The following is a 144,179-nucleotide window of genomic DNA, read 5'->3' on the forward strand; positions in this document are numbered from 1 at the left end:
AAATGTATGTGTGGGCATGTGGAGCGGAGTTAGAATTGTGTGTTTGTGTTAGACTAAATTTCCATTTCACTGAATTTCATTAAAAAAATTATAAAAAAAAAATAAAAAAATTAAAAAAAAATTGAAAAACTTATCTAAAAAAATTGAAAAATAAAATTGAAAAAAGTTTTTGAAAAAAAAATTAAATAAAAAATTCCAAACAACAACTCTACCACTTTTTTTTATCATCTCCACAAAATCAATTCTCTCTGTGTGCGCACCCAATTCGTTCGAATTAGAAGCGCGTCCGCATCCGAAATTGAAAATGATATCAACTGCCCAGCTGTTGCTTCGATTTTTTTTTAACCATTTTTCTTTCCTGCTTGTTTCTCTACAATATGCCGCTACTCTGCTATTAACCCATTTTTCATTTCTTCTATTTGTAATTAATTTTGCTTTAATTAATTTCTGAACTGAAAATTATCTTTTTTCTTATTAACTATTGTTGTTGTAAGCCACCCATTGCAATTGCGGTTCCTTGGTTGTGTGTCCCCGCTGGTTTTGGTGGGATATGCGCTTTAAGGCATAACTAACACCATTTTATGCTCATTTCATTGTGTTCCATCGGTTTCCATTGGTTTTGCGTGCGCAGGTTTGCCGCTTAAGTCTTTGGTTTTTTTCGGGCGGCGAAGGCTGAATTAGAGCAGTAAATGTTTATAGCATTGATTTTTTGTTATATGATTGAGGAAATTGATTGCTGAGTGAGTAAAGTCTAGCAAGAATGTTGCAAGCATTTCGAAAGCGTTAAATATGGGATAATAATTGATTTAGTATTTGGTAGGTGGTGGTATAGGTGTATTGTCAGCGAGTATTTATAGTTGCAGGTGTTATTAGAATTACATTCTTTTTATTTCATTTTTTGGTGATAACAATATTTAGAAAGCGAATCTAGAAAATATTTTAATCTGTAAATTTTTTTGTTAAGAAAAATATAAAAAAATTAAAAGAGCATAACTTATAGCTTTCAAACTGTATTTTTTTTAATCAATTTCTACTTTGAAAAACTAAAAAATGCAAGAAATAATAATAATAACAAGTATTTGATATTAAAAAAAATTTATATTAAATTTAAATTAAATAAATTTTTAAATTGTAAATTAAATTTTTTATAAATTGTAAAGTATTTTTGTAAAAGTTAAAAAGAAAATGTATATATTTTTAATTAATAATACTTGGTATGATTTTTATTTCTAAATAATATTTTTATTTTTAAGTTATTTTATATATTTTTTTATAAATTTTAAATAATATTTGTAATACGCAAAAATTTTTTCAACAAAAAATTGAACGTAAAAATTCGGAATTTCCACCTAAATTCAAATAAATTAGTAAAAATATAGTAAAATTATAAAAAAAATATTTTTTTTAATAAAAAATACTTGGTATGATTATTATTTCTAAATTTATGTTTTTTTATAATTTTTAAATAATATTTTTAAAAAATTCTTTCTAACCAAAAAATAAAATGAAAAATTTTAAATTTTCATCTAAATTTAAAGTAATTTGTAATTTTTTAATTAATTTAATTGATAATTGCTATTTCGTAAATTACATACTTTGCAAATTTTTTTTAATTTATTTAAAATTAATTTTAGATAATTTTATTTTTATTAAAGTAATTTTAAATTTTAAAATGTTTAAGTTTATTTTTTTGTTTATTTAAATATTTGTAAATATTTTATTTTTGTATTTTCTTCTTCTGTTTCAGTTTTTAATTATTGCTCGATTCAATACCCAAAATTCAGTAAATCATTAAGTTTTTTGAAAATTAATTTCATCACAAATAATTATATACTTTTTATATAATATATTTTTAATATTTTTTTTATAATGTAATTTAAAATTTATATTTTATCAATAACCTTTTGTAATGTTTATTATTATTTATTTTATTTAAGTTTATGTTTTAAAATTTTTTTATGTTATATTAATTTTTACTTTTATATAATATATATATTTTTTTATTCAATTGCTTATAAATTTTTATTTTTTATTTATTTCAACCGCGCTTAATATATAAAAATATATTTCTTTTCCAGATTTAATTATGTAATTGTTTAATTTTTAAATTTTATTTTTAGTAAAAATAATTGAAAAAAATAGTTTTTAAAAAAATTATAAAAAAAAAAAATAATGAAATTTGTTTCAAGTACATTTTTTTATATTTTTTATGTATTTTTGTTTAATTATAAAAATATTTTCATTGTTTTATTAAAATTTTTTCTAGTTAATGATTATTTTTATTTTTAAACATCCATTTTTTTTAATTATAATATTTTTAATTTATTTTTTTCATCAATCAATTTATTATAAATTAAATAATTTTTTGGGTAATACTTTTTAAATATTTGCCTAAATGTTTAATTTTTTTTTTAATTTATTATTTTTTATAAACTGCATTTTCTATATGTAACCTTTCTGTCATTTAAATATTTTTTTAGAATTTTTTAATATTTTTTCGTTATTCCACCACAAAAAGCTTTACTCTCTGACTACGACTTCTAAGTTAGCCAATACAACAACACCAGTTTTGATAATAATTAATATTTAATTTTCCACTGATAATTATTTATAACATTTTTCTATTTTTCCTAAAGCGCCACACACACACAATATTTCGAATGTGTTTTTGGAAAATCTATTTCTGCTCTTCACAATAATTTCGCTATCAAACTTTCCAGCTTAAATGGCATTTGTGCGTGCTAACTTCATTAAGTACCGTTAGACGGGCATTAAAGATTATTTACATGCACACAAACAAATACTCACATGAGTGGCCTAATCTACAACTTGAATGACTATAATTTCAGCACAAAAAAACAACAACTTTCACCATTTTTTCCATTTCGACTTTGACAAAATTGATTTGCTGTGCAGCGTTTTTCATTCCTACTTTTTTATAGCGTGATTAATCTGAAAATGGGTGTTAATAAACACGCACAGACACACATCACACACTCACAGCAATAACAAATTGGCGTATATGCAGAAAAACCGTAAAAAATGCTGATAAATTTAATCGCCAAGTACGCGAAATGTGCGAAATATTATAATGTTTGCAGTAAAAAAAGCGAAATAAAACACCAACTGAAGTGGCATGCAGAACCAGCAGAACTTTCACAGCAACAGGAAAACCGCACTTCAGCGCTTCGCTGTTGTTGTTGTGGTGACTACAAAAAATGCCATGAAAATACTTTACGCTCAATGATCGATGTTGATTTTGCATGCGGGCGACCAAACAACTGGCGAACAGCTGCCAACTACTGCTAGTCGAAACGAGCGCATTACTGTTAGCATGTGTGTGTGTGTGTGGGTATTGACTTGTGCTTAAATTTTTGTGTTGCAAATGTACTCTGCCTGCATAATATGTAATGAGGCTGTCGTTTTCTAAGAATTCTTTGCATTTTTTGAAAAAAATAAAATTCCAAAAATTTTAAATTTCTAAAGATTATAGTAGCTGATATAAGAGAGAAATTTCTATTAAAAATTATAAAAATAAATTTATTAAAAATATATTTACAAGTTATTTTCTATACAAATGATGATTGGATATTTTTTTTTAATAATTAATTTTATTTTTTCTGAAATATACTCAAAATTTTAATTTTTTAACATTTTTTAAATAAATTTTTATAATAAAATTATTTTAGTATTTTAAATTATATATTTTTTAAGATTTCTTAATAAAAAAAACTATGTAAAAAATTATTAATTTTAATTTTTAGAATTAAAAAATAAATTTTCTTCTCCCACATAAAATATATATTTTTTTTTAATAAATTTAATTTTTTTAGATTTTTATAAAAAAAATAAAAAAAATTTCAAATAAAAAATGGTTCTTCTGCAGGACTCATAGCACGAGGCTCAAAGAAAGTCAGTCCTGGTATGCTATAGGGAGCGTTCCTGGTCTTGCCAATTCATACGGTAGCTCTTAATAATATCGAACAGCTCTTCTAACTGAATACCCCATTTTTAGTCAATACTAGCATTTTTTTGTTTTGCCATGTTTTTTTTTTTTAATTTTCTCCAATATAGCTCTTCATTTTTCGATAGACTCTTCTTCTGCGAGTTTCCTCTTCTCTATGAATTCCTATTTGGGGCACTTCTGGTCAACAGAAATATAGGTATGGGTTCAGCTTTCACGAGAGTATTCCTTTCCTCTAATATCTTTAATGCCTCCACTTTTGTGGCTGTAGTTATTAATTTGATTTCTGTTTTATGTTCTGTGTGAGAGTCGTCTTGTCTCTTACTGATCCTTGGGGTCTGTTCCCCTTTATGACGATGGTTTCCACCATATCTACTCACTTGCGACTATAATTTGTGAGTGAGGTTGTGGTTGCAATTTTATTTGAGGGTGTCCATTTCCTTCCAGTATATCGGAACCAGTATCTTACTCGTTGTAGTATCCCTCGACGTTCTGATGCCTCTCTCCCATGCTCTCATAGGTAGGTATCCTCACGAGGCAACCCTTATGTGGGTTGTGGATGCTTATTTAAAGGCGGCAACTATTCGCCTCGGCACCGGCGATTAATAGGGTGTTTCAAGCCTTTTGAACAGAACTCATCTCTGCTGTCGCTCATGGTTATGGCTTGCCTACGAGATATTCACAACTACATAGTCTAATAACTTCAGTATGCAGTTCGCCATGCTATAGCCCTAGGCTGCCTCAGCTCAGCTCAACTAAAAATGACTTTAATATGCAATAAATTCAAATGAAATTCAAAATTTTATAATTTTAATTTTTTAGACCAACTTTAAAATTTTCAAATTTTAAATAAATTTATTATGCATTTTCTGAGATTTAAATTTATTTATAAAATATTATTATTCGAATTTTATAGAAAAAAACGCTTTCTTGAAATATTTCTAACAATTTCGATTGAAACTAATAATACCCAACTTTTTTCATCCAACTTTAATAAAAAATTCAAAATAAAAAAATTAAAAAATAACAAAAAAAATTTGAAAAAATAATTTTAATAAATATAGACATTTGTTGAAATTATATTTTTTATATTTTTTAATCAATTAATAAAAAAAATGTTTTCAATATTATATTGAAGTTCAAATTGTATGCAGACAGTTCTTAGTTTTCCAGTTTTTATTCAGTTTTTTTTAAGAAAAAATATGAAAAGACAATTTCTTTCCTTCTTTATTATTATGAAATTCATCTATTGTAGTTTTTATTCAGTTTTTTTAAAGAAAAAATATGAAAAGACAATTTCTTTCCTTCTTTATTATTATGAAATTCATCTATTGCGACGATCAGTCATAACAGTTCACAAAAATTTAAAATTTCCCCACACCTTTCTTCAAAATAAACACTACGTGCCATCATGTTTGCCAATTTCTTTGCGCACGATTCCTGTTTTTCCCACTGGGCTGTGCAAATACTTGAGATTTTTTGAAATATATTCTCTCCACACTTTTTTTCTATGTGAAACCAAATCACCGCAATACTTCATATAAATGATAGCATGCAACTGCAACAGCAACCGCGGCAGCCTATAAAATTCCTCAACCATTGCTCGGGTTGCGAATAGAAAATTTAGTCGCTTCCACCTGACTAAGCTTCTTGCGGCACCTGCTACCTGCTACTTGCATTCTGGATATCTGGATAGCCGGCTGCCGGCTGCTGGTTGTGCGCTCCCTTTCGCCTGCAACCGCCACGCTTTCGTCCAAGCGGCACCGTCACCACTACAAATGTCGCTGGCATTGCGGCACGACACTCTGTCATTTCTCATCGAATCGGCAATTTGTGGCGCCACAGCGCGGCAGTGTCAGCGCCAATATCGTTGCTACCATTTATGCCCGCTGGCTGTTGCTGCTAATCTCTTTAGTTGGTTGTGGCTTTGGCTCTTCGGCCACAAATGTCATAGCGCATTTGGCGCGGTGTCAGTCGCCTTGAGTGTTGGTGGAAAATTAATCGCGAGGATTACAGCGCACGGCAGCTACTTAAATGCCAGATAATTGCATGTAACTATTGCAATGTTTTGTACAAATTTAGTTGATGCTGTTGCAATTGCTGCTGGCGTATGGTGACCGCTGAAGCTGTGAAGGAATTTGTTTTAGCTACCATAAAATTTAGCTCAAGAACGAATAAGGAAGCGCTTTGTTCGGGAAGAAAGTAAACGGAATTAATTTTGAAAGCAGCTGCTGGTATGTACGGCGTTGTAAGGTTATGTTAGGTGACCTTGAGGTCGAGGAATGAAGACAGCTAGTTAAACTTTCTTGCCAAGGCTCATTCTAAAGTAAAGTACATTCAGAAATCGGAAGGAAACAAGAAGATGTCCATTTCTATTTTCTAACAGTTTTAGTTCTGAGTTCGTCATCTCCTAGCTCTCATCCTTCTCTGTGTTTCTCCCTGATCCATAACTAAGGAGAGGCGAATACCTATATCTTTGGTTTTACTGATCTGGTTAGAAGACCAACTTGCACGAAGTAGAAGGTTGTCCTACATTAAAGAAGCATTTCACTCGTTCGCTAAGAACTAATATTAATTTAAAGTGGCCGAACTTCGTCCAGTTCTTGCCCATGTATTCCTCTACTAACATTTTAGTCAAGGTCAGCTCAACTCTCTTACAACAGATTGCCGAGGTTACACGTTAGATCGCTGAGTTTGAGTTTACTGCAGTCCGCAAAATACAGTATTCAATAATTATTCTTACCAGCTATAAATGTAGCTCATCAGCACTATTCGTTTCCAAAGGATCGGGTCAGAATCTTTCAATTCAATACATTTTAGTTAGTATTCATTAAAGTACATATATACTGTTAATCAGAGAACTAACTACTAACAAAGAATTATCATTTTTACAGCTATCGAATAAGGACAAAGAGACTCTTTCGTACCACGAACAAATATAAATAGAAATGAATGCTGCTTGTGACATAAACTACAAATGTTGCTTTAAATCTTCAAAAATCAAGAGCTTCAGGAACTATCACTATCTCCGTGATTTCATTAGAACCGTAAGAGAGTCTGGACGCTTAGAAGTTTAGAAAAGGGTCAGCAGCGTCCAATATAAACGTCCGAGCGCCATAATTATCTTCCATGGCCAAAAGATAGAGCTTCTATATAAAGATAAGTTAAATTTAGATCCCACCCGATCTATCGGAACTCGGCAACCCCTCTATCGAACTGAATAAAATTTTATACATGCATTATTTTGTGACTTATACTGTTGTATTCCGAGTATAAGTAGAATCGGACGAAAACCACGCCCACTTTACATATATATTATCAAATTTCGTTTATTTATAACTCAACTTTGAAGTCCTCTACTATAATACAGGCTTCTGCTCACCCAAAACTCATTAACCAAACGTGCATAATTTTGTAGTGAGACTCCACTACTCACGCCTCTCTGCTCGCTGCCACATTCAGCTGCAACTCTTGCTAACACCAAACACTTACTTTGTTATCATTCGACAGTTCTAATGAATTTTAATGGCTGTTGATTTATCTAGCCTCCAGTATATGTGTGTGTTGTTGTTGTAGTGTATATGTTTGTATGTGTTCGTACCAAATTCTGTGCTGCAAGTAGCATACTAAAATACTTTTGCCATGACGACTTTCTTTTCAACTTTTTCGCGCGCATCGCATCGCAACACCCACCAGCATAAAGCGGGTTTCAAGCGTTTGTTGTTGTTGCTATTATTATTATTGTTTTTTCTTTCAAAAATATAAATATTATTTTTGCACCACCAGCATTTTCACTAAAGTTTTGCACATAAATTTATGCAAATAATTTTAGTCATCGGCGCACAAGTTTGTAGCATTACCGTTTCAATAGTGAGCTGTTGTTGTTTTTGCTGTTGTTGTGTTTGTGGTTTTTTCTTGTTTTGTTTCGGCCAGATAATTGCCTTTCACGTCCGAATCTGTTGTATACCCAAATTCTTAAAGTGCTAAGCAGCTTCTTCGCCATGCTTTTACTATTGAGCTCTTACTAATGAGCGATTTTCACTAGTCGAGCGGTCGCGGAAATACTGCTCACGCATACAGATATGCGGTGCCGTTATACTAATGCAAATATATATATAAGCTATGATGTTCTAACGCATTTTGGCTAAATAAATATTTGATTGGTGTTCATTGTTTGCTCACCTTTCTGGCACAATTATATTTACTATCGCTAAATGGGTTGCCACATGGTGCGGTTTTTGGTTAAATTTCATGTCGGTGGCGTGCTTAAGATCTTATTACAGAAGACACGCTTCAGTTGAGATTATAACCTCATTTGAAGGTTGCAAATTGAGCCGATATTGCATCTCTGATACCCAGAATTTTAAATTTTTGCTTAAAAATGGTTACAACAACGTAATGGAACTGTATATAACCTTATGCTAGACCCTGGATATCCTTCTGAACATGAGTGACTATTTCTTCTACGATTTCTACCATAATTCGAAGTCCTGAATCGCTCTAGACGAAGTTATTCTCAAGTAAAACCTTGATAAGTATTGAAGGCGATCTGTGAAAGATAATCGGACCGTATTAAATACTAAACGAACTCCGAATATCTATAATATTCCTATATAAAATTGGTCTACACAGTTCTTACAGCTAATATGACAGCAGATATCGATGCAGATACCGTATTTATGACACTAAAGATCGTTCTTTCTGCTTGAAGAACATCAAAGATACAAATGCTTAAGGACCCTAAATAAAGTTTCCGTAGTAATAGATCACAAAGGCCGTACGAATATCGGATAGCGCAAAATAATAACAGAGCTCCCTCTAATAAGTGCCCATTTCATTGAAGATATTATTTAAAGCGGTACAGAGGCAAGAAATCTTACGAAATGCGGTCGATAAGAAGAACCTTACATCTCTTTGACAAGACTTTATGAGTAGTAGAGATATAAAAAAGAAGTCCTAGATCCAATTGAAAAGCTGAACTCAAAAGAATTATTCAAAAGGAATTCAGAGCAATAGCCTCCTGAGTTTTACAAGAATTTATATTCTTTTAAGACTAGTTGAATATCTTTTAATTCTTCTTCTTGTCTAGTCTGATATAAGAGTTACTTTCTATATTACTGAACTGATCTCCACGGTATACGACTTAACTTTCAGCAGAACTTTCTGCCGGTTATTCTTGGTTCTTCGGCATATAAAATGACTCTAAGATCGTATTCCAGCTCAGGTGAGATTTGAAATTTGAAAAATCCGATATTGTAGTCAGATCTCTCCAAGCAATGAAGTCGAATGTATGATAGTACTATAGAGGACTTGGCCTCCCGAAGCTTTTCGAAACACTAAACCATTTTATCCAATCCAGAGATCTCGTCGTATTTTAAAAACTTCCATGCGCGCTTTGGGGCTGAAATAGTCCCACTCTTGGAACAAAGACTCTGAAAGACCGCAAGTTTTAATGATTTTTTCGAAGAATAGTTTCGATTTGTAATTCTCAACCGATTTGTAAGATTGAAATAAATTGCATTCTGAAGATTTCCTATTCTTTATAATGATTTTTACTTGATTTGTAGTTTTCACCCTTTTAAATGTCTCCTAAAATCATTAGCATTAAAATTTCATTCGATTTGTAATTCTCAACCGATTTATAAAATATACAAAAATTATGTTCTAGAGCCCTAGATGACAATAAAGTCCAAATGTGAACTACAAATGAAACAAATTTATAACTAAAGCTACGGTAAACAAGTAAATACTAGCAAATGCGCTAAAATACTCTAAATTCCAGTGCAAAAATAGGTGTCATGGCACTTTGTTGTCTCCGCAGTCGCACAACAAACAAAATAATTGGTTTTGTTGTCACATATTTTCGGCGCACTAATGCTCTTTCGCTGTATTATATTACACTTAACCTGTTACATTAATATAATAATATTATTATTTTGGGTATTTCTTCTTCTTCTTCTGCCACTTTTTGCGTGACCACTTTCCACAATAAACGCGTGCTAAAAATCTCATTTCCCCGACGCTTCAACAATTCACACGCTTCTCACCGTAAACGCTTGCGCACAAAAATTCTAAATTTAGACCACAGCGTTGGACAAAATTTTACGCATGACGCGCCGAGATTGCGGGGGGAATTGTCACCTGCTGCTGAGAAAACGCAACGTAAAGTAGAAGGCGCTAAATGGCGCAAAACTGGTATGTGAAAGAGCTTAGTTAGATGGAAAAATGCCATCAAATGAATGTTGTGGTGGTGGTGGCATGAGCTGATGCTTTAATGATATTAACAGCTTTTTGGCAAATCACGCAAAAAATTGTCAACGCGAAAAGTAATTAGTGAGTTGGCGAGTTTTGCGCGGAGTTGTTGAAAGTTAATGCGGGGAGTGAGGGAGTGAGAGAGCATGGTAGAGAAAGGAAATGAAATAACAGTTTTTTTGGTAGGGAGAAGTGCAGGAATGCATTAGAAAGAAGTGTCATCGTGAAATGCAGGCAGAAAATTTCTAGAAAGTTATAGTGAATATTGAATTTTATTAAAGGGGGCAACGAAAGTGACCTTGAGGGTTTCACTAGATGAAAGTCTTAACGTCTATTAATGGATTCGGCGAGATATATCCGATTTGGCTAATTGTATGTATTTCATCTAGGTTACATGATCATAATTCTTACCTGGTTTACTTTTCCTAAGGTTTTGGAAGAGGAAATGGACTCAGAATACCAAATATGTTGTTCATCCAAAAAGTTCGGAGAGTTCAGTTCAATATTCGTCGACATCCGTTGAAGCCTCTACCAGATAAGTATTGGAAACCAGACTACTGATTCCATTCTTCATCCACATAACGTCTACACATCGTTTTTGAGGTATTATAGAAATTCTTATCTCAGATCTTTAATGATCATGTATTCATGGAAAGTAAGCCGTAATACTCTAACTGAGGCTCCCTATTTTTTAAATTCTGCTTCTCGTGGACCGTTCATTATTATTTGACCACTTTTTAGCAGCTTGAGCGGTCAGCGAGCAACTTTTTACTTTGAAAATCGATGGACAGGAACCTCGTAATTTTTAGAAGCTTCTTAAGTGGCTTTCGTCAGAGTTCAGGCACATAATAACATATATTAGATCGATATTTCGAAGGCTGTGACCTGAAAGCCAGACAGAGCCCTATTTTCTAGAAGACTCGTCCAATTATTCTCGTTTCTTAGGTTTCTGCTGACTGAATTTTTTTATGTTGCATCTTTTTATGTTTGTACCTCGTCTTAGTCCATCCATGTTCCTGTATGGAATCTATATTTCATATAAGTATGCTAAGGATGCTCTTGGATGTTCTTTGTTGCCGTTTTGGATTTTCGATCTTGTCTAAGCGATTTCTCCAAAGACGGGATTTGGACTAGAAGACTGTTTAGCTCGAACTTTAAGACATTTATTTACAATAAAATGAAAAAGAAACCCCAATTCTTTGGGGTCAACTGCATTCAATGTCAATTTAAGAGATATTTATGTATATGAGACTGTGAAATCAATATTGAAAGAATATCGAGTTTGTTGCTTTTTGTCTTTTGTTTTTGTATGATTTAAAACCTATAACAGACAAGTATTTCATGCCTAAATATTTATGAGTCGAAAATATAAATATAATACATGTGAGTCTGCCTCCGAACAGCCACATATGTTGCTCAGAACAATTGCTAGCAACAAATGCCAAACGCAGAGAGTCTACCAAAGTATTTATAAAAAACTACAATATTGCTAGTGAAATATTTGTGGCTGTAGAGCTGCTCTGAAGCTACGCTGCTGCCACTATAACTAAAACGTCAACCGGTTTGCTTAACAGTCAGCGCGCTCCACAGCATACGTCGCTCTCTTCCGCTAACAAACGCTGTTATACCACTGTTAAACCCACAGCCAAGCCAAATATGCGGCATGCAACATTAACGTTGGCTGGCTGGAGGACGCTACGGAGTAACCTTGATCTTGTCAGCAGCGCATGGCTGTTGGCCGATGCGCGAAGGTGAGCGCTCAGCTAGAGTTCAGTGTTACGCTCAGCGGTTCAAGTTCAATGCTACTGGGAGCGCGCGCAGTGGTAAATGAGAGAGTAAAAGAAAGAGAGAGACCACCTAATATAATGAGCGTGGTATTTAGCTTCTAATTAGAGAGACTGCGCTTACTGCTTAGCAATACTGCTACTCAACGCGCTCAGCGCTTTAATGGCAAAAGTCTCCAAAGCAATTATTGCTTGATTCTGCTAACATATGTATCTTCGTGTTGCGCATGCGTTTGAGTATACTTGCCATTAGCAGCTGAGCGCGGCGCTTACTTTACTCTACTAATTTCTCAACTCTACACTACTCTACACATGTCTCCAAAAGCGCGCTCTACACTAATTTTGCGCTCTTTGTGACCAAACTTTTCACTAAGCAGCTTCTAAGCGTCTTCTTTGTGCGGCTTCTGCAATTTCTTCGGCTCTCCAGAAGCTTCACTTAATCACCGCCGCTGCTGACTTACGCGCATCGCATTGCTTGTTGAGAGCGCGCATATTGAGCGCGCCGCTTGTTTTGTTCTTCTTCGCTTGGCGCTACGGCTAACAGCCTTTCTTCCGCCGCGCGCTGCCACTTTTACCAACTTAACTCTCTAATGCTTTCTCCTTGTCAGCGCGCGATGGCAAGCAAAGAATCGCGCTGCGTTGACTTCTGCGCGCTCTCTATTACCCTGTGTGTTTGTAGTTGCATTTTCTTAGCTGAGCTTGCTGATTAACTATTTTGGGGCCAACTCACTGGCAGCGGGCGCTGAATGGCTGGCTTCGCTGCTGCTGTGTTGGAGACCTTCGTTGAAGGCATAAAAGAGACAAATTTACAGGTTCAAAGTCATTGCCCATGATGCAATTGATGTGGTAACAACGCTCGAAACGTTCGCTGGCCACAAGTCCAACGCACACAGTTTTTACTGAACTGCAAAAAAGCAAAACTTTTCAAAAAGTGCAAAAAAAATCAAAATTGCCAAAAAAGCATCCCTGCTTAGTGTTTGCTGGAAGAATAAAAAACTCAATAAAATTTGTGTTGTGAAAGTGCGCTTTTGTGACAAATTGTAACGGTACGCCAAACGTTAACGTGCAACAAAAGAAATAATTTTCTGTTTGCTGTGTGTAGAGACTCCTTTGACGTGTTTCCGAAATATACAGTTATATATAGCAGTATCTATTTCGCAGTGCAATAATAAACAAAAAATAAAGTAAAAACGGGCCAACTCAATATTAGAATATATTGAAATAACTGCAAATAAGTGTCGCATCCTTGCTGTGCAATAAGAAAATCGAAAAGAATATTTTTCGTTAAAAATACATAACTACCAAGTGTGTAGAAAAATTGTGAGATTTTTCAAAAATACACCAAGTGCTTAAAAAGTGATTTGAAAATTTTTTGAAGAAAAATTTGACTTCTGAGAAGCTGAAAAACTTTCAAAAATCACAAACAACTGGATATTTATGCCATTTGGATACGCTAAGCGGATTTGCAATTGCTAAAAAACAGTGCTATAAGGTATGTTGAAAAATATGACAGTTCTGTGGAAAGGAAAATTTGGGAATTGGAAGCATAATTCTGATACAAAAATATAAAAAAATACCAAAAAAATTAAAAAATATAAATTTGTTCAAAATATAATATTTAAATTTCATTAATTAACAAAAGACGGAAATTCGAAAAATATGATTTTGAACAAAAAAAATTAAAAAACCAAAGAACTTGAAAATATAAAAATTTATTCGCTGGAGTATATTTGCAAGAAATATATATGTGTCTGAAACAAAATATAATTTTTTTGTTAATATAAATAATAAATAAATAAAGAAAAATATTTTATTATTTCTTAAATTTTTTTTTCCAAAATTTATTTTTTTTTAATTTTGTGTTTGAAAGAAACTTGTTACATTGTAAACTGTGAGTTTTGAGCATAAAAACAGTGCACTTTTACAAATCGGAAATAATACAAATATTATAAAAAATCCTGTTAGAGAAAAAAATCCTATGATTTTCGGAAGGATTATTTACAAAAAATTGTCAACTTATTTTATTTCATCTGTTTAAAAAACTTTTTCTCACTCAAAGAAAAATCAAAATGAATGGAGACCGAAAAAATTATTTAAATAAAATTTAAAATTTTTCAATTTTTAAAATTATTGGTTGAAATTTTTTTAAAATAAAGATTTACATTTTTAATTTTTTAAATTGGTAATTGAAAAAGAAAGAAATTGAGTAGCATTAAAATAAATAATATATAAATTAATAAATAAATATACAAATCAATAAAAAAATTAAATTGAAATTGATTTTTTTTTTGTAATTTTATCTTAAAATAAATGAAAAATAGAATTATTGATTTTTTTCTAATTCAGAAAAATAAATATGTATAAACTTATAAATTTTAATAGTAATAATATTTGTATACAAAAAAAAAATTTAAATAAAATTTGCCTATATTTTTGAAAAAATAATTTTTTTATTATATTTTTGAGCATTTTGTACAATTTTTGTTAAGCAAAAAAAATTAAAATATGTATTTGCAAAATTTCAAAAATATAAAATTAAAAAATTCTGAATGCAACTTTAATTTAAAAAAAAAATTTTAAGTCAAACGAAATTTAATTTTCCATTTACATAAGAAATTTTAAAAAATAATTTTGAATAAAATAGTTTTGAAAGTAACTTGAAACCATCAAGTATGATAAACAAATCAACTCACCACTCAAACCACTTAGAACGACTAATTATTTCTTTCTTCAAATCTTAAAATAACTCTCATTAACCGTTATTAGTGCATTTCGCTGTGGAATTTATTCCAATTACTTTTTATTTCATGCAAACACGAGCTTATTTTACAACAACAATTAAAAGCCAAGCCGGCAATAGTGCAAGTTCTGTGCGCCCTCTTCTTCAACACATTTGTTGGCTGTTCCATTTCTTGGGTAGAAGTGTAGTAATAAGCACATAACCCTAATTAATTTGATTATAATGCCTTCATTTGTACATAAATACATTGTATTTGTTTAAATGCTTTAGGCGCTGCCGGTACGTCAATTAAAGCTAACCAACTAAGGCATATGTGCAGTAGTATGCAACAATTAGAAGCGCTAGAAGCGTGATTCCTAGAAAAGTGGCTGGTAGGTGCGGAAAATAGGGTGAAATGAGTAGGAGGGGAGAATTTTTGATAAATTGAGTGAAAAATTATTTTTCTTTTACATTTTTTCAAAAAAAAATATTCTTTTTTGTTATAAATTTTTTTTTAGATTTGACATTATTTTTTATTACTAATTTTATTAAAAATAATTCTAAAAATCTTTTGTTACTACTTTTAGCTTTAAATAAATACTATCGTTTCTTTGTAAATATATTTTTTTTTAATATTTAATATAAAGCTTTGTTAAAAAGAAAAAATTTAAAAAAAGTAAAAATTTACTCTTTTATTAACGTATATACATACATATATATATATGAAAATAATAAACATATTAAAAACAAAATTAAAAAAAATTAGAATTTTAAATAAATTATTGAAAATTAAAACTAATTTAAAATACTAATTTTCAGTTGTACAATTTTTTAAAATTATTTACCGAATTAGATAAAAAATTATAAATTCTACTAAAAAATACTTGGTCTGTATTTTGAGTTTTTTTAATAAAAAATTGTTGAATAAAAATATTTAAATAAAATCATGCAAGAATTATTGTTTGCTAGACTAATTTTAAAAAAAGTTTTTTAGAATTTTTTTCTACAAGTTATATTTGTACATATATTTTTTCATAGTAAATTTTTTCTTTTTTTATTTTGTTATTTTTTTATATATACAAACATATATGTTTCTTAAATTTTTTTACAAAAATTTTCCAAAATTTTTCCAAATTAATTTAAAAAAAATTATTTATGTATGTGCTAAAATTTTTGAAAAATTAATTTAAAAATATTTAAAATTTCTCGAAAATCAAACATTTAATTTTTATATATGTTTATTATTTTATTTATTTATTAATTTTTTTTATTAAACTTAAATTTTTATTTTTTGAACTATTTCATTCGCTGCATATCCATATACACACTTCAACATTTAAGCTTAAGCCATCACTTAAATTGTGTGCCATTAAATCTGATGCATCTACTCCCCCGCTCAAATTTACCTTCCACACTCACACTTTCTTCATTACTCATTCATTATTACTCTATTCATTGCCCTTCAGCAGCTAACCGCTTACAATTAAAAGCAAAAAGAATACACTTCAATCCTTATACTTCCATCACTTACCTATCTTAAGCAGAGAGTTGCTTGAACTAGCCAAATTAACAAACCCTTTCCATGCAGCCAATTGCAGCTCAATTAACTCGATTTATTGTGCGTCACTTGAGAGAGACGCAGTCGCAACCAACACAACAATTACTAATAATGTTATAAAATTACAAAAAAAAAACGAAAACAATAATAATGTTATAAATCTACAATAACAATAACAACAACAATACTTGTAATATTTGTTGTAGGGCTGCACTTATAAATGCATTAATATATGCTTCGCGGTGTGTTTGTGTAATTATTTGCCACGCATGCGCACAAGTTCGTTTCCTAAGTCTTTTGTTCTGCTTAGTGAATTTGTTCGTTCAAACGTTTGCTTGCACACTAATTTCTTTGGTAATTAAAAATACGAGATTTATGCGGTTTTTGAAATTTTTTCTGGATTTTTTTCTGTGTGTTTTCTGCGTTTTTTTACTCACATGTTAGAGGTTTCGAACCAAATGTGTGTAAGCAACAGTCTTAAACAGCTCTAAAGCTTGCTTATAAGTGTCTGAAATACCTAAAAATAAAATAGTTTCATATTTAAATACATATATTACTACACATTTCGACCTTAACTGTCGCTTACGTCACAGTACAACAACACTAATCCACCAAAAAGTAAGCTATCCCTCAACTTATTGTAGTTTAATTATGAAATTCAACACTTCCAAGTGACTTCCAGGCATTTCATTGCGTTTAACAGTTCTCTAGCAGAAATAAAAACAACAACAAAAATATTAAAAATAAAAAATAATAATCGCCTAGTGCATTGTCTGCCGGCAAGTGACGAAAAACTTGACAAAAATGTTAACAAAAATATTTATAGAGACACACACATATATATAAATATACTCAAATTCTAGCCACTACAGTTCTAGCCAACACACACTCATTCATACATAGCGTGCTTGCGCTTACGAAATGATAACTGTCACACTCGCTGCTACCCAACCTGTTCAGTGTACACCGCGTGTGTTTTTTTTTTATGGCCGCCACTTGAAGCGCCTTTGCTCTGTTCTGCACGCACAGCGCGTTAATTAGGAGAAAGGAAAAAATGAAAATTGTTGGCAGCAAGAAGAAAGCACATACATATACACAGACCTGCATTTTTGTTGTATTTTTTTTTTGTATTTGTGTGTTTGAGAACTGGAAATCACTTGTTGCAGCACCGCAATGACAACGGTGCTTCGGTAGCATTTTTATGACAATTTTTTATGCGTGTGACATTGCCGGGTTTTTGTAGCATATTTTTTTAGTGGTATTCCTGGTATATCTACTGTTGAGGTGGTGGTGGTAGTGTGTGTGTGTGGCGCATACGTTTATACTCAGATATTCTCTTGAAAATGTTATAGAAATGATGTTTTTGAGGCGTAAAAGCTGACAGCTGATTTCAAAAAGTAATACAGCAGGGAAATTAAATGAGAAATATGATATTACTTGAAAATTTTATTTGGTTAGAAAATTTTTGGGAATTCGAAAAGTTTTAAATTTACTAAAATTAAAATTTTTAAAATTCTATTGCTTTCAATTTCTTTTTTCAACTATATTTTAAATAAGAATAAGAATAAGATTTAAATATTTGCAATTTTAAATTTAATTATTTTTATATAAAAACTGTTTTAGATACAAAATTCAGAAATAAAAAAATTAACATATTTCTTCTGCCAAAAATTATAAATTTTTTTAATGAAAATAATTATTAATCATAAAAACTTACTAAAATAAAAAATTAAAAAATCCCATTCGTCAAAATTTAAAAATTTTTTAATTAATTTGTAATTTGTTTCATAAATTTTTTTTCTGAATCAATTTTTATTAAAATTAACAAATGATAAAAAATTTTCACCAAAAATTATAAAATTTTAGAATTTTTTTCATACATTAATTTTTGTTTTACTATTTATTATATGCAATTATATCTAAAAAGAATTTTATCAAATAAGAAATATAATTTATTATGAAAAAAATAGTATATATATAAAATAAAAGGATTAAATTTAAATTAAATTAAATTAAATTAAAGGATTTAAATTTTATTATTTGAAATTATTTCTCATTTCATTAAATTCTGCATAATTTTTTCATATTTTTTATAGAATTTTAATACTTAAACTAAAACTTTTTATAAATTCTCAATATTCCTGAAATTTTATAATTTTTTCAATATAAAATTTTTTGTATTATTTACAAATTAATTTTTTCAAATAATAAATTTTGAATAATTTCTGAACAATTTTATTATTTTTATTTTTTTTTTATATAAAAACTTTTATTTTAACCAATTCACAATCATTTCATTCAGAAAAATTTTATAAAACTTCTTTATTTATTTTTTTTAATAATAACTAATTAGTAATATGTGAGAAAATAATAAATTATTTAAAAGCTAAATTTTAAATTACTTTTTAGAAATTTTCATACTTCATTAAAACAATTTAAACTTTCATAATTATTTTGTTAAATATTTTTTTCTTATTTCATTATAAAAAAATATTTTTATTAATTTTTTTTTAAGTTTTTTTAATTTAAAATAATATTTTATTTCTTTTTCAATTATTTTTTAATTTAAATGCCAAAATTTGGTTTAAATTATATTTTTCAGTATAATAGTTTAGTTTTTTTTCAATTTTTTTTTGAATTAAAATGCCAAAATTTGCTTTTAAATTATATTTTTCAGTATTTTTTAAATTTTTTTTTTGTTTAAATTTTTTTATTTTAAAACTTCAAAAATTTTCATGAATTTTTTCACATTCTGGCACTAAAAATTAAAATTCCACACCACTACATGACACCCATGAGAATTAGTTTAAATATTTTTTTGGTGACCTGCTTCTGTCATCATCAATATACCGTTAAAAATTGCGGTAATTTAAAAACAATTTAAAAACTTTATGAATTTAGCGGAAAAAACAATTTGGCAAAAGCACTAAAAGTAAAGTAAAGAATTTCATAATTTTTTTAGCACATTTGCAATTTCGTTTAAACGGCAGAAAAAAAACAACAACAACAAAATGCTACACTTTAAATGGTTATCCATAAACCGCAAAGAAATTGTTATAAAGAGCGGGTAAAAAGAAAATAAGTGAAAGAACAGGCCGAGTGCTTTGAGCTGCAGTAAAAAGCAGCAACAGCAACAATCATACAGTTTACTGCATATGTGTTGGTACGCATGCGTGTGTTTATTTGTATTTGTGTTACCGCCATAATTACAATGCCGTTGAGCGCGCGAGCGAATGTGGCTGCTTAGCTCATTGCTTTGTGTGTCTGCCTAACCGCTTGTCTCGGCTTGACTTTGTCATTTCCCAAAAGTCATTAAAGCAATCAACCGTTAGCCGCACTAAATGGTCACCTAATTCATTAAGCGATTAAGGCGATCGTGTTGTTGCCATCCCCGCTGTTGCTGCTGTTGTTGTTGTTGAGCCAACAACCAACGAGTGCAAAAGAAATGTACAAATTGGAAGGCATTCTAACAACAACAGCCACAAAAGCTGTAAAGAATTTTAGAAAAAGTAGCAGTCGGCCTGTTGCACCGGCAAACATTTCACTTGTTGTTATTTTTGTTTTTGTTGCTATGCGCTGTAGGCCGTTCAGCTAAGCTAGCATAACTTGCTAAGCTTGCTCAGTTCAGGTTGTCTTACTAGTCGCTTTGATAGGCGATTCTCCACACAACGGTAGTCTGCCGCGTGACATTTCTAAAAATAGATTGGGAAAACTGGTAGAAAATGAGATACAAATATAAAAAAAATAGAAAACGGAATGAGAAAAAAAAAATTAGAAAAAATTGAGTTTGAAGCTTAAATATTTTTGTCACATCTGCTCTTCTTTTGCGTACACATATTTTATATGCAATCGAATGCAGCTTCTACAAACAACAACAAACAATAACAATTTGTACAAAATTTTAGTAAATTTACTTCATCAATTAGTTCTTATCGAAAGATTGATGCCATTAATGTGACTTAGAAAGCTGAGTAGCGCTTAAATTAAAGAAAGAGGGAGACAATAATGTAGTTTTTGTTGTTGTTTTGCGATATTAATGTTAGTTTATGCATGTTATTTTTAAATTTTCAAAAAACTAAAAAAAAAATTAATTCTGAAATTTAAAAAAAAAAATATTTTTTAATTAAAATTGAGTCAAAATCAAATTTTTGAAAGGTTTCATTCATGATAATAATAATTTTTTTTTAATCTTCGATTTTTTTTAAATTTTTTAGAATAAAAAAAAAATTATTTTTATAAAAAAAAATTATTAAAATCGGAAAAATTTAAAATCATTTTTAAATGTTTTCAAAATAAAAGAAATTGATTTAAAAACAAATATTTTTTTTCATTGGGAAAAAATATTTTTTTCATGTGAAATTTTTTTTCATTGGGAAAATATTTTTTTTTTCTGTGTTAATTTTTTCTGTGGAAAAAAATATTTTTGAAAAAATAAAAAAATAGTATTAATAATAAAGAAATATTTTTGAAAGTTTCCAAAATAAATAAAATTTATGTAAACATTTTTGGAAAATTATTTTTTTTTATCATTAGAAAAATATATTTTTTTTTTGGAAAATTATAAAATATTTTGCGAAAATAAAGAAATATTTTGAAGAAATGTGTATAGTATAAAAATAATTTTAAAAAAATTTCATTGACAAAAAATAATTTTGAAAAAATAAAAAAATATTATTTAAAAATAAAAAAATATTTTTGAAAGTTTCCAAAATAAATAAAATTTGGTGTAAAAATTTTTCTCTTTATACTTAGAAATATTTTTGAAGAAATGTGTATAGTATATAAAAAAATTAAACATATCCTGCTTTTGAAATCCATTATTAATAAATATGAGTAACATAAAGTTAAAATATGAAAGTTCCCGCCATATATAAGTATTATATAGAATTCGAACACACAAATGTAAATACATTTGTCTGTATGTATGTATATCTCTTCATAGATTTATTCATGTATCCATAATGCAACTAAGCACCCTTTCAAACTCATTGCCAGCAACGCCTGGGTGTTGGTCAGTGTTAAAACAAAAATACATTAAATCACCGCTGGCAAGCGAAGACCTCATAAATCATATTATCGCCACAACACAACAACAATACTAAATACAAATTATCCCCACTGCACTTTTACTGTAGCGAAATTTTTCCATAGAAATCGTTTAAATTTGAAAATAAAAATATGGAAAAACTACTAAAGACTTTAACAATATGAAAAATGCAATAAAAGTAAGACCAAAGCATCGAACTCAGTGAAAGAGAAGAGAAAATTCTGATTATCAGCAGCAGCGACTAACAAAGGCAAATGACCAAACTTGGCTCGCAGCACATAGCACATACTTGTATGCATACAGAAATGCACTGAAAACAAAAAAATATATTTAAAGCAATAAAAATAAGTTATAAATAAGAGCCAACATTCACCTGAAGCGCTATAAAAGTAACAACAAAAAATAAAAACTTTTTTTTTCACCCAAAAGACTTAAAAATGCGGTTCGAAAGTGCAGTTGAAAAGTTGAAAGTGAAGGCACTCAGCAGCAGCAGCTTATGCACTGATATGCACATGTACATATGTAAATATGTGTATATGTAAATGTTTTGTCCACTTTTCATCGTCGCCGCGTCGCCAGCGCGGCTGCTCTCATGCACTCCATGCCACGATGACCTTAATTTGCTGTTGATGTTGATGTAGCGCTTGAGCACTTGAGTGCTTGAGATGTTGATGAGGCTGATCAGCGTGTCGCATACTACTTTTGTTATTTTGTTGTTGTTGTTGTTGTTGTTCTCATTTTTATTGTAATTTAGTTTGGCTTACTTTAGTTGACAGTCAACGAGTTGTAATTTCGGTTACTTTTGGGGGAAAATGTTTAGTGTTGTTGAAGTGCTTGAGGGTGTTGAAGGAAAGGAAGATAGAGTGAGAAGGAGAAGAAGAAGAAGAAAGAAACAGAGAGTGATATAAAAAATTTGGTTTTGCGGTTTAATGAACGCGTGAGATATTTTTAGGTGAAAATATGTAGCTATGGCAGCTTATACTAGGCTTATTTTTATTTTCTTTAAAAAATTATGATTTTTGAAAATGTAAAAAACTTGAAAATTCGGAAAATTTTTTTTTTGGAAAAACGAAAAAAAGATAATTAAAAAAAATTAGAATTTTTTAATATTAAAAATTTATTTTATTAATTTCTTTAAATTTATTTTTTATTTTTAATTTTCTTTAAAAAATTATAATTTTCTAAAATGAAAAAAATAACTTGAAATTTCGAAACAAAATTATTTGGAAAAACGAAAAAAGATATATAGTAAAAAAATGGAGTACGAAAAATAATTCGGAAAACTAAAATTTCCTCAATAATTATAAAAAAAATTAATAAATTATTAATTAAATATAAAATATTTTTTGAAATTTGGTTTCACTTAAAAATACAAATTTTGTTGAAATAAAATTAAAAAATTCAAAAATATTTTTAATAAAAATTTATATTTCGAAAAAAAAATTATAAAAACCAGAATTTTTGAATTTTTTTTTCGGTTTAGAATTTTATAAAAAAAATGTTTGGATTTTTTAAATAGTTTTTTAACCAAATTTAACCAAAAAATATATTAAAATTTAAATAAAAAAAAGAGTTTTTTTTTATAAAAAAATTAGTTGCAAATTTTTTACTAAATTCACACTCAAAAATATTTCACTTTAATCGCACTAATCCATCGCATTACTATAATCCACAATCACATTAAGTAAAACAAAAACACGAATAATCATGTAGTTTTTAATACAAAAATCACATACTCGAAAGTAAAAACAAAAACTAATATTCCCCACTGACCAACTGCCGCCACACACACACACACTTGATTTATTCTAATTTATGCAATTTGCTTTGTTTTCATTCTCATATTTGCTTCCTACTTTTTTTCTCCTTCGCTTGCTTTAATTGCCGTTTTCACTTTATTACATGCATCCCCATAAATATTTATGTGTTTGCATGTATGTGTGTGTGTAATGGCTCTTCTTGGCCGCCTTGCCGAATTTGCTGTTTTCGGCGCTGCTGCCATTGAACTTCATTCGTAGCGAAAGTGTTCGCCAAATTGGTTTGTGATGATTTTGCGTATTTTTGTTGTTCATGTTTTTGCATTTCTTTACATTTTTTTGAACGATGATTAACCTTTTAATTTCAAAAGCGGATTTGTATGGTGGCTTGTCGTGTCTTCTGGATTTCTTATTAATTTTTTTTTTTGGATTTCATGTTCCGATATTTATTTTTCAAATCAGAGCAATGTTTGGTTTTTAGATGATGCAAATTTTATCATATTTTTTTTTTAATTTAGAAGAAGAAAGTTGTTTAAGGTTAAAAAAACAGCTAGGAATTTTTGAATGTTAGGAGTTTAAAATTTTATAATTTTTTTAACACAAAAATTTGTCTCACTTTGACTTAATTGCCATACAAAATACTTAAAAAAATTATATATATTTGATTAAAATTTATTTTTAAATTGTAAAAAATTTAAATTCAAATGTATTTTAACATTTTTTCGATAATTTTTTATTTTAAAAATATTCCATTTCTAATTATTTAAAAAAAAATATTTTATTTTTATTTTATTTTTCAATTCTAATTATTTTAAAAAATTAGAAAAAAAATTATTTTAAGAATAAGTTTTATTTAATTTTTTTTTTGTTTTTTAGCAAACATTTTTTTTTTTAAATTATACTTTCTGTCTTTTACGCATTAAAAAATTCAAAAATATTATTTAAATCACTTCAATATCACCCGCACTTCAAAACTCACCACTCAAAGCACGCTTAATTGAAGATGCTGCCGCTTATTTCATTATCATATTTGAGCTCATCCGAATTTGGAGCAACACACTCAAGTGTTCACAGCAGCATCACTTGCAAATTGAAATCGAGCTTTAATAATATTTATTGTATGTAGTCTAAAAGGCGGCTCACTTCTTTTATTCTTCATGTCCGAGAAACCACGAAATTCGCCACACTTTTCACACTTGTCTTTCCTCAATGCGCTCCATCTTTTGGCTGTTCTTAAACGCGCACACTTTAATGAGCGTTTCTCTGCGGTCAAGCTTGGTCGTAGTCTTGGCGCTTTTGTTGCTTCCGCTATTGGTGTTGTTGTGCTTGTCTATGCCGGTTTGTGTGACTTTCTCGCTTTTTATGGTCTTTTCCGTTGTTGCCAAGTTTTTTTCGTTATTTATTGTAATTTTCAGATTTTTATGATTTTTGTTTGCTTGTCACATGCTTCTTAAGTCGCATGCTTTACTGATAAATAGAGATGGTGTTCTAATTTTAAGTGCTTTATGAAGAATTTTGTCAGAATTTTTAATAAATATTTCTTTTAACATTTATTTAATTTAAAAAAATTTAATTTCTGTTTTTGTCAATTTTTATTTTTTTTAGAACTATTTTTCTGAAGAAGTTTTTTCGGATATATTTAGAATTTTTTAAAATGTTTTTTTTTTATTAAAAAAAAATTTCATTTTTACTTTTCTTCCAACTTTCTCAATAATTATTTTTTTATTATATTTCAAATATTTTTTATTTATTTTTTGTAAAGTTTTATATTTTTGATTTTTTTATAAACTTTAATTTGTGCTATTTTCCTCAAATTTTTTTTTGTTGTATTTTTATTTATATTTTATATATTTATATATATATATACTTTAAAATAATTTTTTTTTAATTTATTTTTTTATTTTTTTAATATTTTTCTTTGTATTTTCGTCAGCTCTTATTAATAAATCTATTTAAATATTTAAATTTTATATACAATATTTAACAAAATTCGTTAAATTTACCTATCTTAAACCACATTTTTGTTCTTACACCCAAATTCTATATAAAAAGTTTATAACCGTAAATTGCTTTGTAGCCAGTGCTACTTTTATTGATCTTAAATTGCTTTCTAATGCCCATATTTTCATAATATACCACAAAAAATCATATAAACAAGTACAGTTACTCATATAATAACCCACACACCTCATCTTTATTATCCCACACACCTAACAAATCGCCCAAACACTTGTCACATTCATTCTTACCGCCAATAAATCTGTTTTTCTATGTCAAACTCATTGTTGTTCTATTAATGTAATCCGCTTAGCCGCATTCAATGTCGACTTTGCTATACTTCACTGTGCGCCAACTTCATAGAAAATATTTTTTTTTCATAAAAATATTATTTTCATTGTTGGCTGGTGAAATTTTTCCCGGAATATTTTTTCTCAATTTTTTTTTTATTATTTTTTATATTTTTTATTGTTATTTTTTTTGTAATTTTAAATTTTTTTTATTTTTTTTTTTAAATTTTCTAAATTTTTTCCATCTCATATTCTCCATCACTCTAGAAAATCACCGCAAAACCGCATAAAATCAATTTCTATACACGAAAATCATATCACAGTTTACTGTTAATTCCCTTTGTTGGCACTCCATCGCGGTGCCTTACCAGCTCTCCATCTATGCATTGTTTATTTTGCGCATTATTGTTATTGTTGATTTCGGTCTTTATGCTGCCGCCGCCGCGTATTGATGGCATTAGAGCAGGCCAGTTGTCTACTGAGCACACTTCTTTGCTTCATTTGAAATGTGTCAGCATTTGTTGTTGTTGCCTTTGTTTTTTTATTTGCCTAAGCGATCTGTGTCTGTCGCTCGTCTTCTTCAATCAACCTTATAACCCACTTTTTATAGCAATTTTATTTAATTTTCTCATATTCGTGAGACATTATTTCGCCCGTTTTTTGTATGGTTTAGTCCGATTTGCACGGTGATTTTCAAAAAATTATTTACAAATTTTTTGCGGTGTGTGATTTTTCGGATCTCGTGTACTGCTTTCTTTTTTTCTCAATGGCGTCATTTGGTTTAATTGTTTGGCTTAATGGAGGAAATTTAGAATTAGATGGCACGAAGTTGGATTTCTCTTTGTTAAATGATATGGCTTGTGTTTAGAACTGGAAAAAAAAATTAAAAATTTTATTTTTTTTATTCATGATAAAAAATAATACTAACTTTAAAAATTTAAATATTTCTTAATTTTTTTTTGCATATTTTACAAAATTATTTAAAATTGTTTTTATTTTTTTAATTTTTCTCAAAACAATTTTTTTTTCAAATATGTTTTAATTTTTTTAATGTTCTCAAAATTTTAAATTTTTTTATAATTTTTTTTCAAATAGTTTTCGAAATTTTTTTTAAATTTATTTTATTTTCTCGAAATTTTTTTCAATCAAAAATTTAATTACACACATTTTTCTCCGTCCCTCAAACCTCATTTTAAACCTCCAAAGCTGCATAGTAAGTTTGCTTAACGGTTTCTGCTGCCTTTGCTAACCACATAAGGGACTAACTCCATCGATTCCATCATTACTACTTTACATTTTAGCTTCTTTTTTACTCTACGCTAAAAGAAATTCCTCCAACAACATCTTCACTAAGCAGCTGACCTAAGCTGACCTGAATTGCAGACTTTACATTACCAGTTAGTTAGTTGGTTAATGCCACATTGCATGCAACAAACAGCAGCGTGCAATTCAGGTCATGAGCAAGTCATTACACATACATACAAAGGCATTTACACCCACCATTGCGCTGAAGAATGCAATTTATTGACAATGTTGCAAGCCACATTGAGAACATGTTGCAAAGTTTTTCGCCTACATTTCTTTTTTATTGTATTCTAATGGGTTTACAAGCACAACAACAACTGGCAACTGCCACTGCACAACGTTAATGCAATGGGAAGCGCTAAAGAAAGCTTGAACCATCGTGCACGCTCGACAATCACGTCAATCACGGCGCCATTGTTTGCATACTAAATGCCAAATAAAGAAATAGCAGCTGTAAACGGAAATGAAGGGCGTAAAAAAACAAACAAAATTTATCATTCTTTGGTGAAAAGGTGTAAAAGTAATTTTTTCAAATTTTTCATTACAGATATTAATTAATTTTTTTTTTTTCAAAATTTCTTTTTTAAAGTCTTTATTGTATAGAAAATAAAAAAAATTAGAATATATCAGAAAATAAATAAAGAATTATATTTTAAAATTATTTCTGAAATTATTTGTTTAAAATCCTTTTTTAAATTTTTTATTCATCAGAAAATATTTTTTTATCACAAATTTTTAACCCAAATAATTTTTCGATTCATCAGAAATTTTTCTATAACTTCTTGCTAAGAAATTAAAAAAAAATATATTTTTTTGCTTTTTTGAGATTGTATTTTTTATATTTTTCAAAATTTTTATTTTTTTAAGTTATTTTTAATTGATTTTAAAGAATTTAGAGAGAAAAAATTAATATTTTGATGTTTATTTTAATTCTAATATTTTTTTTTACCAAATAATTAAAAAATTTTTCATAAAGAAATTAGAAAAGAAGAAATTTCAAGAAGATGTAAAAAAATATTTGCTATAAATAATAATTTTTTTTCTAATACTTGACTTTTTTTACTGAATTTAATATATTTTTTATTAAATATTTTTTTATAATTTAAATTTTTTCAATAATTTTATTTTTTCTAAATTATTATTATTTTTTTTTTTATAAGTTAATTATTCTGATTTTTTTTTATTTCGAAATGAATCCTTTTTTAATTTTCTCAAAATATTTTCTTAATTTCAATTTCAATCCATTTATTTCACTCGCTCCCCATTCATACAAATGCAAATCACTTTAGTTATGCGCTGAGTAAACCATAAAATAAGCCACTGGAACAACAACAACATTGAATTATTGTCAACGAAAGTAGACAAATGTCGCCGTGAGGCATTGAAATTTAGCTACGCGACATACAAATAAATTTATGTACACATCTAAATATATCTGCATACACACACTTACGTACTTACATTTACATAAATTTCTGCCTTGCAATCAGTAGTCAGCGATCGTTTGCTGCTGTGAAAGTGTTCTCATTTCACCAGCGCCAACGAGACTAGTTTCCATAATTTACTATAGCAACGCTGATAATCAAAATAAATACCAACACACACACACACACGTTTATGCACGTGTAAATATGTATATTGTTTCACTCTTACCATTTCATTTGAGTGAAATGTCAACGGTAACTGTAGCAATGTATTTTATTGCGGCAATTAAATGTATTTAAAGTAATTTTATTTAATTGCGAAAAGTAGACATCTGAAGCGGACCGAACTGGAAAGTTGAAAATATACTTAAAATATATATGTATGTGCAGATATTGCTGAATTCTTGTGCGTATGTGTCACTCAGTTTGTTTTCAGGTCAAATGTCGTCTCACTTTCATGCGCATGCGTCACTGCCTATTTGTGTTTTGATGCTGAAAATCGTGACAAGTGAGCCAAGAAAAGCATTTTTTATAAAAATGTTTCGGATTACTAACTATTCAGCTTTTCAGTATTTTTAAAATTTTTTTCTTAATGTTTTTTCCAATTTTTTTTTTTAATTTCTCTATTGAACAGAAAATCAAATAAGTTTAGAATAATTAGAAAATATCAGATAGTAAAAAATAAATACATTTGAAATTTGTTTATTCTAAATAATTTTTGAAATTTTTTATTTATCAGAAAATAAAAAATAAAATTTTCTAATATTATATTATAATTAAATTATTATTTCTATTATAATTAAAAAATTTTTTTTGTATTTTTTTTTTTAATCAATATTTTATTTATTTATTTTTTAATTTCTTTATTCATAAGAAAATACAAAAAAAAAACAATTTATATATATTTCTTTTAATTTTTTAATACAAAAATATATATATTTTTTAATTTTTTTCGGAAAATTTTATCTATTTCTATTTTAAATCAGAAAATTAATAAATATATTTTTTAGTTCTTTTACAGTAAATAACTTTTAAATTTTTGATTCATCAGAAATATAAAAAATATAAATAAAAAATAAATTACGAATATTTAATTACAAAAAATTTTAAAAGTATTTCATTTGAAAAATAATAGATTTTTAAATGAAAAAATTAAATGTTTTTTCTATATGTTTTTCTATAAATTTTATTTGCTTATTATTATTTTTTTTGCCGAACCATAATACTTTTTTAAATTTTTTTTTTACATTTCTCCTTCAACAATATATTGTTTATAACATCTTCACCAGCATATTCCCAAGACAAATTGCTTTTATTACTTGTGCTACAAGCAAAATAGAAAAAAAAAAATACTTCAACACTTTTCATAGCTTTCTCGTGACATCAGCATTAATATGGCACATTGGCGCAAGGCAAACAAAGCTACTTACTGATATTTCCTTTGCAACTTCTAACTTTATTTATGGCGGAAAAACATTGTAGCTTTATGTTGCACGCCATGTTGCATGAAAATCGTGGCTAAAGCGACTATGTGGCGCGTCTGTGAGGCTTAAATATATATTTTAGAATTTTAAATATAGAAATATATATTAAAGTAGGTAGGTAAATATGGATACAAGCATGTTAGGGGGTAATATATATGTACATATGTATATATTTCTCTATACAAACATATTGTTTCAGCATATATATATCCGCTTATCTTTATATATAAATATATATGTATATATCTAAATGTGGTTTTCGTTTTTGCCTTTGCTCATATGCCAGCAAATTTGACCCACTTCCAATTGCATTCTGCTATATGAGCTCATATGTTTGCTTGTTTGTTGTTGTACATTGTCTTGCATGCGATTCCAACGCGATAAACTAAAGACTTAAGACAGCAACTTGTTTACATTGCTTGCAGATTTTTGTTTATTTCTTGAAATTCTCTTCACTCCTTCCATTTGTATTTGTGATTTTTGATTGATAAATTTTTGAGCTGAACTTTATTTTCGTATTTTTCTTTAACTTTTTATAAAAAAATATATATAAAATTTTTTTAATATAATTATTTAATTTTTATATAAAAGATATTTTTAAATTAATTAATATAAATAATTTTTTTTTTCATATAAAATAGTTTACAGTATGTTTAAAATAAGTTTACTATATTTTGCGACTTTCTGTTAAGCATTTTTTATTTAAATAAAAAATATTAAATTTCACAGTTTAAAAATGGAAAATTTTTTCAAAAAAAAGTAAATAATAAAAATTTAAAATAAAAACTAAATTTCTTTTCTGCTTTTCTTTATTAAAATTTTATTTTTTTCAAAATTTATTTTGTTTTAAAATTTTTTAAATATTATTTTTATATTTTAATTTTTTTTTCAAATTATTTGTTTTATTGCCTGATCCTTCTTTTCAATTTTTACACCTTTTATATAATTTTTATTTTTTTTTATAAATCATAAATTTTATTATTTTAATTTTCTTAACTTATTTATAATAACAAATTTATTTTGTGCGAGCAATTATATCACTAATCTTTAACGATTTTCAACGATTTAATTCGTTTCTTAAATTTATTACTCCAAAAAAATTTTAATAATTAAAAAAATATATAAAAATTTTCCACAAGTTTTTTTTAATTTGACGTATTTTCTAAATTTTGTTACACAATTGATATTTTAGCGATTTGTTCGAAAATTATTGTTTTTATTTTTAATTTGTTGTCTAAAATTTTTTCTCCAAATTTTTTTTATAAAAACCAAATTGTTTTCCATTTATCAATTTTCATGATTTTCTCCGATTTTTTTTTTTAATTTTTTATAATTTTATTTTTTTATTTGTTTTATTGTTATTAATTTTATTGTTTTTATATTTAATTTGTTGTCTAAAATTTTTTCTCCAAATTTTTTTTATAAAAACCAAATTGTTTTCCATTTATCAATTTTCATGATTTTCTCCGATTTTTTTTTTTTTAATTTTTTATAATTTTATTTTTTTATTTGTTTTATTGTTATTAATTTTATTGTTTTTATTTTTAATTTGTTGTCTAAAATTTTTTCTCCAAATTTTTTTTATAAAAACCAAATTGTTTTCCATTTAGTAATTTTCATGATTTTCTCCGATTTTTTTTTTACTTTTTTATAATTTTCGAAATTTTCATTTTTTTGGCATAACAAATTTTTTTATTTAAAATAATTCCGATATTTTTCCTAAACTTATTAATTAAAAAAAAAATTATTTTTAATTTTTTTTCTTTCTGAAATATTTTTTCTATTTATTAATTTTTATTTATTTACATTTATTTTTTTTACATTACTATTTTTACCACCTTTGCTTGACCTTTCTTCAAACAAGTGCACTTGCTCCAACCCATCCAATAAATGAACTGCGGCAAATGAAGTTCGTTGCTTGAGTCTTCCGTTTGCTTAGTGCCTTTGATGATTTTGTTTTTTTTTTTCGTGTATGCTTTCATGTTTCATTTTTAAACTTTTGTTGTGCGCACTGCCACCGCCGCCACCAATAACATGTTGCATGCAGGAAGTGCATGCAGCACAATAATTACACAAGTAAGCGCACAGCAGTCATTGCCACGCCTCATACACACACAGGCCACTTTCTTGTGTGTTTTTGTTGTTATTTTATTGCTTTTTTGTTGTATTTGCTTGCTCTTGTTGCTCGGCAAGAATATCAGTTTGCCATTAAATATAATTGCCGTACATATTTTCCCAGTTTTTCCGAACGCAAAAGATTTTCCTGCTGTGATATGCTTTTTGCTGGCTCTCATAAAAGAAATGCAAACAACAACAATAAAAACAAAAACAAATACGAGCACAACGCAGTTGATATGCTGCCATAATATTTTTGCTTTTGGCGCACCAAGTGTCCCAGTGTCGATGAAGCTGAGCGGCATTTCTAATGCTTTTTAATTAAGTGCAACTCTGTAGTTATGTGTGTGTGCGTGTGTCAAGAATAGCTGCCGGGCAAACAGGTTGCACGCTGTCGGCAGCTGTGCGCATTGCATGGCATCAACAGCTCATTACGGTCAACTTTGCCGCCTCAGTGTGCAAGTGTTTACATGTGTGTATGTGTGCGTGTCGTGCTGTCAAGAAAGTTGTGCCGTTATGTTCTGATTTCGATTCTCGATCAAGGCTTGCAGCTTTCTTGACATCAACAGGTTGATCGTCCGCTTGCTCGCTTTATGCCTGTGGCAAGTCACAGTAGCACATCGCGCCATTGCCACAGCGAGGCTATCATTACGCAGCAGGTTTGGCAGCAAAATGCAACAAAAACAACAAAAAGAGAAACAGGAAAGCATTTGAAAAAAAGTGGTCATTGATTGCTATGCGCTTTTGTGGCCGCCTGTGGTGTGCGTTTGTTGTTGCATTTTTCATTAAAGTGGCAACATGTGTCAGTTGCTCGCTGCCTCAACGCCAAATTAAGATGCAGCATCACCAAGCAACAGCGAACGCTTCTTCGGTCGCTTCGATGGCTTCTGCTGGCGGTTGCCACAAGTAGCTTCCTACACTTGCAATGCTTTGCTGTGCTCACCTTAGCAATTTTCTAATGCCTTTTTGATGCGCTGACACTGATTGCATGACGCTTTTCTGTTGTTATTGTTGTTGTTCGTCTATTTTGGCTGTAAGTGAGCCAGTTAGTTTGCTTTGTGCGCCATTCAGAGAATGAAACGAAAGACTTAAGCAACGAACCTGCTTAACTCTGTTAATGTGGATGGGGAGGGAAATGCTACACCGCGTAGGTCATATATTTGATGAGGCGAGAAAAAAATTTTTGATGAAAAAGTAGAATATTATTTAAAAAAAATTAAAAAATTAAAACAATATATTTAAAAAAAATATTTAAAAAAAAATTTGACACAAAATTTTTAAGTAAAAAACTATGAAAAAAAAGATATTTGATGACTTGTAAAAATATTTTCTATCAAAAACTAAAAGGTATTAAAAAACAAATTTTTAAATGCATAGAAAAAACATTAAATAAATCCAAAAATTGTCTTAACAGTTAAAAAAAAATTTTTCTTATTTGTTAAAAAAGAAACTTTTTAAAATTTTCATAAAATGTTTAATATTAAAAAATATATAAAAAAAATTTGGTATTAAAACGTTGTATAAAAAATTAATTTAAAAATTTGTATTTTTATCTTTTATAAAAATTTTTAATATTTAAAAATATGTAAAACAATTATTGGAATTAAAACGTTGTATAAAAAAATATAAAAAAAAAATGTTTGTAAAAATTTTTAATTTTGTTTATATTTTTTTAAATAAAAAAAGAAAATGTTTAAAAAATTGTTAAAACAATTTTTGTATTTAAAATGTTGTATAAAAAAATTATTAAAAAAATTTAAAAAATATATATTTTTTATACAAATTTTAATTTTTTTTTTATATTTTACTTAATGGAGAATTATACTTTTCAAATTTTGTTTTAAATTTATTAAATTAAATTATTTTAAATCACTTTTTTTTTCAAATCCTGAAAACTCAATCCCCCACCATTCACTGCATAAATCAGTTAGCAAACGATATAATGCGACTACAATTGTTGCCACAAAATGTGCCAGCCTGCCTACATACACTGCATCCTAGCATCGCGTGCAATAAACATTTACTTAACAGCTTCCACGCGTGTAAAGTTAATAGCACAAAATTGCTGAGCAATTTAGGTGTTGCTGCAGCCTAATGGAGTTGGCGAATGAACTTATTTTTATGGCTGACAGCCAGCCATCAATGTGCTAATGTAGTGGGCCGAGTGTGTGTGAAAGCCTTAAAAGGTGGAAAGGTTTATAGAACTCCGGTTAAAAATAGTTTTATATACCTCAATTTGAATATGATGGACAGTGATGGAGTTGAAGTGGCAAGTACGTTGCTTGAGTCTTTTGAATTTAGATAGATAATTAAAGAATACGTTAGGATTGAACAAGTTTGTTGCTTAAGTCTTCCGTATTTTGAAATATCGATAAGAAATGCGTGTATATGATCAAGTACGTTGCTTGAGTCTTTTGAATATAGGTTATCGGGCTTGATCACGTTTGTTGCTTAAGTCTTTTGATATTGGAAGATGTTTAGAAAATTACTTAAGAATGATCAAGTTTGTCACTTAAGTCTTTTGAATTTATGCCGATTATTGAGGAAAAATTTAAAAATAATCGAAGATTTTATTAGAGATGATTTATTCAGACCAAGTCGCTTCTGGGCACTTTGATATAAGAAGCAAAATTTTTTAAACAATTTATTAAAATTAAGCTATTTCGATAAAAAAAATTTTAAATGAAAAAAGAAACACAAAATAATAATATTTGTACTAATATTTTTTTTTTAATTTTTAAATTTTTTAGAATTATTTTTAAAATTTTAATAAAAAAAAAGCATTTCACATTTGTTCAAGAAAATTAATTTATGAATTTTTTTATCGCAATTTAATTAATTTTTCATTTTCCCCACTAATTGACTGTCATAAAAAGTACAGTTAATATCCAATTCAAATATACATAAGCTATAAAAAAAACCCATTTAATTACACCGTCAAATCCGCTAGAAGCACTTTGCTGTTTCCGCACACGCCCACATTTGTGTACAAACAAAGCACTGACTCTAGCAATTCAAATGCCGCACGTACATACTAGCAGCAATTATGATGATGACTTGCCACACGGTGTGTGTTTGTGCAACACGCACATTCATTGCCATTTGTTGTGTTTTGATTGTTGGCCGCAAACAAGTTGTAAAAATAATTTTATTATTATTAAGTGTGTGTTTTCTTCTACCAATTCTTATTTGAATTTTTCACCAACAAGTGTACATTAGAAGCAGAAAATTGTTTAACATGAACGTATGCGTTAACATAAAGGAAAATAGTAATAAAACAGTTGTTGTTATTGTTGGGAAGAAAACACTTGTGGAAACATGCAAACAAATTAAAACGTCGCTTTGTCGCATGACAGCCGCTTATTATACGGTGTACAAGTGCCGCTAGAGGCGCCACACGCTGCACAAATCCATAATTTTCTCCATTATTAGTTGTTGTTGTATTGGAAGACATGCATGGCATTGTTGTTATTATTATTGTTTTAGATTTTCTTTATTGCTTTGGAATTTTTCAAATGCACTTTGACTGCTACTAGTTGTATGCCACGGTCGTTTTTATGTGTTTTTAAATGGTTGAGAGCTGCTAGGACGTCGTGTGTACCAACGCTGAAGATATTAATATACTTTTTTTTTGTAAGAATTAAATTTTTAACCTTTAATATTAATAATATTTTCTTTATTTATTAAAAATTTTTTATATTTTATTTTTATTATTTATTATTTTTTTAATCTTGTTTTTTTTTAATTTCTTTCTAATTTTTAAACTTTTTTATTTATAAATTTTTTAATATAATATGATTTTTTTTTTGAAAGAATTCAATTAATTTTTTTTTATTTTAATTAATGATATTCTTTTTTAATTTTTAAATTTTTTAATTATTATTTTTTTTAATCTTTAAAATTTTTTTATTCTTTCTATTTTTTTACATTTTTAAAATTGTTCATAATTTTTAATATTTTTATTTATACATTTCCTTTAATATAAATATTTTTAAATACATCTAGAAACTAAAAAAATAAAAAAATAATTATTTGAAATAAAATATATTTTAAAATTGTTTAACATTACAATTGTTTAACATTTTAAAATTAAAATAAAAAGGTTAATAATAAATATTTTTTTTTAATATATTTATTCAATTTTTTATTTATTTATACATAAATAATTTAAATTTCCTATTACTTTTTTATTTAATTTTATTTAAGCTTTTTAAAACCATATTACAACCAATTATATCTAAGAATTTCATATTAATATTTTTTTCATAATATTTCCTTACATTTTTTCTCTCAAATTACCTACACATAATGTAATTCTATTTGATTTTCCCATAACATTACATTTTAATAATATCTCCCCTTCTTCTTCTTTTCTACTTACAGCGCTGCTACACGCTGTCAAAGCAATCAATTGTTGTTGTTGCAGCATCAAATAAGGCTCATTGGCCACAAGAAGGTGAGTGAGTAGAAATAGTAGAAGTTTTTGTAGAGCCTAGAGAAAAATTACAAATAATTAACACACACACATCTGTGTATATATGTAATTATGCTACCTGCAATCACTGCAACAACCCAACTGGGCGGCTGGTGGAAAGAAAATGTATTAAAGCAAAGTTAAAAAAGGTTGTTGCAACCTTTAGCGCAGTGCGCAGCAGGTGTTGAAGCCTCACACGTTCGATTGATAGAAATCTAATTATTTATTTTGAACTTTTTTCTACAGAAGAAGCTCTTGATATATGTATTTGTATGTGCGTTTGCCTTCTTTGTAACATATTTTAACGCATTGCAGCTGGCAAGCAGTGCTTCTACTATATACATACATATATATTAGCCCATCAAAGCTCATACCAGCTGCCAGCTGTGTTTGCCACAAACTCTACTGCCCACTACACACACACACATACACTCATACAGTGATAGACGCCAGCCGCCTGCTGCCTATTCAAGCATTTTATGCGGTCACTTTTCTTCTGATCTTGGCAGGTGGCTGTTGTTTCAGTTGTTGCTTGGTTAACTTGCTTGCAACAAAAGGCGGAAGTTGCACATTGCTTAGATGATTACTGCTGCGCATGCGTGGTTGATTCACATACATATAATGGAGTATATTCGTATGTGTGTCTCAAGCAAATACAATGTCTTCAGCGTCGTCTTCTAACCAACCAACAACAGCTTTTAATTACAATTATTAAACACAAACACACACACACACACATCTATAAAAAAATGGCGCTGAGAGCCACACATTCCTCACTTATCGCTTTCCTAACCACTTCTATGTATAAGTGCGTGATGATTGTTTTTCTCATTTTCAACCGACACTTAATTGCCATTGTTTGTAATCATGAAATCATTTTCATTTTCAATTTTTTCCAACATTCAATTATTTTATCAGCTCAAGTGCTATGCTCAAACATGCTTTGCGTTTGACTTTTATCAATCAGGGAAGTGTTTTTCTTAAGTGGCAATTTAATATTATTATTAAGCTCTAATTTGTGTGTGGAAAAATGCAAGAAAATTATGCTAGAGAATGGTAAAGTGTGATAAAGTGTGGCAGCAGTGTGGAATTATTATAATAAAATGCTGGAAAGTATGCGCTTAAGTGGTTGTAGGAAGTATTTAAAATTATAATAATTACATTAACCTGGAATTTGTCGAGTTTTTGCTCGTGTTGCTTCAACAAGTTATGATTGTGACAGTATATCGATGTATAACCAGCGCTGTTTGATAGTTTCTCGAATTTTTTTTCGAGTCTAAAATGCAGTCAGAGTACTTCAGACTTATCTGTAAAGCGAGTGAAAATATTTTTATTCATATTTCTTAAACTTCAAGTGAACTTTCATAACATTTTTTGTTTAAAAGAATCCATATATTGCAGAATAACCAACCGTTAGTACTACTGTGTGGGTTGTGAGCACATAAAAGGCTTCCAAGTATCCAAAAACTTAACTAATAGGCATATGTCGATCATCTGCCTATCAAGCTTCAAGTTCTCTCTAAAAATTAACCCAAAATATACGATAAATTTCATATTTTTACAATATTTATAAATTATATTGTAATTTTATTCTGCATTTCAGTTTAATCTAATTAATATCTAATGACACGAAGCCTAAAACAACCCATTTTCGTACGAAATAAAAAAATGAATTTTTGAAGCATACCTTTAGGCGCATGTTATATTAGAGTTTGAGAAACGTGTATAGTTGCTCAAATTATTTCCATATTCATATACAAACCCGTCGCAGTTATATGTTAAGAACATTTATAAGCATTTTCTTGTAGTCCTTAACCCTTTAGTGTCCATGTCAGAAAAGTACAGAAGTAATATAGCTAAACGGTTTATAATCGAAAGGAAATTTTAGTAAAATAAATTTTAATTTAAGACTTGTTTAAATCAAATGCATGGTGATCATTATTTTTAAGACATCGAAAATTGATAAAAATCTGTCAAAGGGTAGTTGTAGGGTTAATCTGGTCAACAAATTTTTTTTTTTAATTTTTTAATTTTTTTCCTTTAAAAGAAATGTGAGCTTATACATATCGTTGTGAAAATTGTTAGAACTTTCTTTATAATTTTTTTTTTATAAAAATATTGAAAAGTCATTTTCATATAAAATATTTAGTAATTAGAAAAAAATGTATTCAAAATTTTATAATTTTTTTCTGAAACATTTTCAAACTGTTTTCCTTATTTTTACATTTATGAGTTTTTTTCTAAAATATTTTCAACATTTTTTTCCTTATTTTTTTCATTTATGAGTATAAGAAGGTTCTAGCCTATCTTAAACATTAATTTTCTCTTAAGACCCTTCAATTTTTCACGCTAATAAAGCATTCGATGTCTCAATCGAAATGATTTGCTATAAATCTTAGGTGATAGGCAACGCCTCATTAGCCAGTGCAGACTATTATTTGCAACCTCAAAGGAATTCCACATTTAATAATGGTCAGTGGCTCAAAGCGCTTTCAAAGCACATTCAAAGGATCTGCGCAATAATAAAAGCAAAAACACTCAGAAAGAAAATGAAATTTGCAAAAGCACTGCAGGGCTAGCAATAAAATAAAAATAAAAAGCTAGCAAGCAAATGAAAAGCTATTAAAGTGCGGCAAATACCTGTACTTGTGATGTAGAAGCAGCAGAAGAGCGCTAAGAAGTAGAAAAAAAGAAGAAGAAGACAACTAAGCGACAACTCCACGAGCACACAATAAATTTGCGCACATTTATTACAATAACTAAGCAGCAATTCAGCGGTACATTGCGGCTGGCTGGCAATATTTGGTTTGTTGCAAGTTTCATATGATTACATGTGGCACAAATACACACACTTGCAACACAATGTGGCTGCTAACAAATGTGGCAGGCATGCTTTTGGTGTCGCTTTATTTATTATGTTCGCCAGCATTTGTATTGCACGCTTGCCATAGCCAGCAACTATTTTTAAATGACCACGCAGTGCCCTCTGGCAGCCAGCTGCTCTTCAACCCTCCTCGAATGCATTCGAAATAGTTTGCGGTATGCTTTTAATTTCACTTCAACTTGCCGCTACCATCAAAGTCAGTTTGATTTACTATTGCAACTAAAGTCACCCGGCTAAGCTGCAGGCGGCGGCAGCGGCGTCAATGATAGGGCGGTCGGCTTTGGTGAATAGGTCTTGCGTTGCACTAGACATTGCCAGATGACGCTTTGTCACAAGACTAGTCGTTAGTGCTGGTATGTGGGTCTAATCAGCGCGTTGAATTGTTTGCTTTTGGCACTCAAAGGTCATGGATGTGGCAATGTGTGCCATGCTTGGAGCTTGAGCTCTGCTGGTCAGCCAAAAGCATGGATTCTCATTTGTAATTCCAAATAATTTTTAAAGGACACTTGGAACCCAGTTGGCTTGGCAGGCCCTTAGACATATATGCCACTTTCTCTGCGATAAAGAGAAATTATTTCATTCTCTTAACCATATACGCGCATTATTCTTACCTTAAAATTGCCCTTTTCAATTCTTGTTAAGCTTCACCTTCCACAAAAAGTATAATTTTTTCGTTGAACTCAGATGCCGTTCTATTATACAAATGAGACCAGCTCTTCTTGGCATCAAGTTGAGTCTCTAAAACAAAAACAGTTCTTTCATGTAATCTTACTTGAACTTCAACAATTATCGCATTTACACTAGTTTCACACATATTACTTCCGCAAAATGTGTGAAATTATTCCAAACAAGCTTTGCTAATTAATCAAGTTAACCCAGTGTGACATTAAGTTAGAAGAATGGCGGCATTATTAAAGTTTAACTGTGACTTTCATTGTTTGGAAAGACACAAAACCGTTTGATGTCGTTACAGTTAGTACAAAGTTGGAATGTAGAGGTGTCTTCAATGAAACAAAGTTGATTCTGAATAGTCATAATAGTGACCAAAAGAACGATTAATATACAGCTTCTCAAACCGACATGATTTCGTAAAGCTTTTGAGCTTTTAAAGCTCCGTAAGATACACTTGTAAGCTTATAAAGCTCGTACAGGATACCGTAAAGCTTTTGAGCTTTTGAGCTTTTAAAGCTCGGTAAGATACACTTGTAAGCTTATACAGCTCGTACAGAATATGGTAGTTATGACTTCGATTAGTCTTATATATACGAAAATAAACTTAGATAAAACAGCTTTTCAAGCTCCGTAAAACGAACTTTTGGGTTAATTAAGCTCGATGTACCGGAGCTTTTCATTATGACTTGAAACAGCTGTAGATATATGAAATTTTACTCAAAGCCTAAGCGTCTATTATTTTGACAATTAAAACTTCTTGTTTCGAAAAAAAATAAAATTTATTGAATTATTTCATTTAACTAATTCTTATTTTCTTACTTTCTTCCAGGCACTTTCAAAGCAAAGTAAGTAAAAAATATTTTTTTTATTTTTGTAATTTAATTTTTTTAAGACTTTTATAATTTTTAATTTTAAAATTTTATTTTTAAGAATTTTATAATTTTGATTTTTTGGTTTTTAAATTATCAATAAATATTTTCTTGAGCGCACAACAACAACAACAATGTCCATAAGAACATGCAGCAAGCTTAGCTTGTCACTTCCGCCGCTCACACTCATGTTCAGTCGTGACTTATTTACAAGCAAACTGCAGCTAGAAAATTCGATTCGACTCTGACACGCTGATCTATTGCTATTGCTGCTCAGCTGCTCTGCTGCAGCGCTACTACCATCACTTGTGCAGTTGGCTGGCAAATCAAATGTCATAGGAGCAGATTGCAGCCACTTGACAATGAATGTCATGAAGGCAGCCAAAAAAAAATAAGAAAAAAGGCAGCCACACACACACAATTACATATATTTAACTGTATATGTGTGTGAGTGTGTATTTGTTATAATTTATTTATGTATGCCTGCCAACCAGCCAGCCAGGCTGCTGATTGAATGCGACTTCCGCGGTCATACATTAATCAGCATAGCCATCGATTGATGACACACAAGTGTTTGTTGTTGTTGTAAAATATTTTGTTGTTTTTGTTGTTTGTTTTTTTTTTTTTTTTTGTTTTTGGCTACTGTTGTATTGCTACTACAGTACGGTTGACTGCCTGAGTCTGACAGTCCGTTTGGCAGCTAACATGCCAAGCTCGTCAGCACGCCATTGCGATTGATGACATGTGCATGTTGCACGTTCTAGCTGCCAGCCACAATTGACGGCAAGTTGTGTTCTAAGCTGTGGCCTTGTCTGGGAGACTATGCTTGAAATGCTATAGTTGGCTTAGAGCTTCTCTAGTAGGCAGTATGAATGCATTGTACGGTTCGATAGCGATCTGCATATTAGAAGAGTGCACATTTTGTGGCAACAATGTACTTGCAACACATTTTTTTTTAGATTTTTGCACTTTGCAACATTGTGCAGCACTGAGGAAGCGTTTTGATACAAATACTCCGCTCTGCTGCCCACTCTCTCTCTCTTCTGAACTCATAACCATGCAACTTGGTCCATCACTTGCCACACTTTATTACACCAACTAGCAATATTTTTACTTTTATCACTTTCACATCTAAAATTAATGGGCTGACTTGAAATTTATGTGAATATTTGACAATATTTTAGCAATTTTTTATTTCAATTTATTTATATTATTTTTTTATTTTTTATAATTTTATTTTTAATGGAATCTGCAGCATTTTCCATGTTTTCCACATCTTTCTACCTTCCTTTTTTAACTATTTTTACACTGCATCACCAGCAGTCCTCAATAGATGCGCATAAATTTGAATTTTCTCTAGTCAAATGCACATCGATTGATTTGCCTGCGTCTCTGAGCTCATACTATGCATTTAAGTGGCAGCACAAACGGTAGCAAAGTTAATGGGCCTCACATGCAACAAAGACAATTGTAATAAATTGACGTATCGGAAAAATACAACAAAAACAACAATAATAACAACAGCAATAATGCTTGTAGCTTTACTCAGCCTTTAGGCAAATCTGTTCCTCAGTGAACAAAAGACTTAAGCAACGAACTCGTTTAGGTGACAGTGTTTCTGGGAGCTATAAATGATATGTATAAAGTTTTCGTCAGCAAATATTGCTAAAATGTAATAATTTTGCTAGTTATGTGTAATTTTTTAGATTTTTCGAACATGTGATATTTTTAGATCACATGATGTTGATCATATGATATTTTTTGTTTGCAATTTTGGAAACAAAAGTAAAGGAAATTGTTGAAATTTGCGGAAAATAATATGAAAAAACTTTTATATATTTTAAATTTAAATTTTTTTAGTTATATCCGTTTAGTTAACATCATATCATAATCACATGATATTTAATGTTGATTTATCACGTCAGAAAATCACAGATAGCACATCACATGCACTTATATTTTGTTTGCGGAGAAAAAAAAATCTTTTTTGAAGACATTTGTGTTGTTTTCTGTCGTGTTTTGAATATCATGTCATAATCACATGATCTTTGATTTCGATTTATCGTGCTTCAACCTCTGAGAAACGTATGTCATTTACAGTAGCTGCATAAAATACATGTAGAATAATACTTTTAATACTTCTAAATATTGATTTTGGTTTATTTTATATATCACATGATATTCACATGATCTGAAAACTTTTATTTATCAAAACGTCATCACAACACATAACATGCATTTTGAACACATTGCTTGCTCAAGTTTTTTATATTTAAAGCTTTTTTGAATAATTTTTGACTGCCAAAAAATATCACATGATGATCATATGAGCTACTAATTTGACCATTTACGATCAAACATCACATGACCACATCACAAGCACTTTAAATCCATTGCACGTTCAATTATTGTTAATTCTAATGTTTTTTAAACGTTTTTTGACTTCAAAAAAATATCACATGATAATCATATGATCTACTGATCTGATTTTTAGCGCTCAAACATCACATCAACACATCACCTGCACATGCATGTCAACATACAATATAAATATTGCTTAAATAATGATTTTAAAGCAAGTTTTTAACTCCTTTCAAATATCATATGATGATCACGTGATGTCTTCCATACACTTTCAGTCAAAATTTCGTTATTTTCACACACTGTACCAAGCGCCAGTCCCTCTATCAAGCGAAAACAAATTACCAACTCTACCATGCACTCATTTTTGTTGCTGTTGTTGCTTGCAATTTTTAACGCTGTCAAGCTTGCTGCTACATTGCGCTTCAATTGCTGATATTTTCTGTCTCACTGCTCGTTAATTTCGTAGACTATTATTATTGCTATTGTTGTGCGTTGTTGTGCATGTACTGATGGCTGTCTGCTAGCATGCATGTTCGATACATTTTGTATTTATTTCATTTTATATGTTGTTGTTGCTGCTGCTTGCAACACGCACAATTGCTGCTTTAACACCTCAATTTGCAGCTAATGACAATGCGGAGGTATAAGACATGAGAGACATGAGAAATAAAGCAAAACACCACAACAACAACAGCAAGTGAAACAAAGCAACAAAGGAGGCATTGGTAAATTAAACTGCATTGCGTATGCAAAGAGGTAGATCGAATTGAAAGACATTTATACGCGTGTGTGTTTGTGTGTTTGTGAAAAATCACAACAAGCATCTCAGCTGCGCAAACAACGGCTTGGCATACCTTAGCGCATAGTATGATGTTGTTGCGGTGTTGTTGTACGTATGTTGCACACGCATGCTGCTGTGGCAGGTAGCAAATATTTAAATAGGCGCTATTGCATGGTAATGAATCATCTGTGTGGCAAGAATATGTAGGAGTGCTGGCACTCTGTGTGTGTTTGTGTGGCAGCTGTCATTTGCAGGCATGTTGCAGCAAGCAACAGCCTTTTAAAATTCAACAGCTAAAATGTTGTGCTTATTGTTGTTGTTGTTAAAGCTTTAGTGCTATTTTTGCTGCTTGTTGTAATTTTTTTTCGTTGTTGTTGTTACTCTTCTTTCTCATTGTTGTTGCTTGCCTTGTCCAGCATTCAAGCAATGACAAACTTATCTGCAACTGTGACATGTAGCCAGTCGACAACAACAATAACAAGCGACAATGTCATATAACAACAACCACCTTTCTTGCTGTTGCAGCGTCTATAACCAGTAACAACAACACCAACAGCAACAAAAAATTGTAAAATGTAAATTTCTATATGCAAATGCAAAATGTTGCTAAGCAAATATTTGCTGCCGTAGACATTGGAATGTTGCTGTTTGCTTAGTTGCTGCTGATGTTGTTGTTGGTTGTTTGTAGTTAAGGCTGTTGTTGTTCTGCTTGGTAAAGAATACTTTGCTGTGCACAGTTTGACCCTTTAGTTTGATCTATAAGGGAGATGGATTGAGGTTTGACTAATACCAAAGTCGACTGAAGAACGGACGAATAATAATAGACCCGAAGAGCGAAAAGTTGAAGTTGAAGAACTTAGAAAAAGGAACCATGAAAAGGAAAACATAAGTTAAATATATAAATGCTCTAAGGCCGAATTAGAAGCTCTAGAAAACTAAAGATCTTAAGTTAATTGAAATAACTGTTTTTATATTAGGGCGCCTACAATAAGAACTCCAAGCAAAAGCTCTCAGGGTAAAAAGCTTTGAAACGTTAAAAAGCTCTAAAAAGCCAAAGAAAGCTCAGAAGCCGAAATTCCAAATCAATGTTCAAAGAGGTTGTTTTAGCCTAAAAGAAACGTGTGGTAAAAACCAAAAAAATAGAAAATCTCTAAAGCTGAAAATTCGAGTATCAAGAAAGCTAAAGACCTTGAGTTAAGGTTTCGAGATCAAGAAACAGATGTCAATGGTTTTATATTGGGAGGTCTACATTTAGAACGCCCAGGAAAAGCTCCTAAGCTTTAAAGCTTAAAAAAGCTCTAAACATTTCAAGAAAGCTCAGAAGCCGAATAGCTGATACGGAAGAATGTTAGTTAAATGTTCTAAGACAAGGTTCGAAGTCACTGTTCTAACCTAAAAGAAAATTATGGTAAAAACCAAAAGCTCAGAAGGTCCAAAGCTTATTTTCATGTGACCAAATGTGCATTACGAAAGCTTAAAAGCTCGAAATTAAAGTTTTGAAGCTGAAGCTCTCAAATTTATATACTGAATTATAAAAAATGAAGACGAGATTGTTAACTTAGGAATCAAAAGCTCTTGTAAGCACCATGGACTTATCTCGCTAACAATCGGCGTACCTTACTCGCTTAACTATGATATTCTCATGCCCAAAGAATTTAACATATTTTTCACATTCTTCCACAACAATAACAACAACAACAAACGCCATAACCAATCGATTTGCCACAGCATTGCACTGGCCTAGCCGATTTTGTCACGCATAACAGCTGACATTGATTGAGCGGGCGCTATTCTACCATAAGAAAGCATTTGAAGGGAGCAAAAATACCTTAAAATAGAATAAGCTGTTGCAGCATTACTCGAAAGGCATTTCTATCCGACAAGCGTTTCCGAATTGCATTATTTCCGCTGCATGCCACACGATGCGGCAAAGCAAAAATACCACTAATAAGTATAATAATAGTAAAATTTTCGCATAGCAAACGCTAATTGCCCGCATTGGACTTCTGCCGCACTGCCACAACTGCCATAAGCAGTTTAGCTAATGATGCATCAAGCAATAGCATTTATGCCACATGCAACATACAATATTTACGCGCATATAGAAGGACAATAAAATGGCTAGCTATGATGTACAGGCAGCTGTGCAACTTGAATGGTTTATTTTCGAACTACGGAAAACCGCCTTTGTGCCTCTGTGCCTTTGTATGTTGCTGTGTGGCATTTTGACATTAATAAAAAGGCGCCAGCGCACGATTAGCTAACACACGCTCGTGCGTGGTTTCTATAGCCTCAGTGGCACTACACGACAAGGTTTTACAACGCGCTCTCCACTTCTCAAGTACGCTTTTGACTCTATGTATCCAACCGTGTGCCCAGCAACATGTTGCTAGAAAATTTATGCGTGCCACAGAAAGTGCGCTCGTTAGGGCCAAAAAGCCCTTTTTATTGCCAACAACAGAGAGGCAATAAAATTACAAAAATCAACAACAACAATAATGTATACTAACGCCAGCATATATCAAAGCAACATTTTTGTATACGTTTTTCTACGTGCAACATTTGCTGCCATTAGTATTTGTTGCACAACACTCTAGGTAATATCCCACGTTAGTATATATGTACGTGTGTATATATGTATAATTAAATGCTGTGCGCTTATTTGATAAAAGTTGCCATATTAAAGTCACGAATTTGCCATAAAATTCATGCGGCAAGTTACCATGTTTGCACTCGTAAGGCATTTGTGTGTTTAAGTGGTATCACCGCATGGTGTGTTGTTGTGTCCGACAATTAAGTTTGGCAGTTGTAGTGTCCACTATTAGACAATTTTATGGTGGTTGGGTACACGAGCGCGCCAGACTCGCAAAATAAATTCTAATGATGTGGAAATGAAGATGGTAAATAGAGACAAGAAGATAATAAAAATAAAACAAAGAATATGAAACTGAAAAAATATAAAACTGACAAAATAATAATCCTAGTGCCTGCCCCAAGTCATTTTATAAAGTTTAGCAGGTCATTTTGTGTGAACTCTCTGTTAGCAGCTAATCTAAAAAGTTTTCTTAGATTTAAAAAATATATAAATATTTATTTAAAACTTTTAAAAAATATTTCTGGCAACGTATTATGCAGAAAAACAAGATTTGAAATTTTTTTTTTTACAAAAAAAAATATTATATGGCAACCCTATTTGTAAATTTATTTTTAAACCCATAATTTATAAATTTTGTATCACCTTGTAACTTACTGTCGTTTTTATATTAAAGATTTATTTAAAAAATTAAAATTTTATATGGCAACCCTGTTCTTATATTTGTTTGTAAAATGTATGTATCGCTCTGCAACGTACAGTCGATTAAATTTTGAATCAGATTTATTTAAAATTTTATATGGCAACCCTGTTCGTAAATTTATTTTTAAATCAATAATTTTAAAATGTATGTATCACCTTACAACGTACAGTCGATTAAATTTTGAATTAAATTAATAAAAAGATTTAAAAGGTTACTACTCAATAAATTTTCATTTCGAGAAGTTTTTATTAATGGCAAATTATTTACATTTGCATTATAATTTTTTCAATAATTTTTTAATTAATATTTTATGGCAATCCTAAATTTGTATTTAAAACAAAATACAAAAATTCTAATATTTTTCGGAAAATGATTTTCGATTCGATTTTCTAAATTACCATTTTATGGCAACCCTATTCGTTATTACTCACAACACAAAGAAATTTTAATATTTTCAAATTTTCCAAATCTAATTTTCATTGAAAAATCACAATTTTTCTACTTCAACTAAAAGTGTTCCTCAATTCCCAACGCAATTACAAGCTCCCTAACAAACCCACAACCACACTCTCCGTCCCACTTGCATCCAACCATTTGCCAACTCGTTTACAATGAACTTGCAACATTTGTGGCACCAACAATCAGTAGCCGAAACAAAGGAAAAGTAGTTAGCTGGCAGCAACTTAAGTGGAACTAGACGCTACTGCACACACACATAGCCGAAGTCCAGCTTCGGACAATTGGCATGAAGTCGCATTGTGGTACAGCATGCTTTGTTTTTGTTTTTATTTCCAACTTGCAGTTGGCCATTGTGGCTAGTGAGGTGGCAAAGTGGTAGAACTAGTGGTGAACATCAAAACTAAGCAAGTTGCTGGTCGGTTTTTCTACTATTTATATGTGTTTGTATTTCTATAATATGACCGTTTATTGTTGTAGTTAACTCGTTTGTGTGAAAAATCTGGTGTCGCTAAAAATAATATTTGAAGGCAAAAGATTCAAAAAAGAAATTTTTATTTTTTTTTTACATTTTTTCTTTCAATTCCAGCAAATTTTTCTTGTCTAACTGCTGCTACCTGTATTCAATCTCAAGTGTTCAATGCAAGCTTCAGGTTTCACACTATACATATGTCTCAATCCCCTTATAAATCCCACTCGTACTCTCTCTATTGCTTCTTTCATTACTAGCCAGCATTTTCTAACTGTTATCCGCTGTCTGAACAGCCAAAGTTGTCTGCTTGGTATCAGCTACAACACCGGAAGAACGCCTATTACAACCCAAGTATATAAATTAGTGAGCAAGGTTGTATTTCTGAACTGCTAAGTTGTAATAATTGTTGCCTACATTTTGGCTGATTTCATTTCAATAAGTGAATGAAGTTAGACAACACGGAAAATGGTAACCACAAATAGAGGCCTATTAAAATCATATTTTTTAAATAAGTGCATTCATAATATATTTGAAAAAATATTCAATATTTATTCTTCCAATTTTTTCGGTAGTGTTATCTATCAATCTAAGTTGGATAGTAGAATATTATGGAGAGATAGTTTATGGTAGATAATTTCATAATATGAGCTTAGAAATATGAGCCAGATAGTTACTGTAATTATCTTGTATCTTCTAGTGTGAAATAGATTATACAAATCCTAAATGTAGGCAACAATTTTGAAAATATATCAGATTTAGCCTACCTTTAGGCTAATTTTGATAAAAGAATGTATCAAAAGAAGTTGGAGAAGGATCTTTTTATATAAAAATTTAATATTTTAATATTTAAAAAAATTAAAAAAATAATAATTAAAATATTTATAAATACTCAAAATATTTTTGCAATTTTGATGAAAAGTATAATAGGAAACAATAAAATTTAACTTTGGTTACTCAAAAAAATTGGTTCGAAAGAATTTCAAAACCAGTATTACGTAATAACTTTCTAATTTTATGTAAAAAGTATTAAGTAATTGCGTACAAAGCTTTACGTGGCATTATGTACGTGCAACAGTAACAATAACAAAAGTGATTAATGAAAGTAAAAGTTAAGTACAGATCCAGTGCAATTGAGGAGATAACGATGCAATCAAATAATTAATGAAAATTGACCAAAAATTAAATAAAAATAATAATGAAAAAATTTCATTAAATTGAAAACAAAATTTTCATAATAACTTAAGAAATATTTATAAATACAATTTATTAAAAAAAAAATAGAAATTATAAAATATAAAAAAATATTAAAAATAAAAATAATGTAATATAATTTATTTAAAAAATTAAAAAAGGAATTCGTAAAAAATTAAATCCATTACTATACAAAAAATACTTAATTAATAGGAAATATAGCAAAAATTAGAAAGTAGATTAATGCGATTATTGAAAAAATAATAAAAAAACAAAAAAAATAACAAATGGCTTTAAAATCATAGTAAATTTTACAGAAAATAATTTAAATAAACACGCACAAAACACTTTGAGATATTATACAAATGGATCAAAGATAAGGCGCCGAAACCTAAATCAAAGAAGCCATAAAAATGTTTACGAGTCAAAGAAGACACAACAACAAAGCATAAGCAACGCCGCTTCATTAACGTTAAGCCGAGTGAACGACTGATTGAATGAGTGATTGCTTAGCAGACAGACATAATCAAATAATTAACGGTAACACAATGTCAACCGATGACGAATGTTGCTTAATTTATGATGTGACAGGAAATGAAAGTGGCAAACGCTTAAAGCTATCATTTATGATTTTAAGCAGATGATAGCAGATGATTTGCTGTGGCGTTAATTATATGTGCCTACAGACGTACATACATCATAAATTGATTAACAGCGTCTTAATGAATTAGGTTGATGATTTCTTAATTTGATATAACATGGAAATTTCTCTAATTTGAATTTAAAAAATATTTTTTATATAAAAAAATAATAATAATAATAAAATTTTTTAAATAATTTTTTTATTAAATTAGTGGTTAAAAATTTTTTTTTTTTTCAAAATTAAATTTTTTAAATTTTATCTTCTTTTTTTTATTTTCAATTTTTTTATATTTTTTCTAGAGCAAAATTTTTTTTATGAATAAAATATGTATTATGTAAATAAATAAAAACACGTTCGAAATAAAAAAATATTTTAATTTAAATTATTTTTTTTTAATTTAATTATTAATTTAATTTTAAATATTTCAATTTAAAAAAATATTTTAAATTTATTTTTTTTTTATTTATTTTTTTTTTTATTAAAAAATGTTTTATTTTCTTAGTTCTAAAGCCATTTACTCAAAAATCATAAATAATTAAATCACTCTGCTGCACACCTCATCTGTCCACCCGTTTCTTCATTATTTTTTCTTCTTTCACTTTTTTGTTTGACTGATTTTCGTTCACACCAAAGCTCAGGTTAGCCACTTAATCTTACGCTACTTACATTTTCCAACTTGTTTGCTGTGTTTTCAAAGGCTTGAGCTCATCAACTGCTTATCGGTTACTTCTTTTCCGCTTGTCAGCTGTCATCGCCTCATTGTAAACCGGTCAGTATTAACCCACTTTTCGAAGCGCGTTCTGTCGGATAAGCAGTACTTAAGTATTAAGTGTGAGATTAGTTGCTGATAAGTTGATTTGACATAGTTTTTTTTGTACGTTAAATTCTTGTCTGGGTGCGATTTGTAGAGATATACAGTAAAAAAACATAAAAAAATTTTAACAAAGAAATATAAAAAAGAAAAGAATTAAAAAATATGTATATTCAAAATTCAGTTAATCTATTAAATTTTATTTTTTGTTTCATTAAATTTATAAGGAAAAAAATTCAAAAATTATTGTAAATTTTTTTGCATATTTTTTAAAGATTTTTTTAATTTATTTCTTTTCTTTGCCAAACATTTTTAATGCACCAAAAACGCCAAAAAATTCTGCAAAACACCACAAACCACCACCAGCATGTTTGCTAAAATTTACATTTCACGCCCGCGCTTGTTAACAGCAACGCCAGCAGAAACAACAACAACAACAACTACACCGTACAGCCACTACTACTAGCAATGATATTATCTGTTTGTCACAAATGTTGTTGAAAAACGAAAAAGTATATTTCCAAACAAGTACCGCAGGTACCACTTATTGTTGTAGTTGTTGTTTTTGTTGCCCTTTTGCCGTGCCATACATGTTTTATCGCGACTGTTTACTTTGCATTTATTGCCACTAAAAGCAGCGCCCAACCAGCCAGCATGTCACATATACCACATTGCATTGCCTTACATTGGCGCAACAAAAGACTTAAGCAACGAACTCGAACGCTTGTACTTTTGCCACTGTGTGTCTGTACCACAATGTACCTTCAAAGCAACTACTATAAACAATGTCAAGCTAAGTTGGGTAAAAGTGTTTTGCTGCACGATGTGACTTAGTGGCAAATAGCACAAGTGAAACAAGGCAACAAGGCGATAACAACAACAACAGCAACAATAACTGTAGTAAGTGTTATACTAGAAAAAGAAATCTAGTAGGAGAAAAGGAATTGCATTGCTGCAGAAAAGTATAATTTGTGTTACTTTAAGCTAGAAAATATTAAAGAAATTATAAAATGGAACAATTCTAAAAAAAAAAATTGTTTTAATTTTAAATTCAAAATTACAAAATAATGAGAATAGTTTAAAAAAATTTTGAAAATATCAACGGCAAACAAATTTTCATATTAAAAAAAATGTCGAATAAATTTTAAAATATTCCAAAAATGACTTTTAAAATTTAAAAAAAATTTAACATTTTTAAATATGAAAATAAAAATATTTCTGAAAGTTTGAAAAAAATATATTTTTATTTAATTAAAATTCTCTAATTTAAAATTCTATTACATTAAAATTTGACAATTAAAAATGAATTTTAAAATTTCAAAAAATTTAGACATTTTTAAATATGAAAATAAAAATATTTATGAAAATTAAAAAAAAAATGTATTTCTATTTAATTCCAAATAATTTTTAAAATATTCCAAACAAGTTGAAAGATAAAAATTAAAAAAAAAATTGGAAAATTTTTTAGAAATTAATTAAAAAAAAACTTGACATTTTTAAATCTAAAAAGAAAACTATTTATGAAAATTTGAAAAAGAATCTATTTAATCTATTTAGATTTTTTATGTATTTAAATATTAAAATTTTTTTGAAATGTGCTTTCTAACTATTTTTGTAAAAACAAAATTGGAAAAATTTAAAAAATCTGGAAAAAAAATTTAGAAGTAATTTTAATAATTTCAAAAATTAAAACGAAAACATTAAGACGTTTTAAAATATGAAAAGCAACAAATTTGTAAAAACAAAAAAATTAAATTTATTTCGTTTAATATTAGTTTCAGGTTTTTTCTAAATAATAATATTTCCTTGAAATTTATTTTCTCAAACTGATTTTCTAAAAAAAAATTATAAAAACAAAAAATTTTCAAATATTTAATTTTTTTCTGCATAGTTAAAAATAATGTTTTTTTGATTATAGAACAGAATTACAAATTTGATTAAAAAAATACTTTAAAAACTTTTCATGAAAAAATATAAGTCAAAAATTTTATGAAAATATTGAATTAAAATTTTATAAAAAATTATAATACAAAATGTTTATAAAAAAAATATAAATTTTATATATTTTATGCATTTTGAAATACAAAAAAAAATATATAAAATGAAATATGGTCACCAGAAGAAAGCAAGCCACTAAAAGATGAAACACTAAAACCTTCGCATACCAACACACGTAAACAAAAACAATAAAAAATGCACTGCAGTGGAGTGGGAAAAATAAGAAAACTCGCATTAGACACACTAAACAATGGTCAACAACGAAGTTCTGCTGTTTCAACTCCGCTGTGGCAGCAATAACTAACCAACCGCATGCTGCGGTGTTGCAAAGCGATAAATGTAGCAAACTTACAACGAACAAAACACAACTAAGCACAAACATATAGAAATACAAAAATATACACAAACACACATGAAATAATGTATAAAACCATTTGTTGTTGTGCGAGTGTGTGTGTTTGTAAATAACGATGCTGCTTGCCCAGCGGCGGCGTGCTGTTGCTCAGCAATGCAGTTAGACAGCGCATTTACTATTATTTTGTTGTTGTTTCTGTTATGTTTTTGTTGTTGCAACAACAACAATTATTTCATTTGTGAGCATTGTTACCATTAAGCGCTGTTGTTGTACTTGTGCGGTTTGTTGTATTTGTTGTTTCCGTTGTTGTTAGAAATATTTTAACAAGCCAGAGCGTTGTTTATGACACCAATGAAGCATAAAGTAGTCGAGTCGGCGAGCGCATAAATAGAATTTATGGTTGCAGCAATTGTAGCAGTTGAGTTGAACGACTGACTCGCAGTAAAAAAATGTTGGTGGAGTGGAAAAAAATATATTTTTTTACTATTTATTTTTTTAATAAAATTTCAATTTAATTTTGGGTAGAAAAATCATATTTATTTAGAAAATTACAAAAAAAAAATATAAAAAATTTAAAAAATTATTACTATTATTCTAAAATAAAATTTGAAGCTTTAAATTTTTATATTTTTATGACCTATAAAGTAGTATTTAAAAAAATGTGACAACCCTGTTCAAGTTTACTATTGGAACCTTTTAAGAGGTTTTTTTAAATTAAGATGTTATAATTCAGTTAAACCCTTATGTTACAGTTAGAAACTGGATTATTTCTTAATATCAAATTTTTTTTTTAATTTATTTGTTTTTTTTTTCAAATCGGTAACCCTATTTAATTTTTATTTTTTACTTTTACTTATTATGACAATTTATTTAAGCTTTTATTGAATATCTGTTCAAAAAATAACATCGTAAATTCTGAATTAAATTCCTTGGTAACCCTAAACAACAATTTTTATTAAACTTGTTTAAATACTTCTTATACCTGCTGTTGTGCAATGTAGTTTTGTTTATTATACTCAAAAAATAATTTCCTAGCAACAATTTTTTAATTTTTTTTTAATTTAAAATTTGAAAAATACCATTTTATGAAAAATAGTTGGTAACCCTGTTCGAAAAAATTTATTTTTTTATTTGATTTTCTGCATTGATAACAATTTTATACAATTACTATGTTAAACGAGTTTTTAATTGCATTAAGATTTACAATTGAGCTAATATGGCAACTCTACACAAGTATAAAATATATTTTGTACATAAAATAGCAAATAGCATTTTCAAATTGTCATAAATTATTATTTAATATTAACAAAAAATAGTTCAAAAAATTATATAAAATAGTTGGCAACCCTGTTTTAATATTTTTGCAACTCTAAATAAATTTAAATTAAAATTTTTAACATAAAATACAAAATAGTATTTTCAATATTTGATAACTTATTTTAAACATTAAAAAAATGTTTAAAAAAATATAAAAAATAGTTGGCAACGCTGTTTTAAAATATTTTTATAATTTAATTTTTTCTATATTAAATTTTTTTCATTTTATTTATTAAATACAAAGTTGACTTAAATATGTCATACTGCTATTAGTTGGCAACCCTTATTTTAAAAAAAATATTTTTTATATTGTTGGCAACACTGTTGAAATATGAATTTTACTAATATATGCTGTGATAGTAATTTTATGACAAAAATATCCGAGAATTTACTTTTGAACTGTCTCTCAACTTCTCCGGAGTCTTCTAAGCCTCTTCTTTGTTAATTTACTGCAGTCTATATCACATAGTGAAAATCACACATCATCTACCGCTATCGCATTACATGTTACTCCCGCATTTGCATACGCTTACTTGCCTTTGCTGCTGACTAGTCAAAATATTGCCCTTTGCAACCCAGAAACAAACGACTTAAGCAACGAACTTGCCAACTCACCTGTTCTAAATCACACTTTTAGTTGACTCAAGCGCTTTTCTACACATAGGTGTCTGTATGTATTCATATGCTTGTTTGTATATTTATGTTGTTGTTGTATAGCAGCTACACTTTCCATGTTGCTTTTGGCTTTGGCATTTTTTCGTGGAAAATTTTCACCATAAAACCGCGCATTGCCAACACGCCCCAAATCTTATCTGCCAGCCAACAGCAGCAACAACAACAATAACAGCACAGCGCAACAATGCCATAAACTTAACAATTTAGTAGAAATCGCTCTCCAGCTGACCGGCAACAACAGCCATTTTTTTCTTTTTTTTTTTTTATTTCACTTTTTCATTTTTTTTCTGTGCCTCGCAGTGTTAGGGCGTGTTTGGTTTTTTTTCTTTTGCCCCTCACTGTGTTTGCCATTCTCAACGCTTTTCCCTTGCAACTGTAGATTTTCATCTAATACCAAGCAAATGGCCGCTGCACTGGCGACTAGGCTGCTGCTGGCGAAGGCAGCTATTCAGGGACCCTCACAAGTGAGCAGCAAATTGTTGTTGTTATTATTGTTGTAGTGGCACACACTATAATGTTGACCATGGCAGTAGCGGTGGGTGAGCCGTGTGTATGTTTGTTGTGTGTTTATGCCTTCGCCGCGCACGAAATTCTTTGGAAAAACAGATAAAATTGCAAGGCAAGCGTTGCAAGTTGCAAGCAAACAAAAAAAAACGCGAAAAATAAATATAAAATATTTAGCTGCTGTTTGCAGCAGTTTGCCATACCGCGGCGACCTTTTTCTATTTTTGCTTTATTTTTCTATTTTTTTATTTTTTATTTTTTGCCACTAACTACCATTACAACAACTCCATGCTGATACCTTCAGCATTTATTGCTGCCTTTATTCTAAGCTAAGCAAGCGCGAGCGCGCACGCGTACTGGTTCAATGAACCGCCGCAGAACAGTATTTTATACAAAGCATTGCTATGCAATAAACTCACAAATCAACGCAGATGCGCCAAGCAGTTAAAAGCCGCCAATGCTGCACGGCTTACTATGTGCGCAAGTACATTGAGTTTTAGGCTGCAGTGTAGCGAGCGAGCTCCTCCAATTGTTGAAAGTTCAGCCTGGGGTCAGTGGAAACATTGCACATTGTTGTGGCCACATTTTAGTTGACTACGGTTGGGGGTTTGCAGAAAGAAGTGGTTGAAAATAAGGATTGCTATAAAAAAATCGTTAAAAGATAGTGAAAAATTCTTAAAAAAAAATTCTTCAAAAATTATTCTTAAAAATAAAAAAAAAAAATTTTAAATATTGAAAGCATCCTTAACAAAATAAAAATAATAAAAATAAAATAAAAATAAAAATAAAAATAAAAATAAAATAAAATAAAATAAAATAAAATAAAAATAAAAATAAAATAAAATAAAATAAAATAAAATAAAATAAAATAAATTAAAATAAAATAAAATAAAATAAAGTAAAATGAATGAAATGAAATAATATAAAATTTAAATTAAAATAAAATAAAAATAGTATTTAATGTTTTGTGACATTATGAATTTATTATTTATGAAAAAATGCAAAAAAAAATTCTAAATTAAAAAATAAAGTAATAAAATAAAATAAAACATAAAAATATTTTTTAAATATTCTAGTATACAAATGTATATATTTAATTAATAAATATTAAATTCGTTTCATCTCTTAGTATTAAATTAACAGTATTAAATAAACATTACTAATTTTTTCTAATATTTATTTAAATAATTTTTTAAAAAATACTATTTTTATCTCTCATTGCAGATCTTTAACTAAAAGTCACAGCAACAGTGTGACAACTCTACTAAACAATAAAACAAAGGTAAGCAAAACAAAATATCCAAATTTTCACTTCAAAAATATTTTCCCTTACTACAGTTAGAAACCTATAAAAAATATATATTTTTCAATCAAAGAAATTCTTTAAATTTCACTTCAAAATCTTGCATGCCACCAAAATTATCTACATTCACAAATTGCTTACAATTTGGTTGAGAGAGAAAGCGTTTCGACTCTTATCTCCCACCACTTAAAAATCATGCCATCATGCATGACATGAATTGCATTAAGAATTTGTAGCATTACGGCATTTATTAGAGCATGAAATGAAGCTTGATTATTTTGACACAGTAAAGAAGAAGAAGAAGTTGAATTAAATTTCAGTTTGAGCAGCAATGAAAGGTAGAGGAGAAAAAATTAAGAACAACTAGAAAGAATTATGAAAATTGAGAAAATTTATTTAAATAAATAGAATATGGCCTGAACGCCAGGAAAAATAAAAGGGCGCTTTAAGAGTGTATTTATCACTCAAATCTCAAAACTTAAAAAAAAAATTTTCGGGATCCCGTTTTTTGAATCCCGAAATTTCGGGATTGATTTTTACTTTATATTTTTTTTTTGCATAAAAACAATATTAATTTGCCTCTTGACTGCCTTTGAAGTACAAAAAATTAATATGCAACTCAGTTAGTTATTTCAAGCGATGTGGCAACATTGTCTAGAAATGTCAGCACAACAACTGACCGCAAAATTCCAGCAACAGCCGGCTTGTTTGGATATATAAAAAAAAAAAAACTTCGCAAAAAAACATATGGAAAATGCGACAAAAATGGCTAGCAATCAAACAAAGCGGTATTTTTGCCGCTGCCACTACAACAAAAGCATCTAAGTAGGCATGGTGGCAGTCACCATTGAGGCTTGCAACGCGGCGGTGACGCACCAAAACTGCACACTGGGTCACTTGTACGCTGCTATTTAAGTGTTACTTGTTGTTGTTGTAACTAAATATTGTTGTTGCAACTTAAACTTTGTTGTTAACCACCTATAGCTTGTATCTATTGCTGCCAACCAACATTGAGTGACAGCTGCACAGGCTAAATACACTCAAAATAGGCTAAACACAACCGCTGGTCATAGACAAAAGCAGCAGCAGCGTGTTGCATGTGGCACGACGCACCATATTTAATGCGGCCTGCCTGCAGCGCCCATTCTAGTGGCATGACAATCAACTAATGTGGCCACATGTGTCAGCGCACTTTGTTTGCAATTTATTTTTTTGTTGTTGTTATTGTTGTTACGCACAGTAGTTGTGTTGCTGCATACAAGTGTCACAAGTGTCATTAGCGATGGGGCACATCACACCAGCACTCAAGCGCTGTCGGTCGGTCGGCACGTGCGTTTGCTGTGAAGTTTATGCAAATTTTGTTCTTGTTGTTGTATGAATATGTGTGATAAGCAACAGCTGCTTGCCACACACACACACATCAGCTATAAACACCGTTGACAGCCGTTGCAAATGCAGCAAATGCGTAAAAGTGGGTCAAGAGGATGTAAATTGTATGTAAGAAACTGTTGTGTTGTTGCTTTTGTTATTGTTTTTGGTCATTATGGCTTAGTGACAGGTGAGCGCTGTTGCATGGAGAAATTTTGCACCAGCATTGTTAGTATTTGTGTGCAAAAATGTTGCATATGTGAAAGGTGAATTGCAACTGAAGCATAGCGGTGAGCTGAGGAGGAGAGTGGCATGTCGCTAAGTGAATGTTGCAAGTAATTGCGTATAAAAGATATATGTGCGATACTGAAATTGTGGTAAAACAAACAGTGACAACTGCTGATAAGTAAACTGTAATAAATTTATTTCAAGCGAGTTTGTTGCTTAAGTCTTTTGAATTCCGCATGCCTGCTGGTGAAATGAAATGCACTAGAAATGAAAGGAAAGCGATTTTAGAGTATTTTAATAATATGAATAGTTATAATAATGGAAAAATTAAAAATTTAAAAAATTATTTATCGGGATTCGGGATCCAAAAATGCTAAAAAAAAAATAAAAAAATGCAAGAAAAATAAAAAAAATGTCTAAAAATTAAAGGTAAAGACTTGTAAATCATTTTTGATCGTGTGTATAGCTATAATATTGTCTTTGTAGTACTACAAGAACAATTTTAATATTTCGATATTTCGGATCCCGAAATGCTAAATAAGCAAACTAAATAGTACAAATATTTTAGAAAGGTCTATTTGTTTTTAGAACATTTCAAATCAATATTATTTTTTGGGACTCGACATCCCTAAATTTTAAATATGCAAATTAACAAGTAAACTGTTTTAAAAGTGGCTATTAGTGTTCTGCAAAGCAATTAGATCGTTTCAAATTAATATTATTTTTCGCGATTCGAGATCCCGAAATTCAAAATTTGCTAAATATTAAAAAAAATAATCTAAAAAGACTTTCTCATGAACTACAACAACATTTAAAACCTGCATAAAAAATCTCGAAGCAATCCCGAAGTCAATCACGAAATTTGTTGATCAAATTTTTACTTAAAATAAAAATTAACGAAAAAAATTATGAAATGAAAGATAAATTTTCTGAATAAAATCCCGAAAATTTCATTTTTTTCAATAGTTCAACGAATAGTAATACAGAAAAGTCAAAATTTCTCACGGTTTCTTAGCAATTAGGTAATAAAATAATAAAACATATTGAAAATTACGGGAAAATTTTTTTTACTCCTTAATTAATTAGACGAAAATTGTTTTTGAAATCCCGAAATAATTTTAAACTTGAAAAATTTTTATTTTACTGCAAACAACATTATAAAAAAAAAATCGGGATCGCGAAAAATTTTGTTGAAATATCGAAATTTTTTAACAGTTGAAAATTATGTTTCTTACATCTTAATTAGTTATGAAACCTAAATTATGCAATCAATTAATAAATTATCAGTATTTTAAGTTTTATGGACTTTTTGCGTCAAGAATGTAATTATTTTTATTTTTATTTGAATTTCACCTCAACACTTCCACAAGTTGAAGTTAACATAAGCTAATACCTAAATTACAAACAATTTTCTCGCAGAATCTTCATTACTTTTGTTACTGCAAACAGTAGAGTTCCACACTTCAACAGTACGACAATCACTGGCTGGCATTCTCAAGCCATTTACGCATAATAAGGCCGCATAACGGCTTGTCGATGCAGTTACACAGCATATAATAACACTACACACACACACACACACATAGCAAACAATGTTGAGCAGCATTTGTGTAGCCAAGCTATACCACAGCAGCCGGCGGCTTTTGGCGTAGAAAGCAAGTATCACGTCTTTAAGTGTCCGCTGCAGCGACTTTTGCGCCTAAAGGTGCTACTTTGCGGTCTCTAGTAGATTTTTTTACTTATTTTTATAGCAACTACTCTTTAATAGTTATGCTAAAAGCTTTTTGATGCTGCAGCGTGATTTTAAAAGCAGCTAAAAGCGGCTAAATTGTTGATGAATTGCCACAAGCAATTGCTGACGGCCACAAGCGTTTTGTGTAATAACAATTAATAACAGCTGAAAAAAACAATAAAAAAATTAAAAAAAAATAAAAAACAAATCCAAAAAAAAAAAATAATAATGAAAAAAAAAACAATTTTTTCAACTTAGTTGCAGGCTAAATTAGTGAAGTCTCTTCGTTTTCCATCATGCCACCGTCACTTTATTAAAATTTTTGACAAGCAATTAAACTGCATTTCATGCCATCATTAAAGGCCACGACCATTTTTTGTTTTGTTAGTTGAAAAATAGTAGTTCAGCGCGTTGCACTATCATTAATTAAGTAAAATTTTAGTTTTCATTCGCAGCCATTTTCTTGCCTCATTTATTTTGCCGCAATTAATCACTTTTTGTTGCAACTTTCTGCTGTTGCAGCATCTTATATATGTATATGTATAAGCATGCAGTTGGTGTTGCAGCTGTTGGTGGCACACCACAAAATGGCTGCCATGCCGCATACAACGTGCCACCAATTGCCGCTGAGTGCTATCAATCATTTATTTACGGCGGCTGATTAATGAGCAGCAAGCGGAGGTAGTTAGAAGAGGTAGAGTTGGGTGGAAGCGAAAAAAAAATTCTAAAATTTTAATAATTAAAAAAATGTAATTAATTTAAAAATAATATCTAAAACTTTAATAAATAAAAAAAATAAATTAATTTAAAAACAATTAAATATATTTTGAAAAAAAAAAATTTTTAGCATTCCAAAAAAATTTCTATTAAAAAATACATAAAATATATTTTTAAAAAGTTTATTTTAATAAAAAAAAAATGTGGAAATAATTAAAACAAAACATATTTAAAAAAATAATAACTTTTTTAACACATATATAAATATTTAAAATTCATTTTGAAAATTAAAAAAAGTGTAAATTTATAAAAATTTGAAACAAAAAAATTAATTTATTTAAATAAAATACATTCTTTAAAAAAACACAAAATTTCGAATTAATTTTTAAAATTAAAATCTCAAAATTTATAAAAATTTTCAACAAAAAAGTTTAATTCAAATAAAAAAATACTTAATAAAAAATTTTATTCATTTATTTTTCATTACATATTTTTTTTATAAAATTTGAAAATTTCTGATATTAACGAAAAAATATTTGAAATCTAAAAAAAATCTTTCGGGATCCTTTTTTTTGAATCCCGAAATTTCTGGATTTTTTTGGGTTTATTATTAAAAAAAAAAATAATAATAATAATTTATTTTAAAATAAGATGCAATAAAAATTTTAAATAAAAAAATCTTTTGAAAATTTTTAAATACATGGAAATTAAATTTTTTTGGTTGTTGTTATTAGATATTTTTCAGAAGCTACCTGAAAAAACTTTTTTTACAATTATTTTGTTTAAAATTCGATTTTTTGAAAAATAAAATTAAGAAAAAAAAATTTTAAGAACATTACACAAAAGCAAATGCATTTAAATATATTTAGGAATGAGCAAACATTTTTTTATTTTATTATTAATTATTAATAAAAATTTAAAATAATGTGATGCAATAAAATTTTGTAAATAAAATTTACTTTTTTGTTAAAAAAAAACTTTGCCTTCAAAAATAGAAAAAATAATTAAAAATCTTAGATTTTATAAAATTTTATACAAGTTTTTTTTAATAAGAATTCGTGGGATTTAAAAAAAATTCTGAAATTTTTGTTTCTTTTTTATAAAAATTAGAAGAAAAATAATTAATATTTTTATATATTTAAATTTGAATTTCTTTTTTTTTTTAATTTTTTTAGGACAATGTGTTATTATATCATATAATTAATTATAATTTTATTACAATGAGAAGAAAAATATTTTCTAAAGTAAATTTTTTTATTTTAATATTTATCTTTTTGTTGAAATGAAAGTTAAAATTTTAATTCTAATATTTAAATAATTTTATAAGATTTTTTTTATTTGATTTTTATATTTTTTTAATGAGAAAAAATTTTAAAATTAAAATTAAACAATTTTTTAATATTTTTTTTAGTCAAAAAAAATTCTTAGTGTAAATTGTATGCAAATTTTCTGGAAACCAAAAAACCAACTCTCAGTCTTCTTACTTTTCAACGCCCACTCTACGGCTCCTCCCAACAAATTATGCTACCTTGCCTTGCGTGCAAAATAATGCAGCGCTGGCAATTCAATTCAATATTTTCCAATGGCTACGAATTCTATTTTTATGGCATGCAATTATTTCTGCCATACCAACAACTGGTCTTGCCACACCAACAATTATGGAAGCATAAAAAAAGAAGCAAGCAGTCACAGGATGAGCTGAATAAATGCCTCCTAAGTGCAGAAAGCAATGCCATATTATACAGCAAACAACAACAACTACAACAGCAAATTATGTTTAATAGCAGTGACCAAGCAAGCAAGAAAAAAAGTTATTAATGAAAATTACAATTCAATGCAAATTGCTGTGGCATGAACGATTGTGACACGCTTGCAACGAAGATACGCTGTGGCGCTGTGGTCGGAGGCAACAGCAGGCGCGGGAGCAGCACCAATATGCAAACGTTTGCCAGCAATAGCAAGTAAATTGCCGCACTCGGTAGCACAAGCGATGCATGTGGCACCACCGATCCCATCCAGCAAATGGTCGCCTGCCTGTTGCATGCATTTTCACGCTCGAATTAAAGTAATTTCGCATTTGTCTCTGACCGTTGCATTTGTTTCTGCAAGTTTGGGTGTTGCAACAGCAATTCGCCAACACCTCAGCGTGGAAAGCACGATTGATGGGCAGGAAGTCAGAGTTTAAGCATTCAAATTTGTTTGTTTGTTGCTGTTGTTGTGGTGATGGCCTTCAGCCGACATTGAGGCAATTTGTAATAGAAAAAGTTAATTGTTGTGGTGTTTAGAGGTGGGACAAAATACAATTTTTAATAAAACGAAAATAGAAAAAAAAATATTTTTTAAGAAAATTAAAAATATTTAATAATTAAATAAAAAAATTCAGAATCTTTTTTTTTTTCATTTTAAAACAAAAAAATAAAATAAATATATTAAAAATAAAATAAAAATATTAAAAATAAAATTGATGATATTTTAAAAAACGATATGATTTCAAAAGAACACATTCCAAAAAATAAAAATATTTTTTTATTAATTAAAATATAATAATTTATTAAATTAAATTATTTTTTGATACTTTTCAATGAAACAATAAAATAAAAATAAATCTTTTTTTATAAAAAATATAATAAAATAAAAATACTTTATAAAATTTTAAATTAAAAAAAAACAATAATTTATCACAATTGTAAATAATATTTTTTATATAAAAATAATAAAGTATCCAGATATAAATTAAAAAAAATAATTTTGTTAAATAAAATTTTTTTATAAAAAGAATTTAATAATATAAAAATATTTTATAAATTTTTAAATTAAAAATTTTTAATAATTTTAAATAATATTTTTTATATAAAATAATAATGAATGAATAAAGATTTTAATTAAAAAAATAGAAATCAATTTTGTTTAATAAAATTTTTTACGTAAGAAATACCACAAATAGTTTTACTAATAATTTATAAAATTTTAAATATGAAAATTATTTATAACAATTTTTAATAAACATTTTTCATATAAAAATTACTAAATATAAAAAAAAATATTTTTTACTAAAATTAAAATTAAAAAATTTTAAATAAATTATGTTAAATAATTTTTTTTATAAAATAAATTCTAAAAATAATCTATAACAATTTTAGACAGTATTTAAAAATAATAAATTATAAAGATTTAAATTAAAAAAAAATCAAAAATTAAATTATTTTTTTATTATTTACAAATTTTGCCCCATTAGAGTTTTTTTCCAAAATTTTTTTTTTTGTATATTTGTGCTTTGTCTTGGTTTATTAACCCTTGAAAATATTTTTAAACTTGTCCAATAACATTAAAAAATGTATTATCAATATTATTGTTACTGCCACCAAATATTATTGTTGTTGTAAATAATTAACTAAAAAAAAAATAAAATTATTGCGATTTTATGTTATTGAACATTTTATGCAAATTAAATAACCTTTCCAAATCAGTGCTGAACTCACCCACAATAATTTTTACTACTACGATTGCCTCTGCACTGCTAAACCCTGCTCTTCCAAGCGTCCACATGCACACCCACCTTGGCAGGCTGTCCTTTTATGCCCACGCACCTTTGTGGCTTTGTGGCTCACCACTGCACTGCACTGGTCATTAAAGCTGGAATTTACGATGGCACTGGCAATGCTGTGCTGTGTGCTGTCTCTACAGATATAAAATCTACATTTCGTTTGTTGTTATTGTTATTGTTGTGCTTTCTTGTGATTTTCTGCAGCATTGCACCTATTGCCGTTTTTCGTTGCAGCATTTTTATGCGTTGTAGTTTTTATAGCTGGTTTATGACTTGAGTGGGCGTTGTAAAGGCCAAATCTAACGGTGGTATTTGCCTGGCAGCAAATTTTAAGTGGAAAAATGCCAGTGAATTTGCGATGGAAACGGAGATTGTGAGAGGTCTTAAAAATGGAAAGGAATTTATTTTAACTAAGTAAAATAAAATAGAAAAATATAAATAAAAGCGTTAAGGGTGTAAACTATAAAACTTTGCATCTCAATAGCTTTCATATTCGTTGAATTAAATTTAAAATATATTAGAAAATACATTTAAATAATTTTTGAGCTTTTAAAAATGTGGAAATACAAAAAAGTTTCAAAGTGAGCTTTCAAAAGCTTTGTTATTTGAGCTTTTAAGCTTTGTAAAATGATTTTGTCATAAAAAAATTTGAAATAGTGATTACATAATTTTTTTTATTAATAGATAAATGAAATAATTTAAAAAGTTCCCTAAAGCTTTAATACCTAGTTGGTTTTTTGAAGATTAAAACTCATATTTTATAACTAAACAATTTTATATGGTAATTACATTTGCTTTTACAATAATAAAAATGTCAAGAATTTTATAAAGTTCCCAAAAGCTTTCGTACCTAGTTGGTTTTTAAAGCTTTAAGCTCAAATTTTTAAAGTAAACAGTTTAAAAAAGTGGTGCTGACACTAATAAGTACTTATCAATTTGAATTTTTTTTACAAAAGCTCTGAAAGTTTATTTAGAATATTTACAAAAGCACATAATTAATTAGTTAACTACAAGTACATAATTAATTTTGGAAGCTTGAAATCCAGTTCTTTTAATAAAACAGCTTTCAAATTATATGCTGGTTAAACCGTACTTAATAAATTTAAAATTTGTTCAAAAGCTCTGAAAGTTTATTAGCATAAAGTTTTGGATTTATAAGATCAGACCCATATCTTATTTCAAAATTGTACTAAAAATTATTTTAAATATGAAACAACAAACCTTTCATAAAGTTTTAAGCTACAAAGCTTTGTAAGCTCGTGCAATCAAAGCTTTGTAAAACACAAATTTTACAAATATATTTTTCTTTATAACTATTTCTATAAAACATAAAACTTAATTTTAAGAACAGCCTTGAAGCTTTTTGAAAGCTTTAAGCTCAAATTTGAACTTTTAACTCCGATTCTAATGCCGAAAAGCTCTAAGGAAATTGTATATAATTTAAAAATGTACCATTTAACCATTATACCGCCCTCACGCTTTAATTCCATACCATTTGCTTGACCTCACTAAAGCGCTGCCAGCAACATTTGCACTAGGCAGCCGCATTCCATACCCATTTACCACACTGGCATCATGTTTCACTCGCTGTTCGCAACAATTCCGAAACAAATTGTTACAATATGCCACATAATGTTGCAGACTCCACGGTACACAGACACAACCAATTGGAAATGTTACTTTATACCGCTGCTCAATCAACGGCTTTTGCTAAACACATTTGCGTGTGGCAGTGTTTGTGGCTGCGTCTAACCTCAGCCTCAGTGGCAATCGAGTAGCATCCGTTGTGTGCCATGGCCTCACTTTCTTGCCGTTGCTGTTTGCGGTTCTTTGAGTTCTTTATGCCGTTATTTGGCATGACTTTACCGCAACATTGTCATCGTACGAATGCGGAAAGCGTGTGGCATGGTGGCGGAGAAGAGCAACCGCACTTGGAAAATCTAAATCAAGTTGGCAATCAAACGGACCTGTGAAATGTAATAAAAGTGTTGGAAAAAAAACAAAAAAAAAGCGACCACCGGTGATAATTTCAGCTTGGCTGTGTTTCATGTTGTGATTTTTTCTTCTAAGACAATGCTGATGAGCTTTATGAGGCTTTATGAAAATGGTTGTAGAAAATAAAGACATTAATTTGGAAGACAGGCCGTGTTAATGAAGCGGGTTTGAGGGGACTGTAGTGTCTTTTTAAATATAGCTTTTAAAGCTCTCACCACATAATGCATATATTCTTCGAAGCATGACAATTAGAGCACTGTGCATTCAAGCTTAAAATTTAGACGTTCTGGATCAGCTAATTTTCCTAGATTTTATTGCCGCTAAATTAATTTCACATAAGGCCAGTGAAGCCGAAAAGCACAGAGTCTCAACTGAAATTAGTTTTTACTAGATTAGTTTTGCTATTAATAAATATTACGTCAGCACGCCTCAAAGTCACACTTGTACTTATTGCACTTACACCCCTTTTTGTGTTGTCTTGTCTTTGCAGATGCGATTACTACACCGTCAAAGCACCGCCATCATGTCCGGTTGGACCGCGCCGTCCGCCAATCTGCGTTTTGTGCTCGTACTCTGCCTGGCTGTGGCGCTACTGCCCAGCCCCGGTGCGGCGCGCATGGCTTTCGAGAAGCTGACAGATTTCGATTTCGCCGGCACCACATACTACAGCGTGAAGAATCTGTCGCTGTACGAGTGTCAGGGTTGGTGTCGTGAGGAGGCCGATTGCCAGGCGGCCGCATTCAGTTTTGTCGTCAATCCATTGTCGCCATCGCAGGAGACACACTGTCAACTGCAGAACGATTCGTCCGCGCACAATCCATCGGCGGCGCCACAACGTTCCGCCAACATGTATTATATGGTGAAATTGCAGTTGCGCAGCGAGAATGTCTGCCATCGGCCGTGGGCGTTCGAGCGTGTACCCAATAAGATAATACGCGGTCTCGATAATGCGCTCATCTACACCAGCACCAAGGAGGCCTGCTTGTCGGCTTGTTTGAATGAGAAACGTTTCGTTTGTCGTTCGGTCGAATATGATTACAATAATATGAAATGTGTTTTGAGTGATTCGGATAGACGTAGCTCGGGTCAATTTGTACAGCTGGTCGATGCGCAAGGCACGGATTACTTTGAGAACTTGTGTTTGAAACCGGCGCAGGCGTGTAAGAATAATCGTTCGTTTGCCGTCGCACGCGTGGGTGTATCCGAGGAAAAGGTGGCACAATATGTTGGTCTCCACTACTATACCGATAAGGAATTGCAAGTGACATCGGAGTCGGCTTGCCGCTTGGCTTGTGAAATCGAAACAGAGTTCTTGTGTCGCTCATTCTTGTACCTTGGTCAGCCACAGGGTTCACAATACAACTGCCGTTTGTTCCATTTGGATCATAAGACACTGCCCGATGGTCCTTCAACCTATTTGAACCATGAACGTCCACTGATCGATCATGGTGAACCCATTGGTCAATACTTTGAAAATGCTTGCGAGAAGACCACCTCACCACCCGGCACTTTGGACAAATTGGACACACTGCCAGTCAGTCTAGACACCACCGAAGATCCCAACTTGACCAACATCACCAGAAATGACGTGAACTGCGATAAGACCGGCACCTGTTATGATGGTGAGTAGCTTTGGTCCACGACCAGAGCCTTACTGTCGCGTTATCGTGGGTTGCCGTGCAGTAAGGTTCATCCACAACAATGTGGCGTCATTTTACTAACCCCAAACGTTTCCTATATTTCTTTCCTTACATCTTCACAGTCTCCGTGCACTGCAAAGACACCCGCATCGCTGTACAAGTCCGCACCAACAAACCATTCAATGGCCGTATCTACGCTTTGGGCCGTTCGGAGACTTGCAATATCGATGTTATCAACTCGGACGCATTCCGTTTGGATCTGACCATGGCTGGACAAGACTGTAATACGCAAAGTGTGGTAAGTCAAACAAAGCTTTTTCTTATTAGTATGCAATATATTCCTATAAAATGAAGGCGGTATTCATTTCTGCCAAAAATTAAATGGATAAAAAGACGTCTGCGTAAAAGACTGAACCCACGCGCCGCTATAAATGCATCGATTTTTTTAGAGATTCTTCAAACTTAATTTACGTAAAGTTTGAAGTAGTCTTGCGTTATATAACCTTTCCGATATGAGGGTCCGTTATACCGATATCCGCCTGGCTTCCCGACCGAGACTCGATAAACCCGTGGTTTCCACTCATCCCTAGCCGCCCGTCGATTCCTCTTGGTAAGCCCGATCTATCGATTTTCTTCATTCTGCCGTCGATTCCTGTTGGTAAGCCTACTTCGCCTTCCGTCGTTCAGATGTAAAGGATATTTCATATATTTTTATATTTTCATATACTCGTGTTTTCTTGTGAAATCCGGGAACCATATATTTTTCTATTCCTCCTTTTTTGCGCAACCCCACCTAACCCACAAACCACCATTGCTTATATCTTTTAGACCGGCGTCTATTCGAATACTGTCGTACTCCAGCATCACAGCGTTGTTATGACCAAGGCCGATAAGATCTACAAAGTTAAGTGCACTTACGACATGAGCTCGAAGAACATTACCTTCGGCATGATGCCCATACGCGATCCTGAAATGATCCATATCAACTCATCGCCTGAGGCACCACCACCAAGGATTCGCATACTCGATACACGCCAACGTGAAGTGGAGACTGTACGCATTGGTGATCGTCTCAACTTCCGCATTGAAATACCCGAAGACAGTAAGCGAAACGACTTGCCTGGCAAAACGCGCCGAATGTCAACTAATAATTGGTTTATCTTTACCCTTTACTCCCATTTGATTTTGCTCAAGCTCCCTATGGTATCTTTGCACGTTCCTGCGTCGCGATGGCTAAGGATGCACGCACCAGCTTCAAAATCATCGATGACGATGGCTGTCCCACCGATCCGACAATCTTCCCCGGTTTCACCGCCGACGGCAATGCTTTGCAGTCGACCTATGAGGCCTTCCGTTTCACCGAGAGCTACGGTGTTATCTTCCAGTGTAATGTTAAATACTGTTTGGGTCCTTGCGAACCGGCTGTGTGCGAATGGAATATGGAATCATTCGAATCCTTGGGTAGAAGACGTCGTCGTCGCGCTGTCGAAAGGTGAGTGCGCCGGATTTCCCCATTCCTTGAGCCCCTTTGGTTATTTGTCTGTGCTATTTCTCTTTCGTTAGCAACGAGACCAAGGAAGCTGATGATGATATGAATATCTCGCAAGAGATTCTAGTCTTGGACTTTGGCGATGAGAAACGTGAATTCTTCAAGGCAGATCCCAGCACAGATTTTGCCAAAGGTAAATTGTGCTTTTACCAAATTTGCGCAGTTTTATGTGACACTGATTTTTTCTTACACTCCCTCACTCTCTCATTTCCGCTCACTTTTTGGTGTTGGTTTTTCTCTCTCTCACCCCATCTCTCTCATCCTCTCCCACTCGCTTTTTTTTGTTCCGCTCTCTCTCTCCCTCTTTTCTCCGCTACAGATAAGACCGTCACCATCATTGAGCCCTGCCCCACGAAGACATCCGTTTTGGCGCTGGCCGTCACATGTGCGCTTATGATTCTGCTCTACATTTCGACGTTGTTCTGTTATTATATGAAAAAATGGATGCAACCTCATAAGATTGTAGCATAAACAAAATATTAAGCAACACAAAAACCCACTCACACACACACACATACATATAAATTTACGAAAAAATAATAACTTAACAGAAGTAAAATAAAAAAAAATAATTGGAGCACAGGGGTATTGGACTAAATCAGTAAAAAAAGAGTAATTTTATGCAATGCAAAAAAATGATATTACAACACAAAAATTATAAAAATTAAGTTTTTCAAAAAAAGCTCGCAAAAAGCTCACTTTTGCACGAAAGTTTAAAGCTAGTAATTTTAAGTTTAAAATTAAACAAAGAATAATGCATTTCATAATATTAAGCTTAGCAAGAGTCTAAAACGAAAAGCTGGCGTGCCACTTTTCCCGGAATTTGGTGGTAGCGGGAGCTTGAAAGTTTTCACAAGCTTTGCATTTTCTCTAAAGGGGTAGTATAGGCCTAATGGCATGCAATGAATTATGCAATAATAAGTAATAAACTATATGCGTATCATAGTTTTAGTTTAAACATATAGAAGTACTTATACATATATATAAAAGCTCAGTGGAATAGAGCTTTTATTTAAAATGTTAGTCTTAATTATAATATTTCATTCCTACATACGTATTTATAACTACACACTACACTCTCATCCTATATGTTCCACAAAACTTATGCTATCGAATGTGTAACTAGAAGATCGAACGTGCTTTAGAAGTTTTGAAAAATGGATGGAGCTTTCGAACGACACAGTTGATTGATGCTAATTTATTGAAAACTTCATAAATGTATAACTCACTTAAAAGTTTTGAAGAGCTTCTAAAGCTTTTATGCTGCTGTGGAAGCTTTTTACGAAAAAAATATTAGTAATTATTTGAAATAATATTTCGAGTATAATAGGCATTTATTTATTCACATTTTTGAAACAAATAAACTTTTAATTATCTGCAAGGTGAAAGCTTTTGCTAGCTTTTAGTGAATGCCCTTCCAACTGATACCCAAAAATATTGAACATTCAATCATTTTCAATAATAGCAATTATTTTTAAAAGTAATATCAGTGAAAGCTCCAATGAAAGCTCATCTGAGAGAGTGAAAGCTCCAGTGAAAGCTCAGCACAAAGATTGAAAGCTCTTTCTTTACTTCTTTTAGCCATTTTCGTCTAAATTTTACACATTAGCAACATTTTAACCAACTAAAGCGTATCTCTTTATCTTTAATATTTTTTTTAGTATTTATCTAAAGCTTAACTATTTAGCAACAAGGCGCACTTTCTATGAGGTTCCGAAAACTAAATATTGTTTGAAACTATTATTGTCTCAAACGCATATTTCGGAACCTACTTATAGAGATTGGAGCTTTGACTAAAAAAAGAACATAACAAAACATATTTAATTTTAAATATTTATGCAGACTTTTTACTTTTACTTTCGCGTTTATTTATTTAATTGTATTTAATATTTAACTAATTTATATTTAATGTCTAAAATAAATAAAAAAAAACCTACTCATTAAATAAAAAAACTGTGCTTATTTATATTGCATTTATCAAGCGAAAAAAGTCGAAACGAAAAAACTTTTTTTTTAAGAATTTTAGCAAATTTTAAAACATAACCTATAAAAGCTTAAATTACAAAATATTCAGCAAGTGTCAATACCACTTAATAATTAATGCTTATACATTTCATGCAACTTATTTATAAGTTTGTAAATAAGTTTAATAAAATAAAACAACAACAATACTTAAAACTCAAATTGATTAAATATTTTTTGTTTGAAAGCGATAAAATTTTTAAATTTAAATTAAAATAAAATTCTACACCGCAAATAACATGCGTAAGTGTGAGGTTGCCTTCTAGACATATGCATATAAAGAAAATAGTAGTTATTATTTAACTTTTATAAAGCGAAAATGAAACTGTAATAGGTGAAGCTAATTCTTAAAAATAAATTTGAAAAATAAATAAAGTGAATCTTTATAAAAAAACATATTTTAAGGAAATGTCTTTTATTTTAATATTTAAGAAAAATACATAATGAGAAAAAGCTTTCAGAGACGGGCTGAAAAGCTTTAAAGAATATTTAAAGAAGCTTTAAAAGCTTTTAAGAAAAAATGCAGCTTTTGTGAACTTTTTGAGCTTTCTTCCAAAGTCTTAAATGCTCTAAGTTGCATTTGAATGATTTTATTACAGCTCAAAGCTCAATTCAAATATAAACTTTAAAAAGCTTTCAGGCATGCTGAATTGTAAAAGCTGTCAAACATAATATTGCTTCAACTATGAGCTATAGTAGGTAAAAGCTTTTTGGACGGTTGCTTAATCTAAAAGCTTGATAAGATAATTTTACAAAACTATTGTTTCTAAATGAACTTTCAATCGCTTTCACTTCAGTGTATATAAAATACCATATCATGCGATTATGCTGAATATCTATATGCCAGATAAGCTTTCAAATACTTTAACATCAGCATGCTTTTAAAATCCATATAATGCTACTTTTGCAGTTTTCAATTATTGAATTTATAAAAAAAACCGCATTCGATGAAAATCTATTTTAAATTTGTGAAAGCTCTAAAGTTTCATTGCAAGCAGACCCTAAGTTCAAAAAGCTTTTGAAAATTTTCCAAACCTAAGGCATACAAAGAAGTTACATAAGTTTGAACGATTAGGAAAGCTCATAATAGACTTTCGTTACTGTTACAGGCAGTTGGTGAAAGTTCAAGTTCATGAAAGCTGCTTCATAAAAAGCTTTTAAGTTCAATAAGCGCTTGAATATAATGAAAGCACTTATTGTGTTAAAGAAAAGTTAAAAGTAGAAAAAAGCTCGCTCTGAGAGCTTTTAATTGCACTTTCAAATTGAATTTTTAGAGACATTTAATAAAGCTAAATAAATCTTTTAGATTTATGTATATGTTTAGAAGGCAACTATTGCTATAGCTTTCACTTTTCCACTAAATATGTGCAAAATTAGCTACCTCAATACTCATTACTCAAATTAAATAAATTTGCAATTTCAAGAGCGAAGAAAGTAAAACAAATTAGTTGAGAGTCATCTTGAAAGACTACTGAAAAACGACTGAAAAGAATAACCAATTTCAATGAAAAACTATTTAAAGTTTTGCAAAAAAAGCTCAATGAAAATTTAATGTATGTCTGCATCTCAAAGTATTGCCAATTTGCTACCGTAACTAATCAAAGCAATTTCACACACTTTCCACACAGACAAAAGGCGCACAATTGAAAGTAAATACCGTTTGAATTTATGCGAATCATTCAAAAATTTTATTTGCATTGCATAGAATTAGATTGAAATTGCAAAACAAATGGAACGAAATCTATTTCAATTGAGCCATAAATTTAATGGTTTGCAAACTAATTACACGCTTTGTCGGCAGCGCGTCTAATGCGATTGATGGCAGTAGGTGAGCGCGCAAAATTATACGCACATTTGCAATAAAGGTGTATGAATAAGAAAGCGTAAAGCCATAAACTTGGTAGTAATTGTGAGCGAAAATAAATAAATAAATGAATGAAAAATAGGTGAAGTAGAGTATGTATGAAATGTTGTTTGGTAAGCAACATGCATTCAAATTAGAATAATTACTGTCACCAGCACCACCATTAATTTTAAAATTACATTACTGACCATATTCTATTCTATCAATTTTACATAATTCTATTACCAATACTTTTACAATTACATAACAGTTATCAATACATTTGGAATTATTTGGAAGATTACAATTACTTTCATTAATTACAAAATTATCCATTATAATTACTAGTGCCATTGCCAGTTACAATTATACTTCCGAACAAAACTACCATTACTTCTGAAATTAGAATTACCATTACTTTTACTATGTTGTTTCATCATTACAACCTATTCCTATTTACCTTCCTATTTATCAAAACCTCTATCATTACCAGTAGCACTATTACATGGCTAAATTTTTTCTATATTAAAATTACCATTACAACTACCATTGCTAAATAATCTAAGTCTCATTACCTTAAAATTGTAATTTTCATTACCAGTATTTTTACTCTACACTATTATCATTATTAATGTTTTTCATTGCAACTAGCATTAGATATCCACATCATTACTTTTACAATTACTGATGCATTATAATTACCATTAAAATTTGCAGTACCATTTCAATCATTAGTTTTTAATTTCAGTATCAAAAATTAAATCACCATATCATTTTAATTTTTATTTTGCAAATTCAAATTTTCATTACAACTACCATTACCTAAATAATCTGAGTATATTATTTCAATTACTTTATAATGGTCATTTCAATTACCATTACTTTTACACTACACCATTATCATTATCAATATTTTCCATTGTAAGTAACATTACATACCCGTATCATTACGATTACCATTACTTATGCATTACAATTACTATTACAATTGCAATACTATTCGTGTGATTGCTATATACTTCCAAAGATCGTTACTAAATTTCAGTTCAGGTCTATGTTATGAACCATCGAGGTTTTCAGATGGTACCAAAAGCTCAGGCGTCTTCAAGATTTTTTCCTGGAAAATTTCCAGAGCTACGAGAAAACATTATAGCTCTCCTTTAACAAGATTAAGTCAGTCTACAAGTATTTGTAATGGTGGATTCGACTTCCAAAGCTTTCACGTCACTAAATTTAGATTTCAAGAGCTTTCCTAGTAAAAAGCTTGATTAATAATAAATGTCAATGTGATCATTTAACATTGAATCCCAGCACTCTTAATACTATGTCACTATATCAAATACTTCGCGATATAATTACCAAAAACATGATTTATAAGTAATTGTAAGGGTGAATACGCCTTCCAAATCTTTCACCTCACTAAATTCGGTAGATTTCAAGAGCTTTGTTATAAAAAGCTATATTGATAGAAAAACTTTAAGGGTGACCTAGGACTTCTTTATTTCATTATTCTTAGTACGCATCCAAGAAATCTGAGAGCTCAAAGCTAGACTATTGAGCTATGGTCGCCATCCAACAATCTCTATGTTAACTTCCTCCATCCATATTACGTCACTACATTTAGATTTCAAGAGCTTTCCTAGTAAAAATCTTGATTAACAATAAATCTAAATGTGATCATTTAACATTGAAACCCAGCACTCTTAATACTATGTCACTATATCAAATACTTCTTGATATCATTACCAGAAAACATGATCTATAAGTATTTATAATGGTGAATACGCCTTCCAAAGCTTTCACGTCACTAAATTCGGTTGATTAAGGGTGACCTAGGACTTCTTTATTTCATTATTTTTAATACACATCCAAGCAATTGGAGAACTCAAAGCTAGACTATGAGCTGTGGTCGCTATCCAACAATCCCTATGTTAACTTCCTCCATCCATATTACATTTTCGACTTCAGACTACAAACCACTCCGAGAAAAAGGTAGGAAGCCGCTAATTTTCCACTGCAATTAGTGCCTTCCCCGACACCTTCGTTTTCAATGCAAACAGAGTTAACATCTTTCAGAAAAAATGATCCGGAAAATTAGTCATACTTCCTTCAGCTATGACGCCGCGCGCCTGCCACTCAACTCGCCGGTCTATAATTGCGATCATTAGGCGCCTAGCTAAGCATGAAAATAAAAAGTTGAACTGCGCACCTTCAACGCTGCACTCAAACCCATACATTTGTATGTAATTTGTACATATATAGCGTCATTCTGCCCTGCCACTTAACCAATTATCCGGTCACTCATTGACTTCATACCTCATTCGAGCACTTGATCTCTTCATTGCGTTTGCGTTCTTTGCTGTATTTAATTTTTTATTTTATTCTTCACTATTTTATGATATTGACCTCACTAGCCTTTGCATTGTTATTGCTGTTTGTGCACATTCAATGTTGGTCTAGATCAAAGATTTCCTATTGTGGGTGTGTCAATGGGCCTTTATGTTTTCCTGTTTGTTTTCTTTTTGTTCTTTCGCTTAAAGAAGAACGCAAAACAGCCGCAATTTGTTTGTTTTTTTTTTATTTTTTTGTGCCTCTCAACTTTCAACTCTTATTTTTAACTGTAATTGTTGGGCATTTCATAGGCCTCACTGCCGTGGCCACTCCTTGGCCTTTGCAAAAGGTAAGCTATTTTTCATTTTATTTGGAAGAATTATTTCTTCAAACAATTGCTAGTTACTTTAAACTGGGTGTGTGGTAGGTTGAGCAAGAGATTTTGCTATTCAAATTCTTTGATATTGCAGTTAAATAGAAATATTTTTTTTTTATTTGAAATGTTTCAATTTATATAATTCATCATAGTTGAACACAGTGACCGCTTTGCCCTTCTAGTCAATGTTGATCACATCTTGTGAATCTCTAAAACGATACCAATGCAGTTGATAGAACAGACTTCGTCTATTACTGTTTAACCGGCTGAAGTCCACTGTTTCGATTGTTTATCTTTGGTCCTGTTTCTGATCTCTTTGGTGGATCTAGCTATCGTTTCCAAAAGACTGTCATCATATTGCCCTTCTCCCGGTAGTCAGTATAGGTCACACTTCATGAAACATGAGAAAACATTGATTGACCTTTACGGTCGATAAGATTGACTTCATCATATTCTGGTTTGCCTTAAGTCCACTGTTTCGACTTTTTCTTGGCCTCAGATCGATTTGCCCTTCAGCAGAAAAGTTGTGGAAGATCACATCTCGATCGAAAAGACAGTCGTCATCTCCTTCAAGTTCGCTGGCTGAAGTACACTGTTTTGACTGTTCCTCTGGTATCTGGTGTGTTCGAAAGGACCCATTTTTCATCCACGTTCCTGAAGGACTGTGACCGCTTTACGCTTCTTCAGGTAGTCGATGGATACCACAATTAGTGAATCCCAAAAAACACACGTCGCATCTTTAAGGTTAGTAGGTCTAAGAACGTTTTCTTCTTTCTGTTCGCTGGGTGCAGTCCACTCTTTCGTTTGTTCCTCTGGTCCCGGGTGTGTACTGTGTACATGTGTACTGATTGATCCATCTTTCGATGACTGGAACCGTTTTACCTTTCTCCAGACAATCTCTTGTGTAACCACAAAACATTGTATTCGCCATCTTCGGAACGGAACGGTGCCTAAAATCCATTGTTCTGACTGTTTTTAGTCTCCGTTTGGTTCTAGTGGATCCATCTTTCGTCAACGGTCACAAACAGAATATGATAATCCTACGGATTCCGTTGTGAAGTGGTCTCACTGTTACGCTTGTTCACTGGAATAGTCAAACGCGGCATCCATTGCGCCAAAAGCTATTCAAGAAAAGATATGATCCAAGTGATCTTTTGAGATACCTACCGTCTCAATTATCTCGTGGACAGTCACTTGACGGTCTACCGTTCGCAGAGATCGCAGACTTTCGACACCCGCCAGAACTTAGCATCTACGTCTACGCAATGAGTAGCTGTTTTCCTGCGACTAGTTGGGATAGGTTATTATTAAATCAACCATCATATAGCGATTCCTCTCTGCAGCGTCTACAGTGACCTCCTACAAACGCCGCATGTTCTACCGCTCTTTCTCTACTCACTTTGCAATCGTTCATGCCACTGTAATTTTCTGCCACCAATTTGCATTGAATTGTAATTTTCATTAATAATTTTGTTTGCTTATTTTTATTGAACACAACAACAATAAGATCACCTCCACTGCCATTAAAAATCACTTGTTGTTGTATCCTCTTTATAATGTAGCAATGATGTACTTTAGTGGCACTTATGGTGAGGTTCGTCTTGTCTTCATGCTTCTCTTCTTCCTATAATTGGCAGTGTGCCAAGACCAGTTATTGGTATGGCAGAAATAATTGCCACCCATAAAAATAGAATTCACAAGTATTACAGAAATGAGCGTTTGTTGGTCGGACAATATTTTTAGAACATGAATTGTAAGACTATAAGAATGTCTTGAGGGTACAACAATTTTACTTGGTCACTGTGACTTTTTGATGCTCGGCGGTAGTGATTCAGTTCTCTTCTGGACAATTGTTTTGGTTCAACTGAGGGACTGAGTCTTAAAGCTGTAATTTTATCAGAGTTCATAGCCTTGGACTTTAGACGAATAAAGTTCAGATGTGGGGGATCAAGGTCGATCTTCCAAAATAGACAGGATAACGCACCGCGTACAAAGCAACTTCATGTCCGTTGGAAGTTGGAAAAAATTCGCAACAGCAAGGGGATGTCTACAGTCTCTCAGAGGAATTTGGATCGACGTGGCGGTGCTGTTTAAGGAATACTTTTAGCCTAGGACAGATCCTGAATGTTTTTGGCTCTCAGTTTGTGGGACGTTGTAAAGACTATTTGTCTGTAAAACATGCTCGATTGTTTCAGTGATCCAGTGGCCAATAAGGGTATCTCACCTGTATCCTTACTTAAGTACTTCTAGAGGACCTCTGAGGTCAAGTTGTCTCAGAAAAGAATTTTATTATGCCAACTCTATAAATCCGAGAACTAATAGGATTCGTATGCGTTTATCTTAGACGTCTTCTGAAGATGGTGCACGGTCTCACTCTGTCAGAGATACTCAGATTCTTCTTCGGTTATCCCTGTAAGTCTTAGTGAGTTTTGCTCGTCCCTGGGTTGCCAGTCTTGGTTGTCGCAGATTCTTTGATGTCTTTTAGCAGATGTTCTCGGTATGCTCGTACCTCGTATGTATGCATGTATGTATCGCTCTGTACCACAAACAGTTGTGCGTTGGAATGTAATCAAATGTCACCGAGACAGAGTGAAAATAGGTCAATCTTTGGTTATGCTTAACGCGCAACAACGGCACCACTAACAAGAACAACAACAACACAAATGAATAACACGCTTACATGGCTTAAGAATGGCGTAAAGATTGAGTTAACACAGAGTGCTAAGAACATTGTTAAGCAAAGCAAAAACAATAGTAGCAAAATAATAGTAATCTAAAGCTGAGCAAATCTCAAGCGGAACTTTTTGCTGTAGCCAACAACACAACAATAACAATAACGGCATACAGCTATTAGCTGCTAGCGGCTAGATTGTCAGCTTGATGAGCAAACACAACAACAACAAGTGATTATCAACAACAAAGACGCTGTGATTTCAAACAAACAAACATTTGTTGTTGTTGCGTCTCAAGTCTAATTCTTAAACTACTTGGCTGCGTATACAAAGTGAACGGAAGCTCTTAATCCGCAGCGACGCGCGCGAAATCTGCAAGCTATTACATACATACACATACATATGACACATAACTTGCTGCACAATATGTAAAAGAAATCACTGCTTTTACACAATTACAATTTAATTGCGTTGAATGGGGAAAAATGTGGGTCAGCACATTCTTAGACGGCCGTTGGCAAAGGAAATGAATTGAAAATTTGCTCAGCTGCTTGTGGTATCTAATAATAGTGGTTCAGTTAATGTCAAATATAATATCTACAATTATTATAATGAATTTTGTGAAAAAAAAAGTTTGCTATAAAATTATAGCAAAATTTTATAGCAACTTATTATGAGTAGAAATGCATTTATTTTGAATCTTCACACTTTAATTATATTTTTCAGTGTAAAAATCCCTATTTTTCAGTTGCTATAAAAATTATGGCAACGCAATTTTGTACTCAAAACAACGCGGAAGTATTAAAATTTTATAAAATTAAAGAAACTTACTGTTAATAAATATCGTGAGGAATTAAATTACATAAAGAATTGAATATTGCGTAAAAACATTAAAACCGTAGATTATTTGCATACCTTTAAATTTTTCTAGCCAAAAATTATAGCAACTAGATATGTATGTAATTGCACTGAAACTGAAAATTCCTCTAATAATTTAAATTTCAACATTAATTTAAGATTATTATTGCCAAATATTATTTGGGTTGCTATAAAAGTTTGGTACCAAATTAAAAATTCAGGAATCCATAAAAAATAAAATTAAAACTCTGAATTAATTATAAATAAATTATTAATTAAATATAAAAGAACTTTATATTATATACGTCTCTGCTGCTACGAAACTAATTTTTTGTAATAAAATAGTAAATTTCAGTTTGCTATAAAAATTATAGCAACTTAGGTATTTCCAAAAATTATATAAAATAATTTTTTTCATAATATAAGATGTAAAATAACTTAAATGTGTGTTTCACATGTTGCTATAAAAATTATAGCAACTTTATTATGGCAAAAAATAGTGTAAAAATTATTTTCATGCTAATATTAATTATAAAACTACTATAAATGTTAGTTATAAAAGTTGCTATACAAATTATAGCAACTATTTTTTTTTTCATCAAATATAACTTAACCCTCCTTGAAACATATGTACATATTTCACTTTCGAAACCTATTTATTAATTTTCGCTATTCGCACAAAATTGTGTTAATTATTGCACGATACATAATTTAACGGTAGTTGCAGCACCTTTCGCCTGCCGCCTGATAACAAAATGATTAAGTACCTTGGCACATGCATATGTACACACATTTATGCGGGCGTACGACAACTAGCAATAGTTTGTTACTACATTACCCTTTCGATTTTTGTTGTTTTTGTAAATTTATTTATCACTTGGTCGACACACTTTCCGTTGCGGTCGACTGCGGTGCGGTTTAAGTGGAGTAGGTGTGAATGGATGGTACTTACAAATGTATCTGCTATATGTAAGTACATCTGTATTTACATGACAACAATAACAACAGAGTTTGCAAAGTCTACCAGGAAATTACCAGTTTTCCACCTGCTTTGACTTGAAATGCGGCACCAAGCTTTGAAACTGTGCAAATTTTGATGCCACTGTGTGTTGGAAAGCTTTGAAGCTTTTCATTTGGCAGTGTAGTTGACGCTACAGTTTATTTTATATGTATACCCTACATTAGACATTTTTTGCAGTTTTTATTACAAGATTTCGAAATTCAAATTACTCAAATTAGATTTTTTCATTTCTTTTGCTAAAAAAAATTAATTTTCTAAATTTAATTTTTCGAAAAATTAAAAAATATGATTTTAAAATTAATTTTCAAAAACGTTTTGGAATTTGAAAATTTAAAAAATTTAAATTATATAAAAATTTTATTTACGAAGAAGTAAAAAAAAATTGTATTTAGAAATTTTCAAAAATGTGTTTTAAAAAGCTTTAAAATTTTAAAATTTACTAAAATTTTGTTTAAAAAATTATGAAATTAAAAAAATATATATAATAGTAATTCAAACGTTTTTCTTTTCAATATTGAAATTCGAAAATTCCTTACAAATTCGACAAAATGTAAGCTCGAAATTTTTGAATTAAAAAAATTAATTTTTAATTTAAATTTTGATTTTACAAAATTAGTTTATACCAAATATAAAAATATATAAAAAGTACAAAAGTTATCAAATATTGAAATTAAAAAATTTCAAAAATTTAAATTCAAACATTTTTAATAAAAAAAAATTTATATTTGAATAATTAAAAAAAATTTAATTTAGAAAATCAGTTTTCAAAAGTAATAAAGTAAAGTTAACACAACAAAGCTTTTAAAATTTTCTTTTTTAGCACATTAACCCAATTAAGTTGAAAATTAAAAATATTAAATTAAAAACAAATTGGGGAAAAAGTTTGAAAATAGAAATTCAGAAGTTGTAAAATATTCAAGTTCGAAAATTTTTATTCTAAAAAACTACATATTCGATAAATTCAAAAATTTTGATTAAAAACAATTAATTTTCAAAAATATATGTTTTTACAAAGTTTTCGAATTTGAAAGTCTACTAGAATTTTCTTTTTAAGTATATTAACCCGATTTTGGTGAATATTAAAAACTTTAATTTTTTTTAGAAATTTTGGAAAAACAATTTTTTAAATAAATTTGGAAAAATTTTGAAAAAGTTGATTTAAAATCTAAATTAAATTGTTTTACTATAAACAAATTTAATTCGAAAATTTTCAAAACTTTTTTTTTAATTCCTTTTTATACTTTTTTAATAAAAACTCAATTTTTAATAAAAACTCACATATATTGATGTATGTATGTATACTTTTATTTTATATATAATATAATATTTTTTAAACATTCACATTGCATGCTTATCAAACAAATATTAGTTTAGTATTTTTATATTTTTTATATTTTCTGTAAATTTCATTTAATAATATGTGTATATGTATGTATGTGTTTTTTTTTTTTGCCTTTTTACAAAGTCATAAGATGGAGTTATCAAAGTAGTGTGATAAAATATTTGAAATATGCATTGATTTCATATATTCATTACGTTTTTTTAAGCTTAGTTGACTATTTTTTTGTTGTAATTAATTAATAAAAATAAAACTAAATAATAGTTATTACTTTACTAGGAAAATGTACAGTTAACAGTTACAGTACTATAGTGCTTAGCGTGCCAGAAAAGCTACACAGCACTTTTTATCATTTTAGACATTCAAAGTTGCGATTTAGAAGTGTTTATTATGATATTTATTTTTGTTTTTGTAATAGAAACCCGCTTGCCACATTTCACATTTATTTTGCTATTTTTTTTCAATACTCAACCAACGCTTGTTGTATTCATAGATATATTCTCCGCACTTTCAGTTCAACGCAAGCTTTTTTTGACGGCAACTCCACTTTTTTCAAGTTTATCAAGGCACTTTTGGCAAACATTACATGCATAACTGTAAATCCGAAAAGTGTTTTGCTGAATTGCGAAAGTGTGTTCGAAAGTGTTAAAATTCTACTGATTTTTTTTTTGGTTTTAACAATAATTACTTGCTAATGATTATGTGTAGTGGTATTTATTACATATTTGTAAGTATGTATAGGTATTGAAAATATTTGCTACATAAAAGTTTAGAAATTATTCTATATTAATATTTCTAGATAATAATTAGAATTATTTTGTTGAAAATGATAAACAGCAGCGTTGAAAAAAGAAATTAAAAATAAAATTATACGAAATAGTGGCAGTACTCTACAAACTAGCTGAAAGAGGAAATAGAATTTACTTTATTATTATATTTTTATAAAAAAAAAAAATAATAACAAAAATTTTTTTAACTTCTACTGACTCAATGCAATCTACTTCTTAACATAAAAACTAAATAATTTTACAAACACAAATTACTAGCTTTAAACTCACACCATAAAGCAATAAATATTTAAATAAAAAACAATGGAACAAATTATTCAAACTTTTGAAAATATAAAAAAAAAATCGAATATAATTAAATAATAATAATAATAATACAAAAACTATAATAAAAATATATGAAAAAATCTTTTTTATAAAAATATATTATGTGAAAATATGAGAAAAAAATAATTTTCATGGTGATTATTTAGCTTAAAATAATATTAAAACTTAATTTCAGAAACGATATATATTAAACATGTTTATATTGAATAATTAAAATCAATAAGAAAATAATAAAAAATAAAATAAAGAAAAATAAAAAAAAAAAACAAAATAATATAAAAATAGAAATAAAAAAGTAAATATAAATAGTAAATTAAAAAATATATACATATGTATATATATATAAAATTTGTAAAAATATTATTAAAAAATTATATAAAATAATTATGAAAAAAAAAATTAATAAAAAAATTAAAAAAAAAATATTTAGAAAAAAGTCGTATTATCTTTTTAATGATGAAAATATATTATAATAAAACAAAAAAACATAAACAAATAATAATAATAATAATAATATTGCAGTTAAACCTCTATAACTCGAAGTTCTCCATAAATCGAATTCTTGAATTGGTAGAAGTCAAATTTCATACAAATTACCTTCCGTAACTGGAAATCTCCCTAACTCGAAGATTTTTTGTGGATTATGGCGATTAGAGTTAGGAAAGTTCAACTGTAATAAAAAAAAAAAATTTATAATAAAAAAATAAAAAATAATAATAATAATAAAAAAAAATATTTAAGAAATAAATAAAAAATTTAGCAAAAAAGAAATAATAAAAAACTAATAATAATATTTTAGTAAATTATATACATTATTATAAAATAAAATTAAAAAAAAAAAAATAATTATAAAAAAAAATATAAATAAAAAATATAATAAAAAAAATAAAAATAATTTAAAAAAATAATAAAAAAAAAATAAAAAAAATAAAAAAAAATTATTAAAAAATATTTAAAAAATCAATAAAAAAGTAAAAAAAAAATTATAAAATTTAGGAAATTACATACATTAATATAAAATAAAATAATAAAAAAAAATAAAAAAAATAAAAAAAAAACAAAATTATAAAAAAAATATAAATAAAAAATATAATAAAAAATGAATAGAAATAATAAAATGTAGAAATAAAAAAAATGTTAGTGAAAAAAACTAGATTTTAGTTAACTTTTAATTAATTTTTTTTTTCTATATTTAATATATTTTAATTTTGTTCTTGATGTTTTTACTACAAAAAAATTAAATTTTTGATTTAAAATTGGGGTAATATTTTATAGTAAGTAAAATTTTGCGTTTTAAACATATTTATATTTCCTTTTTTTTGGAATTTTTTTTAATTAATTATATAAAACTTTGTTTTTTTCACTATAATTTTCTACAAAAAAAAAATTAAAAATAATGAAAATTATTTATTTATGTAAAAAATTAAACAACAAATTTATTTAACAAAGACCTGAATTTAATTTAAAAAAAACATAATCAACAATATTCTAAAGATTATTCAATGGAAAAAATTAAATTAAATTTGTTCTTAATGTTAAAAAAAACAAGTTTAACAAAGACCTCAATTTATTTTAATAAACCAAATTTCTAATCAACAATATTTTTAAAATAAAAAATAATAATAATAATGTCAACACAAAAAACTAAATTATATTAAATGTATGTATGTATATTTCAAAATATATTTTAAAAAATTAATTTACATATTTTGCAAATAATGCTTAAATTGCCTAAAACCTATACAATGACATAAGTTTAATAACTAAAATTACAACTTAAAACTACAAACATTTAGGCAGCATGACCATTTCTTAAATTACTATTGCTTGCTGCCTCCGGCGCCTGCTGTAAAGCGCCGATTGAAACCGTTGTAGTAGGCAACAGCACTGCATTCGTTGGCGACGCAGCAACAACGCCCTCGGGATTGGCCAGCGCGTAACGACAAGCGGCAGTTAGACACTTGCAGGAGAGATGGCGATTCTTGAAAAGCCAAAATGTGTCGCCATAATCGAAACTGTTGGAAAGACAAAGTTTGAATTTTGCATTACAAAAACAAATATAAATTAAAAGTATTTCCAAACTCACCACAACTCCTCGCCCGCCTGTATGTCACGACAAGCGAAAAATGCAATTTTCGGAAAACGATAATCCTGATGTTCGAAGAACACACGCACCGACACAATATTCGGCTCGCACGAGTGATTATAGAAACGACTAACATTCCCAAAGTAATTTGCATCGATGCAATGATCATTCTCCAAGTCGAAACAATAACTGTCATCGGTGCGACGATCGGCTTCCGTATTGCTGAGTATTTCGCCGATATACTCGGAGACAAAGGAGCCTTTCGCCACTTGCACGAGCGTGCGTACACCCCAACCTTTGGTGGTGTCATTGCATTCGAACACTTGCAGTGGTATGCGTATGCCGTTTTGGACCACACGATTACGACAAGAGAGCTGGAAGAGAGGAGGAGAGGTCATTAATTAGATTAAATTGGAAAGTTTGGGTGACAAAAAGTTTAATAGTAAAAATGTATATAAATAATTAAAAAATAATTAAAAAAATTAAAGGAAATAATTAAAAATAAAGAATAAAATAATTCAAAAAATATTAAAATAAAATAAGAATAATAAAAATTTAAAAAATGTTAAAATCGATTTTTAAAAAATAATTGAAAATAAAAAAATTTAAAAAATAATAACAAAAAAATAATTAAAATAAAATAATAATAATGATTAAACAAATTAAAATTTTAAAATTAATAATTAAAAAATTAAAGTTTTAAAATAATAATTAAAAATATATTAATATATTTTTTTTTAATAATTGAAAATAAAATTTAAAAAATTATTTAAAATAAAACAATTTAAAAAATAATTAAAATATAATAATTAAAAAAAATTGACAATAAAAAAATGAAAGGTTTAAAAATAATAATTTAAAAATATATTAAAATAAATTATTAAAAAAATAAAAATAATGAATTAAATTTAAAATTGAATACTTAAATTCAATAATTTTAAAATCATAAAAAATCGAAATCTCATAACCTCAAAAATTTATTTTCAACACTCACACTAATTTCAACACACTCACCTTATTACAACCGCAGACATCATTGCATTCGAATATGGGCACTGGATCTTCGAAATTGAAATCGGCACTCAAACGACCCTCAGCCGTATACCAATTTTGACCGGATGCCTCGCTGCACTGACACTGCGATGAAATGCAGCTAAAATAATACAAAATATTACATTTAAATTTTTTTATATTTTTTTTGTGATTTCCTACTACGCACCCATCCAAGCACGAGCAAATGCGCATTTGCGCCACCCGATAATCGATTGGCATGCAATTCTGCAAGATTATCGACTTCTTGATATACTTCAGATCGGGCAGCATAATCTCATCAGACTCATCATGGCCTGCAGCAGCGGCCGTTGAAGCGCTCGACAACAGCTCACTGCCACCATTCTGCTCAGCTCCCGACGCATTACCGCACAATTTCTGCTCATTACGCACTACTTGTATGGGGCGCGCCTCACGCCCATTCGAAATGTCATCGCAAATAATGCGACTGCACAGCCCCAACGGACGGAATGAACGCATTTGCATATTGAAACCAACTGTACGTGCGCATTCCGAATCCTCGTGCGGTATGCAATCGTATGGCAACTCATCGGCCTTATTTTTTACCATCAAATCGGCGCCGTTAGCGATAAGCGCTATACAGAGGCGGGTGATGGAGTGACGGCAGGCGATGTGTCTGCAGTGTAGGAGAGGTGGAGGGAGGTGGTGAGTTAAAAGAAAGAGAGAGAGAGAGTGAGGTTAATTTCGAATTGTTGTTATTTGTTACCCAAGTGGGTAGACTTACAGCGGCGTATCGCCCTCTACATTTTGTACATTGCAATCGGTGCCGGCTTGCAGCAACATTGTGATCGTCTCCAAGCCATTACTATGTAGTGTGGCCCAATGTAGCACAGTGTTATTGTCATTATCGCAAATATTCGGATCGGCACCGTGATTGAGTAGTAGACTGTGAAGAGAGAAATGAAAAAATAAGAAAATGATTGTTGTTGTTGTGCTATAAGTAGTTTTTATTGCTTAAATCCCGGTCGCTTCGGCTCAGAGAATTATTTTTGTTGTTGTTTTTGTCTAAATCCCTGTCGCTTCCACTCACCTCACAATTTCTGTATGTCCCAACTCTGCTGCCCACACCATAGCGGTCCAGCCACCATCATCCTGTGTATTTATGAAGTCCATAAAATTCAATATGCTACGGCATGAACGATAACTATCGATAATTAATTGCGCCGCCTCCAGATTACCCAATTTGGCGGCGATGTGCAGACAAGTTTTGCCATCCAGACCCTAGGTGTGGTGAAATTCATGAAATTTTTTAAATATTTGCACTCAAATCGGAAAGTTTCTAAAGCGTTTATCGAAAAATATCAATTCTACATACCTTTATGGCCAAATCAGCGCCGCATTGTATGAACAAATTCAGTATATCACACTTATCACCCAACACCGCACACATGGACGCCGTGCGCAGCTCACGATCCAACATATTTATGAACTCCTTGGCGTAGCCCTTGCAAAGTAACAGAAAAGCCATCGGCAAGGTGCCCGAAAGCGCTACCAAATGCAAGCAGGTGCCATTGAGGAATTCGCGCATGCGCGTTTTCACATCAAAATCAGAAGCTGCAAATTATCAAAAGCAAATAAAGAATAATTTTTGTTTTTGTTTTTATTATATATAATATACTAAAAAAACACGCACCGAGTATTTCCGCCACGCGCTCGAGATCGTCATTTTTCACCGCATAGTACATGTCGCGCGTGGAGAACTCCGAAATCGAGCTGCGTGTGCTGCTGGCGCCGCGACGCGCATCACGATTGCTTGTTGGCGCGCGGCCGCGCAACACCACATTCATCACTGACTCGGGTATGAGTTGCTCGAAATTGATTTGATGCGCGCGCAGCGTGCGCAGCGTGCGCAGCGGCACTGTATTACTGGCGGCAGCAGTAGTAAGCGAAATTGAGGCGCCGCCGACGCCCACCGCATTTACGCTTGCAATGCTATTTACTGCAACAGCAGCGGAATGGCCATTTGATTGTGGTGCGCCGCTTAAAACAGGCAACGGCATTTTCGCCGCTTTGCTGTAATGAAAAATAACCGTTATTTCGTTTTTGAGTGGATTTTGTGTGAATTTGCATTTACATCTTTGGCGCTCTTTGACTAGGCAAGAATACAGGCAATGTTTGGCATTTCATCGTGACGATGGAGGTACGTTCTGGCGTATCGATGCCGCAATGCGGACACTTCAACACCAATGTGGGACTAGTATAGTTGCCGGCCGCATGCTGTGCATCATGGGGGCTGCTGAGTATGAATTTCTCGGCGCATTCGGCATGGAAAAAATGTTGACGCTTGCAAAGCACAAATTTACCCTGGAAGAAGGGGCAAAAAATATTAATTTTTATTTAAAATATTATATTTTCTATAAAAAAAACCTAACCGCCACCCACCTGCGTGCAAAAAATGCCACAACCGGCGCAGCAGTTGTGCGTACGCAGTCGCTTCTTGTGATCCTCGCACAGCACCATGTAGCTGACGCGCTGACTGGGGCGCAACAGATTGAACACGTCACCGCTCAGCTGATTGCTGCAGCCCACCTTCTGCTCCTCGATGTTGTCGATGGCCCAACAGTAGGCCGTATCGGGCGTGTTGCGCGTGTAGAATTGCGTTTTCTTCTCACAATAGCAAATTAAATTGCGCTGCTGTGCTGTACGCGCAGGTGGCGATGGCGTTGGTATGGTCACCACTGTGCCAATGGCGTTCAACGCGCTGACGGTGGCGGCGGGCAAACCCGCTGAGCGGCTGCTGGGCGATTGTAGCTCTTGTGATGATGATTCATTGATTTCTATGACTTCCAGCGAGGGCGCTTTCAGCAACTTCTGTTTGCAAGCGCTTGCAGTTGACTTAGTGGACGCTGCTGTTCCTGCTGTTGCTTGCGGTTTCTCAGCGGCATTACGTTGACGCGCTTGCGGCTTACGTCCCGCCTTGGCGCTTGTTGGCGAAGCGGTTGCAGCGCGCACTGGCGTTGATTGCGCAGGCGCCGCTGTTGGTGTTGGTGTGCGCTCTTTAATTGCGGAGCGCTGACGCAGCGTATGACTGCGTCGCTCCACCTGTACGCGCGTAGTCGGCACGAACTCCTCATTGTCGCTTAGACTCTCTATATCGCTCGCCTCCTCGCTGGTGTTGCGCCGCAGTCCCAACTTGCGCAAATTATTTTCCTTTTGTTTGGCGAGCTTGCGCTGCTGCTTCTTGGTGAGTTTACGCTCCTCGGACAAGCGATTGGTATGCCACTTCGACGCTTTGATTTCGCTCAGGAATTTATCGACGTCCGGACAGCGTGGACGCGCGAGTTGCGCTTGCGCTTTGGCCAGCAATGCAGCACGTGATGCCTCAATGTCACGCAATAGTTTACCACACACCTTTTTCTTGACGGAGTTCGAGCCATGTGTCGTCGTTTTCTCTTCAACAGCGTCCGCGCGTTCAGCCTTCTCCGACTTCACCTGCCGACTGTTACCCGTATGCGTTTTCTCTGCTTCTATGGCAGCATTGGATTCCGCATTTTGCGCGCCGCTGCCGCCGCTATCCTCCCAGTTCTGCGCCTGCGTTAAACGCACTATATTATTCGTTTCGAATTCATAGCGCAGCTGGCTATTCTCAAGTATTTTCGTCGTTGGCTTAATGCGTCGCTGTGAACGCTTTGGTATGACAACATCCGCATTGTGACTGCTGCGTTTTGTTGCCGAACCGGGCGGTGTGTGATCGCTGCTCTCACTATTCGCGCCACTAGCGCCAGATTGTGATTTTTCTAACTGTTGTTGCTGCTGCAGTTGTTGTTGCTGCAGGTGATGTAGTTTCGATTTGCGTCCGCGTTTCTTTGGTGGCGTGCGCTCTTCCACCGCCGGTATGGGCGATTTACCAACACTTGCTGGTGCTTCTGTCAGACTTAGCGGATCGACTAGCGTCAGTTGTGGGTTTACAACACAAGTTGTTGGTTCGATTTTGATTTCTTCAAGTGGTGGACCCTCCTAGAAGTAGCGGTATATATGTTAAACACTCAAACTCATTGCAGAATTAATACAAACTTACCAATTGTTTGCTGTTGCCACTAGGCGGTGCGCTGCTGTCAGTACGATTACCAAGTCGCACGCTGCGGCGCATGCGCTTACCACCATCCGCGCCTGCGCCAGGACTCAGCGACACATCCTTACCACTTACAGTACTGTCATTGGCATCCTGCTCTATTTTAATGGCTGGCAATGTGACTAAAGCAGTACTTTCCACATTATTGCTGCCACCTTCATCCACTTGTTTGCGCTTCCGTCCAACTGTTTTGCGCTCTTGCGGCGCCGCTATTACCGCTGCATCCACCGGTGGCTCCAACTGCTGTTTATTCTCCTCTCTCGCTGGCAAATCAACACTTTGCTCACAACCCTCCATGGTCACAGTGATTTTTCTGGCACGCCCGCGCCCACGCTTCACCGGCTGCAGTTGAGTTTGCGCTGCAGCTGCCGCCGCCGCTGCTGCTGTTTCAAGCGCTCCAGCGGCTATAGTAGTTGTAGCTGTTGGCGGCGCAGCAGCATCAGTTGTTGTGGTAGGAAAATTAATGTTTTGTACCGGCTCCAGCTTCGTTGGTAGTTGGTCTTCGTCAGCGCTTGCAGACGTTTCCACATTTTCCACCTTTGTTACCGTATTTGTTGAGTCAGCAGGCAGTGAATCGGGTGGATTTGCAACCTCGGATAATCGACGCTTACGGCGTACGCGTCGTAGGGGACTAACACTGGCTGCACGCACATTGGTGGCCTATGAAGGAAAATATTGTAAAATTAAAGAACTATTCGCCTCAACTCAACATCTCAACATTTTTACTATTAAATTGATCCCTGCGATAAGAGATCTCTCCCGACATTCCGGCTTCCCTTTTGGCCAATAAAATTTCGACTTTTTTTCGACCATAATGAAAATTTCTCCGAGATCTTGTCTTGTACTTTCACCTTTTGGATCGGTTGGAATATCCCACTCTCTCTACATAAGATCTATAGAACTTAAAAGTTTAGCCTTACGAAGACGACTATTAAGAAGCAACAAATTTATCTTTTCAATTTGTAGAAAGCTCTTTTAGATACTTTCAGACTTTGGTTCGGTCTTATTGTGATTAAAGTGACTAAAATATCTTCTACAAAAGATTCTAGGTACATTTCAGGCCTTCGGTCCACAGTCTTAATGTGATTAAAGTGGCTAAAATAGCTCTCAAGAGCTTCTAATACCTTTCAGACCTTCGGTTCGGTCTTACTGTGAATAAACAGCATCTAGATCCATCAAAGCTGCTACTAAAAAGTATTTAAGCATCCCTACACTCCATCATACTGACCTACAATAAAGCAAAGGTTTTCAATACCAAACATTACCATACTCCAACCACACTCGCAACACAAAATTCGGACACACCAATTAAGTATAGACCAAAAAGAAAAGAAAAAAAAAACATAACAATACGAACAAAAAATAAAATTCCAACCACTCAAATAAACACAAAAATGATATCATTAGTGGCGTTATGCACGTGTTTTGGAACTGAAAGCTCGCACTGCCTTGGAATCGATATGTACATATACACTTATGTTTGATTAGTGCTAGCAATACCGAAAGGAGGTGGCATAATGAATTTCGGGAGTGCTACAGTTACAATTGAAGGAAGTGAAGTTGGACGGGGTAGTCGGTTTGTTGAAGACGTTCGCAAAATAGTCGTTATGGACTTCGATTAACCATTAGGAAGATGTTAGAACTGATATGACCTTTCAATTCACAGATATGTAATATCTTAAATCTCTAGTGGAAGTAGAAACTGTGAGAACATTTCAAAGCTTAATAGGCGTCTATTAGCTTAAAAATTAATCTCTTCATAATTTTAATAGAAGATATGATGCGTAAACCTATGTAATGTTTTTATAAAGTCAAAGTGTGGTGAAGTACAGGGTGAATCAAATACTTTATTTTATATTTATATATATTATATTTTTTAAATATTTGCAATAATTGAAAAAAAGATATATATTTTGCCAGTAAAATAAAAACAGAAAAACCAAAATTTAAACCCGAATATTTTATTTCGGTGTTTTAACTAAATTTTGGTACTAAATAAATTTTCGAGATTGTGAATTTTAGCTTACATTAACAAATCTAAGAGACAAGCATACACAAATAAATATATGTATCTGCATACATATATGTACGTAGCTAGTATGAGCGAATCGATTGTTAGTGGACGACGAAAACTAAACATTTGCCAGCTTTCACGTAGCAGACAGGCGACGATAGTGGCATCAAGTAAGGGAATTCCCTGAACTTCAAGCAAATGTTACATATACAGATACAAGGATATACGCTGAGTTTTTTTTTTTTTTTTTTTTGTAAAATTTAGTTTATATTCAGAAGAGTAGAGACTAAAAATGATTTTCAAATAGCAGCAAAAGCTTCGGAAAAAGCTCAAGCACCAATATGCGCGAAAGCAAAGTACAGACAAAACTATGTAAAATGTGTTGCTTTATTAACTAATAGGTGATAATTATTTTCATATTTCAAAATGTTTAATAAACCGCCTGGCAGACACAGTAAAAAGCTAAGCGAGCTTTCAAGAGCGCCAAAATTGGAGTGGACCTATGTACATACGTATGTTTGTATATACATATGTACATTTCTATGCTGCTTTGATACTCTTTACTTTCGAACAATTTTATTCAAGCGAAATAAACTCGAAAATTTTGCGGAAAAAATCACGTAGAACAAAAGCAACAAAGAAGTTGGTAACAGCAAGTGCAAGCAAACGCAAATAATTTTTTGCAAAAGCACGAAATAAATAATAGCAAAAGTTGCCGTACAAAAAGTGTGGAGTATAAATGTGATCGCAGTTGGATAGTTGAGTATTTACTAAACTAAAAGTATACATGTATACATACAAGTGTAGATTATACGGTGAAAAATAAAAAAAAAATTGGAGCACGAGTCAAGGAAATGTTTGGTACTGAGGGCTAATGAGAACTGGAACTCATTTTAAGTTATATATAGAGACCACCATTAAACATGTCTACTCAGTTGTCGACTTTCTATGGAAAGACTGTTAAGGTTTCTTAACATGACGGGGTTAGTTGGTCTACTGCGATAACTGGAGAGGGCACAATAGACCTTACGTCGCTGTGCAATCCTCAATATGTAATCTAATCGAATATAATAAGAACATCTTCATACCGCCTATATATGTAGAGGCCCGACTGTCGTGAAACTTCACTTTGTTATTCTTTGATTATTTGAAAAGGTTGTATTCCCACACTGCTTCATAAACGTACTTGCCACGACACGAAAATGAGATTACTTGGAAAATGTTTACCTGCGATGAATAATATACAGTTGAACTTCCATAACTCGAACTTCTATAACTCGAAGTTCTCCATAACTCGAACTCTTGAATCGGCAATAGAAGTCAAATTTCATACAAATTACCTGCCATAGCTCGAAGTCTCTCTAACTCGAAATTTGTTTTGTGGATTATGGTGATTCGAGTTAGTCCTCAAACAATGGTTCAATATCCAAATTTTTTGAAACGTCTCTAATTTTTGGCAATTTATATTACACCATATTCTATTTATTTACTTAATTCATTCTGCATTTTTTACATTCCACCACCATAGCGATTTAGAATATTTTCACCTATGTTTGTATGTACTTACACTTTTATCAATAGCATCGCTGTTGACCACATCGCTATCGGCTGTTTTCGCACGCTCATTCTCAGCGGCTACTCCCTGCTCTAAGCTTTGCAGTGTGCTGTTACATATGTTGCTGGGGGTTGTGCTGGTGATTTCCTCTTTCGGCAGCTGCGCTGCAGTTGTTACTAGCATATTTGATGTTGGTGTAATTGCTGTTGTTGTTATAGTATCAACAATTGGTATTTCACATGAATCTGCTCTGGACGATGTTGCAAGCAAATCTTCATCTATATCATCGATATCTTGTTTGATTGTATCCAATTCAACTAAAACTAAGTCTGCAGCATCCGCGCTGATTGTGGCTGCAACCAAGGAGGAGGCTTCCAAATCAGCATTTACTGTCTCTGCTGTCATTTCAGCATCCAGCTGTCCATGCGCGGCGTATGCAACAACTTGTTGGCATGTACGTTTTGTGTCAGTGGTGCTGTCATGTAAACTGTCATCGGTTTGACCTTGAGCGAGTGTACCAATACTGGTGTTACTGCTACTATTGTAGTTACTGCAATTGCTATTGCTAGTGCTGGTGTTGCTGCGTCTTTTCCTGTGCGTTGCATCAACGTTGGTGTTGCCTGCAGCAATTGAAGTTTCACTTTCATGCAAAGATACTTTATCTTCTATGCCAATTGCTTCCTCCTTACTCACAGCCGACATACATTCAGCGTGCACCACTAGTAGTGGAGCAGCGCCACTTGTTGTCGGTTCAGTCGTTTGTTGCAAGTCCTCTTCATCGGCCAAAAGCTCTTTCATTTGCTCTTCCATAAAATCGGTTGTGGATGTACGATCTTCTTGATCCTGTACAGTTAATTTTACTTTATTTTCACTTTTGTTTGGTACGTCCACCAACTTGTTGTCGCTGCCCTTGGCTATTTGCTCCAATTTTATATGTTTGGTATTGTTATTGTTGTTGCTGCTGCTGTTGGTACTGCCGTTTGGGCTTTGTTTGCACTCCTGTTGAGTGCTGTTGGCCGTCGATGTTGTTGTTGACGCCTGCTGCTTATGTGTGTGTACTTTTCTGTCCTTATCTTTGCATGCGAATCGATTATTCACCATAGTGCGCCATTTCAGCGTTTTGTCTTCGGCCAAATCGTGATTGAGCAGCGAACCACCTTCAGCGGTACTCGTAGCGCATTCAGCATCAAAAGTACTGGACATAGAGCTGAGCAGTGACTCCATACAATCGGCGGAAGTCATGTTAGTAACTTGTATTGATGTGGATAGTTAATGCCACACTACAATCCTAAATTGTAGTTATAATTTCGATTATTTTCGAAATATTTACATTTACATTTAAATGTAAATTAAATTTTATTGTGTATTCTGCATCAATATGTATGTGCATACATAAACGCTTGTTATATTATATATATGTAGTATTTTTGTGTCTCCAAATAGTAATCACACGTTAGAAATCAGTGAAAATTTTTATTTTCTTTAATTAGTCACCAAATTACGTAGATTGCTATGTTAACTGTAATAGTCAAATTTCGTTTAACACCTTTACCACAGACATATTTTAAAAATTGTCCAACATTTGACCACCGAAAAAAAATTGTGTTCACAGCTGTTTACGCCCAACGCCCCCTCTAACACGTCGCCGCTCTTCTTGCCCACTAGCTAGTGCCCGTCTTACTTCAACGCTGTGTGGTTGTTATGTTTTTAAAACACTTCCAATATCTTTACACCAAATATTTAATATTAACAAATATGTTTATGCAACTATATATATCTGATATATTGCCAGTTTTTAATCAATTTACATATACATATGCACAGCTCCACAAATCTCTATACTCGGCAAGATACTTTTTTCTGCTCTTGAACGTAATAATGCTTTGCTTCTTAGCACTGCTGTTTTTTCTTGCATTACTTATCTACACTTTTGCTTATTCTGCTTCTTCTTCAGCTATTAGTTAAATACATATGTATTGCCTTTTCAGTATGTACTCACATGTTTTCTGTGTTTTTTGTATAATTAAAATTATTTGCACTTTTAATTTCAGTTTTCAAACAATTTTTCATTTGAATATTTTAGCAATATGTAAATTATTTTTTCCCCAACTTCCACTGTATGTAGTTATGTACGAATTACATATTCACACATCGGTATACGTTCGGTTTACTTGCGCCAACGCTGCTTTCTTACTTTATCTGCACCTCACTTCCCCGCACATTTCCATGACCATACATCATCCATAGCACGTTCGCACGTCTCAATTTCATTATAAAATTTATTTCTTATTTAACACTAAAATACACTTCATCGTCATGCGATTGATTTCGAAACTTTAGCACTCGATTTTCTTTAAATGTTACAATTTTTAAATTGCAAACATTATGTTTTTTCTTTACACAAATCTTATTGAAATTCTTCAGCTGCTTTGCTCCCGTCTTGTTGGAACGAACTCTTCTGTTGGCATACTCAATGCCGTCTCATAGCCTCACATCAGCAACGTAGCTAGTCACTGACGTCGCTGCTTCGAAATGTTCGCTTGTTTGCTTCCCATTCAATAATGAACAACTGCTGTTGAACGCTGCGCCTTCAGTTCTGCGGCAGCGCTGCCACCATGTGACGCCCCTGTTTTATTTGTTGTTGTTGTTGTTGATATTATTAAATGTACGCTCTTTAATCACACAATTTAGTTGACCAAAGTTCTCTTCGCATTTGCACGTAGCTCCAAGCTCCAAAAGTATGATTTTTGTTTACCCCTGCTACAATAGGGTCCCAATAACACAAACAACTCGTATGTAATTAGCCCCTTGATGTTGGCTTTGCTATTGTTTTTGTACGGTGTGTCGTTTGTAGGGTGTTTTCTGGCTTGTTGTTGTTATTCAAAGCTTCTTGTGTTTGTGCAATTAGCGGTTTCATTTGCACTCTCACATGTACCCACGCTCTTTTTGCACTTCCCTAAACTCGTTTACTCTCGCTCTTTGTTTGCGGCTACCGTACACGGACGTTTTTCTTTTGTTTTACTACTCAGCTGCTGCTGTTGCTGCACCCCCTTTTAAATGAACTTTGTTTGATGTTTATTTTTCGCGTATTTTTTTGTAATTTCTCACGTGTGGAGAACGATGCGGTTTTCCAATTTGATATGCTTGCACTTTCAATAATTTAATTTCACTTTTCACGAGCTATAGCTATTTTCATGTTTTCCCACAGCAACTGTTTTCAATTCTCTCGATAGTGACTTTTCTTTGCGTTAGTGCTTTCGGAACACACCCGTTTTGGGAAAATTTAAATACAGGGTTACCTCAAAGTGACATAATTTGACAGCTGTGTGATATTTTGAATTGAATATAAATATTAGTTTTAACTTTACTAAAATTGTGTTAACATATATATTCCAGAAAATTTTAATAATTAGAATATCAAAGTTAAATATTTTTGTAAAAATCCGATGAGTATAAGCTATAAGCTATATTACCAAAGCAGCTAAAGTTCACAAAGTAGCACGGAAACGGAAGTGTATAACTGCTTTTTGCTGTTAATAAAAACTAAATTTCATTTCAATTAATTATTTCTATAAAATGTTAATAACCATTTTCATTTTATTTAAGAACTTTGGTTACACTAAATTTTTGAAATAATTTAAAATAAAATTATACCCAATCGTCTTAAATAACTTTAAAAAAAATGTTGTGTAAAACCTTAAGGATTTTTAATAAATATACATATAGTGCTCACTAAATAAAGTGCTTAATAATGTATATAAATTTCTTGCATAATTTATAAAAACGATTTATTGTACAACTAACAATTTTTTATCATCGACAACACCCTGTACTCTGCTGCACAACACACTGCTCTTGCGAACATGGTGAATTATATATAACAACCGTGGTGTGTAAATTGCATGGTGTCATTTGATGTTTTCAATATTTTGTTTTTGTTGCTTTGCAGAGCTGAAAAGAAAAGGTAATCGTAATTTTGCGCTGCGTCGCGGTTCAGTGAAATTGTGAATTTTCTATAGGAAAAATTGAAATAAAATTCCTTATAAGTGTGTGCAAAGCACTAAAAACGTGTTAAAAGGCATTGCCAAAATTCGTTAAAGTGCGCGGAAATATATTAAAAGTATGAAATAGAAATATTATACATACCACACTCAGTGAAAAATTGTGACAAACACAGCCACACAAACAGGCTTTTATCAAGCGTGAAAAGTTTTTTACAGTGCATTAAGGCAATAGAAGCATATTGAGTTGAAATAAATAAGTAAAAAAAAAGTATTTGTGTAGCTAAACAACGCACAACACCAGTCACTTGATTTTGTCGCTTAACATTTTATTAAGTACCTGCAGTAAAAGCGTCAAGACGCCGCCAACAGCGCCAGCCTCACCCCCCGCGGAGCATACGTGCGTGATGCGTGACCTCGGCACCAAAATGGCCGAGCTGAAATTCGAGGCTCCATTAGCTAAATTCGAGGAGACTGATGAATGGGGCGGTTGTGACTTCATTTCCAATCAAAATACGATTAATGATACGTTGAATTTGAATCTGAAAGATTCATCGTTGAAGCAGGAAAACAAAATGCGTCTACTTGAAGAGGCTGTGCGCGATGCACATGTGAGCCGGAATGGTGGTATGCTAATGACGAACGGCACTAACGCTGACGGCGGTGCAATAAGTCCCAATTGCAATTCCCTATTGGCCGCTGAGCTGGGTCTAGATGTTGGTTTGGCGCCTGGTGATGATGGTTGCGATAAGCGTTCCACCGCCGGTGACACCGTTGATAATTTTGCTGAGACATTCGGTGGTAGTCTTGAGGATTTAGTAAATACATTTGACGAAAAAATTACCAAATGTTTTGGAAATTTTGAAGAAAACGTTGAGGATTTGGCACCAGTGCAAGTGCGCAGTCAGGAGGAGATCATGAATGAATGCCAGTGAGTAAAAATAGTTGATATGGAGTATTTATTGGAAAATTTTTATTATTTATCGCTAAATACTCAGGTAAAGTGAAGTATAAAGACGCGTACTCATTCAAGTGAATATTTGGTTGACTCATAGTTCGCAATCAATTTTAATTATTCATGCTAATAGCCGGTGTATATACAATATAAAGCAAATAATGGCATAACTTGCCAAAATAGTGTATTACATAATGTATTTGTTGTTGTTATAGTATTTCATACCATTATTTATAATAACTGAAGTAATCAACAGTGCGTTATTTTATATGTTAAAAATTAACTTTTTTATGAAATCATGCGGCATATTTTCCATGTATGCACTACTCTTGACACCTTTGTCAGCGCCTGCGCACTAAAGCTGCACTACCCGCAAGGCGTACGGTGGTCTTATTGTTTGTAAAATACGCTTGAATTTTCGTACAAACAAACAAAAAGTACACACCCACTAATGCTCTGCTGTTACTCAGAATGAACCGCTAAAAATATATACAAAACTTTCATATATTTTGTTTAAGAAACTCATATGTATCTATGTATAAATATGCGAGCATTACAGGTCATATATGTATTTGCCATTGTTTGCGTCGTCAAAAACTCCAATAAGTTACATTTCGCCTTTGTCATGTCAGGACATTCGAGCGGCGTATGGTGGTGTCCGTGGCGCATGTATGACAACAGCAAAGCACTAGCTTCCAAGTTATTTGGTATTAAAAGGAGGTGGTGGATTGTTATTTTTTTCACAGTGCTATATTGGATCGATAGTCATAAAGTGGGTGTAGGGTTGGAGGTGGTGGTGTCACGAAATGATTTTATTGTCGCTGGTGAAAGCGCTACAGTTGGTAATATGAAATGTATGCAAGTGTAACAATTGGGGTGGCTGACAGCTTTATATACAAATTTATGTATAGAATTGTATGCATATTTGTATGTTTTTATAAATATACAAACATTTTGGTTTGCGAATTTCATAGTAAAGACGCAATTTTTATGCCATGTCGTGTTTGGAAACATGAAACAGGTGTTCTTGCTGTTGGAATGTTAAATTTTATTGCTAAATTTAGGAATAACATAACAAATATATCTAGTATATTGTTAAATAAACATTTAGCGGTAAAGAATCACTCATTTTCGCTAAAATTTTCTTTAGCCACATTCAAATATAAATTTACGAGCTGAAATTTATGCATGAGCTGAGATTTATATTTGAAGGAGACGCATTAAACCATGTAAAGTTGCATCCACTGCAATTTAAAGCCGGTTTTTATGAGTTTTTAAGCGTTGCTGTTATACGCCGACACTTGTATACCCTTATTTTGTTTGTGTACATACACGAGCGTAGCTATTAACATGCATACTAGTTGCTAGGGACAACATACCATGTTGGAGTAAACAAATTTAATGGTCTATTAGTTTGAAAAGGCTAAAAGATTGCGCTTGAAAGAGTCAACTAGGTAGAACTACTTTAAATATATACAGAAAAGTAGATGGATGTATGTAAATATAGTTAGAAACTCACTAATTGATTAAAGTTCTGATAACTTTTAAGTGAGTTTTCAAAGCTAGGCAGCTTTTAAAAATAAATGCTTACAAATTTGTGTAAAATTATGAGAAGAAATATATAAATAAGTCTATAAAAATAGTTATAGCATAAATTAGTATAATACGAGATGACATTTCCGCCTTATTATCATCATTAACCGCACTGCCTAGTGAGAATAGCGCTTGTGTAGCTGCACACAAACACTCTTATATGCAATATGTAGAAATTAATTTTATTTATTGTTCACATCCCTTAATAAACAATGCCATCTATCTAGTATTATATTTACATGCACATAACAAATGCAAACACAAGCAAAAAGAAAATTGAGTTCAATTCAATTACGACCTACACACACACATATGTATATAGAGTGCATGTAGAAACCATACAAACTGATAAGGCAGACAGTAATGATAGTCAGGCAAAGCAGCAAATGTGCAAGGCTTCTCTAAATTGATTATTTGCTTTTATTGTTGTTGGTTTTTTTTCAATAATTGTTTTAAAAAAAATTATTAATTTGCTTAGCAATCAAATTTAAGTGGCAAATGGTGATTGGTTGAACCATATGTTATCGATTATTAGCGATTACTCTACTAAAACACATCAATATTTTGCCGTTGTAAACAAAATAAAAGCTTATCTCATTTTTTTTGACGGCGAAATTTATGGAAATTATTAAAATTTATAGAAATAGAAAAATTAAATATATTTATCGCGTATACAAATGATATGTTATCAAATTTATAATATTTTTGTAGAAATAATATTGCCATTTCATTATTCATATTTTTATCGCTACAAATTGTTATTTAGTCACTTTCGGTTCACATTTATTTATTCACTGAATTTGTCTGAAACACACTGATTCACTATATGACACGAGTTGCACAAGCATTCTTATCAATTAAAGCATACTTACGCGCATACAAATGTATATACTTATGTATGATTTATACAATTTGCCTATGTAACAACCACATAAAGTCACAAATAACACTTGACTGCAGACGGCTGCAGCATAGTTGCGTTATTATTTTGTTATTTGGTAATTTTACTAGAGTTTATCTCAGTCGCGTTGTGCTTGTTTCAGATGGCAGCTATTACAAAAGTGCTTATGCCCAACATAATTGAGGAAATAGCAATTTTGTTGATTTCACTGCCCCAGAAACGTAGTTGATATGTATAAATTTGCTTTGAAAATAAAGTAAATAAATGGAAAGTGCTGTATCTAAGGTGTTTGTTGTCATTGTGTTCCATTGCATGACAGTTAGCTTTGTGTTTTTCGGTTTTAAATCAAATTTCTGTATAATTTTTTTATCATAATCCTCTTTAAAACCGATTTCAAATAGTTCAAAATTCAGTATAATTCTGTTTCTATTCTTATTGTATTTCATATAGCATTTTCAGTGCTTTGGAATAGTTTTCAATCACACGACCTTTAAGGTGTGCCAAACTACAAAAAAAACGGTTTATTTCTGACAGCAGATTTACCTACATCAAACTCAAGTGCTACAATAGTTGATGTGTTGAAGTGAGAAACAGCGTATTCTTGTTTCCTTTACAAAAACAACAATTCACAAATCCAAATACGAGTTTACACTACCTGTTATTTTTGCTTGACTGCTTTAATTTTTTCTAATTGTTTATGCTTCTCAATAACCTTAACAGACGCGGCGGCATTTTTATCTGTTTATCTTTTACTAATGAGATAGGCACGCTCGAATGTCTGTTTGTATTTCTTATATCTTATTGTTTTTATTGAACGGTCGGTCTCCCTTGTCTTTTTTCAATTTCTGCTATATCTGTGTATACTCACTGCTTCAACATGTTTACCTAGAGCAAACCTTTTTCTCGCACTTGGAAGTGATTTGACAAGAACTTTGTTTACCTACCGAACGTTTTTTTCCTTCTTATCTCGTTTAATTTCTAGCTATTTATGATTTTTTAAAAGTGAATGTTTGTATTTATTTTCCAAATAATTATGAAAATTTTCCAATCTGTGTGAAATTTATTTTTATTTATATTTTACTTATTTATTTTATTTTTGTCTACAATTGTTTCTATTACGAATTAGAATTTCGAAACCCGGTAAGGTTAGTAAACTCTTACTGCTTTTACGTCATTGTAGCAACGCTTACTTTAAAAATCCAAAAGCTTCTAATTAAAAAGGCACCAACTTGAAAATTGCATACCTTTACAAGCCTGTTTTAAGTGTGTAAGTGTGTGTGTGTCTCCAAAAAGAAAACATTTAAAAAAGTCACGCTTGAACTTTCTTCACGTTTCGCCCAGCTCAGAACAAGTTTACTTTTATTACGTCTTATTTTTTCGCTTTACGTTGCTTACTTGTGTGTTCCTTATTCCTTTTTTGTGAGCTAAATTACCGTTCTTGTTGTTGTTATAGCGTTTATGCCTTCTCCTCTCCTGTAACCTGTGCGATGCTGCGGCATTTAAATGGAGAACGTGCAAACTTTACAATGCAGCAAATTGCTGGTCGATAATGCGGTTTTGTGGCAGGACCACAACACATTAAATTGTTGCAGTTTTTTATTTCTTTTGAGGCACAAAGTTGCACTTAATTTTCAGTTGACCGTCCCTCTATGCATGCATTGCTATATTTTTATTTCTCTTTTATATCTTATATTTATTTCCTTTTTATAATCTTGCCACTCAAAATTGCTACTGTTGTCAGTGCATTAAACTAATTACGTCATTTAACGCTATTAACGTACGTAATGCACGTTGATTGCCTATTAATTTGCCTGATAATCATTGCTCAATCTCTACTGAGGCACATATCAAACTCACGTGCTGTACATGCAACCATTTCTTATTACACATGCATGGCAGCACCGTTGCTGTCAAATGCATTGACACTTCTCAGGCACACATCGCTAATAAAAATAAATAGTTTTATATTGTGATTGTGAAAATGTTATATTATATTGTGTGAATAAATTGAATTAAAATAAAATAAAAAACAGCAAATAGTAAAAAACAAAAGTCAATCGTTGTAATGCAACGTGTACGTTAAGTATGCAGCGCAGTTGTTTGGCACGTCGAATAATACTTACACACAATTATGTCACCTGAGAAATACATTCATTGCTATGGAGTCACGACTGCTGTGGGCGTTTTTAGATACCTGGAGACACTTGGTAAGCGACTACTGGTATTTACTTTGCATTCTGCATACCAATAAGGTTAGGTATTGCAGATAGCAGCACAGCGGTGTAGGCAAGCACAGCGGCAGTCAGCTAGTCGAGTTTTATTGTTCATGCGGAGCGAAATAATTAAAATAAAAAGAAAAAATCTGTGCTTTCAGTGAAAATACTGGCTACAAAATAGACTAAGATCCAAATTAAGGTATAAGAAAGTAATTTGCTATATAAAAAACCTAAACTTATATTCACAGCTTGGTTTGAAAAACTTAAAAAAAATATACACTTGACTAGAAGACTAGAACTTACGATCCAGACAGGTCGGGGTCGCCGAAATAACAGCCCTTGGTCGGATCCGAAAATTCGAGTCAATCCCGGTGAATCGTAGAACTGGCTGTTGTGGGGATTGTATAAATACACTCTTCTCGGGACGGAGAATTGCTGATAACTGGTATTTAAGTTAGATTTCTTCTCTTTCTATTAAATTCGTCGTTATTGCCATGAGTTAAACATCTGAAAATTGATTGTATATTTGTTTGCAAACCCAACAAACATCAATAATACGCCTGCGCAGCAACCATCCCATTCTACATGCAAACTTTGTGCGAAAAACTTAACTACGCCTTAAATCTTGTCGTTCTACCTTCGCTGTAACTAACGAGAATAACATTGTGGCTGATCATGCCACACACAACACCTACGCAGCAGTGTATTCATTATCAACCGCAACTCCAACTAGCTATATACGCCTGCGTAAAAGTGAAAAGTGTCAAACAGTATGTCAATGTCAACGACGAAAATGAGCACGAGTGGCGTATACGTCACATAAGCCACACACTTCACGCTTTACCTATACACTTTCATACATACATATGTAGTACATACGCGCACGCTTGTGGCACAAACCAACTCTGCGGCAGCCGCTATTTTGCATGCATTACAGCAATGGCATCATCGCATAGAGACGATGCCAAAAGATAACTTCAACCAACGCTACATACATACATTGGATGTATGTACGTGCGCACGTGTGCCATGTTTTATTGACATTTTACTGTGTGAATTGACATTTCAAGTGAGACAACGTCATTAGCAAGTTGTCAACTCGTTCAGCGTTTGTGTGCGCTGTGCTGGAGCCGCACTACACTACCGCCAAGGTGACTTCATCGTCGCCAACGTTATTGTCTTTGACTGTGGCACGTTTTGTATTTGTTTCATATTTTTGTTTCTGTTGTTGTTACACTTTATTAGTATGATTTTGCCAACTGTTTATTGGTTTTTCTTGCCTGCGCACACCTTTTCCATTATGCACAAAATGAAAAATGAAAGTCAAATGTAAGATAAACAAAATTAAGTAAACAAAGGTATACACACGCTTACATACTTATGCAAAGTAAGCAATATTCATTGCGTTGTGTTTGCTTTAGTCGCTACGGGTGTGTTGTGTTAGTTTTCGCTATCATTAAACTACTGTGCTACTTGCCGCTTTCCCGTTTTCTAGTACGTTAGAAAATTGATTATGTGTATTTAGATATTGATTTGTCTAGATATTATGTTGGCATATTATGTAATAAAAACGTAGAAGGAGCGATTCAGAGACAGAATTGTTGTACTTGGCATTTAAGCGCAACTTTTTACGCGATAAACAGTTAGATTTGAGTGTCAATATGACTTATATTCTATGCTAAAACTTATTTCAAAGCAAATCTAACCCCAAATATTACTTTTTGTCTAAGAAGAAACTGTAAAACTTATTACAAAACAAATCTAACCCCAAATATTACTTTTTGTCTAAAAAGAAACTCTACTTGGTTATCTCAGGCAATTGAATTTCTGTTATTTGCTGTATTTGATATTGAAGTGGCGTAAGAGCCATAAACAGTTAAATTTGAGTGTCAGAATGACTTATTATCTATACCAAATCTTCTTTCAAACCAATCCTAACCTCAAAGAGTGTTTTTCGTAGAAGAAGAGACGCTACGCTTTTTTTTTACTCGATAAACAGTTACATTTGAGTGTCAAAAAAACCTATAACCTATACCAAAGCTTCTTTCAAACCAATCCTAACCTCAAAGAATGTTTTTCGTAGAAGAAGAGACGCTACGCTTTTTTTTACTCGATAAACAGTTAAATTTTAGTGTCAAAAAAACCTATAACCTATACCAAAGCTTCTTTCAAACCAATCCTAACCCCAAAGAATGTTTTTCGTAAAAGAAGAGACTCAACCTGGCTGTCTCAAACAATTGAGTTTCCGAAAATTTCTGTGTTTGGTATTTGAGTGCATTTCTTACGCCATAAATACCTAGATTTGAGTGTTAAATTGACCTTTGACCCGTCTTAAAGCTTCTTTCAAACTAATTTTAACCTCAAATATTATTTTTCGTAGAAGTAGAGACTGAGCTTGGTCGTCTCAGACAAGTGAGTCTCTATTAATTGTTGTATTTAGTATTTGAGTGCATTTTTGACACCATAAACCGTTAGATTTGAGTAGCAACAGGGCTTATGATCGATACCATAGCTTCTTTCAAACCAAATATAATTTCAAATACTCAAATTGAGTGACAAAATGTCTGGTGATCGATACCAAAGCTTTTTTCAAATCAAATCTAACTTAAAATACTACATTTTTGTAGAGAAAGGAACTCAGAAAATAAATCAGTATGTTGTTATTATTGCTTTTCAAACATTTTTAAATGTGACAGCTCAACAGCTGATACTGTCAAATTGAGTGAGTGTCATTTAGCAAGAGTTTGGAGCTGAACTCACGCAACTCTTTCAACAAATCACGATCAGTAGCGCTCTATCTAAAAGCAAATAATTCGAAAAATCTTATTATAGTTTATCTATCTTATAATAATTTTGATTAAATTTAAATTTATTTTCATAAAAAATATTTTTTTATATTATTATTGAACTTAATTACGTTTATTTTTCTAATCAATTAACTTTCTCTCTTTTCTTTCAGGTAAGTGCTTTATTATTAGACAATTCAAAATTTAATTGTTCATTTCTGTGGTAAGTTTAATGACATCATAGTTTCCGTCTTTTAAACTTTTAATAGCGCCGGTCATTATATTTTACATTATAGTCTATTCACACCAGCCTATTCACACTGACTTACAATGCCACGTATGTGAATGTTACCAAATGATGTGTGAAAAAATACATTTTAATAGTGTGCGCCACCTAAAGGCAGACTGTAACCTAAATTTCACTTCCTTGGTTCATTGTCCTTCACATTTGCTGGCTTTCGGTTTCCTTCTATGCTTAGAACGTCATGAATAGGATGCCTGCTCATGACACTTAGATAGCCAGCGTACATTTTTTATTTTTATATATCCATAGAAATACTTTTTTTATTGCGCTCACTTGTTGTTGCCGCTCCTTAGTATTCCTTAGCATTCCTGCTTTTCACCTTCGGCTTCTTCAACGCTACTCTACAGTCAATGAATGTCTGGATATGCTGTGCAAATATTTGTCAAAGCTGACATTAGACTTCCGGGCTTTCTATAGCAGCATACTTCACTTGCCGCACTTGTCTTATGAAAAATCGCAAAAAACAAAAAAATGCTTAAAAAGGAAGCGCATTCTCCGTGATTGCTTTTGAGTATGCTTCCGCTCATTTTGCATGCCATTCAAACTGACAGCGCTCCCCAGTTGTCTTTTGAAGTTGTGGCAGCGTGGCAAGCAGCAAGTCATTTCCTTTTAAGTTAAAATTAAATGTACTTTAGTTGCGCAACAACTATTTTGCCCGTCCCCTTAAATCATGCACAGCATTCGCAATTTTCTTTTGCTGTCAATTTTGAGGCGAAACTAAAACTGTCCTTGACCGTTTCGTTGCAAATATTTATTGCTGTATAGAAAAAAAATCTTCTCACTCGCTGTCATTTATCGCGCTTTGATGATGTAATCTCTTTTGATTCATCATTTCGGTTCAGCGGTCTTTTCGGTCAATTTTTTTATTTCAATAATTTGTTGCTTGGCTTGCGCTATGAATACTCTTGAGCGCGGTCAGTTTAATTTGCTGCTGCGCCAATAGTAATTTTTTTCGTATCTAACTATGTATATATGAGCTATATACTTTGCTCAAGCTTTTAATTTTTTATCTTGCTTATATCGCTTCAGTCTTTAGTCTTCAACCGTCGCCACATATTTTCACTTATGTCAAGTCAAAGTTGAGCTTATGAATTGGCTCGCATTCAATTTAACTTTTGCTTCAAATATATTGCCTCGATATTCATTTAAAACTTTTCTTACACTGACTCATTCATATCTATTTATCAGCAATAAAGTCTGACAGTTATTGGCAATGAGTTGGTGGTGGTCGTGTAATTTTCGAAGTCGCCAAGTACTTGCAATACATTTAGCTGTAAATAGAGTACGTCATTATATACTCTGAGCATTATTTTTTTAGCCTCCGTAATTGTTGACAGGCCTATTAGCAATAAATTTTACTTGACCGTAAAAACTTCTTTTGTGTCGAATTTTCATAGCACAGCATTTGGAAGTGTTGTCTTGCTGTTTTATCTTCTATATCGCGTTCTTTTGGAATTGTTCTAAAAATTTGTAATAAATATAAAAAAATGCGCATAACAGTAACATAACGTTGCCTATATTCAGGGCGGATTTTAGTCGCGACAATTACCTGCTTTGGATTATCGAGTTTATTGAATGGTTGAAAAATATATATTTCACATAAATCATGGGCTTTTTGAGCGTAATTTTATTTGCAAACATAAAATCCCTCTATTTCGTATGCCCTTTTGTTCTGGTTCCATTCAATAACGGTCGTAAACGCCATAAGATCACGTATAAATCAAACGTTGCCTACATTCAGGCGTATTTTAGTCGAGATTCCTACCTATAATGAAATCTCGAGTTTTTTAAATGATAGAAAACTTATATTTAAATTTATATATTATATCATATCGATAGTAAGCGTTTGGAGCACACCTTTATTCGAAACCAGTATTTCGTATGTCCTTTTACCCCTGTTTCAACCAAAAATATAATAAAACCAAACAAAAATCAAACGTTGCATACATTCAGGCGTATTTAAGCTAAGACAGGTACCTGGATTGAAAAACCGAGTGTTTTGAATAGACGAAAACTGTAAATTTTACTCAAATCAGGGCTAGAATTTCCGTACTAACTTTATTTGAAATTATTTTATTCTCAAGCTCAGCTCATTTGCGGTTCACCTGGTTTTCTCACGTCTGATTGTCACACTTAAAATTATGAAACAACTTTATCGCCTCTTTGTTTGAGTCCACATAAACGATTCTCTTTATTTCATTTTTAATTTTGCGTTCTCAAACACACGCCTTTATTTACATACATGTGTATGTATAAGTATATATATATGTACATATGTATATATGTACGTCTCCAAAAAAAATATCGTTTAATTAGCAGGTTATGTAAATACGCAATTTGTCTTAAGTCTCAGTACAGGCTTGGTAGCGCGTTTTTTACTGCTTTTTAAAGGTCTCATAAATTAGTAATAAGCATACCTGGCGGCAGTTTAACGATTTTTTATAACTTTTGTAAGCGGGTATGTGGCTTTGTACACTTATGTATGTATATAAGGCCTCATTTGCGCATTTTGTTTGCAGTCATTGTCCCTTGGGCTAATTTGCTATTCTGTAGAATTCTGTTTGATGAATGGCAATTTAATGTTGAGGGAAAAAATTGCTACACTTTTTTCTTGCTGCTCCACCATATGAAGTTGAATCGCACAATTTTTTAGAACAAAATCTTTACTTAGCTTTTTTTGTGCTACTAAATGTAGGCGTGGTTGTTTAAAATAAAATTTAATTATTTTTCGTTTTTAGTCTATTTGAAAAATAGAAATTATCATAATTCGATATAAATAAAGCATAAAAGCGGGTTTACACTACGTATACGTAATATTGATTGCTTACAAAGCGTTTGTAGTATGCAATTTTTTATCCTTTTTACAATTTTGTTTTTATTTTTTTATTTTTTTTTATATTTTTTTTTTATAATTTCTTTTGTATAAATTTTTTATATTATTTTTTTTTATATTATTTTTTTTTATAATTTTTTTATATTTTTTTTTTTGCATAATTTTTATTTATATTTTTTTATAATTTTTGTTTAATATTTTTTTATAATTGTTTTTCTTATATTTTTGTTATAATTTTTTTTTTAATTTTTTTCTTATATTTTTGTGATAATATAATTAAATTTTTTCTATAATTCTTTTTTAATATTATACTTTTTATAATTTTTGTATTTTATAATTTTTCCCCGATTGTGTTACGCAACATAATGCATTGCGTTATTATTTTGTTCTGCTTGAACTACTAATATACAATTTTAAAAGTCACGCAAACCTCCAAGGTATTTGTAATATAAAAAAATCTTCTAAAAGTGCAAAGGCGACTTCGAGTTTGCCACAAATCAGCATCTACATCAAACAATATTCTAAAAGCGCCATATTTAAGTGCAATTATTATATTTTGTTCCGTCTCCAGGGACTATATTATACACAGAACTATATTATTCAGCATTTACAGGCTACAATTATTTATTTACTTACTTTTACTTATACTTTGTAAGCAATACCATCAGGATATGGTGTGGGAGTGCATGCTATCATTGCGAAGGTTAATGTCCTCTTCCTGTTTGCGTTGTAGCCGCATGACAACAATATGATATACTATGTGTACAAAGCTAACAAAGCGGTTGAAAGTGTATATATGTATGTACATTCCTTGTCTTCACCATTGTGCACTGACAGTACATATTATGTCATCAGTAACACAACCCTGTGTGGGTGGGTAAGAATAAATTATAGACTGTGGAATAAGTGTACAATAAGATATTTCGAATTAGATTTTTTTCTTGATTTTTTTTGTACTTTATTTTTAACTTTTTTTCTTTTTGCTGATTTGTTTGTTGATTCTGTTTGAACTGCGCATGTGCCCTCTATATCTAACGTAAGGACTTGTTATTGCGTGTTAAAATCACAAAATTACAACAAATGTTAATAACTGTTAGAATATAACAGGGTTTCATTTGAAAGTCCTTGCGGTTTAACCATTTTGTCATTGGTATTATGCAAATTGATAGACTTGAGTGACAGCAAGGAAATCGTGAGAGCGTAAGAAACATATGTAGGTGTCTTAATGCTTTACGGATTAACGTCGACGTTTTTTCAATGACATTGGGTTTTTCTAATTTCGAAAACTGTCTGAAACTTTTCTGGAAGAAATTTAGATCTAAAATTAGAAAAATGTATCATATCTGCACCAAATATATTCCAATCACGTAAGAGTATAAATTTAATCAATGTTTATTACACGCATGGCTCATCATGTTGATGATGAAAATTGCTGCCAGAAATTTCGGTCATCCTAAAAATAAAAATGTCGATTTCTAACAACAACCTACTAAACAAGTGCTGTAAGGCCATAAACACAACAATAGCAAACTTTTAAAGCAAACATATACTATAAGCGCATAATAAATTATTTAGCGCAGACTCATAAAGTAAAAGCGAAATAGTATAAAAGAAAAAGCGGAAAAAGAAAAACAAATAAAAAAGTTTTTCTCAGGGCGATTGAAGGATATGAAATTTGCCAGCCATAACTATTACGCTGATGCTGCTTCCGTGCACGGGCTGCATAGCAAACTGACTGACTGATACGCGTGCGACAGACAGTTGTACTCACTAACTCTACTCACATGGTAGACATGAGCTAAGCTTTCCTATATTGGTATGACTCATTGTTAGCGCGCCAGTTTGCGTTCTCCATATCTCATTCTGCTTTCTTTCCTTAAGCACATTGTCCTTGCTTTGCCTTTTTACACCACTACACCATATAACTGCTACGTCGCAGGGCAGTCATACTGACTGACACATTTGGTGCACAAAACATCAAAATACAGGAAACCTTATTAACTGTTGTTGCCTTCCACACGCAAATACTCGTAAATATAAAACAATAATAACAGCTATAAAGCGTAAATGCAAGTTGGTAACATGAAAATTGCGTCTCCAGCGTGTCGCTTGTGTGACCCCAAAACAATTTTTGTATAATGCACGGGGTTGGTTGGGAAGTTGGGATGCATTAGTATTGTTATTTGATTTAGTAATCGATAGAGTATATCGGTCTAAGATTTGATGAAAAAAGTTGGTGATTTGAAGTATACTCAAACTGCTCCAAATATGTTAAAAAATATATAATAAATAGGCATATCTAGGTGATTGATTACCTGTTCTCAGGTCAGAAATATAAAGTGGTTGCATAAGACCCTCCCAAACAAGCTCCACGTGCTTCTGTAAATTAATTATCGATGCGTGTGGTCTGGCGTTGTCCTGATGGAACACAACCCCTCTTCTATTGATCCAAGATGGTGGCTTCTGGGCAATTTATTTTTTCAGATGGTGTAATTGTTGACAGTACAGTTCTTAATTAAGAGTTTGGCCTTAGGATAGCACCTCATAGTAGATGATTTCATTCCAATCCACTCAAACACATGGGTTCTGAGCGTCAATCCTGGCTCGGCCACCGGCTCACTGTGATTCGATCACTACAATTTCCATTTAACATTGTTGGTACTGAACCATTCTCATCAACAGTACCCACTCTTAGGGGATTTTTAAATTAACCCGTGTGGTCCCCTTACCTCGAGCTTTTTTGTATCTAGCCCTATTTGAATGGTTCTAAATTGTCTTTTTTGCAATGTCTAGATCACAGGTAATTGAACCAGTTATTTTATGAATATTTTCAACGATAATGGATTTATTTTTACTAGATCTAATATATATTCGAGTCTTTTACTATAATCTTATAGTTATAGCTATCTTTCTGACAGTTTATCGTTAAAATTTTGTAGTTGGTATCTATTTATATAAAGTAGGACTTTACGACCTAAATCTTATAAACATGTACCCGTTTTGAGAAAAAAAATTAAGTCCAAGAATAGTGTTTAAGAAGTATAGTCAATCTTAAAATACATATAGATACTTTAAGTGAAGTGAAGAATAGGCTTCAAGATGTATACTCCATCTTATAAAAAATAAATAAATGAGCATTTTTGTGCTCTCAAAATCTACCGCGCGGCACCACAGCTTCTAGTTAAATATAAAATGCCCAACTCGTGCGCTTTAAGTAACATGAATATTCAACATTTTGCCATAAATGGTAAAGACAACTAACGATATGGGGGCCGCAAAAAAATCATATCGTCGAAATAGCCCACTTACTTAACTAAAATTGCGATTGCCAATTGCAGATAAAGCTTATTGCTGGCATCAATTGCTTGCTTGGAGTAGTTTTGCCTTCGCACTGACAGCTTCGACTTCGGCATTAAACACAGCGTTGGTTTGGCAGTAAGTGTTTTAATGATGTCGTTCGGTTGTCCATAATTAAGCGGATGGTTGCCAACTGAGCGCAATTTAAAATGCATTTTTCGTTTTTTTTTTTGTTTCTACTGCTTTTTATGGACACCATGTACGGTTGGCGTATGAATATTAAAATGACAAGTGTGCTGCATAATAAGTAATTTATTATTTGGGTAAAGAGTGGAAAAAGGTTTGAAAGCGCAAATAGTAGGAAGTAGAGATTATTAGTAGTCAACTAACGTTCTTTCTTATAATTATAATAAATTTTAGTATACTTCTAAAACTTTCCAAAATTCATAAAATTTTTCTTTATGACAATTTGTTTACAGTTCGAAAAGTAAATACTCGCAACGAACTGTCAAAAAGCTTACACCTTATTAGTTGCTCGTTTGTCTATAATTAGCCAACTTGCGTGCGAACACATGCTTTATGGCAATATGATTGATGACTTTGTGTGCTTCTTTTTAATAAATTGCTATTTCTTTTTTGTTAGTGGAAACGGGTTTTGAGGTATATAGCACATAGTGGTATTAAAATTTGTGGAATAAATTGTCTAATGCGCGCACAAACGCACTTGACACAGTTTAAATGTAATGAGAAATTTGCCAGGCAGCTTTTGAAAACTAAAAATTATTATTTTATTTAAAAAAATACCTAAATATCTTTTAAAATAATAATAATCGATTATTAATCGATATTTGTATATTAATAATCGATATTATTATAAAATTACAGCAAGCTGTTGAGATATTTAAAATAAATTTTCGATATTTTATCGATAACAAATTGTATCGTTTTTTCGATATGTCCTACGCAGCGAAAATAAAGGTACAATAAGCTGTAGAAGTATTTTAAATATGGTTTTGATATTTTATCGATAACAAAATTTTTCTTTTTCTACATATCGATATATTTTGCACACTCACAAATTTCTTTTTTAATTTTTTTCCAATTGAAATTATTATTTTTTAAGTTCAATCACATTGTTACATAAATTATTCTGTGTCGAATCTGTCGAAAATATCTGAAATGTAGCTGTATTCTTTAAGTTATTCGATTAATCGATATTTTCCCCGAAAATAAATTTACAGCAAATTTTATAAATATTTTAAACAAGCTTTCGATATTTTATCGATAATAAAATATATCGTTTTTATAAATATCGATCTATTTTGCACATCCACATAATTAGTTTTTATTTATTTCCATTCGAAATTATTTTTTTAAGTGCAATTCAATTGTTGCATCAATTATTGTGTGCATATTTTTAAAAAACCTAAAAAAACTTTTATAGTATTTGAAATGTAGCTGTATTCTTTAAATTTCTCAATTAATCGATTATCGATTATTGTTTTATCGATAACACATGTATCACTTTTTATAAATATCGATATATTTTATCGATAACAAAGATTTAAATTTTTATAATTTCCATATGCCAATTTATTTTACATCTTTTCATGCAAAATTTATTTCTTTCTTCAACTAAAGAAGCTTAATAAACCGCTCCATTAATTATTCCATCCCCAAAATGTCAAATTTTACACATAAACACACTAGACATGCCTACGTGGGCGATAGTAAATATTACAGCATACTACAAAAAAGAAAAAAAGCAACCTCATACATACATAGCTATCTATATATACTCATCATGCCATCCAATGCTGTCATCCAACGCCACTTTTCTTTATTGCCAACCCTCTATTTCTGAATGCAGCAAATTTTGGGGGGTCCAATACGCGCTAGAACTACATAAGTGTATGCCAATGCCAGCAGTGTCATCAACACAGCATCCACACACAACCAATTTCAATCAAGCTATCAAGCGTAAGGCTGTGAATGAATAATTTCTGTGGGGGAAACTAAATATAAACTATTCAAGTATGTGAAGGGGGAAGTAAAATAAATTGTGAAGAAAATTTGTATTTGAAGCTGAAGTGGTTGTTTTTGCATTTTCGATTATGTAGTAAATATAAAATTGTATAAAAACCGCCGGTATTTGCGTTTGATGACGCATTATGAAAATGTCATGCCATAATTTGTTGTCACGAATCTGGCAAAAATCATATTTTGTATTTATAATATATATATCAAAAGTTTATTGATTAAAACTTTTTTCAAACCCCTACTCTCCAGGTTAGAGACTTGATTTCGTGGAACCTCATAATTTATATGAGTTATTTCATATTTAAAATGTAGAAATCTGACCCATATTTGTATTATGGTATTACGGTTTGAGCCAAAGCAATCGTGTTACCGCGTAAATTTTAGCACTTTAAAATAGCATTTATTTTAGGTTAGGTTGAGAGAGGTTTGAGGTTATGTTGAAAGAGTTTTGAGGTTATGTCGAGAGAAAGTTTGGTATTAAAAATAGTATTTATTTGAGGTTAGGTTGAGAGCGGTTTGAGGTTATGTTGAAAGAGTTTTGAGGTTATGTCGAGAGAAAGTTTGGTATTAAAATAGTATTTATTTGATGTTAGGCTGAGAGCGGTTTGAGGTTACGTTGAGAGAAAGTTTGGTATGAGGTTTTACTACTGAAAATATTAAGGTTATATTGAAACAAAGCATTCGTATTGAACTTCTTTCTTTTTTGAGGTTATGTTGAACAATTTTCTGCGTTTTATTTTTGTCTTATACCATTCAACTGTAAGCAATATAAAAACTTTATATTGATGTATGGAAATACATTTTATTTTGAGGTTATGTTGAGAGCAAACTTGGTGATGAAGTTCTACTGCTGACCATATATTGAAAGCATCCTTTGTATTAAATTTCTTTATTTTTTGAGATTATTTGAAATCATTATAAAGTAACCTTTTTGTTCGATTTCTAAATTTTTTGAGGTTATGTTGAACAGTTTATTGCCTTGTATTTTTGTTTCATACCAATCAACTAAAAGCAAGATGAACTTAAAAATTAATATTGAATAAAAAAGTTAAATGAAAATGTTAAAAATGGAAAAATTAGTTAAAAAATAAAAAAAATATATTATTATAAAAAAAAGTGAAAATCAACCCTGTATGTGAAACAAATTTAAAGACACAAATTCGTATTTATTTTATAAATATCTGTGTAAAAGCTAACCTAAAAAAAATCCAACTACACTTATTGATACACCCTTTATATTTTTTTCCGTCCACTATAAACAGCACGAAGACAAAACTAAAGAATGTTTGGTATTTTAATAAGCGCATACACTAAATAAATTTATCTGTGTGTATGTCTGTATGCTCTTTATATGCATTTCGGTACTTTACACCCACCTGAAAATGCTTAAAGTAGCCTATTGAAACTAAATTAAACGGTCATTGTGCTACTTTTACACAAAAAAAAATATTTTCGATTGCTTTTCATGCCACCTCATTTTACACACATGTGGAAGTGTGTGAGTGTAAGCACGTTTCGGTAGCCCAATAATGCTTGTGGGCGCTTTCCATGACCAAATTATGAAAATAATTGATTTTGTTTGTGTGTGGACAATGAGTAACATTTCCAAAAGCACAGTAAAAACAGCCATAAAAGCATACATATGAAAAAATAAAAATTAAAGCTTGTCACATAATATTATGCTCACTTAACGCTGACTGCCGCAGAAGGCGGGCGACCACACCAAAAGCACGACGCGACGTCATAAATCACACAATTTTACAGTATCAAAAAGCGAAGCGTATGCATTAAAGAAAGTACGAAAGCAAATAAACAAAAATAAAGAAAAAGAAAACAAAAGCGATAATAAATGTAATGAATAAAAGTAGAGACGCCGCTGCCGCCTGCTCGCTTGCTGTTGCTGCTTGATGAGTGAGCTAAGCCAAGCAAATTGCTTGCGACTGCCAGTTGGATGGTTGGCTTCGTGCCAAAGACATTTTTGAAATTCTCAGAAATATTTTTCAACCATTGCATTGTGTCATAAAAATATTCACACCAACAACCCACACAACTGCCGCACCGCCGCGCCATTGCAAATTCTTATAAACTGCATGCTCTCGCTTCTGTATTAAATTCATAAAATTTTAAGCGCCTGTAAGTCATCATCATCAGTAAAGGCGTGCTGTAGATTTATTTGCCATGCAAACCATTTTATTTTGTTTTAATTTTTTTTTTTTTTATTCTGGTGAAAAAATATTGAAAAAAAAAAAATCCAAAAATAATTGAAAACATTTACCGCCCATCTCGTATGTGTCAAGTGCATGTGCTGCAAGCGTACAAAACCCAGTTGGCTGCAAAATGGAAAGTAAATATTAAAATATTCATGAGAATTGCAAAGAAAAATATAAAATGTTGCACAAATTCCGTTACAATGCAATTAATTGAAATCCGTTTTACAGCTTTTGTGCCTTCCATTGCATTAAGTTATTTGTACAAACAAAGGCGTGTACGTCAAAGTGACGCACAAACAATTTAATGGCATCCAGTGTGCTGCTGGAAAAACTTAATGGGAAAGTTAAATTTAATCAAGAATTTAAATTATGTAGTATTTGTATATAAAACATATGTTGGCCAAAATATTTGTTAGTAAATTTTTCAGAATTTCAATAGCGGGTGGCGAATATCTGCTTTTTAACGCCCCCAGTATGTAGGTAGCTGCTGCATCAGGCTCATTCAGTTTATATCATATCATATAAGATTGAACTATATATCTTGGGTTTTATTTTAGATTCACAATTATCGATTTTTAGTAGGTTTTAACATATTAGGTCTACAACTTTGCTTCCACCGTTTTCCATTAACCCAACAAAATATTTGTAGAGATCTGTTTGCATCCCAAACTTATTCTCAACTGAAAATGTCACTTTTTGAGCCGAATTCTCGACATTTGCGGGAAATTTTGCTTTTCTTTTTTAATTCCAAGAAAAGTGCGGCTGAGGCTCATCGACATTTGTAACCGTTTTTATACACAAAAAAAATTTAATTTACAAAAAAAAAACAGCGGAAGCAAAGTTGTAGACCTATTATTATCGATTTCCGATCAATTTTTGTAGTTTATCGAATTTTCGACTATTTACCGATTTCCAATTATTTCAGGATTTTCAATTCTTTATTAATTTCCAATAGCTTTTCGATTATGTCTATTGGTTCTACGGATATTTTAACATACTTATCGATGTTTTAATCAATCATAGACTATTCCATTTATTATACATTTTCCATGTATTTAAAAAAAAATCGATTAATTATAAATTTTCCTAAAATTTTTCGATTTTTTTCCTAATTGCATTTTGTTTATTAAATGGTTTCTGATTGTTTAGCGAATTCTCGTTTCATTATATATTTTCCGATTTAAAAATTTTGTTTTGGTTTATTTATCGGTTTCTGATGACTTATCGATTTATTGTTTTTATCGATTTTTTCGACTATCTACCAATTTCCCATTATTTCTGGATTTTCAATTCTTTATTAATTTCCAATAGCTTTTCGATTATGTCTGGTTCTACGGATATTTTAACATATTTATCGATGTTTTAATCATAGACTATTCCATTTATTATAAATTTTCCACGTATTTAAAAAAATTTCGATTATTTATCAATTTTCCTAAAATTTTACGATTTTTTTCCTAATTGCATTTTGTATATTAAATGGTTTCTGATTGTTTAGCGAATTCTCGTTTCATTATATATTTTCCGATTTAAAAATTTTGTTTTGGTTTATTTATCGGTTTCTGATGACTTATCGATTTATTGTTTTTATCGATTTTTTCGACTATTTACACATTTCCAATTATTTCTGGATTTTCAATTCTTTATTAATTTCCAATAGCTTTTCGATTATGTCAATTTGTTCTACAGATATTTTAACATATCTATCGATGATTTAATCATAGACTATTCCATTATTATAAATTTTCCACGTATTTAAAAAAAATTCGATTATTTATCAATTTTCTTAAAATTTATCGATTTTTATCCTAATTCCATTTTGTTTATTAAATGGTTTCTGATTGTTTAGCGAAATCTCGTTTCATTATATATTTTCCGATTTAAAAATTTTGTTTTGGTTTATTTATCGGTGTCTGATGACTTATCGATTTATTGCTTTTATCGATTTTTTTCGACTGTTTACAGATTTCCGATTATTTCTGGATTTCAATTATTTATTAATTTCCAATAGCTTTTTGATTATGCTATTGGTTCTACAGATATTTTAACATATTTATCGATGTTTTAATCTTAGACTATTCCATTTATTATAAATTTTCCACGTACTTAAAAAAATTTCGATTATTTATCAATTTTCTTAAAATTTATCGATTTTTATCCTAATTGCATTTTGTTTATTAAATGGTTTCTGATTGTTTAGCGAATTCTCGTTTCATTATATATTTTTCGATTTAAAATTTTTTTTTTGGGTTTATTTATCGGTTTCTGATGACTTATCGATTTATTGTTTTTATCGATTTTTTCGACTATTTACAGATTTCCAATTATTTCTGGATTTCAATTCTTTATTAATTTCCAATAGCTTTTCGATTATGCTATTGGTTCTACGGATATTTAAACATATTTATCGATGTTTTAATCATAGACTATTCCAGTTAGTATAAATTTTCCACGTATTTAAAAAAATTTCGATTATTTATCAATTTTCTGAAAATTTATCGATTTTTATCCTAATTGCATTTTGTTTATTAAATGGTTTCTGATTGTTTAGCGAATTCTCGTTTCATTATATATTTTTCGATTACATGTAGATATTTCGATTTATACATTTTGTTTTGGTTTATTTATCGGTTTCTGATGACTTATCGATTTATTGTTTTTATCGATTTTTTCGACTATCTACCGATTTTCCATTATTTCTGGATTTTCAATTCTTTATTAATTTCCAATAGCTTTTCGATTATGTCTGGTTCTACGGATCTTTTAACATATTTATCGATGTTTTAATCATAGACTATTCCATATTATTTATCAATTTTCCTAAAATTTATCGATTTTTATCCTAATTGCATTTTGTTTATTTAATGGTTTCTGATTGTTTAGCGAATTCTCGTTTCATTATATATTTTCCGATTTAAAAATTTTGTTTTGGTTTATTTATCGGTTTCTGATGACTTATCGATTTATTGTTCTTATCGATTTTTTCGACTATTTACAGATTTCCAATTATTTCTGGATTTTCAATTCTTTATTAATTTCCAATAGCTTTTCGATTATGTCTATTTGTTCTACAGATATTTTAACTTATTTATCGATGTTTTAATCATAGACTATTCCATTTATTATACATTTTTTTCTGATTGTTTAGCGAATTCTCGTTTCATTATATATTTTTCGATTATATATAGATATTTCGATTTAAACATTTTGTTTTGGTTTATTTATCGGTTTCTGATGACTTATCGATTTATTGTTTTTATCGATTTTTGACTATCTACCGATTTCCGATTATTTCTGGATTTTCAATTCTTTATTAATTTCCAATAGCTTTTCGATTATGTCTATTGGTTCTACGGATATTTTAACATATTTATCGATGTTTTAATCATAGACTATTCCATTTATTATACATTTTCCATGTATTTAAAAAAAATCGATTATTTATAAATTTTCCTAAAATATATCGATTTTTATCCTAATTGCATTTTGTTTATAAAATGGTTTCTGATTGTTTAGCGAATTCTCGTTTCATTATATATTTTTCGATTTAAAATTTTTTTTTTTGGGTTTATTTATCGGTTTCTGATGACTTATCGATTTATTGTTTTTATAGATTTTTTCGACTATTTACACATTTCCGATTATTTCTGGATTTCAATTATTTATTAATTTCCAATAGCTTTTCGATTATGCTATTGGTTCTACGGATATTTAAACATATTTATCGATGTTTTAATCAATCATAGACTATTCCAATTATTATAAATTTTCCATTTAAAAAAATTCGATTATCGATAAATTTTCCTAAAATATATCGATTTTTATCCTAATTACATTTTGTTTATTAAATGGTTTCTGATTGTTTAGCGAATTCTCGTTTCATTATATATTTTTCGATTAAATATAGATATTTCGATTTGAAAATTGTGTTTTGGTTTATTTATCGGTTTCTGATGACTTATCGATTTATTGCTTTTATCGATTTTTTCGACTATTTACCGATTTCCAATTATTTCTGGATTTTCAATTCTTTATTAATTTCCAATAGCTTTTCGATTATGCTATTGGTTCTACGGATATTTAAACATATTTATCGATGTTTTAATCAATCATAGACTATTCCATTTATTATAAATTTTCCATGTATTTAAAAAAAATCGATTATTTATAAATTTTCCTAAAATTTTTCGATTTTTTTCTTAATTGCATTTTCATTCGATTATGTCTATTGGTTCTACGGATATTTTAAAATATTTATCGATGTTTTAATCATAGACTATTCCATTTATTATAAATTTTCCACGTACTTAAAAAAATTTCGATTATTTATCAATTTTCTTATAATTTATCGATTTTTATCCTAATTGCAGTTTGTTTATTAAATGGTTTCTGATTGTTTAGCGAATTCTCGTTTCATTATATATTTTTCGATTTAAAAATTTTGTTTTGGTTTATTTATCGGTTTCTGATGACTTATCGATTCATTGTTTTTATCGATTTTTGACTATCTACCGATTTCCGATTATTTCTGGATTTTCAATCTTTATTAATTTCCAATAGCTTTTCGATTACGTCTATTGGTTCTACGGATATTTTAACATATTTATCGATGTTTTAATCAATCATAGACTATTTCAATTATTATAAATTTTCCATGTATTTAAAAAAAATCGATTATTTATAAATTTTCCTAAAATTTTTCGATTTTTTTTCCTAATTGCATTTTTTATATTTAATGGTTTCTGATTGTTTAGCGAATTCTCGTTATTATTATTATCCTTGGAAGGTCATCGCTATTTTTAAAAAGTAGAGGTCATCCCTTGTCGATTCGACGACGGCATTACTCAAAGTCCTTAATATATTATCCTACCTATCAAAACCTACTAAAATCAATATATTCACATTACCTGGTTTATATATCTTCTAAATAAAACAATATCAAACAGTTTTTCTTAAATCTTTTGTTGAATAAATAAAATTTTCACAGCCCTGATTCATTCGGCTTTTGTACAAAATAAACACTCGCGTCGTCGAAACGACGAGGCATGACTTTCCAGGGTTATTATATATATACCAAAAGGATCAGCTAAGAAGCTAATTTAAGAAATTAATCGATATTTGTATTATTGTTCGAATTAGTAAGTTTTCATTTTTTATGAATTACTCACCTTTCTGTAAATTTATCATATTTTTCGATAATTCTTTTCGCATCTATCGATTTTCCATGAAATGTTACCTTATATTTTGTGCTCTAATCGGTTCCTTAAAAAATAGTTGACTTTTGGAGAATTTATCGACCGTGCCTTTTCGAGAAATTCAAAGCAATTTGTCTCATATTTGTTATTTCTCATTTTTCTTGTATTTTTGGTGCATTAGTCTATGTTTTATTTTCCTCATATTAGCTAAATGCTAAATTGTTTAAAAAAAATATATGTAAATCGACGCCTAGCCACACAAACAGCGGAAGTCGATGATTTCATTAATTAATGCGAGTACACAACTACATTTTAACAAACACAATAACAACAAAAAGGGGATTACTCATACGACGCGTGGGATCACAATAAAATGTTTGTAGATTTTCGCTGTCCATTTGCTGTTTGTTTGTTGTTTTTTAGCGCACTTTGCACAGGCAAAAGCTTAACAAGTGACATATATGTACAACAAACAGAATGCATAAAAAATGGCTAGCAAATAGTGGGCTGCGACTACATCTGTTTGCTAGCATGCCACAAACGAACATTTCTCTATAGCAACAAGTATGCGAATGTGTCCGAATGTGTTATTGTTGTTTTTGCTTTTTGCAGCACATTAGCTGCGGTCTGTCTCTAGTAGCGTCTGCTGCTGGTTTTTATTGCTGTCATTTTTGTTGTTGTTGTCTGTTTGTTGTACTGCGTCCGTCATTAGCAACAATTATGGAATTTAACTATGTATGAAATTGCTTGCTGCTGCTGTTTGTTGTTGTTACTTTGTGTTGATGGCAATGATAATGAATTGTAATCGAATATCAAATGTAGCGCGAAAAGCTTGTGCAAACGTACAAACGAGTGTTTTCTTACATATGTGTTCTGCTGTTTTGTGGGAATTTTTATTTATGAACTGCAGAAAATGTTAAAAATTTAGTTAAAAAATTCTTATGAAATGTAAAATAATTGAAAAAGTTATAAATTTAAACTAAAAGTTTTTTAATAGAAATTAATATATACACGTATGTATGTGTGAATATAGAGTCCTCATTCGTAGATTACAGTTATCAGCTGCTTTCTTCAAATAGTGCATCAAAATTCAAATAAAGTTGACTCAACAGCTGATGCGCGCGAATATCCCATTATACAGCACGTGTAAATATGATTTTCCTATGAAAATGGATGATTAATAATTTTCAGGGAACAATTTTTAAGTCATTTGAGTATTGCAAGAGTTGATGAGTGTGAACAAAATTTATCGATAATTTTTGTTAGATAAATAACATAATAAACGTAAAAGTCACGTAAAAAAACATTATAAAAAATATTTAATACAAAATAACTTAAAAATATTTTTTTTTAATCTTACAAAATATAAAAAATACAAAAAAATTAAATATTATAAAAAAAATTAAAAATATAAAAAAAAAATTTAAAAAATAATATTTAAAAAAAACATTTGAAAAAATTAAAAAAAAAATATTTAAAAAAATTAAAAACAAAAAATATTGAAAAAAATTTCAAAAAGATTTAAAAAAAAATATATAAAAAAAAGTATTTAAAAAAGTATAAAATAATAATACAAATTTTGAAATACGTACTACTCATACAAACACAAATAAATTATTGCCATTCAATCAAATTATACGTATTGAATTACATTGCTTAATTTCAATTACGAGTTATATAACGTTTCTCTTAACAACAAAGGTGTTTCGAAATCAATCAGTGGCAGCATTACTATGTTGAAACTGTCTTGCGCTGTCAATGACACACAATAATTCAAACTCATGCCACTTTCATGCGAGTATAAGTAGAAACTCTTTCATCATCATCATCGCTCACTATCACCATGCAATGAGTTAACATCTTATTTCTACGTATCGCTTAATCACTTACAGCATTAATTTGCTTTTTTTTCCATGCACTCTACAAATTAAGCGTGGCAATTGCTCAATCAAGTCGAAATGTGTTGACGTAATGTTTGATAGATGACTGGTAGTGTTGAGTGAAAGAAGTTTGGACACGCAATTGAAAAAAATTAGCTACACAAAGTAAAAATAGCATAAAAAATTAATGTATGTGTGAACACTAGACTCATTGGCGCATTTGTGGCACTAATTGTTTTATTTTTCACTTTTCTGTCCGTTGATATGATGTCAAATAGTAGTCAGTGAATATATTTGTTAAGAAAACACCATTTGATTTAATGTCATTGCAGTAATTGAAAACTGGAAAGTGTAAACAAAGAGTTCTCATTCATACATTATTATCTTTGGAACATTTTCGAGTTAGGTTAGATTAGGTACTAGGTATGATCCCCAAAAGAGCGGAGCATCCACGGACTATATATGTCCGTACGTCTTTTGTGAAACCAGAAGATCCACTATAGTTATAGTGGATATTAAGTCTCCAGAAGGCACCCTGAACCTTTCAAAAATAGGATAAGTGTTACTTCCACTAATTTGGGGGTCCAAAAATGAGAGATCCAAGTTATTTTAGCTATGATCTCGCAAAGTCCGAGCATTCTTAAAGGCAGTGTTGAGATAATTCCATCTCGTCCTCTTCCAAGCCTCCTTTCTTAGTAGGAATATAATATTAATCGAACCACATGAACCCGATGAACAGTGGCCAGCTAGAACTCCTACAACTAAGTTAAAATAAACTTTGCTGAGGGCGAAGAGCTCCATAAATCTGTTGCGATTTAACTTTAGCATTTGAATCTTACGACTGCACTAATGCTAGTGGCTGACCCACACCTAACAAGCTCAGCTCAGGACCAGACATCTAGTAAATAGCGGAGCTTCCATTCTACAGTAGGTGAGCCGCGCGTCTGACCGTACAAGCTCATCAACCTTGCACTTTCCTGTGATTTCGTGGTGGTCAAGCATACAAACTAGTCTCGTGAAGTAACTTGATATCCGAATTCAGTGCTAGTATCGCTACTGTCAGAATAGATCATCCGGATTATTCCCCGAAGATTTTCGGTATTGCTACTGTCAGAATAGATCATCCGGATTCTACCCCGAAAATTGTTGAGTTCCGAAGTACTAGATCTACAGCTACCTTTATGACAGGCATTTCCACTTGGAAACGCCGTAATAGTCGAGGAAACCTGAAACTAGAGTTTATGGATAGTTCCCGACAGTATACACTTCCAACAAATTGTGCAACAACTCCGAAAGGAATTTTTATCGATACAAGATCCCTCTGTAACCACTCTGGAATAATTGTGATGCCTTATCGGCTGCCACTCACCATCTAAAACAGCATGCGGAACCATTTTATGCTTAATAAAAACTATAATACGAACAAATTCATATGTGTGTTCTAGTAGCCCGCTGACTTCATTCAAGTCCGCCAATTCGGTCATGGTCATTATTTAATAATGAGGTTAGAATGAAGTGCGGCAACAACAATTCGCACAATTAAAAGGAAGTTTAACGCAACTTTTATGAATGCTGGAACGACTTGAAACGACATCATTTTCACTGCATATCTACATGCGGGGCACACACTTCCGTTCGCCTACACACACACACACAGGCATATAAGAACATTTTTAGAAATATTGTAATGTACTGACTCTCGTCCAAGTAGAGGAAACGCATGTGAATTCATTAGATATGAATTTTTTTTTATTTTCAACGACTGCATGGGTTCGCGTTTACGAGACGTTATGAAGTGCTTTTTGCGTATGTAAGTGCATACAGTTATGTTGGACTAACTGTATCAAGTACAGCGTGCACATCTCTACTAATGCTTACTCATCAGAAAGTCAGAATATGGCATTGTTGTAGGCCCTATATACAACGAGGGCGAAGTGTTAAAACAATAACAACAACAGAAGATCGCGCAAAACAACAATGTGCTTCACAACAACAAATCCAACAAAACTCAACAACTCATTCAGCAATTCAAGCAGCTAGCAAAACAATCTACTCTCAACACCATCTGTAGGTTCGCGGCAAGGTTGCACACACATCATAACGCTCTGATAGCTTTTAGCAGTTCCACATGCTCAGATATTCAATTAATGTGTGCCTTCGTATTGGATGTGTGTATATATGTCTATATATAACATTTCTTCGTGTTGATTAAGCGTAAAAGAAAAGCAATTAAAATATTGAAAAGTGATGGGAGGAAAGGGCAAGATAAATAAAAATACAAAATACCAGCCAAAATGCATAATTGAGTGCCACTTCAGCGCGTCTCGCACACGCCTCTGTTTTCCATATTTTCTAGGCGGAATAGTTAAATGGCTGCCAAAGAAAAAAATAGGTCTGGAAATTGAGTTCAATTTGCGCGCATTCCGTTAATTACGCGAGGTGTTGATGCGTGAAAACGGAATTGAGAGAAAAAAATCGATTATTTTATAGATTTCCAAATATGTTCTACAGATGTGCATAACTACAAAGTAATCGGCAATGTAATTGTTGTTGTTGATGTATTTACTGAAATGGAAAACTAAGCGCGGACAAGGCCAATGCAAATTGATTTGTTGTTGCATTGAAAAATTTTGTTGAAAATGTGATTAGAAAAATAAAATATTTCAAATTTTTAAATTATGCCTCATATTTATTTTGATTTTTTCATATTTTTTTGTTTAGTTCATTTTTATTTTATTTATTTTATATATATTTTAATATTAATTTTTTATTTTATTTGATTTTATTTAATCTTTTTTTTTTCTTTTATTATAATTTTTTAATTTTGGAAAATTTGTACACAAAAAATTATATTGCATTGAAAAATCTAAATGTAAGGAAACATAATATTAAAAATAAAATAAAATTTTAAAAATTTATGTATATATAATATATTTATTTTCCACATTTCCTTATTTTTTAATTTTATTTTTATTTTTAATTATTTTATTTGTTTTTAAATTTAAATTTTTAATTTAATTTTTTTTTAGCTCTTATTATAATTAATTTTTATATTTTTTTATTTTATTTTATTTTTTTTTTCTTTTTATATTAATTTTTATATTTTACTCATTCACAGTTATATTTACGTTGTTTTTAGGATACTTTAGCGTTTAAATACATTATAATTTATTTATTATAACCTATTAAATAAAAATAAGACAAAAATAAATTTAATGAAAATTAAAAAATATATTTTATTTCCATTTAATCACGCCAACACGTATACTTTTTTGGCATCAATTACATAAATTAAAATTCCGTTACGCCAATCAGTTGCATCTATTATATATGCCTGGCAAACAGTTATTCAGTCATTACGAGTGTGGTGTGGTGAATTCCACTTGAAACCTAATAGTGAAAGAGCTCTAACAAGCAGACAGACGGCGAAAACGATGCGCTTGCAAAACAATGCAATTTTTTCACAAACATTTGAAAGCATGAAGCGACATAAAAAAGACACTTGGCGCTAATAAAGCATTGAAAGCAAATAAAGAAAAAACGCAAATAAAACAATGCAATACTACGAAAAAGACATTGGTGAAAACAATGCGCTCAACCACAAAGTCAACACGCACGAAGTTGGCAAAAAATAGTTATTAGAAAGTATGTGGAAGGTACATTGCTGTGGATAACATTGTTAACCTTATCGCTGAGTGGCGGTGGGCACTTGTTGAGTGGCTTCAAATAAATATGTATATTTATAAAAAAATTGCCGTGAACCGCCAAGCATGCCAAACAATAACGAAAACGGCGACAAACAAGCGGCGGCGCGCTTTCATTGCAAGCAATTTAGCTACGCATGCGCAAAGCAATAAACGTAATTACACCCAGACGGAATTTGCATTACTTATTGTTGTTTTGCGGGTGAATGCGTTAAATTTATAAAACTAAATAATAAAAAAAATTAATAAAAAAACAAAAATAATTATATAAAAAAATATATACAAAAATAATAATTTAAAATTTAAAACATAAATAAATGAAAAAAAATTGAATTAAATTAAAATATAGAAATTTAAATAAAATAAAATAAATTAAAAAATAATAATTTAAATGACAACCTAAAATTGTCTAATTTCTTACACATTTTCATAATACAATAAATATATTTTCTCAAATTAATTTTAATTTTTGTTAAGCAATAAATAAGTTTTCTATAACGCTGTGACCTCAGCCTTATATTTTTACCATTGTAGGCTATTTTTATGCCGCTCTTTGTGGTTAACAAATGCGAGTCATAACGCTAACTTTAATAATAATTTATTGAATAAGGGGGACTCACTTTGGCTTCCGTAATTGAGCTTAAATTATATTTATTGAAAAGTTTTAAGGTCTTACGGAAATGAATGTTTAATCTCAAGCTCGGTAAGGCTGATTCTCTGCAGAGATGAAGTGGTCTAGAGAGAACTTTAATAAGTTATATTATTATTATTTGAATACAAATGCGCAAAAAAAAATATTTTTTGATTTATCGATTATTCTCCGATAACTCGAATACATTTAAATATTGTTTTACTTATTCGTTGTTGTACAATATAATCTTTTACACCCCTTTTAAAGTTTTATCGGTTGTTTTGATATGATCTTTTAATGTTATGATAATCGATTACTTCGATATTTTTGAGAATCAATTATTTTGATATTGGGAAAATGATCGAATATACAAACGTCTCTAACAAGTAATTATTAATGAATCGAATTTTTATATTTTGGTAATCAATTATTTTAATATTTTGAGAATAATCGATTATATTGTATCATCTCTATCGTGTGATTTCGACAAACGAACACTTTAATTAGAGTTTTGCCAGAAAGTTTCATTATTTTAAAGCAAATAAAATCATTAACGTGCAAATTATCGATATTTATTATGGATAAAAGCGAAAACTGTACATAAAATCAACAATTAACTCTGAAATTGTCAATAACTGAGCTTTGATATGACACTTAGCCAAAAATCTGCGAGTATTGAAGTAGTTTCGCCCACTTTATGGATACTTGTTTCTTTTGTTATAATTACAGTATTTTTATTTGCGGCAGCGTAAAATTATGCAGCAACTCCATGCTTATTGCTCTATGTAATAAATTTAAGTGAGAGTGTGCAATTTGGGCAAAAATTGTAATCACTTTTATTGCACACATTACTTTTTAAATGCTCGCATAGTTAAAAATATTCCAGTTCACCAACAACTTTTTCGCATATTTTACTACGAAAATGTTCACAATAATTACATACATTATATTTTAATATAAAAACAGTAAATTCTATGTGAGTAATGTAGTTTTGCTTAATGTTTAACGCACAAATTAAGCCATTTTTTTTTTGCTGCTTTCTTCATTCACTCTACATTCCAAATGCTCAACTATTTACAAAAAAAAAACGAAAAAAAATCATTAATCCAATTAACCTACGGCAACCTCGTTTTCATTTAATCAATTCCAGTTGAGCAATAAAAAAAGTCAAACTTGAATAAACGCATACATGCATACATTGCTTCCTTAACACTTTTTAATTACACACCCTTCAAGCTGCGCGCAAAGCCGACCACCCACCCACCGTTCGCGCAACATTTCCATCCAAGTATGTGTACAAGTACCGTATGGCGCCGCTCTTGCGCCCATTTGTGACCCACATTTAAAAACAAGTGCATAGCATTTTTTACCGTTTTATTTTTAATTTTGTATAGGCATTACTGCTATGGCGCTATCTTTGTTCTATATTGCTAGAATTTTAATCATTTCTCTTGGCATATTATTAAAAAGTACTAGTAGAAAATTAAAAATTAGTTCAGCTATTACTAGTTTATAGTAGAAATGGGAATGAATGGCGATATAGTTCTGGTAATGGGGTGACAACGATATAAGCTTATAAGCAAAATTCGAATATGTGTAACCCCAAATTACCAAGTAAAGTTAGTTCTTTATCTGATTGAATATAATTCTCTAATAATCCTTTCACTTTAGGTCCTTAAAATTTCACCTTTCCTAAGAAAGAAATTTTTATTACATCCTTACGTTTCTCTAGACTCGAAAGGCGTACGATTTTCAATATAAAAATCGATTATAACAGCATAGAATGATCATTTACGAAAACAAACAGTTAACTTCAAAAACCAAATAGTTTCAGTATCAAAAACCGATATAGTATTGAAATTTAATGAAATATATGCCGAAAACAGTGAGTTGAAATAATTTCGAATAAAGAAATTGGATTTATTATGAAATTAAGACAGAATGGAGTGAATTCGATATTTTCGAAAATTATTTGAAAAGACTCAAACGAAGAATTAGAGTTAAAAACGGGATTTGAGATTATGACAGTATGGAGTGATTTCGATATTTCCGAAAAATATTAGGAAAGTCTCAAACAAAGAATGTGAGTCAAAAATGGAATTTGAGATTATGACTGTATGGAGTGAACAACAGCGTTTTCAAAAACTATCAATTGAATTCAATATGCATTAAAAAAGTCTCTAATAAACGTATCAGAGTCAACAACAAAGAGAGACTTTAAAAGATTTGGAACAAATAAAGTCACGTTCAGCAGATCGAAACCGGGTATACTCGTATACATATTGCGATTTTTTCGAAATCAAAATTCTTAGATTCGTCATCGAATTTCAAAAATTTAACCGTTACCTTCCATATTACATTTTGTTGTTAAAAAGTTCTCTTCGATGGTATAAAATCCAGAAACAAAAATTTTGAATTATTGAAACTCTTAAAAATATATTTCGAAAACAGCATCTTAAATAGATTTCAAACCAAAAAGTCGCGGATAGCAGTTCGAAAATGGTTATTTGACACTAATGATGGTTGGTTTTGAAATTAAAATTCTTACATTTGTTAGATGATTAGAATATGACAGGATGGAGTGAACATCAACATTTTCGAAAATTAACCGTTGACTGCAATATGACAAATAATATATTTGAACAGCCTCGAACGAAAGTATGACAGTAACAACGGGGTTTTTATCGCGATTCCTAAAATATTAACCCGAAAATTGTGACATATTTCGTGTGAAAATATTTCGAACAAAAAGACTTCGAAATCGGTTATAGTTATATTACATACGCTTAGATTTATTATGAGATTATGAAGAGAGCCTCGGAAACTAACTGTTAACTTCAATAATGTACGTAATATATCCAAAAGGTTTCGAACGAAAGTATGAAAATAAATAAATGGAGATATTTTCGAAATTAAAAAAAAGATATATCGAAAACGAAAACGATTTCGAATAAAAAAATACGCCATTGCGTACGCTATTGATGTTCTCGAATATTGGATGTATAAAATAATTTAAAAAAATAAAAAAAAAATTCGAATAAAAAAGGTTTTGAAGGTTATATACTAATGTTGATTGTTTGCGAAATTAAATGTTTAATTTATTTTAATAGCATGTGTTAAAATAAATTAAATATATTATTTATTATGCCTACAATACCGCCTCAAGTTATGATCGAGTTCAATCGTCTAATCATAGTGTAGTCTAAGATAACAATTAAATTTAAATAAAAATCAGTTTTGAAGTTTTTAATCATTCATTTCAATCATAAATTCCTTGCGGTAGTCAACTAATCAATTATATGAGCGACTTTTTGTAAAAACAATCGATTAACCGATATTAAACTATACTTCTTGGTTATTCTCTGCCTCAAATAAATTTTCGTAATCACTCACTTTTGTATAACGGATTACTGAAAATTTTAAATATATTTAATCTAACGGTTGAATAACGGTTATTTTTTTACATTCTAAACTTCATAGCATACTTTTTCGTATAGTTATCAGGCCACACATTGCTGCAGGTTTACGATACTGCACTTGACAAGATACTTAACAATTTTTTTATTGCCTTAGCCCAAATCTCACTAAGCCTTAACAGCAAGCAAAAAGACAAAGTGCACGTTATATGCGTTCGTTTTATTTTAATATATAATTTGTAGGCATGTTGCTAAGCATATATGGCTTGCTAAATTGCATATAGTAAGTTCTATATGTGGCACAACATGAATGTACGGTGATTGTCTGTAATTTTGTAACCTACATTTTATGTGCACTTTTGTTGGATACTTAACAGTCTTGAAAACTTTTCGTTTTTGTCGTATTTGTTTTTTTTTTTTGTCAAAACTACTTTTGTGCGATTTTGCTTGGGATTTATTTGAGCTTTTTTTCTAGCAATTTATAGCTGGCAAGTTGACAGGCCGCAAATGAGTTGCTACAAGTTTTGTTTAACATGACTGTTAGTGGCAGTTGAAGTGCTCTTAGAAAAATACATGCGCTAAAAAGACCCCTTGAGATGTTTTAGAAATGCATGCGCATTTGTTTCGATTTGTTATTCGAATATAATGGGTGCTGCTCATTAAATGAATATATAAAGGGTGATTTTTTAAGAGCTTGATAACTTTTTTAAAAAAAAAACGCATAAAATTTGCAAAATCTCATCGGTTCTTTATTTGAAACGTTAGATTGGTTCATGACATTTACTTTTTGAAGATAATTTCATTTAAATGTTGACCGCGGCTGCGTCTTAGGTGGTCCATTCGGAAAGTCCAATTTTGGGCAACTTTTTCGAGCATTTCGGCCGGAATAGCCCGAATTTCTTCGGAAATGTTGTCTTCCAAAGCTGGAATAGTTGCTGGCTTATTTCTGTAGACTTTAGACTTGACGTAGCCCCACAAAAAATAGTCTAAAGGCGTTAAATCGCATGATCTTGGTGGCCAACTTACGGGTCCATTTCTTGAGATGAATTGTTCTCCGAAGTTTTCCCTCAAAATGGCCATAGAATCGCGAGCTGTGTGGCATGTAGCGCCATCTTGTTGAAACCACATGTCAACCAAGTTCAGTTCTTCCATTTTTGGCAACAAAAAGTTTGTTAGCATCGAACGATAGCGATCGCCATTCACCGTAACGTTGCGTCCAACAGCATCTTTGAAAAAATACGGTCCAATGATTCCACCAGCGTACAAACCACACCAAACAGTGCATTTTTCGGGATGCATGGGCAGTTCTTGAACGGCTTCTGGTTGCTCTTCACCCCAAATGCGGCAATTTTGCTTATTTACGTAGCCATTCAACCAGAAATGAGCCTCATCGCTGAACAAAATTTGTCGATAAAAAAGCGGATTTCACATTTCGAACCGAACACTGATTTTGGTAATAAAATTCAATGATTTGCAAGCGTTGCTCGTTAGTAAGTCTATTCATGATGAAATGTCAAAGCATACTGAGCATCTTTCTCTTTGACACCATGTCTGAAATCCCACGTGATCTGTCAAATACTAATGCATGAAAATCCTAACCTCAAAAAAATCACCCGTTAATATTAAAATCTCATGCTCAATTGATGGCAACTCTGTGAAAATATTATTCATTTTATGCAATTTCGTTTCAAATTCATAATTTTAATTTTTAACAAAATATATTCTTAAATTCTTTTTCTCTTTTCTCTCTCCCCCTTTCAACAGAATGTGGTGGACCATCACTGGCAATTTTGGCAACATACTCCCAATCGATTGGTCGAAATCATTCACACGCCAAATGCATATGCCCACATTGAATTTGGGCCAACATCAGTTGGGTGCCGGCAATGGCAGTGCTGGCAATTCATTGGATGCCACCACACCGGGTGATGAATTGACCAGCGAAGATGAGGCTGTTGCCAATGATCTCGATATGCATGCGCTAATATTGAATGGACTGAATGCCGAGCATGAGGAGCCCATTAAAACGGTTGAGGAGGTAATCAAAGAGATTGATGATATTATGGATGAGGCTGAGAGTCCATTGGATGAAGCAGAGACCTGTGAATCGGAGGTGATAGAGAAGGCCAGAGAGGTGTTGGGTGCGCCATTGTATGCGGAGAGTGAGTAGCTACTTTACTTTCAAATACGTTTCGCTAAAAAATATTTTTCTTTTATAGAATTACAATATTTATCGATATCACAATTGAATGAGCTGTACATGGAAATGGAAATGCTCATACAGGAGCTCAGCGAGACACTAATCAATGAATTGGCGTTGCGCGATGAGCTCGAATATGAGAAAGAGTTGAAGAATTCATTCATTTCGTTGTTGCTGGCGGTACAGAATAAGCGACGACAGTATCATGTAGAGAAGAAGCGTGGAAAATTGCAAGGTAAGTCGGTTGTTTACTATTTATTTGTATTCAAATGCGCTGTAGTTGGTAGTCACATGAATGTTGTGAGGTTAGGTTCAAGGCAAACACATATTTTGTTATAGCGCTAAACCGAATTTAGAGAATTTTTGAATTTCGAAAAGGAAAAATTTTGATTTTATAAAAAATAGAAAATGTAAAGAGACTGAGAAGTATTTCTAACCTCTAAGTTAGTTGGAAATTGTTTTTAAACTTAACCTAAAAGTTTTTTGAACTTTTGAATTCATTTGAAAAGTTAAAAACTCAAAAGTAAAACAAAGGCTTAATAAATATTACAAAATGGAAGCCTGCTCTTAAAAAAATGTTTCTACCCTTTTGAGTGAAATAATACGGGTTTTCTCTCGTTCACATAGCGCTTATTTGAGAATTTTGTACCAGCAACACATTATACAAAATTTATAAAAAAAATGCGTTTTTTTAAACTTTAACAACAAACCTAACCTAAAAGCTTCCAAATGTTACAACACGTCTTCGAAGTCACAGAAAAGTAATATAAATATTGGAAAACCGAAACTTGCTTTAAAAAAATATATATTTTCCAAGGCTTTTGAGTCAAAATTAACGTTTTTAACTCATACAATGGGATTTATCGAGAATTTTGTACTACCCATTATACAAAACTGATTAAAAAACGTATGACAAGTGCTTCTAAAACTGTAATCAAAGTTTGAATAGGTTTTTTAACCTACTCTAAACGTTTTTAGAATTTTTTGACTTATTCGAAACGCTGCACCACGCCCTCGAAGTCACAGAAAACCACAAAAAATATTGGAAAACTAAAATTTGAGTTTAAAAAATAAATTTACCATGGCTTTTGCGTAAAAAATTACGTTTTTATCTCATGCCAAGTCATTAATGGATAATTTTTAAAACATTAGTTGCGTATGTAGAGCGTACGGTCTCAGAATCGGGATCGGCAGATATTATTTCAGCGTACGTATATATTTAAAAACATTATTGGAGAATTTTTAATAAGAAATTAGCTAAAATTCGAAATTTCGAATTTTCGAACTCGTTTTCGAAGAAACCATTTTAAGAAGAACTTAATCTTGGATTTGTTTTCGTACATATGTTTCTACAATATATGCTTTTTGGACGTTTTTGTGAGCAAGAAAACGCGTATGTTTGCATACCACCTACACAATGTGACCATTATTCAAAATTTATTTTTGGTGGCCGGTATTAATTGTAATTTAAACAAACAACTACTCAGTGTGTTACAATACCTCAAGATTGTGGATATCATTATTTTTGCATTGTAATTACCAGGACCGGAGCCAAAGTATCTGACCACTGTCATACCCTACCACATGGAGAATGGCACACCAAACAACCAGTCCTTGCAAGTGCTAATCAAAAGTGAGTACAAAACAAATAAACCCTACAAAGGAAATCAATTTAATTACATTTTTTCTCTATTTTTTCTGCTGCTTGCTTGACAACTTGCAGTACTAAAAGCAATCAATGAGGATAGTCCAACCGTTCCCGCGCTGCTAACGGACTACATACTGAAAGTACTCTGCCCCACATAAATATGCACACGGCGTATGCGGCAGTCAGTTGAGTGTTGTTAGGTGTTTTAGTACGTAATTGCAGTGAATACATTTAGAACAAAAAAAAATATATAAAAAAATACAAAAAAAAAATTGAATAGATCAACTCATATACAATGAGTAAAAGAGAAGCTAATTTAAATGAACAATTCTAAGTTATATACAAATATATTTCTAATTAATGTTTTTCTATTTTTAGTTACTAATTAAAAGCAAAACAAAAGTTAAAAAAGAGAGCGTAATAATAATGCATAAACATAGCAGATTTTAATTAAAAAACATAAAGCGTACCATATTCATATATGTATGTGTGTATACAATAGTTTATAGAACGTTATTTTTGCTGGCATTAATGGGTGATTCAAATATCGAAGTGTAACGGTGATTTAGTGCACTTAAAAAGTGAGATTTTTCAATAAAATTAAATTAAATATGCAAATTCTATGCGCGTTGACAAATTTTGTGCGCTGAAGTGACTAGAGAATTTCATTTAACCTAAACTGCCTACAAGTAATAATAATTTATTGAGGTTTTTTGGTAGTAATAATAAATATTAGTGCGTAAAAATTAATTTGTATTGGAGAAAAAATATTAAAAGCATATTAAATAACTTTTTGGTTTTGAATATCGCTTATCTGCCAATGTTTGATGTAGAAATCATGTATTTATATTTTTAAATTGCTACAAAATTAATTTAAACCCAATTAGTAGCAGCAGTAAAGTAAAATAAATTCCAAAAATATTTAATTTGTAAAAAATATTGAAATTTCTCCACAATGAGCACAAAAATAGAACGAAACAGCTTCGATATTATTTGCTCACATACATATTTGCATATATTATTACATACATATTAATGCCACAAAAATTAATTTATAACAAAAAAAACACTTACTTGTATAATTTTGTAAAGCTTAAATGTAATTATATGTAATTTATTATTTTTAAAACCAATTAGCTGTGTTGCTTTTCATGTAAGTCAAAATGCATTATAATAGCAGTTAAATTAAAAAAAAAATATATATAAACGTACATAGGTATAGCATATGCATATATACTGAGTATTGTGTGCATTTGAGCGCATATTGCAGCGACAAAATACAAAAACTGCATTTTTATAACGCACTTTTCTTTAATATTACAAGCTTTTATGAGAAGAGTTTAAACTTTTTCGTACGCTAAACTGCCTTGAGAGAAAAATAATAATTTCTTCTAAGTTGTTACATATGTATATAGCATTTCTTTGGCTTTGAGAAGCATTTCCAACGATTTAATATGTTGCATTTGGTTTGAGTGGAAATAAGTGTCTTTAAAAAATATTTTTTATTGGTATTCTTCTTATTATTTGTTCATATTTTTCAAAATTTCTTTTTAAAAAAAAATATTTTTATGTAATATTTTATTTATTTTTTATTAAAAAAATATTTTAAATTTATTTTTTTTTTTAAATTTGTTTCAAATATTTTTTTAAATAATATTCTGGTTTTAAATTTTTTCGAACTTTTTTATTATTTTTTTTTTACTTTTTCCAATTTTTAAAAATCAATTTTTTGTGGTTAAACAACTTTTATTTATATTTTTGATGCACTCTAATTTATTTCTGCAATTATGCAGTTGCATTTTTTGTTTCTCAGCATTTAATTTATCCTCACGTGCATTTTTTTTTAATTTTTTGCAATATTTGCGTAATTTTTAAATGAATTTATTTGTTTAATGCTCTCAGAATAAACAAAAAATATTATTTTAATAATAAATATAAAAAATAGTAATTAATTAATTTACAGTGGCCATATTAATGCTTTCAATATTGTAAAAATAATGCAAATAATATTAAAAAAAAAATTTATTTAAATAATTTTTGCCTGAATTATAAAAATATACGCATTAAAAAACATTATTTTTTAAATATGAAAAACATATACATATGTTTAAACCAAAGGCAATCACTGTAATTTCTCTCTAAAAAACGCCGGTTTAACGCTTTTAAAATTTTTTAATCAAATCTAAACTGCTTTCATATAATTTACGAGTTTTTCCAATTTACATTATTTAGTTGGTAGCCAACTCTTCAACTCAAAAGTTTTCTAACGACATATTCTTATTTTGTACAATATTAAACATGCAAAACAGAAACTATTTCTTCCTAAGCACTGTGTTATTTTTATTTTTACTAATTATAACTATTGTTATTATTCTTATAACGTTTTGTTCAAAACTGCAGCAATATTTTGTATTGATTGATTTTATTTTTAAACAATTGTATAGTTTAATTGATGAGATTTTTATTTATACAAGTTTTAAAAATAAATATTTTTTAATTGTAAAAAAATAATTTTAATAAAATCTATTTCGTATATATGTATAAAATAAATTTGTTTAATTTTTGTATTTAAAATAAATAAATTTTTATGAAATTTTATTTATTTATAAATATTATTTTTTATATTTTAATATTTTTAAAATACAGTTATTCAAAGTAATTTTTTTATTATTTTTAAAACTATTTTTTTTTTATTATATATACATATATACTTTTATATAATTTATTTTTGGTTAATATTCTGTTTTGTTTTAATTAATTTAATTTTATTATTTGTTTTGTTTTAATTAAATTAATTTTTTATTTAATTTTTTTTTATTTTAAATATTTTTATTTTTAAAACTAATTTTTTATTATATTTTTTTATATTTTACTTTTTTATTATTTTTTTTTTGTTTTTATTTAAAGTAAAATTTAAATTTTAATTAATTATACACTTTTTATTTTCCAATTTCTGTTATTTATTTATTGTTTTCTATGTATTATTATAATATTATCGAGTATCCAGTTTCCTTATTTATTTCTTTGTCATAATAATTATAATGACATTTTGGATATTTATTTTTTAATATTTTTAATTTCATTTTAGATTTAAATTCTAATTTTTTTTTAAACTGATTTTTGAAGTATTTTTTATTATATATTTCATTTTTTTTATTTATTTCTTTGCCATTTAGACGTCTGTTGAAAAAAATAATAACTTTATTGAAATTTTGGATTTATTTTTCAGTATTTTTAATTACATTTTAGATTTTAATTAATTTTTTTTTTAAACTAATTTTTGAGTTTTTTTTTATACATGCTATTATACATTATATGTTTATTTTACATTTATTTAAATTTTTTTAATATTCTAGTATTTTTCAATTTATTTTTAATTATCTAACCTGTATTCTTTCTAGTCTCCAGTTTCTTCACTTATTTCTTTGCTATTTAGTCTGTTGGACAGTTTGTCTCAGCGATCACATAACTTGTAGATCCATTAGTATTAGCCTACCGTATTGTCACCACTATTCCGAAATTCACCATGACTCACCATAATAATAGTACGTATCTGCTTTGATAGTAGTGAAATATGGATTATATATCGGATTTCCAGCTTTTAGAGTTCCACTATCTCTTCTGAACTAGTTATTACATTTTATGAAGTCTCTGAATGTGATAATATCTTTTTTATAGAGTATCCATATTCACATATGTGTCTGCTAACCATTTTGACCACCTGTCACAGCAGCAAGATATTAACAATTGTATTTCAAGTTTGTTTTGTTGTTATTACAACAGATTTGTAGCCAGAGCGGCACAACTGTGTAGTAGCAGGCCTTTAGAATCACATAACTATTGAATTACTCAGTGCTCAGCTCTATGTTGTGCCTACGTGGTTTATGACCATAACATATATGAAATTAATAATTATGTCTCGCCCGGAGCGTCAATTGTTTTGGCATAACTGTACGATTTATTGTGGTTTATTTGTTGTGACAGCGTTTAAAGATTAGCGTACGCGACGTCATCTAAGCACTTATCAACAAGTGTGATGGCATCAGTTGATCAATCATATGATTTGTGTTTATAAAATTTTGTGATTTCCTCATATATTTACGTTAATGTGTATTCAAAAGCTTTGTGGGGTCTAACTAACCTCAAATTGCTGCTAAATTATTTTTTGAAAAACAACAACATAAATAACTTGAAATTCTCTCACTCGAAGTTCCATATCTACATTTTCGTCTAGCAACTGCAAGCACTTGCCCATAATTTTTTTTGGTACTAACTAGTAATAACCACAGATAAACTCGAATCATATACGTGTATACATGAAGTCTCGAATGCACCCGTGCATGCTTATCATCTTAAAAAAATTCCACATCTATTTAATAACAACAGCTTTTTACCACACGCAGCTATTAGAAAAATACTTCAAATTAAATAACAAACATAAATAATCGCTAAGAAGATAGCTAAAAATAGTACAGCTTCAAATGAGAAACAATTAAAGTAGCCTAGCCATAAGCAAATAATAAACAATCCAATAAAATTGCAAAATGAAACCAGCAGTTCGAATTTTCTAGTTCAGTGTCATATTTAACGAAACAAAAACCAAAAGTAAGAAAAAAAACCTATTACAACACAAACAAGCACCCTAGGTACCTTAAAAAATCTATTTACATGCAATTATATACTCTAATCTATTGAAATATTTAGCTTCAATAAAAATTATTGCGCAATATTTTTTAGCAATCCTTCATTTTTTTTACATTTTCTATTTCCTTTTTATAAAAATTATATGGAAGTCTATTGAAATGTTTAACTTCAATAAATAAAATATTGCGCAATATTTTTTAACTATACTTTCATATTTTTTCCCATTCCTTATTGTTTCTTATTAAAAAATTATATATTGACATCTTAAGCTTCAATTAAAAAATATTGCGCAATTTTTTTAACTAACATTTAAATAGTTTTTTTAACATTCTCCGTTTTTTTTACTAATTATGTAATTAGAACTTATTGAAATGTTTACCTTCAATAAAAAAAATATTGCGCAATTTTTTTTTACTATTATTTCTTTTTTTCACTAAACCTGAAAACCTGTTGAAGTCTTTAGCTTCAATATAAAAAATATTGACCAATTTTTTTAACTAACTTTATTTATTTTTTGTAAAATATCCTTTTTTTTAATTTCAAATATCATTAAAAAATCTAAAAAAATGAAATAAATTGAAAATTATTTTTATAATTTTTTTTTTATTTTTATAATTTCAAGCACACGCCTAACTAATTAAATGCCTAAAATTTTAAAGAAAAAATATAATAAATAAAGTAAACTACAATTTAAATAAAATTTATAAAAAAATGTAATGAAAATGGCGATAACTTTATTTGACGAAGTTTTCGCCTATTAAGCAAGTGAATTTCAAGAATGTCCATGTTTATTAGTTATAATAAAAGAAATCAAATATTTATAATAATATCGTGAATAATATAAAAATATTGATGAAAGCATACAACTAACAAATGATAATGAAGGTATTAAGCAATGAAGCTTATATAATTACGCAGAAAGCGCGAAAGAAAATTTACAAAAACAAAAAATCGTAAAATCTAAAAATAATACATTAACACAAATTGAACATAATAAGCGCGTAAACCAAAAAATATTATAATAAATGTAATGCAATTCTCTATATACAAATATTTAAAAATGCTTAAATAAAAAATTTATGGAAAATGCACAAAAATGGCTGACTTACATCAATGTGCAGGGCTTTTAGGCCGAGTTTCTGTAGTGAAGGGGGCACTACACTTTTTGGCAGGCCTCGGTTTATTAAGTGCTCCAAATATTGTTAATAAAGAAACATAAATGGGTATCTATAGAACCAATTAAGTGGAAGAAATAAAACCCGTCCTTTACCCTCGATGTCAAACCCATTTGATCTTAGATTATTTGAAGTTAGATTTTATATCTCGTCCACATGAAGATGATCGCACTTGCCCTGTTTAGAACATCTCTATTCGGTATAATTAAGCCAATGAAGTCAAAAAGCTCATCATACATTGGCCGGTACGAACTTCAGTCTCCGAAGTATCTCAATTAGTGACAGATCCCATATATTTCTCTATCCTAAAGCCTTCTAACTAAACATATTTCGGAACAAAATTTTGGAAAACATCAGCACCGTGTTTAGAACCTCTCCATTCGGTATAATTTAGCTAAGAAGCCCAAGACAAAAGCTCATCATTCGTTAGTTGGCACGGACCGCAGTATTTGAAGAATCCTAGAATCTAAGTGACAGATCCCATATATTTTTATATTCTAGAGTCTTCTAACTAACCGAATTTCGATACCAAAATTTTGGAACACATCAGAAACAATGTTTAGAACCTCTCCACTCGATATAACTTAGCTAATTAAAACTAAAAGCTCATAAAGCTCATCATTCCATGGCCGGCGCGAACTACAGTTTTCGAAGGATCTCTCCTAGAGACTCTAACTAACCCAAGTTCGAAATATGATTTGAAACACATCAGTTCCGTATCCAAACAGTTGAAGAAATATTCCGTGGCATTAGAAGTATTTGCAGGTATATAGTAAACGATGGATGGATCGTCCCCAAAGGACTACATTTCAAGACCTTTCCTTTTGTGAAATGGCCCAAATTCCTTACATCCCGAGTCTTTCGAACATGTCTCTTCTGCTTTGTTATTCTTTTCTTCAGCCCAGCCCTCTACTATTTATTCACCGAAAATATACGAAAAAAACTTCTACTACTGCGAGACCATTTGAGCCATACGGTTATCTAAGCGAAATACAAATGTTTTGTGTACGATAAGCTTTACAGTTGGTCTGCAAACATTTAAATTGCTTGGGAGTATATATTTAGACTATCAGTTCTAATTGCTCAAGCTGTTTTCTTTTAAGTACAACCGGTTATGACCAGTTGTCTGTCCAATTGCTCAGTTGATCACACTTCTAGCGCTGCTATTGTGTTCGAAATTGCCAAGTTCACTATTTGTTTTTGACGCATTTTCGAAAGATGTTCGAAAAACTTTCCTTATATACTATTCGCGATGCCTGCCTTATGTATTAGCCCATTTAGGGGGCTGGGACTGTACACACTTGTGATGTGCTATAAATTTGCGATAAGCCACAGAGAGAGCGCGTCTGTCAAGTGGATCTCTGACAAAAAACAAAACCGACACACGATTGTTACGAAACAATGTATTTAGTGTTTATAAACTTTATAGCATCCCACAAATAGGAGAGCCGCAAACAACTCTAGTGGTCTTATCAAAACAACATTTAACAGCTTTTAGGCAGCATAAAGTATACGAGTATCTCGTCAAGGAGCTTTTCGTTTATGACCACTTGAGTATACTAATTTTTACTCCCCTTATCAGTGGCATGCGCACGAGCTTACCGCAGATAGCGTTTAATGGCACTTGTCATCAAAAACAAAAATCAGCTTCCTCTCGGCATCGTATCGGTTCAAATATATACTACCAATGGTGAGCGTTAAAAATTTAGTTCTAACCCAACACTCGAGCGCAATGGTTGAGAAAGTGATTTTGGCATATTCCGGCGGTCTGGACACCAGCTGCATCCTGAAATGGTTGTTGGACAAGGGCTATGAGGTGATCTGCTTGATGGCCGATGTCGGTCAGAAGGAAGACTTTGCGGCGGCTCGCCAGAAGGCGTTAAACATTGGCGCCACCGAGGTGATCGTCACCGATGTCAAGGAGAAATTCGTGGAACACTACGTTTGGCCAGCCCTTCAAATGGGTTTGATCTATGAGGAGCGCTATCTGTTGGGCACCTCATTGGCACGTCCTTGCATCTCTGTTGCGATCGTCGAAGCGGCCAAGAAGTACGATGCCAAATATATTGCGCATGGCGCCACCGGCAAAGGAAACGATCAAGTGCGTTTTGAATTGAACGCATACGCCTTGCTGCCACATATTAAGGTGAGTGTCCTTTGGAAAAGTGTCGAAGACCTGTATGTGTTGAAGGTGTAAGAAATGTCAGAAATTTCGGTTCGGTTCGGGTAATGAATAAACTACCAATTAACGTGAAATTACCTGAAGGCGTGTATCGTTTTAGTCCGTTGATATAATATTTTCATCCTCGAACAGTCTTTGTTTGGATTTGCTGAGATCTTCAAGATCGAACGGTCTTTGTTTGTGTTTATAGAGATCTTCATGAATCTATATCTCTCTTCTTGAATCTCTACAAGTAACGTCGTTTGGTATCACGATCAAATGTTACGTCATTTAAATAACAAGTGTCAGGGTCTGTCAGCTGACTCTACCAACTATGGTTCTTCAGCTATAAATTTTCGAAAAATATTACTCCGACCACTTTAAAACTTCCGGTTCCTGCTTGATTAGACTCAACTTGTGTATCGGACGGATGACGTAAATGGCCGAACGCCTACGCTGTTAGACGATCAACGCGTACC

At 30.9% G+C, this 144,179-nt stretch overlaps 4 protein-coding genes across 7 annotated transcripts in view; 3 read left to right on the plus strand and 1 right to left on the minus strand.

Moving 5' to 3' along the window:
* The first annotated feature begins 12,808 nt into the window (after nucleotides 1-12,808).
* Cut-1_13 (Cuticlin-1) lies at nucleotides 12,809-71,955 on the plus strand. Its single transcript, XM_029038039.2, has 10 exons — nucleotides 12,809-13,492; nucleotides 36,081-36,153; nucleotides 40,557-40,572; nucleotides 56,684-56,741; nucleotides 66,837-67,968; nucleotides 68,109-68,284; nucleotides 68,815-69,088; nucleotides 69,181-69,478; nucleotides 69,550-69,668; nucleotides 69,855-71,955. Exons 5-10 carry the CDS (start codon nucleotides 66,837-66,839, stop codon nucleotides 70,004-70,006), a joined length of 2,151 nt encoding a protein of 716 aa, XP_028893872.1. The 5' UTR covers nucleotides 12,809-13,492; nucleotides 36,081-36,153; nucleotides 40,557-40,572; nucleotides 56,684-56,741; the 3' UTR covers nucleotides 70,007-71,955.
* A 12,820-nt stretch (nucleotides 71,956-84,775) lies between these two features.
* Nucleotides 84,776-97,186, minus strand: Ehmt2_2 (uncharacterized). Its single transcript, XM_011178457.3, has 12 exons — nucleotides 93,923-97,186; nucleotides 90,288-91,001; nucleotides 88,652-90,226; nucleotides 88,344-88,573; nucleotides 87,903-88,282; nucleotides 87,585-87,823; nucleotides 87,300-87,490; nucleotides 86,994-87,155; nucleotides 86,418-86,885; nucleotides 86,213-86,351; nucleotides 85,199-85,572; nucleotides 84,776-85,127 (listed from the first exon to the last, which is right to left on the minus strand). Exons 1-12 carry the CDS (start codon nucleotides 95,150-95,152, stop codon nucleotides 84,905-84,907), a joined length of 5,925 nt encoding a protein of 1,974 aa, XP_011176759.1. The 5' UTR covers nucleotides 95,153-97,186; the 3' UTR covers nucleotides 84,776-84,904.
* A 645-nt stretch (nucleotides 97,187-97,831) lies between these two features.
* LOC105208548 (fasciculation and elongation protein zeta-2) overlaps nucleotides 97,832-144,179 on the plus strand; it is a 48,912-nt gene continuing 2,564 nt past the window's right edge. For 2 of the 4 annotated variants that reach the window (XR_008471340.1, XR_008471341.1), the window contains exons 1-3: nucleotides 97,832-98,842; nucleotides 133,637-134,034; nucleotides 134,092-134,307. Coding sequence is in view for 2 of the 4 variants with exons in the window: in XM_011178455.3 (XP_011176757.1) it covers nucleotides 98,319-98,842; nucleotides 133,637-134,034; nucleotides 134,092-134,307; nucleotides 135,616-135,705; nucleotides 135,796-135,878 (1,311 nt within the window). In the remaining 2 variants the exon portion in view is untranslated. Of the gene's footprint in view, nucleotides 98,843-103,333; nucleotides 103,568-103,626; nucleotides 103,776-133,636; nucleotides 134,035-134,091; nucleotides 134,308-135,615; nucleotides 135,706-135,795; nucleotides 137,968-144,179 lie in introns of those variants that run through there. The other 2 variants (XM_054231512.1, XM_011178455.3) reach the window with 2 other exon arrangements.
* Nucleotides 143,212-144,179, plus strand: part of LOC105208547 (argininosuccinate synthase) — a 2,218-nt gene continuing 1,250 nt past the window's right edge. The window contains exon 1 of the mRNA XM_011178454.3: nucleotides 143,212-143,685. Coding sequence (XP_011176756.1) covers nucleotides 143,227-143,685 — 459 coding nt within the window. The 5' untranslated portion in view covers nucleotides 143,212-143,226. The remainder of the gene's footprint in view (nucleotides 143,686-144,179) is intronic.

The sequence above is a fragment of the Zeugodacus cucurbitae genome, chromosome 5, assembly GCF_028554725.1.
Source record: "Zeugodacus cucurbitae isolate PBARC_wt_2022May chromosome 5, idZeuCucr1.2, whole genome shotgun sequence".
NCBI classification, from domain to species: domain Eukaryota; kingdom Metazoa; phylum Arthropoda; class Insecta; order Diptera; family Tephritidae; genus Zeugodacus; species Zeugodacus cucurbitae.

Bases quoted from the DNA above. Each gene is read 5' to 3' on its own strand.
- Cut-1_13 (XM_029038039.2), top strand. From the start codon at position 66,837: ATGCGATTACTACACCGTCAAAGCACCGCCATCATGTCCGGTTGGACC. The intron at 67,969-68,108 runs GTGAGTAGCTTT...ACATCTTCACAG, and splicing joins GACCGGCACCTGTTATGATG to TCTCCGTGCACTGCAAAGAC. The intron at 69,479-69,549 runs GTGAGTGCGCCG...CTCTTTCGTTAG, and splicing joins CGTCGTCGCGCTGTCGAAAG to CAACGAGACCAAGGAAGCTG.
- Ehmt2_2 (XM_011178457.3), bottom strand. From the start codon at position 95,152: ATGACTTCCGCCGATTGTATGGAGTCACTGCTCAGCTCTATGTCCAGT. The intron at 87,156-87,299 runs GTGAGTGGAAGC...CTCTCTTCACAG, and splicing joins GGACATACAGAAATTGTGAG to TCTACTACTCAATCACGGTG. The intron at 85,573-86,212 runs GTGAGTGTGTTG...CCTCTCTTCCAG, and splicing joins ATGTCTGCGGTTGTAATAAG to CTCTCTTGTCGTAATCGTGT.